We start from the raw sequence: 144,179 nt of genomic DNA on the forward strand, positions 1-144,179 counted from the left end.
TGTCACTCGGTGATTATCCTGAGGCATAAAGTCAAAGGACAAATGAAAACAAACAAAACCAAGCAAACAGCCTCCAGGTATATGTATCTATCAGCAAGTCAAAGCAGCGCAATTGTAAACTAAGGGAAGGCATTATTTAGCTTCTGACATAGTGTGAAGGGTATGTTTTAGAATGTGGAATTACTCAAGTGTGATACATTGTATTTTCCTGTTGTAATGCTGCTTAATACCATAAGGAAAGGAAACTAGAGAACTGAAATGCTTTCGGGCTCAACATAATGAAGCAGACAAATGTTCTTTTTCTTTTCTTTAAATGTCAGATTTGGTTCTCATTATTTTAAGAACCTCTGTTAAGAAGCAATTGGTCAGGCACAATTTTCAGCAAGCATTTGGTCCACAAGCCTTAGCTTCTCAAATGCTAATCCCAACTGTGTTTTATTACCATTCCTATTAATGCAACAAGTATCATGGTGTCACTTTTCTTATTTCTGCTATCAGGGAAAAGGTTACTGACCAAGTACAGCTCTTGCTGCTTGCATTTTGTGACTGTTCTCAGCTTTAACCTTGAGACTACATTGGTAACATGGCTTAGAGATAAAGCTGACTTTATTACTGGAGTAAGAAATTCAAGTTTGGGGCTGGGGAATTTGATGTGTTTTTTTAGAAAGACTAAGAGCTTTGCATTACTGAAAAACTACTTATTGTGTTTGGCCAGTTAAAAAGGATCTGTTCTATTGCTTTAAGAAGTTCCTTTGTAGCATGTTTGCACTAGAGATGGTGATTTTGAAAGGAGGGGTGTACAACTCCAAAATCCTGTAGGAAATCCTGTTAAACTTTATCAAGTACTTGATCAAGTTGAGGCTAATCCCAAGTCACAATGTTTGCTTTTCCTATCCTGGAATTTGTAAGCAAATTGTGGTTTTCAAGGTAACATCTACAACTTGAGTAGATGGAGGAAAATCAAGAAGTTAAATTGATTGGAAGGAGTCTTGTGTGGAAATGCATAGATATTAAGATACAGATCAGAAAACATAGTAAAAAAATAGAATTGGTGTCACCGATTAAGTGAGTTTTGACGGAATATTCAGTGTCTTATAAAACAGATTCTAGCAGGGTTTTGGAGATGAGTTATTGCTTTTCACCTGTGCTTAGTATTGAAAAATAGAATATCCATGTTATGTGAAATTAAAGCAGCTTACTAGCAAATACCAGGAGTTTGTTTTTGATGATAGTTCATGGTACCTTCATCATTTCTTTCTGTGTAGTGTGGTGGATGTGCTGTATCTCCCTTGAGGAGTCAGTCTGTAGTGTGGTGTAGTGAACCCATCTGTTGGTCTGTCTGAAAGCTGGATAATGGGGTGAGTAACAGAATGGCATCTGCTGGGAGTTACTGAGGCGCTGTCCCTTCGAGAATGACCCAAATGTGACTCTCATTCCTTCTAAAAAAGTCTTTCACAGCCTTGTTATTGGTAGAGGTAGTGCTCTTTAGCTGTCCATTGTCACTAAGTGTCTTTTTTGTTAACTGAAGCCTCATGCCTGCATTTGAATCTTATCTAAACCCTTCACCCGAGAAACGAGGCAAGAGGGTTTGTTTTCTGAATGGAAGGATTCAAAAACAATCAGTGTGTTGTTTCTTGTAACTTGCTGAGTAGCTTGAGTTGTTTCTTGAGGGGATAAATATTTTTTTCATTTTCTTCGTGTGTAAGTTGTCCTTTAAGGGAAAAGCAGAATACAATCCATCTGCAAGAATTTGAAGCAATTTTGTGAGTTTGGTTAATTTGCTGTCCAACAAGAATTTCTTTGTCCAGCTTGTCAGTGGGGGAGCAGGATACAATCTGGGAAACCTTGATAACACACGGCAAAGAGCTTTTAGTGTGTCTGATCTGTCATGCAAATATAAACAAATGCTGCTGCATAAAGCAGAAATGTATGGCAGGGAGGTGGGAAACTCTCCCCCAAAACAAGAGAATGAGCAAAAGGGCTGTGTTTAGCTCCACTGTCCTTTTAAGCTGTCTGAGAAGGTTGTGCAAAAGAGCAGCAGTCATTCCTCAACTGAAATAGTAAGTGTACCATGTGCCAAGTAAACATTGAATGGGTGCCAGGAGCTTCCAACAGCAGCCCCAGGTTTACACCTGGTGAGACTGAACTCAACAAGGATCTCATGAAGCTGCTCAGGGAAATGTTGAGGCAGGTATGATGCTCAGCAATTTGTGAGCGTGGATCTTACAAAGCCAAGGGTGTATCTCCTTATTCCAGATGACACTGAGGCAGCTGGGTAATGCTCACCAAACCAAATCAATTCACTTCAGAGGGCTTGGAGGGAAAGGCGTTTTGTCTGTTGGTTGTTTGGAAATGCAGCTGGAAAGCACTAAACTGGCAGTTTTTTCAGAATCAGACATTGCATTTGTGCTTGAGAGAAGATTAGTTTGGGGCTTCCTTTTTGCTTTAGGGAGAAAAATCCTTCAGTGTGTAGCAAGTTGCTGAACAAATACTGAAACATTGCAAAATGGAATTGACATGCAGATGTTGTGGCACAAGGAAATGTAATGCAGCTGTACCTTTTGGTATGAGGAATAGAAAAAGAAGGTTATGTTGGTTGTAGGAGCAGAATTCCACCCTTTCTAGGAATGACCTGAAAAACGTGAAATTTCTGTAGCAGGCTTCATCAGTATGTAATCAAAATGCAGAATTTGCCTCAAGTTCAAGACTTGTGGTTTTGATACAGGAGCTTCCCTCAGCAGCTGACAGAGTAAATAGAGAAGTGCCTGCTGGTCTGTGTGCCACAGATGGGAGCCTTTTGTTCAAATTCAGGAAACCAATGCAGAAATTGCTTTCTGGATGTCACTGCACCACTGTGTTTATCAGCAGACAAACACACCAGTCAGTGTGTGTAAATAGCCACTAATAATATGTGCTCCCAAAGGAAATGTTTTCAGTGGCTTCAGCATATTTTTTCAGGTGTGAAAGAGAAGATGGGTGGAAACAAGCTTTAAATAGCAGCCAGTGTGTGCATTTCCTGTCTTTCTCTCTCTTTTAATACCGAATTCTTCTGTTAGGAGATTAATACATGGATCATCTCTCCATATCTCTCCAAGCACCTATCCTGCCTCCCACTGAAATACACATTAAGCTCATCTATTGTGAAATAAATCCCCAGAAATCTCTCCAAGATAGACTTACAGGTGTAATGGATTGAATTAAAATTGAGTGACATAAGTTTAAAAAATACTTGGTAAAAACAGTTAATCCTGATGAAAGGTATAAATACCTTGCCTGAAGCAGAGATAATGTTGGACTGAAAATAATGTTACACATTTTAATCACTTTTACTGCAACCATTTTTATCTATGAAATAAGCGGTCTTGGAAGCTCTTTTCAAGTAAAAGAAGGCTTGAATGGTATTGTAGTTGTGAAATCTGCTCAGTTTGGAACCTGGAAAGTGTGTAATGGTCTGTTCTCTTTCCTTCTCTGTGTAAATGCAGTTGAAGAATTACTTTCAGTACCACTTTAGACAAGTTCTCAGAAATTCTAAGCTTAGCAGTGAGCTTCTTTGTTGTCACAGTAGCGCAGAGGAAATAATGTAATATTTACTGGAGAGCCATTCAACTTTGAGCAGGGGATCCCAGCATTAGGTACCATTGGGCCTGCTTGTTCCTGATTACAACAGGGAGGTGGTACCTAACCAAAACTGAAATCACTGCAGCAATTGTTGTCATAGGTTTTGCAGCCCATTCAGTGTCTTGTAGCTGCAGCTCACTCCCAGCTGTCCCAAGGCCATTGCACAGCATTCCAGCACCCTCTCTAATGAGGCTTCCTGTGTCCCAGTCTGGGGCTCTGGCCAGGGACCGGCCCCTGGTGTGGAGCACTGGGGTCACTGGGATGGGGGAGCAGCCTCTGTTACTGCTTGCTGTGCTGCTGTCACATCTGCACTGGCCTGTTCTTGTGAGGGAGCTGGCAGGGGAGTGATGCTCCTGAAAAGGAGCTAAGCCTCTTGGAAATGGAAAGCCTTTGGGAGTTATTTTCAGGTGACTGTAATGTTTTCTTTTCTCAGCCTTCCATGGAGTCCAATTAGCCTTGTCTGTGCCATTTCAGGTCATGTGCTGGAGGTATTAAATACCCAGGTGGAGAGGTAGATAAAATAATAGGGCACTGTTGGGGACAACTTGTATAAAAAATCCTTTCCTTAGTATTTTTTCCTCCTGGGAAGCTGGGAGGCCTTGGAAACAAAATGTGGGCAGTGATTATCTGTTGCTGTGGAAGGCAGCCAGGTGGATCTGTGATTGGTCTCATGTGGATGTTAGGAATTCATGGCCAATCTCAGCATAGCTGGCTCAGGCTCTGTCTGAGCCACAAACCTTTGTTATTCATTCCATGCTGTTCTTAGCTTAGCCAGCCTTCCGAGGTGAAACCTTTTCTTCTATTCTTCTAGTGTAGTTTTAATGTAATATATGTCATAAAATAATAAATGAAGCCTTCTGAAATACGGAGTCAGATCCTCGTCTCTTCCTTCAACATGAGACCCCTGTGAACACGGTCACAGGGCACCAAGTACATTTTGACCCAACTTTATCTGTATCCTAGGTGCTTAATTCAAAACTCAGCCACAGGTATAATTGTAAAGAAGTTTAATCTGTAGCTGGAAACAGTGAGGTACTTGAATGGGCAACAGGAGTATGAAACGTTTTCCTTTATCAATGCAAACTTTGTGCAGCTACACTACTTCTATTTCTACTTCTTCCCCACCAAGTTTTAGAATATTGCTGAATTGATGGCAGAAAAAAAGCTACAGCCACATCCTTACAGAAAACCTGTTGTGTCCATGGGTAGGTTCAGACTTCCCACTTGGTTTAGCATGAAGCAGATTTCTAGATATAAAAAGCCCTATACCTGTGCCCTTGGCATACATCATGTTGTGGCCTGGCCTTCTTGGTCATGATTTTCTTCAGTAGTGTCTGTAAACAGTTTTGGGACCCAGATTAAGTAAATGGTGTTAAATCAGGATATGTCTCACCTCTGCAGTCTCTCAGAACAGACCTACTCTTCATGGGAAATTCATAGCTTGATCATATGTTAAGCACAAAATGTGGTGGTTTTTTTGTTTTATTTTTAACTCCTTCTAGCATAAGCGTGTTTTCAGGTAATACTGATTTTCTTTTCTTTTTCTTACATAGAGTGCACAGCTACCAAAGTGTCTTCTCATTTAATGCACTGCACAAATAAACACTTCAAGAGCTGAAGTGTAATATTTCAGGGGTTTTTACCTGCACACATTGCATTGTGAAGGTGCTGTCCCTTGTCAGCCTGCCAAGCAAAGAGGAAACTGCCTCTGAAGCAGAGTCCCTGGGAAGAAGCTTTGACATTGTGTCTGTCACCTGGTGTTAATTGTCTTGTGGCAAATGCTGTTTCTAGTAGTGTTAAACACTTTAGGTGAACTGATTGTCAAGAAACAAGACAATTATCATCATTTGCCTTGTGCTTTACCTTTGGGGAAATATCTTATTGACAGGATTTATCTGTTTAAGGTCGGTGGTGAAGTGTGAGTTCAGCGTTGCTCTCCTTGGGCATTCTGAGCTGTGCTTACACTGACACTGAACTCCCATCTCCATCTTCCTGGTGCCACTAATGGTTTAGATATTATCTCTGAATGACATCTTCAGGAGGTCTCACAGGTAAGGAAATGGGACTGATGTCCTGGGATAACTTGTCCAATCTTTGGCAGTGTTTTAGTACCTCACTTCAGCCTAACTCATTGCCCTCCTCCCTGGGAGACCCTTACACACTGCAGTCCATGGGATCTCTGTGTGCTGAGGGGGAAGGGATGGGAGATGCTTGCTAGTGGTGCTTCAGTCAGCGTTTTACTGCCGTTCCAAACTGCCTTTTCTCCAAGCTGTGCATTGCAGACAGCACTAAATGACAGGTGTCAGTCGTTTTTTTTGTTTTAAAGCACCAAGCTACTGAACACCTACTGCCTCAGGAGGGAAGCCCTGTTATGGTTTTGCTGTAAGAGAAAATCATTCCCCTCTTGTTAGTCTGTCTTTGTTAATAGTTCAGTGAGACACTGCACCTCACTTGAGACAAGGAAAGCAGCAGTGGACATGGCAGAGCAAGCCAAGTCAGCACTTTGCTCATCTCATGTGCATTCATTATAAAATCAATACAAATGTAAGTGCTGTGGAACAAGGGTGAAGCAATCTGAGTGTAGTTCTTCTGCATTTCAGTTTTAATGACAACCTTTTTGCTGCAGCTGTAATATGGGTTCATCCCAAAATAGACACCTAGAATAGCCATTTTTATAGAAATAATTTCACCCAGAGGAAGGAGAGAGTTTAAATTACCTACTATGCAGAGCTCACAACAGAGTAAATGCTGACTCTACTATAAAATGCTAGGTAACTTTAGTGAGTATAATGAGCAGGATTTATTTAAGGACAATGAAAGGCAAATATTAACCTTAAAAAATGGGGTGTCAAAAAGATGGGATTTAACATGGAACTGAAATGGTAAAATGCTGATTTTCTTTTCTGCTATTCCAGTCCTGAAGGAAAAAGGGATTCATTACTAAGTTTTGAGCTTTTGTCAACTCAGTAGCCTTTGAACTAAAGAGAACTACAGTGCTTAGGTAAGTTCAACACACTAATGGAGTTTGTCCCTTCCACTTGAAAATTTCTAGCCTGTAGTCTACTTGGATGTTCTTTCTCTTCTTGTATTATCAGAGGTCCTGGGAGATTTCTCATTTATTTGATTTATGATAGCATAATGAGCAGTCTAATTGACACTGAATAAACTGAGTGATAATGAAATAGCTCTGCTGACTTGATGAAGGCAAAAAATTTACATAAAAAATTAAAAACATTAGTACTTTCTCCTGTTGTTGGCCTTATCTCTTAAATATCAGAAACCACACTTTCTTAGCTTTATCTGCTAGCAAAAGCATCATGCTCTCTGTTCTCCTGGAAATCCAGGGCAGTGAAATCCTGTGTCACATAACTTCCTAGAGAAAAGGCCTTTGTTTGTAACAAAATGCCAGCAACTGTTTGTGTTCATTTGCAGTCAGTTCAGGTGCCTGCAGAATTTTGATGGAGTCCATTCATTCAAAAAGCAAGGGCTTCTCACAGTTTATGCCAAGGACTTCTGGATAATTAATTGTAATGGACACTGTAAAGCTGAAAGCACTTTATTTGTACTGCCATGAGCAGTTTGGGGTAGGATGAAAATAGTTTTTCTTCTCATGCATGATTTGGGGAGTGAGAGGACGGCTGGCTAGCACGTCAATGAGATGGGCTTCTGCCTTCAGTGGAGCAAGAGGCTTCCCCCATAAAGCCACTGGTATTTACTTGTGCAGAGGCATTACCAAAGTGCTTAATCCAAACACTTACTGGCATAATTGGTAAAATGAGGTCTGGAGTTTGGCTGCAGCCAGTACCAAGACAGGGTTCTTGAGTTGGAATTTAGGCTAGAATTTCCTAAACTGAAGTTGTGCGCTGCAGGAGTGGGGCACAGCCTTTTTTTTCAAGGTTGTGTTTTTAAGGCAGAAAACAGAGTATCTGTTGAAATTGGTCGAGGATGTTACATCGTGTCAAGACTTGGTTTATCCTTCTGCTCTTTTGGTGCTTGTAATAATGGGCAGGTTGCTTTTCTTCCCTCCTGTGTCATTACCATGGCATGTGTTGCCTGAGCTACTTTCAGCCAGAAATGTCAGAGAGCAACTGATCAGTCATTTCATCTTATTTACAGGCAGGCAGGATTTACAGTGGTTTTTACCTTCTGTAGAACTTTTGTGATTCTGATGCAGCAAGAGCTTTTTCAAACATGTGCTGCAGTAAGAGTTCTCTTGTAATGCAGCGCATTGGAAGACAACACAAATCCAGAAACATCCCATGTAAGCAAAGTTCCCTAAGTGGACTTTGTTTGCAAATGCAGGGCTGGAGATGAACAGCATGACTGCAGAAATGTTCTTTATACAGGCCATGGTAGCCAAATTTGTATGCTGCATTGACTGCAGAATATCTGAGGAGACTGTATCCCTCTGAAATAAGTAAAATATCAGTGAAGTAGTATAAAAGTAGAAATGAAAGTTCCATCTGTCTTAACCGTACTCATTGACAAATTAACTGATGTTTCTTTGTTCTCAGAAGATAGTTTTTTGTTTTTACTTTTTTTAAACCTTCCCTTAGACCTGTGAAGTGTTGTGGGAATGCAGATTTTTTTAAGCAAGTTGAGGGTAGGTGCACTGCCAAGGCCTGTGTAACCTGAGGCTGCGGTCACAGTAGCAGCCCCATCAGATGCAAGCAGTCAGCCTGAGCCCCAGGCTGAGGGGGAACAAGCAGTGTGAGACCCCAGTCACGGTGTTTTCCAGAAGCTGCTGTGCTGACAGCAGCATGGCCATGTGTCCTCAAAGCAAGGCAGACAGCAGCAAGGCAAAGCTGGTCCTGGGGAGGGACAGAGGCCCAGCTTCTACAGCTGCTGGTCACTGCAGAGGCCTTGGTGGTGCACACCATCTTTCTCCAAAGGCCATTTTGGCAGGGGATTCAAATGGTTCCAACACCAGGTACTCCAAAATTCTGTAGCCTTCATTTGCACGTCTTACTGTGTGTGCTCCTTCAAGATGGAAAAAAGCTAGAAAGGTATTGATAGTGCACTGCATGAGCCTTGCAGTGTCAGTTTAAAGAGGAAATTTGTTGCTGTTTGCACTGGTCAGGCTGGTGCTGAAGGAATGGGGCAGGGCTGATCTGTGTCAGGAGAGGAACAGTTAATCCATGTGGCTGCAGGGAGAGCTTCCTGTGGAGCAAATGGAGCAGCTGCACGTGGGGATGCTGCAGAGCTCTGCAGGATGAGCCCTGGTTCTAACAGAGATTGTTCTAGCAAGGCTTAGTGTCTCTGAGGGCGTCCTTTGACACAGAGGCCTCTCTGTAATAATGATGCTTGCTCATGGACAAGTGTGACATCATTAACACAATTGTTAATGGTTTTTTGTTGTATGTCTGAGTTTGTCAGCCTGAGGGAGCCTGTGTGACCAAAGAGCTGTCTGTGGAACAGCTGCAGGCTCCACACCTGCACCTCCACTGGAAATAGTCTGGGAGCTTCTGCCTTAATGAAACTTGAAACCACACAGCTAGAAAAGGTTATCCTGTCACTTCTACTAAATTGGCTGCTGGGTTATTATTTTACTCTGCTTTTCTTTAGTGCCTGGACAATTCTGATCTGCCACCACCTCTTCAGCTCAGTTCTGCCCAATTTTGCCTTAATGGAAGATGAAGTTGAAATGGTACTTCTAATTTCTTTTAAGTTCATTCTTGTGGCAAACACTGTCTTCTGAGTAAGTTTTTTGGTGTGATGTTAAAATAATAATTACTAGTCCTTAAATAAAAACCAGTCTTTAAAACAACAATAGTAGAGTAATAACAAAGATGATTCCTGCAGTCAAGGACTCACTTGCCCTTGGGTGCTGTATGACAGTGCCAGGATGTAGTGCCTCAAGCTTTCCTTTCTGTGCAAGTGTGATTGTGGCATTCCATTCATATTGGTTTGTGATAGAATCAACACAGCAGAGCTTGAAACAAACACTGAGGAAATGTGATTTGCGGATGCATTGAAGCAACTGAATAATTTGGTCTGCCCCAAAGCTAAAGTAAGACTAGAAATATTTTTCCAACCAGGGGAATGTTATAAAAAGCTGTCAGCCCAGTGTACGGTCTAGTTATCTTGTGTTATTGCATCTTGCAAGTGTAATCAAAACCCATCATCACAGATGATCACCTTTTGCTGATTTTACATGTAAGGAACAATTTGCCCCAGGTCAGTTATGGTCATTATTAAATGTAAGTAACTGGTGCTAATATTTACATTTTTATCAGCAATAAAGGCCTTTGACTGTAGGAGTAAGTGTTCTTTGGACTAGATATTGAAAATCAGAAATTATCTCTCAAGTAATTTATTAGCACACTGTAAATTTCTAACCATACAGTGCAGATCTTATTTCTGAGGAGTGCAATTTGTTGAGTGATTTCTAGGGCTGACAGCACTAAGTTCAGCAAGTGCATTAAGTGCTGCAACTTCCTTTTGAGAAAAAAAAAAGTGCTTTATGTTATCAGAGAGTCATCAAACTTGTAATCATGAACCTATCTGTTGCTGTTAGCTAATCAGACTGGTTGTTCCATGGATAATATGTTCAGGTAGTGTTTTAGTACATTGCCTCTTTTATTGCTTTTCTAACTCAGTAACCATCTTTTCCTTGGTGACTCACCAACAGGGTACATAAAAAGTCCCTTAAGAATATGTCAATCTTTGAAGTGAGAGCATGTCCCCCTCTTTCACTGTGGAAATCCATTTAGAAATTCAATTTCATTGTTAATGAACAGAATAAAAAGGAAAACTCTTGAATGAGGAGAAGAATTATGGTCAAGGTCAAAATTAGTACTCAAAGCTGTCAGCAGCCCCAAAGACATGAGATTGGCATCAACACTTCTGCTATTGCCAGTTCCCATTGAGTTTCTTTGTAATTCCTGTCCCGTGGTATTGCCCTGGCTTTCAGTTGTTGAGCTACTCCTGGAAAGCTGAATGCATCCAGCAGACAGTCAAATGAAAGACTGGGCCAGGCAGAGTGTGCTGCAGCAATTGGCTCATTTCCTTTCTTACAGGAAAGTGTTGGGACAATCTAATGGAAAATGGAGACCTGGGTGGTGAGCAGTGAGATAAACTACAAACAAAAGGTGCTGTGCTATAAACTATTCCCTTCCCTCTGTTATCTCCCCCACCTTCTTGCTTGTCCCCTCTCCTGTGACAGGGACAAAGATGGAAATGAAAGTCAAGTGCCAGCCTTTGACTGCTTTACTGAATGAAAAGGATTCTGAGTGCTTGAGGTGAAGGAAGCCAGCAGGAGAATGAAGGGTGTCATGGAAAAATAACAGTGCTGCTGTGTTTGTTCTGAAAGCCTTTATTTAATAACTAAGTTATTAGTGCAATTGTGTCCATATTAAAAACAAGTCATTTTATTGACATTTGATTAGCAAATCAGCTTTATTAGGACTGGGAATAATTGTCCCAGGTTATTTATTTCAGTTTAATAGTACAACAGCACACGTATCTGCAGTGTGTGTTCTCATTATTCAAGGCTCTTTGTACAAATATTTAAATACCTAATAATTGGGGGCTTGACATTTATTAGAGTGTAGGCTTGGGGAGGACTAAATAATGCTTTTTAATGGAACTTGACAGCATTAAAATGCAAGTTGTACTAATTCCATTATTGTAGTGCCATAATGCAAAATTATAGAGAGCTGCAACTTGGATTTATAATTTACTTCCACCTTCCGAGTCTTTAATATATTATGGTTGCATTTGCTCAAATATATGGAAAAAAACAAGGGATCTTGAATCTTACTATGTTTTTTTCCCCTTCCCAATAAAGGGCAAACAGATCTGAGTTCATTTACCTAGCAACATCCAAGTGTCTGTGCTTAGAAATAGAGTTAGTGCTAGATGAGCCTGACAGGTGGATAGTCACAGAGATTGTTCATTCTGGAAAAACTCAGAGCAGAATGCCAGAAACTGAAATTCAGGATAAAATGCTTCTGCATGTTTTCTGCTTTTCTGTTCCCAGACAGGATAGTGGGCTGATGCAGAGTTCCTAAAGAATCTTCCATGCCCACATCAGGAGATGCAGATAAAAGCATGTCAGGGTATTTGTGCTATTTTTTTCCAGTTAAATTGAGAGATGGACTTCTCTTAGCCTGCTGCTCTGTGGAAGAGCACATATTGACAAATGACACACTTGTAATGCTTTCTGACAATAGCAGTGCTTCCTGCCAATTTCTGCTGCCAAGAATAATGACTGTCTGCTACAGCAAACAACTCATGGATGTCTCCAAATGACCTTTGAGCAACTGCTGTCAACATGAACTCCTCTGCAGCCTTTCCACCTTCCCTGGGAATTGCTGGTGTTGCATCTGGAGTGTGTGAAGGTAAGGGACAGAAGCACAGCTGGATCTGTGTGAGTCTGGATGGCATTGCCACTGGTCTGGTTCTGCATCTTGTGATGAACACTCGAGGTTACAGTGACAGATGATCTCTGGGAATGGGGAAAGGCGCTTGCCTGTGTGCAAGTTTGTCACATGAAGGGGATAAAAACCACACAGGAGTTGTTCTGATGTGTGCAAGGGGCAGGGAATGAGCTTTAGAAGCCACTGGATCACATGAAGGTCATGTTGTTCAGGTTCCTTAGAAAACAACTATAAGCATGCAGCTTCCTAGAAATCACAAGGCAAAAATAAGCTACAGGAGGTGAAGCTGGAACTGGGGAGTTGAAGTTCCTGATCAATGACAGATTTCCTGTGGGACCAATTAATCCTCAGTTAATTGTGTAAACCAGTTGAGTAAAACATGGCTTCTTGTAAGAGAATTATTGCTTCTTGGTCATGGCAGTTTTCTGTCATCTGTGCGGTGTGACCCCATCTGGTTCCCAGGCAGCTCTCTTTAGCTTCCAGCCCAAAATGCCAAGACAGTACAAATATTTGAGAAGAAGGAATAAGATCCCTTGGATTTGAAAGAACACAAACATCTCATCCTATTGTTTAGAGAGCTGCTCTCTTGAGGCTCATGTCAGAGGACTACTCTTTAAAGATATTTATATGTGTAACATATATTTAAGAATAAGTGTGAAGAAGAGGTTGCATAACGTAGCTTGGGCTGCTCTGAACATCGCTCTTGGAGGTTATTTTTCTTACAAAGCTGAGAAATTCTTCTTCTTTTTGGCAGAGAGAAGAAAACAGAGCTGGACCAGTGGACGGAGAAGATGGGGATTACAGTATCAGAACCAGAACTCGTGGAACACCAGTTTGCCAACTTGCCACCAGCGCCTCAGACTCAGGTTTGCATCCTGGCTTTTTATGCTCCAGCGTCAGAACCTCTCTGTTCTGGAACACACTTCCCACCCCCCAGCACAGGGCCTCAGTAATTCACAAATATGTTCTCCATCTCAACTGTGACCCTCTGTATGGAACTGTGTGATAGAACTGAATCCTTATAGCTCTGCTTGCTTCATGGGAGTTGTTCAAACACTTCTGCTCTTGTAATGCGAGGCAGCTGTTGGGAACAGAAATCTCATTCCTAAACACTGAAATTTAACAGCATTTTAGTAATTAAAAGGCAGCATTTTTGGTGCTTAATTTTAGCCTGGTGTTGCTATGGAAAATAAAGAGCTGTGCTTTCCCTTGCCCCCTGGTTCCCAAAGAGAAAATTGAAAGCATTTGATATTCTTCCTCTCTGCAACATAAAGCAAAAAAATTCCCAAATAAAATGGCTTTTAGTATTGTGGTACACAATATAAGAAAGCACACTGTAAATTAATTATTCTCTACAGACTACATTATTATGAGATTTAGATAAGCTTTGACCTTTGCTGCATCCATTTGCATAATGCAGCACACAGTACTGTGCCATTGTGGATTTTTCATCATTGCCTTGTGCTGCTACTGATACTGAAATGTGTTCACTTCAAATACTCCATTGTGTGAATTTTAATTGCCAATACTCTTCATGTTAATTGTTGGACTAAAGCAGTGCTGAGTACAATTTCTCTCTTAATACCCACTGGCTTCCAGTATCTGAAAGACAAGCAAGACTGGAGTTGGATATTGAGAGCACAGGATATTGATCATTAGAAGTCCATACAAATATTATGCTTAACTGGGGAAATTCCTGTGGAATAAAACATTGGCCCTAATTTTCACTGATTTCACTAAAGCTTTTTTTTTTTTTTTTCCAAATCCTAAAGAGGAGCACAGTTATGCTTTCAGGAATTAATCTCCTTGTTATGTACATGACTGACTTTGGAAGAGGTGGGTTAAATGATGAAGCTATTAATCAGCATGTGCAGGCAAAATGAAAACAGTTAAGAAATATTCTTTATTAGTAGGATATCTTAAATACAGGTAGCGAAATGGTGTGCTGGGCTGGCTGCTTGGCAAACAACCAGAATGGACAGATGGTTTTTCATGATCTGTTATATGGAAATATAAGGTTTGTAACAGTGTGCTTTATATTGATGCTTATTGATTTGTGAGAGAGCAATTTTCAGGCTGCTTGTTCAGCAAACACTCTACGTCTTCCTTTGCATCTGCAGAACAGCTGCTTAAGCTAGGATTGTCAGTGTTTTATTTCTGGGAAGCTGCAGGCTGTCCTAATGTCTTCCCAAAGCCAAAGAAATGAGTATAAAGTAGGATTTTGGGGCTGTGATCCAGGGTTTATTGTCTATGAGCTTTTTTTTTTGCTGTGTAAAATCTTGCTCCATACTCACTCTATTCCTGCTAATATACGATGTCAACAATTAGGACAGAAAAAAAAGTTTCTCTTTGTAACCATTTACAAATGGTGGGGGGTACATTGAGTTTAGGTAGTCATGCAACCAGTGTGTTTGCTGAAAAGGATCATTGTAAACAATAAGGCCATGGTATAAAATCCTAATAGCCAATAGTTGGTTACTCAGGTGGTTACTCTGGAGAAGGGAGGCGGAGGATTTCACATCTACAGGACATAAAAATTAGAAGTTGTTAATTACCATGTCTGTTTCAAAGCCTCAGCTTGGAAGTTGCACTAGGTAAGGTGCAGAGTTCAGATCTTTTAGGTAATCAATATTTCTTTAATTTCTCATGTGCCAATAATACTGGTGTTTTTGTCCAATCATGCCACCGCTTGCTGTTGACTTCACTCCTTTTGATAGCTATTGGAAGCACAAACCCACCTCACAAGCTGTGAGAGAACCTGTGGGACAGTCCCGTGGTTGCCTCACGTTTATGGTATTTACAGGGGCCAGAGAGAACTCGGGATGAATCTCTCTGAAGCACACACAGGTATCCCGTGTGTAGGGCAATGCCCCTTCTTATACAATATTTTTCACTTTGGCAACTTCATCCTGGTGTTAATTCCGTGAGAGGTACTGAAGATGAAGAGGAATATTTCTGATCCTTACCCCTGCCTGCACCACCTCACCTGCCTTCTGCTGCTCCCCTTTGCTTTCTAATCAGATGGAATCACTGAGATAGAAAAGATGGCTTGATTTCATTTCCTTCATTAAAATGTCTTGGGGATCTTTAAAATCCACTTTGCACTTTTATCTTTGGCTGAATGCTGGTGCTGGCTCATACCTAAGGCAGCAAATGTAGATGGAAATGCTGTACTGAACATAACATAATTATGTTAGGAGGAACAGTGATTGCTGCACTGCTAGGATAAAGATTAAATTGAGCCTGTGGGACAATATGCCTGATTCTCGGTACACGCGGCGCGGGGGGGGGGGGCGTTCTCGGTACACGCGGCGCGGGGGACCGGGGTTTCGGCTTGCCACGTGGCGTGGGGGAAGCTGCTCTCTCAGCTCCACGGGGGGGCTGCATTCCACGGCGGGGGAGGCTTTGTTTCCACCTCGGTTCGGCAGGGCGTGCCGTGCTGTTGCTGCCCGGGAATTTTCAAAGCAGTACATACAGCTGCATTGTGAAGCTTTTGTCTGTTCGTTATCGCTTTCTATCTGTGGTTTTTTTTTTAAATCGGTAGCTGATTTTAGCTTTGTTTTTGGTCAGGCAGGATTAAGTACTTTGCTTTTTACATCTAACATGGGTTCCAAACTCAGCATTGTACAAAAAGGAGTGTATTATAATATTGTTAGCATTTTAGACAGTGGTAATGTGAAGTTCTCTAAAGGAAAATTAAAACAGTTTATAAGATGGCTTTTCCTCCACTTCCCAAAAATTTCCCCTGAAGAAATCCACAATATTCAATTCTGGGATAAAGTTGGGAATGCATTGATAACCTTAGGACAATCTGGCAATGTACCCTCAGCTAAATTTGTGTTCTGGAGTTTACAAATTCGAACTGCATTGCTCAAACAAAGCGAAATGGAGATAAAGCCAAATGCCAAGCCATGTACCTCTGCTCTCCCTGTTCCTCCCTCTCCTAGCTCTAAAACCCCTAAACCTCTTACCCCAAAACTTGGTATTTTAAAGAGAGCACACTCATTGAGAAGTCGACTTTCAAAGTCTGCTGAAATACCTGAGTTGCCCTGTCCACAAGGCCCTGGCCAGGCTGCGTGGAACCTTTCCCAATCCCCTGTGTCCCCCACTCTGAAACCCAGAGTCAGCTTTCCAGAGAGCAGTGATGCCCAAAATGGCCCCCAATCCCTAGGGGGTCCGCAAAATGGAGGATGCCACGTGGCACCTTCCCAAACCTGGTCTTCTTCTTCCCAAAATCCTCTTAAACATCCCAAAATTCCAGCCCCATCCCCCTCTCCTCCTGTTCCTCGTGACCCCTTCCCCCCCCTTTCCTGCAGTACCCTCAGCTCCGCCCCTCTACTCCTCCCAGGGGGCGTCTGCTGACGTGATGTCACCAGGTGTCCCCGCCCCCTGCCTGCCCCCTGACCCCGCCCCCTGTTCCCACGGTTTCCCCGCCCCTTGCTTGCCCCCTGTCCCCGCCCCCTCCCCGAGTTCCCACGGTGGGGACACACCCACTGCCGGTCCCCAAACCTGTAGCTGTGATCCCAATGCTTCTGTTTCAAGGGATACAGAGCAGGGAACAGCAGATTCAATGCATAGTCCCATGTTGTCACTGGCTCCTGTTACCTTTCAGCCTGCAGCACAAGGGGGGGCAGCCCCGACTGCTATTTGGAATTCTTTTGGACGACAATTGATTAAAGAGATCTGTAAATCTCATAAAGAATATGGTCCACACAGTCCATATTTCCGTGGCCTTTTAAATTCTGAATTGAGTAGGACTGTAGTGATTCCACATGATTTAAAACAGCTTTTTTCTTGTCTCATGACTTCCACGGAATTCAAATTATGGGAAACTGCATGGAAACAGCTGCTAAAAGATGCTCTCCCAGGCTTGCATGCTGATCCAAACACAGCCAAAGACAACAGTGGTAACCCTATTACCATTGAGCACCTCTGTGGTGAGGGCCAATGGTCTTCCCCCTCAGTCCAAGCTACTGCAATTCCTGCAGAAACACTCGAGAAAGTAAAAGAAGCAGCTGAAAAAGCATTCTTTTCCCTCCAACTTGAAGGGCCTTTTGAGCCCTATAGTAAAATGAAACAGCTACCATCAGAGCCTTTTGTGAAATTTGTAGAAAGGTTAACTAGAGCTATTGAAATACAAGTTAAAAAAGAAAATGCTAGAGAACCAATTTTAGAGGAAATGGCATTTACAAATGCAAATGCACAGTGTCAAGCGGCAATCCTGAGCCTTCCTACGGAACTTACTCCTACATTAAAAGACATGCTTCTAGTCTGTAACAGGAAAGTGCCTCTGAGTGTGGCTGAAGACTCCAGACCAAGGCTGCTGCCAAGACCACATCAGCTTGTCGCCATTGCCAGCCCTGCACCTTTCCCCTCAGCACAGCAGTACCCTGGGCAGCAGCGGAGACCAGCAATGGTTGAGCCCACAAAACCATGCCTGCTTTGTAATAACCTAGGGCACTGGAGTAACCAGTGCCCCCTGAAAAGGGAATTTGATGAATTTAGAAATGGCAGGGGAGGAGAACTACAAGCCCTTCCTGCGGGTCAACAACAAAAAAACTGAAAAGGGAGCGCCCGCCTGCCAGGCGTGCAGACATAAAAAGAGCAGGCCAAGGGAATATGGGTAGCAAATCAAATCAAGCGCGCGATAATATTAATGTTTGTGTAAGTGAAGCAGGTGCTTCAAAGACCAAGTCTGCTAGTACGCTGTTGAAAGTGAAACGAAATAACCTTTGTTATGATTTAGGTAATCCTGTGTTAACCACGTCTTCTGTCAATGAGCCTTACAGGTTGCAGCTTACAGAGTCACTTCTCCTGAAGGACAGCAACTGGCATTTTGTCTCTGTCAATCCTGAACAGAAGGGTACTTGGAACCGAATTCGTTGTAAGTACGTCGTCATTGGGGACACCAAACACACACCACAAGAGATCAGAATTGCTCCAGGAATGACAACATCAGATCCTGAGCAATTTGTTCTCGGCCTGCACTGTTTCCACCCACCCCTGTTTCTTCCCAAGGGACAAATTGTTGCACAAGCTATCCCTGTGCCATCTTTACCTGAAAATATCGAAAAACAAGGGCCCACAGTTGCCCGGGTCCAAGTTATTGGGGAAGATAAACCCAAATTATGGTGCAATGTCAGTGGGGGTGGGGAGTCAAAACGCATTGAGATGCTTGTAGACACAGGTGCAGACTGCACAGTGATTCCAGCAGAATAACGAGCACATGGCCTGATCACCTTTTTAAGCTCCCGGGACAGGGGGAGGGGGGGGGACAGGTGACCACCAACCAGGTGAAGGGGGCAGGGTCTCAAGGGACGAGGGACACCTAGACATAGGCCAATGACCCCTGGGCATAGGGGCATCTTTTGAACTTGACCAATCACACGATGCCTTGGTGGAGTGATAAGCCTGATTGACAGGACTCACTAAGCAAGGGGGCGAGGGGGAAGGGAGAGGCATATAGGCACACCTGGGAAAGGGACCCGGAAGCTCAAGACACACCGCAACACCTGATAATCCTAATTGGTACCTGTGCTTGTAATGCTCAGTTACTTTTTTCCCTCAGAACTGTGGAAGAACACTCGGCCATCTGACGTGGCCGTGCCATTGCTGCAGCTCCACGTGTCCGTGCTGGGCCGTGTGTGAGAGGCAGGTCAGCACTGAGCTCCCATTTATGGCTCTTACAGCCCCTTGTCAGGGAGATGTCCATTTGGGATGAGAGCACACCCACCTCAGAAAAGGCATTAGCAGAGTTGGTAAGGTTTCCAGAACACTTGCTTTTCCTGGGTGCTTTCATGGAATCTAATGATGAGCTCCCTTTTCTGGGAAAGAATTTAATTTCCTACACTGGGAAGGGAAATGTTCAGTGTCTCTCACACCCAAGGACATTGGCAGCTTTGGCACAATTTGATGTTATCTGAATGAGTCCTTTAACACAGCAGCATTCTTTCAGATCAGTTCATTGTTTCTAAATTCCTCAGGTAGATCACTAACCCTAACAAATTACTGGTTGTTTTGATTCTCCTGCAGCCAGCAGCACAGCTTGCCCCTCTCAAAGAAGTTCCAGCAGGACAGAAGCCCAACTCATTCTTTTCCCCCCAACACATGGACAGGAGAATCTTTCACAGCTCTCATCCCAGCTTCTCATGTGGACCAAAACAACTTTGTCTCATCACAACAGATCAGAGTTCTCTTCATCAAAGTCCCACGGACAGCAGGACAGAGCCTGTTCCTTGAGTGCTTGCTAAGTACCAAGGTCAGCATCTGCTTTTTCACCTCTGCTGTACCACAGCATCGCCTCTGACTGTGGGGTAGCTCAATCTTGCTCCAGTTACAGTTCATCTGTCTCACTTGCTCCTCCAAAATTGATCTGTGCATGAAAATTAACAGAGTCCATTCTTGCAACTGGTGCCTAGCTTCTGCAACAGATGAAGAGATCTATTTTAGGAAGTTTATCCACAAAAGAGTATGGTTTGTTATTATACTAATAATGAAGTTTTCATTGTGTTCATTTTGTATTTTTACCTCTGATTCAGCCTCCAATTAGCCAAAATTACTAGAAACCCCTAACAAATAACTGACTATGTCAGTTACTTATATGATTCAACACTGAACCAACTGGCTGTCAAAATCCCAGTACCTTGGTTCTCCACCCCTTGGTGTGAGTCTTTAATTTCTCTGATGAACTTTTCCCAGGCAAACACAGCCAGCTTATTGGGACTGACACCTTCTGTCCCTTGACATTTGTTACCTTTTGAGGTAATGCAAAGAGACCCTGTGGGAGTTCCAGTCTGCTTTAGGCCTCTCTTAATTGATTTTCAGGGAATTTTAATGATGAAGCTTCTCAGATTGCTGATGGGAGCTGTGAAGGGAACTGGGATGATCTGCTTCAATTAATGCAGCATCTTCAATTTCCCATTAGTTGCTGACAGCTTCATGCTGAAAATACTCTTCATTTGGGACCAGAGGTATCAGACACAAAGCAAAAAGCATCATTGTCATTCCTAACTCCAGGGAAAGGACATGTGGCATAGAGGGCCAGCGATCTTCTCTTAGAATGAGCCAGAGAAGTGATGATAATCTAATGAGGCCAGTTATTCATCTTCTCCCTGTAGCCCTTATGCCTTAGCAGGCTGCAAAACTTCACTTTTCCCCTACCTGACTTTGAAGACAATTTCCCAGCTGCTTGCCTGTAAACTGCCTGTCATCCTGGGCATCTGGCTTTGTGTGTATTTCTGTCTGGATGCTCTGAATCATTGGGAAGCATTCCAACTCCAAGGTGGCTACAAAGCAAGGCCAGAAGAGATTTACAAGTCTTATGCAGCAGGATGCCAAGTCCTATTTCTAACACTGCATGTGTTATGGAAGTCAAAGAGTCCATCAGAAAAGCTTGCCTTTAAAAAACAAACACTCCTCCCTCAAAAGAGCCATGCAAACAAAGAAACAAAGCCCCAAACCCAAAGCAAGATATTCTGGGAAAGTGTTGTAATTGTTTCTTTGTTGAAATGGTACCTTTCCACTTCAAATGTACGGAAAGAATTTGAACCCTCCTCAAAAACAGAGAGCTTGCAGACTTCACTGTATCTTCAACTGGAAATAAATAGAGGGTAAATGGATGAAGAAAGGATATTCAAAAAGGTTAAATGAAGTTAAAAGGAAGCAGTCAGAAAGATCTGGATTTTTATGCAATTTTACTAAAATGTTTACTGTGTCATTAACAGGTAAGTCTGTTAATCTCTAAGACTTAATTCCTCAGATAAAACTGCATATTTAACTGCTGTTTCATCATAACTCATTGCTGAAGGATAGCATAAAGGATGGGAAACTGGATATATAAAGAGCCACATCCTTCTGTGAGACTTGTAATACATTTAGTGGGTCTTTTTCCTGTTTGTTCATAATGCAGGACTCACAATACGGGGCCATGGTACGTGCCTTAAATTATAACTCCAGTAGAGAAATGAGAGAGAAAAGCTGCTGTAGATGACTTGTTGCAGTATTTCAGGCTGGGCTAACTGCAGGCAAATCTGGATCTTCGCTGCACAGACTGAGCAGTGCAGTTTGGAAGGCTTGCACCAAGCACTTGAGATGTATGTGTGCACTTGCCTGTTTTCTAAGGGCAGCCCTTCAGCTGAATATTCCTCAGCCTTTTCTCTCTCCACCATGCACTGGCAAAACCTTCTGGCTGTTTCAAACAGTTTGAGAGATTTTTTTGCCATTGCTTGGGGTTTCTGTTCTGTTTAGCTGAAATAATTTTAAGCGGCCTATGGTGGTTTTTTTGAGGAAGAGAAATTAAATGGATGGAAAATTGCATTATTTGATAGTGTTTGCAGTCTATGGCCATAGCAGTGTGCAATATTTGGGTCAGATTGTTTTTAAGCAGTTAATTGTCTGCCCAACTGAATGCTCAAGCATAATCAGGCTGATTATGTTCAAGCAGTTGAAAGTTCAATGTACAGTGAGAAATAGGATAGCAATTATCTTCTAAATTCCTTTATATGAGCCACAGGAGGTCCTTTTGCTCAGGACAGGAATCCTGGATAATCTGTATCATCAACACAGTTTTGGTTTTAGTTCCTAACATGTTTTTGAGAAAAAAATCAGCATGCAAATGATTGAAGTCAATTTTTATGTTAATCCTCAGGCAGCTGTGAGTGGGAGACACCTGTGATTTCAGACTTCTAAAACAAAGACAAGTTCAGCAGTTAAAATTCTGAGCCCTGAAAGTACAAGAGAACTGCTTATTCCAGGTATTCATTAAAACCACATTCCAGCTCAGCTCAAAGGAAGTGCCCGTGCATTAAAAGTTTGGGGTTACATGAGGCTTTTTAAACACTTTGTTTTATTGGCTTTGAATGTATGTGATTTTTCAGTGTGATGTTCATATTTCAATAGATGTGATATTTCAATATCTGGTGTACGTACCATTGAAATCCCTAGTCTTTTATCTTTTACAATATGTTCTTAAGGAGGCTCTTTTCCAAGATGTATTTGGTGCAAGGAATATGCTCTGAATCAGGAATTTGATATTAGAAGTTATTCTCTTGGTTTTCTAGAAATGGTGTGCAGGCAGGTAAGTGAGGAAGCTTTTATGTCAAATGCCCCCAGTCTGAAGGGAAATATTTCTTCCTCTGGGTTTTGGGCAGAGGTGCCTCACTGAACACCTGGGGCTGTTGTGTTTGGCCCTTCTGGCTGATGTCACATGGATTCTCTGAGCACAGCTGAGAATTACACACGGACAGTAGAGAATTTTTATGGTCTTGAGATTGTATCTGAAATACAGAATCAACTTCTGCTTAATCAGCTTCATGATGGGTGAATATATTCAAATAACAAATATGTGTAAACATTATTTTTCTGAATCGGTTTAATTTCTTTTTCAAGCCAATCTACATCTGTTGATTTAACCTAGAAATGTAATATTTTTCCAATCAGAACTTTAAAAAACTATAATTTTTCCTGTTTTCTTGTAAAGCAATATTCTCTTCAAAAAGATGACACAAATGCTCTGTAGCACTGAGGTCCCTGTGCATTTGAATGAGTCCAATGGCACTCTCATTGTTTTGTTGGGTTAAATCACAGTCATGTGTTAATTTTATTTGGTTTGAACCACTCTGACCTGGTTCACTTGGAGTAGTGTGATAGAATTCAGTTTTGACACAAAACGGAGGTAAATTTAAAAGAAAAAGGAAATCCAAACCCTGCTTTTTGTCAGTACATCTTTATGATCTATCCTGCACAAGAGGCTCACGCTCCTCTGATAATGTGGGATGATAGCTAATGGGGGAATTGTTCTGCTGCTGAGCTGATCATAAAAACAGGAGGAGATGAATGAAGTCATCAAACAGGTTTCAAACAGCAGCTTTTATTTCACAGCACCTTTAGGGCAGTGCTTCAGAAAAACTCTGAAATCTTGCTGCAAAGCCTCAAGATGCTGAAGAAGTAAATTGCTTGAGAGGTCTAAACCCAGCACTTGTTCTGTGTTTTCTAGACTGTTCTTCACTGTTTTCTGAATTCTCCATGCTGATGGCACGTGCCTTGGTAACAGTAGGTGATGGCTGGTTGTGTGGAATTTTTCCCTGAAATGTGTAATTTAACCATTATCTGTGATAGACACAGACTCCTGTTGGTAGATATTAGTTCAAGGGAGACATCCATCCTCAACACCAAGATTTTTTGTTTAAATGGGGCATTCCTCTGCAATTTCACATTATCTTATGTTCTCCTTCCTCACCTACTTGTATTTCAGATGGGTGATCTTTCTTCCTAGAAATTAATTTCCCAGAGTCCTCTTATTATTTCTTCAATTTGGGGATCTGCTAAGCCTAAATGACCACTCTGACATGGGGGTTCCCATCTGTTCCAAAGCTTTGTTGGTTTTGGTTGGGTACAGGTTTTATTCAGTGAGGAGGAAATGCCTCCTGAGAATCATTCAGGGGCTACCCCAGCACCTACAGCAAGAGCCCTCTCCTTCTGAGCTGGAAGGATCTCCCTTCCTTCCAAGAGAGCCCCATCTGAAATTGTTTCCCCACACAAACCCTGCCCTGCATTCTCCATCTCGCTGGACAGGCTCCACACCTGCTGTGGGTGGCACAGCTGTGCTGAGAACACCAAGTGCCCCCTGTTCTCAGTCACAAAGGCACTGACAGAGACTAAATGGTCAAAAGGAAATTCGTTAAAACATCTTGATAAGTAAAATAGCAACAATCGTGACAGCCAGATGGTGTTCACAGAAAGCTTGAAAGAGTTAATCCCTGTTCTGTAGGCTGCTAGCAAAAATATGCTTGCTATATTTAAATGAAGGCAGTTTACTGAAGAGTTTCAGAGTAAATAGAATTTTCTTAAAACTCACTGCCATAATTACATTGAAAGAACTGTGGGCCAGGTAATTCTGACCCAAATAACTTGGTTCAAGCATTAGGTGCTTAGCCCAAATGTTCTTCCCTTCCTTGTCTTTCCTGATGACTATTTTAGCCCTTGTGGCTTCATTTGGTGAAGTATTTGATAGAAGATTTTAATTCAAGTATCAAAGAAAAGAATAAAGCCGCACTGGGCAGTAAGCTGCAAACGAATATATTTTAGTGTTTTATAAATTGCTGCTCTGAGCCCTGATCTCAGTGACATCCCCAATGGTTTCAGCTGAGCCATGGCTGCTTTCACTACCAGATTTCAGTTTTAAGTGGCTGTGAACAACTTCTTCATGCTTTAAGACAGCTTTCTGTGTTTTCACCTTTAAAATATATTTAAAGACTCATTAAACAATTCTTTGAGAGTTCTGCTACAATAATTCAGATGCTTTTGGTGCATTTTTTCTCCTGCCACATTTCCTCTTGTTTTAAAAAAAGTGGTGTCGTTATTCCATTTTCACATTTCCCACTGAAATCAGTGAACTCTGCAATGAACTCTGCATTTCTTGCAATTAAAAAAAAACCCTAAACCATCAGCAGGGAACTCCAACCATGCCACATCTTCCTTTCCATAAACAAATGTGAGTTTCTCTAATTTACTCTTGAACAACTTGCAAGGAGAAGGAACTAAAAGAAAAAGGCAATGGCTGATCCTTCTTCCTTTTCTTCAAAGGAGAGGACAACGGGATTTCTGATAGATTTTCCCTTGGAAGACAAATGAGAACATTCCAAGCTCTGTGGATTGGAAATCAATGTGCATAAAGCAAGAAAAATGGGCAATGTTGTCAAGCCCAGAGTTTGCACAGGCAGTGAATCCAGACAAAATGGGCCATTTTCCCATCTCTGTCTGAGCTGGCAAGTTCCAACAGAACTGGCTCCATCTGTGACTGCCCCTCCTGCCCCAGCACACGGGGTCTGTGCTGCCTTAGACTGGCCCACCTGTATCTGAGAAAGTTCTGTGCAGTTTTTGGTATTATCCTGTGTTCTGTGGGGTTTTTAACGTGTGGTCATCACTAGCACTTCTGTACATGAAATGGTTGCCCACACTTTGTCATATTTTAAATCTTTCTTTTCTAGAACTTACCCATAACTTCCCTCTCCTTGCTACAGTGAAGTTCCATAATGGCAGCAGTATTAGGGAAAATATTTGTAGCCAAGTGCATCTACCTAACTCCAATAGACTTCTGTGGTGATGCACAAGTCCCACAGGTAATTTTAGGACAGAGCATTAATTGTTCTTTTCCATCAGGTACGTGACATCAGCAAGATTTTGTACCAATCCATTGTGCTTTTTAAGTATGAAAGTGGCTCTTGGAATCCTTACCCATTCTGTCCTGGCATATTCCATGTGTGGAATGTAATTAGGTTTATTTGGAGGATTCTACAGAATGTCTGTGAAGGGAAAGTGTGTGGGTGGGATCCTGGCCCTGTTAGAAGAGATGAGAAGTTTCCACTGCCTGGAATGAAGTTCCAGATTTTAACTGGGGTTTTGTACACATGAGGTAGGCAGCAGGAAAAGCTCCTCAGGGGTGGGTATTTCTTATCTCAGAGAGAAGTTGTCATAAGAAATAAAGCATTTGGAATCTTCTGATGTGTACATGGTTGTCAATTCTCAGAGTGGCAAAAGAGCTACCACTTGAGTCAGTGAAAAATCTGGATAGTTGTAGCAAGGATAAAGGGTACATCTTTAGGAAATACTCCTTCTAGTCAAACTGAGCAGGATTTCTGGGCACTGAAGCTCTCATTCTGTATTGGAAAATGTGTTTCTTCATTTATATGAGATAAGAATTTAATGGAAATCTCTTTATCTCTTTCCCTGGAGAGGAAGTTCTTTCATTAGTGCAGGAGTAACTGTAGTTTAATTTTAAAGGTTTTTGCAGTCAAATTATTCTAATCTGCCAGCAAATTTACCTGGATATATAGGAAGACATTTCCTATTCACATTCATTTGAATAACACAAAGTCACACTATTTTCTTACCTAATCTATGAAGCACTATTCAGTCTAAATCCCTAAAATTGCACTGCTGCCTTAAAATGTTCACATTATACAGGAAATCAGAGCTGGGCAAAGTTCTGGACTCTTCTCCATGGAAACAGCATCACTCATTATTCCTGGGATAGTGAAGATTTTAAACCAAAGGAGCTCTGCCCTTTTTCAGTATCCCAGTTAGGCTGGAAAATTTATGGGATGATGTATAGATAATCAGTCACTTTTATTTCTTTGCTTGTAAATAATGCTACAATGAGCTCCACAAATTGAGTTCTATTCTCAGCTTCTCTTCTGTTAAAAGAATTTAAAATCTGCCAAGCAAGTAAAGCACACCTGGCTTCTTTTGCCTTGAGTCTGTAATAACTTTGCTCAGTCTGCTGGCTGTGCCACTCTGAAATGAATGACACTTGTTTTTGCAATAGAGGAGAGTATCTGTTGATAGTATACCATCTTGTCATCCATTGCAAAAACATTTGTGGCTGCTGATAGCTCTGGAGTCTTGAATTTTGATTAAGGAGTTCAATTTTGAAATGACTGCTTCCCACTTCTCTTAAATTTCCTGTTACAAAAGCCTTCCATGCAATTTGATTTTAGTTTCCTTTGATCACCTTCATCAGTTAAAGGTAAAAATGCAAATCTGTCACTAAAAGTCATTTGGAAAGGAATAGAGATTATGAAATTACATGTCCACATCTAGAACCACGTGTGCAGTTCCAGTTTCTTTATCTCAGGAAGTGTATCAGAAGTAGGGAACAGTTTCTCCTTTGTATGTAGGACATGGATATGTGTCCATGTGAAGAGATTTTTACTGACATTGAGGGAACAGGAGATGGGAAATGAGCAAAGAACAAAACTGGAGGCAGACTGGAGTGCAGAGTGGGGCTGGTGATATGCCAAGTCCAGAAATGGGGAGGCTGTGTTGTTAAATAAAGTCACATCTCTCCCAAAGGACCTTTGAAACAGAAGTGACCACATTTTTGTAGCTTTCTATGAGTCACAGAAAACAGATTTCCATCAAATCCTGCATGTTCTTTCATGAGTCTGAGGTTCTAGCATGTGTCTCATTCCTGTTTGCTGCTTTGGCCAGTTTTGTATGTTTTGTTGCATATTTTGCTGCAATAATCTCAAGATGGAAATGGCAGAGATGGATACTGCAAAGATGATCATCACAGCAGGCAGCTGGTAAGAGACAGCACATGGGAATGAATAAAGAGCCCAGTAATGATAAGGAGAGAACTTAAAAAGTACCAGAGAAAAATACCAGCACACACAGTTCAAACCATGGGGACATCAAAGAGGAAAGCAAATCCATTGATGTTTTCCAGCTGTTGCTGTTCTAATTTAATTTAATTTAATTCTCTACTCCCAGTGTGTATATGAAAATAGAGTATCTGGCACTGGCAGAAATTTCCTTTGCCTGTGTTAAACATTTGTGTAAAAAAAAAAAAGTCAATATTTTTCTGGACTGTGTTGTACTAATTTTTAAAAAATATATTTGTTTCCTTTAAAGGGGAAAAGTTAGGTTTTACTGAGTGATCAGACCAGACTCTATTATCAACATTGCTAAGAAAGAATCAGTCCAAGCTGAATTTAGTGGTAAGGGAACCTAACAGTGCTGTTTCTCTGGTAACAGAAAAACTGTGCAGAGATTAATGTGTTCGCAGGCTAGGCCATTAACAATCTCTTAGTGCAGTGTAGTTTTGCTTTGTTGCTGATATCTTTTTCTCTGATCTTCTCACTGGCTTTCTAAATTCTAGTGAAAAAGAATCTTTTTTCTTTCACAGATAAAATTGTTCTTCAGCTGTAAACAAAATGAGGAATTTTTTCTGGATGAAATAGCCTGAAGTTTGTTGGTTTATTTCTAAATGCCACTTTGAGCTGTGACTTTGGCCTGATCAATGCATTGCTGAGCCTCCAGCTCTGTGCTCCTGCCTGGCCCCAGGTCCCTGTTTGTGTGACTGGATGTCAGCTTTGGGAAAAACCCCGGCCTGGCACAGGGCTGAGGGGTGTGTGCTCTGTTTGGAGATAAAGGCTGGCAATGGGGAAAAGCTGTTACTGATTTTTGTGCTTGTTTCTGACAATAGGAAATATTTCTGCATGGCAACATGGAAGAAGAATAACCTGTTAATGGTGAGAAGGGTACTTGGATAAATAGGCCCAGCAGTGTCACCAGGAAAATGAAGCTGCTTTTTAATGCAAGGAGCAAAGTTTTGGAGATCAAGAAACACAGGGCTAAAACCAGATTTGACAAAAGTGAAACAAAGTCTGATTTTACAAAGATTATTAAAACGTGTTTTAAAGTTGTTTTGGAGCGATTCTGATGGCAGCCTGCTCCAGGATCCTCAGCTTTCTGCCCCCAGCGGCTGCTGATCCTTAAGGCCCGGGCCGTGTGTGAGGGGCCGGGCCCGGGGCCTTTGGGCTCTCTCGGTGGAGCTTTGGGCGCCTCAGGGCCCAGCGGGGGCTGCGGTTTGGCTCGGCCAGCTCGGTTTTATTGAGCCCAGCAAAAAGCTTCTCCCTTCCCGGCTCGCAGGAGCTGCAGCAGCGATCTTCCAGCAGCCTCCGGGCCGAGCCGGGGAGGGAAAGCACAGGGAGGGAGAGAGGGACAGGAGAGACACAAGGAGAGGCTCCAGCCCTGCTGCTCCGCCCGCCCTGGCTGCCGGGAGAGGAGCTGAGAGCCCCGGTAGGTGCTGGGCTCGGGCTGGAGCTGCCCTTCCCTCAGAGGGAAAAGGGAAGCTCAGTGCAAGCGCCATTTCCCTCAGAGGGAAAAGGGAAGCTCCCTGGAAGCTCCATTTCCCTCAGGGTGGAAAGGGAAGCTCCATGGAAGCTCCATTTCCCTCAGAGGGAAAAGGGAAGCTCAGTGCAAGCTCCATTTCCCTCAGAGGGAAAAGGGAAGCTCCCTGGAAGCTCCATTTCCCTCAGGGTGGAAAGGGAAGTTCCGTGGAAGCTCCATTTCCCTCAGAGGGAAAAGGGAAGCTCAGTGCAAGCTCCATTTCCCTCAGAGGGAAAAGGGAAGCTCCCTGGAAGCTCCATTTCCCTCAGATGGAAAAGGGAAGCTCCCTGGAAGCTCCATTTCCCTCAGAGGGAAAAGGGAAGCTCAGTGCAAGCTCCATTTCCCTCAGAGGGAAAAGGGAAGCTCCCTGGAAGCTCCATTTCCCTCAGAGGGAAAAGGGAAGCTCAGTGCAAGCTCCATTTCCCTCAGAGGGAAAAGGGAAGCTCCCTGGAAGCGCCGCTTCCCTCAGAGGGAAAGCTGGTGCATCACAAGTGCGGAAGGGAGATTTCTTCAACATCTGCTGTGTTCTCTGGCATTCTGTTTTAATCAACTGTTGGGTTTGGGTTTGGTTTTTTTCCCCTCACTTTATTAGCATTTTCTGTCAGTGGAAGGGAATTGTTGAAACTCTTCAGAGAAGAGTACTCATTGCAGAGTGTCCTCTCTTTTGTCTCAAAACTGAGACACAAGTGTATTCTAATCTAGATAAAATAAAAAGAGAATAAAATGTGGGACATTATCAAAGAAAAAATTAGCAAATCATTCAGAGAAAACAGAATTATCTTCAAAACTAAAATACTGGGATTTATGAAATGAGGCAATATTTTCTTGATGACAGGTAACAAGAATTTACATCAAGAACTGAAGACATGAACTGGAGGAAATGATAGAGATTGAGAAGGACCAGCTATAAATGCCAGAAGGTACACACCAAAACAGTGAGGAAAAGGCAGATGTGGTTGTCGAGCACATCCAGCAAGGTAATTCCTACAGAAAAATATTGATACTATTGGAAAAGAATGATGGGATCTGACTTGGGAAGCCATGTACAGTCTGAGTCCCCCCCACAGGAAGGTTGGGGCTGGAGGGATGCAGAGGGAGGGAATGGAAAATGAGCAGAACAGTGTTTGATAGGCTGGCACACAGGGGAGACAGACAGACAATATTATACGCGTGTTAAAACTGCATCAGAAGTGTGGGTACTAGAGGCAGAAGAACTAACACCCTGTTTTTCAACAACTAGAACAAACACCAGTTTTTCAACTAATTGTGCGTAAATCAACTCTGAAAATTATAAGTGGGTTTCTGATCATTAAGTGTGGCAAAGTTGGCAGCAGTCCTCAAAAAAGAGCAATTGAAATAATTGTAGAAATTGACCAAGTCTGAAGTTTGCAGTAACTGAAAGGTTTTATATTTTGCTAAGTAATTGTCAATTTCTTGGTTTAGCTGCTCTCACTAGATAAATTTAACCTTTTATGAGTAGTGACTCAAAAGTTAAGCTTTTCATCTTGTGAGACTCATTTTCAGGCCCTGCAGTCAGACATGTATTCATTAAACTCTGTGATGCCTCAGAGCTACTCGTCTGCTCTGGATACCCTGAATACAAACATTCACCGTCAGGTTGTTTGCAGTGTCAGCCCTGAACAAACATGCAGGAATTACCAGGTGGTTACAGTGTTTTAGGTATGACAGATCTATGGCCTGGTGTTGCTGGTTTATTATCTGCTTATTTTAAAACACTTAATTTAGTGCTGGGGGAGCAGACTCCTCCGAAGCGATAAACATCTGTTGCTGCTGTCAGCCTGAGCATTTGCAGCCCATAATGTTCTTGTCCCCTCTGGCAGCCGAAGGTAAATAAGGGAACATCGCTCAAGTGTCAGTATGGGGGGACCTGGGTGAGGAGGGGGACAATGTGTGACTACAAAATTAGGTCTGAATTCTCTTCCTGAAAACATTGTTTCTGTGGCAGTTCACATATAAATAACATGAAAATTGGAATAAAAAAAATTTCAAAATGCATTTATTAGTTTTGCATAAGTATATTTCTGATAAAACCTCAAGCAACCCTCCCAATAAACCAGGAATGAATATTGCTGCCTTGGGTCAATGCTTCCTAAACTGCAGTCAGATTTCCACTCAGTTTAGGCTGTTTCCTTTCAGCCTTTGAGTGTAAGAAGATGGTGAGGGTTATGTATTTACATCAGGTAATTGGTATTCCATAGATAGGGAAGGTGGGCTTGTTAGTGCCCCTTACTGTCACCATCCCCCAGCACATGTTACTGTAAGACCTTATTTTCAGGTAGGTTTGCAGCTTCCAAGTGCCTGTGACCTTCCCTCCTTCCCCTGCCACTGTTTCCTTTCAGATATCTTCTCCCTGCTATTGCAGCTGAAATCCCATTTTCTGAAACTGAATTGAGCAAAAATTCTTACTAGCCATGCTAATAAAACCACATAAGCATTTAATGCAAATTATCTCATATCCTCTGCACGGTGGAGCGAAAGGCTTGAGATCAGAGGAACAATCTTTGCCTGGGATGAGTTCTTTCTGTCTCTGTGAAATTTGCCTATCAAGTCACCAGCCTCTGAAAAATCCCATTTTACAGACATTTACTAGAAACATGTGGATTTTGGTGGGTGAAGTCTCTGAAAATGCCCTGGGCACTGAACCTTCTCCAGAAATGCAGCCTCTGAGTGAGCTGCTGCTGTTTTGCCTCCTTCCCTCTGCAGCTGTTCCCCTGCAGGGAGTGGGACCCCAGGGGCTGTGACCCACCTTGGCTGCTCCTGCTGTCACCAGTTCTGCACTGCAAGGTGAAACATTCAGGGTCTGGTTTGGATAGCTTTGGATGCCTTTCCTTTTTTGTTTTTCTTTTGCAAAATGTTTCCAGGGAAAGGAAGGAGGAGAACAAAATTGTGTTCTGGCTTTGTTATTTGTTTTATTTTTAAGGAAATTTATTTTCTCTACCATTTCAATTGTAGTGTTGAACACGATGGAAGAACTTGAATGGCTAGGACAGAAATGGTGTCCTTTCAGGAAATACAAGGCCTTTTGTTCAGGCCTGTGTTTGGGCACAGAGTGAGGGCAGGTCATGAAACAGTGAAGAAGGGCTCACCTAGCACCCCAGGACACAGACATGGAAATACTCCTGCAGCCAGAGCACCTTCAGCCTGCACCTCCTCACACTGCACAGCTGGGACACCCCCATGTGGTGTTGTGCCACAGCAAATGGGAAAATCACCTCACTTGTCTGCCCATTCATTTTTCTTGCCTTCACCCAAATTATTAAACACAAAGTGATAAACACAGCAATTTCAGCATTCAGTTAAACTGCAGTTTTTTCTTACTCCATCTTTCTCTGAGGGATATTTCTCAAGTCCCAGTTGCTTTATACATGTGGAAGGAATGCAAAGCATAAACCCTTCTGAATCCTATTTTCTAAGCCTTTTTGTCATCTCTGTTGTTCTCATCTGCTTGGATTTCAATTTGTCTTTTTGAAATGTCCTGTCCCAAACTGAATCCCATCAGTGCTGCTGCTGAAGCCTGAGCATTGCTGAGCAGAGCAGGAGGATTATTGTGCTGCTTGAGACAAACTGTTATTGTTAATATAATCATGGGCAGCATTTGTCCTTTTTGTGTAAGCATCTTAGATGTGAATTGCAAGCAGTTTATGATTTAACTTCTAATAACTGTGTCTTGCTAGGAGTGTTCCTTGGCCCACACTGCTCATAAATACTTGCTTTGGGTTCAGCAGTCACTAGCATTGCTGCAATCTTCTGGACTGTGAAAAAAAGACCTGTTTTAAAGAGTACATATAAAATGTATTAGGCAATGGAAGGCTAAAACAAAATGGCTCTCTGTGGCAGGGAATATCACAGGGAGTATCACAGAATCATAGGGAATTTTTGTGGCAGCCCAGCAATCCAAAGGTAGTTTTTCATGGTTGTTTAATGAATCTGAAGTAACTGGATTGTCACTGGGAATACAGCCAGCCCTGAGTGCTGCATTTTCATCGCCCTGGCAGACTGCACAGGGCTCAGGGCCTTGGCTGTTAATTCAGGGAGAGGAACACGCTGATGGTGACATTTGGAACAGGAGAGACAGAGGCACTGAAGGGTAGAGTTCAGAAATGTGCTACCAGGCTGTCACAGCTGCAGACAGCACCTCCTGAGTGTTGAAATGGATGTGGAAATCAGCAGCTGAAATAAACTGAAACTGCTACTCTAGGTCACTTTAGTTTCTCAGTGCCTAAATATTCAGCCTTGGTAATTCTACAGATTCCAAACATTGTCCGTTTTTTCTCCTGCGACAACACTGACCACATCTTCTCAGAGGGAAAAAAATCCTGGAGCTTTCCAAGTCCCTGGCACCTCTCAGAGCAGATTATTCACCATTTTAGTACTTTCTCCACAGATCAGAGAAAAAAAAATCTTTTCTGAGACCCTCAGAGTTCAAAGTGGTAGATCAAGAGCTTGTGCTTGGCAGGGGAAGGTAATAAGACACTCAGATGTTAAAAATATGAGATCATAAATATGAGATAACCACTCATTGACTGCTGCTGATGAAAAAAAGCCCAATATTTACTTAGAGGTGAAAGAAACCTGTTATCTAGAATAAAATGGAATTAGTGCATGGGTCCAGCTATAAAATATGTGGAGCAGCCCCAGTTCCCATCGTGTGGCAATTCTGCAGTAGCTCCACTGTGGGCACAGTAATTCCCACACCAGGAATATTTTTGTATGGACTAAATGTGGCCACACAGGGGGGTAGTGGAGAACAACTACAAGACTTGAAATTCCCTCCCTGATTTATCCCCCCATGGCTTCCATCTGCAGACAGTCTGGTCTTGTTCCTTGTGCCTCATTTGTGCGAACTCCTGCAAGGGAAGTCAAGAGAAGAATGAGAGCAGGTTAAAATCTCAGGATGTGGATGATCTCTCTGAGAGCTGGGGGCGCTCAGCACCTGCAGGAAATCTCCAGTTCTTGAGAAATGGATGCTCAGGGTCCCTGTTGCTGAAATTCTGTTAGGGAAAATGGCTGGAATATGAGGGAAGCCAATGTTACAGGAACACATAAAGCAGTCCTAGCACTATCCAGCTTCCCTTGCTGTTCATTGCAAAAGCAGTGAAGTCAGCTTGGCATGGCAGTTTCAGCATTGTGGAATGAAGGGTAAGGCATCCACTCAATTCTCCCCTGGACCATTTTCTCTGGGTGAAATTCAGGATAATGATTTCTGCAGAGGAAGGAAATCCTTGAGAGCAAAAGCTCTGCCTGGCAGTGTACTCAGCTTGATTCCAGGGGGGAAGAAAGTCCATGTGGGCTGGGAAAATGGGTGAGGATGGGTGATTCGAGAGCTGGTTTTGGTTCTGGTGTACACAGACCAGCAGTGCAGTTTTGACCTCTGCAACCACAAGAGAAGCCATGGAAAGTCTTGGAAAGTCAGATGAACTATTCTGAAATACACACAGAAAAATTCTCATTATTTATTGCAAATGCCCAGCCCCTGAATTACTTGTGCCAGAGCCTGTGGTCAGTGGGGAGAGGGTGAACGCTGCTGTGGGAGAAGGGCTAATGCATTTCCATCTGAACTGATTGCACAGGTGCTGGACACAAAAGCCCAAATTGAGGTTTTGCAATTTTAGGTGTGGTGTGCCCAGTCAAAATTCTGCCATGTGATTACAGTGACAAGTAACATTTTATGATAAAGAGAAAAAAAAGAAAGCCTTGTAAATCGATCTGTTTTGATAAGAAGGTGAATATCCTGATTTTGGTGATGTTAACCATTTAAACCTCCCATTTTTGGTGGCAATCCATGTAAAGCCGATACCCACTCAATGGCCCTTAGGAGGTTCTGAACCTGGACATATGTTCAAATGCAGGAGAGGAGAGGACTACAAAATACAAATACTTTTTCTGTCACTAGAACTGAAGTTGCACATAGTGACAATCTCAGTTAGAAATGATGAGTTGGGTTTTTTTTTAGATTATGATTTAAATAAATCTTTTGCCATTACATTCTGTGTACTTTGAGAAGGGATTATAAAGAAATAGGAGAAAGTTATAAAATAGAAATTGATAAAAGGCTTATTTGGTGTTTGGGGGTCCTGTGCAAGGAGCTGAAAAGGCCTTTGGAACAGAACCAGTCTCTGTAAACGCTTTATTGATTACACAGAGAAAAGCCCATTTTAAACACTTTCACAGCTCTGTGTTGCTTGAGGAAGCAAAATCTATTACAGTCAGATGATGAACTTTTTGTTTATGAGCTCAGCTGCCTTAGCGGGCAGCTGGAAGAAAGCAGCAGCGTTATTTCTGCTGCCTCTGGAGCAGGGTTATCAGCAATCCCCCATTTCATGTCCCCACGCGGCTGCCCCCGCCGTTCCCGGCCATCCGCAGCGTGAGGCGCTCCGGCACTCGCTGCAGCTGCAGCCGGCGCTGCAATGGCGGCCCTGGAGCGGCCCCGGGCCAGCGAGCCTCGGGTGCCCCTCAGCTCCCGGGGCAGATCGGGCTGTGCTCCCGGATCGGGGTGTGTGCCCTTGCTCCGCTCCCTCCGGGCTTTTTCCAGCGCCGGGCTGTTGAGCTGTGTCAGGAGAATGACTCGGATCTATCCGCGGTTAAATAAGCTGTGCAATCAGCTGCCCGAACAACTCTCACTCATCGGGGTGATCGTGCTGCTCTAACGAGGATCTCCGCCTCTCTTTGGTCTAAGGAAAGGTCTGAGCCAGAAAGATGGGGGAGGAAAAGCGATTCCTTTTCTTTGCCTTTCCTTAAAGGGGCGAGTGTCAGACCGCGGCGGAGGGGATCTGGGTTTGGAAGGTGCCAGAACTCTCCAGCTCCCGGGGCACAGAGCAGGAGCTGTGGGAGGGCCGGGCAAAGCAGAGCAGGCGGGGCGGGCTCTGTCTCTCGGCCGAGCCCAGCAGCGCTCCGGAGCTCGGGGCTGTGCGGGGCGGCTCCGCCTGCGGGGTCTGGGACTGAGCCCGGGCGGCTGCACCGACTCCTGGAGAGCAGGAAAGGGCAATTCCGTGTGTGCTCGGTGCTCAGTGCTCCTCCTGGCCTCCAGGGATGGGGCTGAGAGCAGGAAAGGGCAATTCCGTGTGTGCTCGGTGCTCAGTGCTCCTCCTGGCCTCCAGGGATGGGGCTGAGAGCAGGAAAGGGCAATTCCGTGTGTGCTCGGTGCTCAGTGCTCCTCCTGGCCTCCAGGGATGGGGCTGAGAGCAGGAAAGGGCAATTCCGTGTGTGCTCGGTGCTCAGTGCTCCTCCTGGCCTCCAGGGATGGGGCTGAGAGCAGGAAAGGGCAATTCCGTGTGTGCTCGGTGCTCAGTGCTCCTCCTGGCCTCCAGGGATGGGGCTGGCGTTTGGCATCTCGCCGAGGGTGACGTGATGTGACCTGCTTGTTCTAGCACCGGGTCTTTTATCAGTTTGGGCTCACAGCATCCATCCAGCTGAAACTGGTACCTGTGAGTGCTTTAAGTCTCAGGAACTGTGGAGTTGATTAAATTGACTCTGAACCAGCATCTTCAAACACTTCTGCCTGTCCCCTCCATTCCCCCAAAGCTCAAAGCATGCAGAGAAAAGGGTAAAATGATAAAATGCCTGACTTAGTTCCATCTAGATCTTTCCTGGAGCTCACAGTTCTTTTCCCTCCAACTGACCCTCATTCCTGACTGTGAGAAATAGACTGTGCTGCTCACAGCATGTTTTCTCTCCTCCTGTGATACCTTGCCAGCCTGACAAGTTTTAATGACTCCTTGACATTTGTTTTTTCTTTTTTTTCAGCAACAAAATAGAAAAGGATGTGAGAAAGATTTCTCACTGGTAATAGCAAAGGTTAGAGCCTGTTCATTTGGCCAACAGCACCAGGTAGCTGCACTTTTACCACTGATTTATGTCTTGTGGAAGATGTGGATAAACACAGAAATACTGGGGAAATGCCTCAAAGCACTCCCAGTTCTATTCTCTTTTACTCAGCTTCTCTTTTCAATATAGTTCTGAATGAAAGCTTTAGCAGAAGAGTTCTGGAAGATTGTCAGGCATTTAACAGATTAAACTTCTTTGTGAGACTGAACATTGCAGAAAAGCTTTACTGGAGAATTAGAAAATAATGCAATGAAATGATAAAATTCTTGCAAATTTAACAAACTCCCTACATATCAGATCTAGGCATACCAGCTGTAATTCCTGTTAGCTGTGATCTTGCAGGGTTTTTGTGACAGTTTTACAGTGGTAAATTTAAAATAGAAAACATTTAAAACTTTCCAAAACCAGCATGTGAGGATTCTGGAGCACTTTGCTCTGTACAAGGCCCAGCCAAATTAATCCAAATGTTCACTCTTGGTGTGAGCAATAAGGGTTTGCAAAAATTACTGCAAGCGTAGCAAAAGGTGTGACTGGATGAGTGGGAACTGTTTTTTCTTTAAAATGGCTTCATTTTGGTAAGTTTTTTACCAGCAGAGACTCAGTGAATGTGCACTGGTACCTGAAAGTAGTTCAGAAGAAATTCCAGATCCTCTCTAGTGGCCAGTATGGGAGTCACTGAGTTTTAGGGGAAGTTCAGTCCTAATTTCAGTGAATTTGACTTTTCAACTATTAACAAATCATAATTAAAAATACATTTATATAATTCTGTCCCACCAAATGGGTGTTTTTATTTCATTTCTGCTGCAAGAGTGTTTGGTGAAACTGTTAATTTCATTAAGCGTATTTCTTCAAAGGTGCTTTACTCCAGTTTAGAACTTAGCAAGTGCTTTATAGCTGCTGAAACTGCTCTGTGATTAAACAAGGGCCTCTAAATAAATGGTTGTGATCTTTAAACAAATTACCTTGATTGGAGATTTCTGTCTGACGACACCTGATGGATCTGTGTTGTCTAAAACTGTGCTGCCTGAAAGGAGGGACAGTATTGACAAGCTTTAAATGGGTCTGTTTGGTTTTACTGAATTTGAATTAAAAAAGAATTGGAGTTCTTTAAAGTAGACATTGGAAAGGAAGATTATATTGGTGAAAATTTGCGTGGGTAATTTACAAATATGTCTTCTAATGGCAGCCAGACGTTTTCAGTGCAAACCAGACTTAGCAGGCTAGGTTAGTCAAATTTAATTAATTTGCTTTCACGTATCTTTTGGCATATTGTTCATCTTCTTCTGAGGTTGACACAGCTTTAACAAGCCGAGCAGAAGCACAGCTCTGTGAGCAGGTGCTGTGGCTGGAGACAGCTTTGAACACCAGGTGTGTGCTGACAGGAGTTAGAATGGCTCCAGTTCCTTCTCTGAGCCTCTCCTCAGGAAGGGAGATACTGGCCTGAATGCCAGAAATGGGCAGAAGGGGTTTTACCCAGACTTTGTGCTCCCTGTTCTTCAGTCTGCTCACCCATGTGAGCACGTGCACCAATCCCAAGGGTTTGCCCCAGAAATGAGGGAGCAGCACAGAACAGGGCACGGCCAGAGCCCCTCTGGTTCAGCTGTTCTGAGCAGGTGTCAGTGTGAGACCCGAACCAGTGCCCTGAAGGTCTGCTGTCCTTTTTTCTTCCAGGAAATGCTCTGAGTTCATTACTTTCAACTGGTATTTTTTGTTCTGTTTGTAATATCAAGAGCCCAGGTTAGAGTTTGGTTTAGTTAGTGAGCAATGGGATATGTGCTGTGATTAAAAAAATCCCACCAGACGGAAGGGATGAAGAGCAGCAATGTAAGGTGAAAGGAAAAATTTGGTTTCCATTTCTCTCTGCAAGTTGAATTAGCTTTTTGTCTGCACAGACTTTTGCTGGATGGTAGCCCTGGAACTCCTTTCCTGTTTTATCAGCAGGGTGTGGTAAAGGCTTGCTTGCCCCCCTCACCTACCACACCTCCTCTAACTCATTAGCAACACAGAGCAGTCTAGATCTTCCAGGGAAGTGTTAAGTTTCTGTAGCCATGCCAATTGATGCAAATTCTTAAAAATAACTTCAAAAATTAAGTACTTGCCTCATTAGTCTGATCTCCTGGAAATAGACCATTATAAATTATAAATAAAATACTTTAAATGCAGCTTCATTTGTTCCGCTTGTGGAGCATTAGCTAAATGTGGTTCTGCTATTATAAAAATAATGCTAAGACAGCCATAATATGTTTAGCTAGATAAGCTAAATGTTTCAGCTTCCCTTTTAAATGGGCACCTTTATGCCTCATCTCTGATCCCTTTGAGGCTGGACTTCACTCAGCATCTTTATTCCTAGTATCATTTCCTCACTCTGTTATTGTTTACTGCAGGAATTCATGGGCACACAGGTGTCTTCAGGACACCTTAATCCCATACAGTTTATTAACATTTCAAAGGATCTTCCTCAGAGTGACAGGTAACATCATCTCTTGGAGAAAAATCTGATTTTTTGTATTAAGTTCTTTGTTTGCTCTGCTCAGAAGCAGTAACAGCTTTCCTCTGAACCAGCAGCTTGGTTTCCAGATTTCATCTGTAGTGATTCATTTAGAGCATCAGAAATGAACTGCCTGGATTGGAGTTGTCAGAACTGACATCCTTGTGCTAAACTCTGCACCAAGGGACTCCAAGTGCCATCGGTGTGAAGAGGGAGAAGGTCTCATTCCCAAATGGAGCCTGATGAGGCACCTCGGTGCAAACTGGAGGGGAATGAGACAGGCTCTGCAAGGAGGAGTTAAAGAACAGCCAGGCCACTGCAGCATGAGAAGCAAAGGGGAGCAGAGAGAGGTCAGGCCGGCAGCAGAATGAAAAGAAGTAGAAATAAGGCAGAGAAATGTTAAGAGTGACTGCCGGCTCAGAGGGTGTGGAAACCCCCTAGCGATGGATCAGAGGCTGCAGAGGAGGAGTCCCTGCAGGCTGCCAAGAGGAATTTCTGTTCACAGCTGGGTTTGGGCTGCTGCGCAGGGGACGGGGCCTGGGGCAGTTCCTGTGAACAGTGAGCTCCCAGGGGAGAGGGAGAACAGAGATATTTGGGATCATCAGTCCTGGGGAGGGTGCAGCCCGGGGCACCAGTCCCTGCATCCAGACAGGCCCGGAAATCCCCCGGGGCAGCAGGGGCGCGGCCTGGAGGAGAAAAGCTGATTGTGCTGTGCCAGCCCAGCTGCACACCCAGTGCCAGCCCAGAGAGAGCAAGGGCTGCGCAGCCAGGGCACAGAACGTGACTGGGGAGTGCAGGGCTGGCTGCATTCACAGCTGCCTGTGGTGTCAGGGAGGCACTGCCAGTGTCAGCTGCACTTCCACACTTGGGGGAAGGCGATGCATGCAGTTTGATTATTTTAGAGCAAAAGTTTGAAGCTTTAAAATTGTTGGGTCCTGTAATCCATGGACACACATTTTATGTGTTATGAATATGTTAATGCATTTAATGATGCAAATTGAAGCAATGGCTAGGATGACATGCCAATATTTCTGTATGAAGCAGGTTTTTATCTTTGAAATTATTATCTGAAATACTGTGAAAATAATAGGTTTTTTTTGTTGCTTCTTAGTGATAGATGCTTTTTTTTTGCCATGGAGGTTTCAGATATCAAACTGGATTTATGGAGAACTGTCATTCTCCTTTGTTATGTGGATTTTTAATGAAGGTTCTAGGTGGTAAGAACTCTATCATATATGTGCAACCAGATCACATTAATCTCTAAAGAGCTTTTTTATGTATTTCAGTAACATGATTAGAGAAGGGAAATGCCAGAGCTGTATTTGTCCTTGCAGAAGACACCAGATACTAAAAGAAAGCCCTTTTAGCAAATGAATTTCTGTGATGTAAGCTGGGCATGAATTCAAAGCACTATTACACTTGGGACATAAATGTGTTAAACTGAAATAACAAAATTCGAGCAGACAATAAATAAAACTGGGGAGGGGTGCTTTTACTGCCTCAGAGACTAGACTGTCTCATTCCAGGACATTCACACATTATCCATAGGGTCCAGTCAGTGAAAGCCATTCCTGTATCTGTTGCCAAGTGTCCCATACAGTTGGTGATATTTATACAGGGCTTGTGATGGAAGCAGCAGCAGCAGCAGCAAAGCCCCAAAAGTCACCTCCAGAGCAAATCCTTCTCAGTCCATTCTTGCCTCTGGAGAATGGCACCACCCTCCTGAACAGATGGGGAGCATTTAACATTACAGTACAATTTAAAAATCCTTCATCAAAGAAGAGTGCCTGAAAAGAATTGGAGAAGGTTAATAGTGGTGCCTTAATGCAGGGGAACAGCTTTTTTATTGAATTCCCTTGGAGCACAGTTTGCCCTTGTGCACACTGCAGCGTGCAGGATCAGCTGAGGGACACTGCGGCTGAGAGCAGGACAAGGACAGGAGAGGCAGAAGGTGAGGAAAGAACTGATGTCAGGAGAGACCCAAGCATCACTCCCTGGTCAGGCTGAGACTGGGATGTGCTGTTTGATATTTAATTGTAGAGCTCTTAATTAAAAGCATCCTCCCGTTCCTTTGGATGCTGTTCGCAGAGGGGATGTTTGAACTCGTTCCAGGTGGAACCAGCAGAGCCTCCTGATGCTGCTGTGTGTGGCTGCCAGATCAGAGTCTCTGTGGATCCCAATTCTGAGGAAGTCTGTTTGAGAAGTGACCAGGACACTGGGATGTGTATTGAAGGGTTTTCCCCGTGAACCATTGGTGTGTGAAAGCAAGAGGGCAGATGTGAGTGCGGATTTAAGAGGTGCATTTCCACTGAGCTCCTGACACCTGTTCTGAATTTCTGTAGTGTTCCTGGCAAATCACATCAAGTAAAAATATTCCTTAAGTTGTTTCTCTTGTTTCAGCACTAATCTGTACCTTTTCAGCCTCCTATTGCAGTAAAATGCTGTTCTGTTTTTAGACCCTGCTTCCAAGCATCTGCTATTTCTTATTTTCAGAATTTGGATGCTAATGGCAAAACAGTCCTTAAAGTGCATCTCAAATATCAGTAAATCTGGTTTTTTAGGTTTTAGTACAACAGCCTATATTATTTCTATTAGAAAAAGAAAGTTAAATTCCTATTGTTTACCTTCTGCAGTTATCCATCTAGTAAGAGTGAAAGTAGAAAACAGTTTTGTAACATTGCTTTGAATAAGTAGTGGAGCTCTGATGCAATGAGAAATGACAGAGGTGTTACATCAGGTTTGGAGATGCCTGGATGGACAGATCTGTGTACATGTAAAAGTTCCTGATGCAGCAGAGAAACTGCAAATGCTTCTCTGGCTTATTGAAGCAGCATCTCATGTTAGACATAAAACCAGAAGCATTTTAAGTGGAAGAATAACAATATTGAAACCTTTCCACTATTGAAACCTGGTTTGTGATACAAATGACTCCTCTTGGAGTGACTGAATTCTCAGATGCTCTGTGCTTTGCACCACTGCACAGAGGGATGGTGGGAAAATACTGAAACGAGTCCATGAAGTTTTGGAATTGCAGAATTGTGTGGGGTTCAGGACCCACAGGGCTGTTGGCAAGTATTACACCATCGCTCAAATCCCTCACACCAGAGTTACCAATGAAGCCAGAAATGAGCAGGGTTAAAAAAGTCCTTCTACACAAAAGATGGGTAACATTTTAAAATAGGAGAAAATGTCTTGAGGCAACTCAATTCTCAGGGAAGCTTCCCATGTTAAAATCCTGCTCTAAAATGATGGGGGGCACTTGTGAGAGTTTTTTCCCCAGATGTCAATGTGCACCTCCTTGTTTGTTTGAGTGGCTGAGTGGCCCTGAATCCTTCTGGGTTCTGCATTCAGGGGAGGGAACAGGGGGAGTGAAGGAAGCCTGGGGGCACCCATTGGACACAGGGAAGGACACTGAGCTCTGCCTGCCTGGAAAAATTCATCTGAGCATTGACCTCTCCCTGTGCTGAGCTGAGCACAAACCACTCAGAGAGTGCTGCCCCAGGCAGTTCAATTTGTGTTTAGGGTACCACAGGCTCCCCACATTGTGCATTTTCCTGTGTCTCAGCTTGTGTTTGCAGCATGTTTCATTCCTTGATAGGGTGTGTTGGAGGGAAAGGGGATGGGAACTGGGCTGTGGTATTGCTGGCAGTCTGTTATTGATTCTGTCCCTGAGGGATTTGGGCTTTGAGAGACTTGGACCTTCTGCAAGGCACAGAGGGGCACGGGGCAGCTGGTGCTGCAGGAAACCCCTCTGCAAGGAGAGGCTGAGCTGAAGGACAGATTCACTGGCAAACCAGAGCACTGTGACCTTCCTCCTGAAACTGCTCAGTACCTGAAGGAAAAGTCACCTCAGGAGATCTCACCAGGCTCTGTGACTGGCACGGTGAGTTTGCTGACCCTTTGTACAACAGAATCCATGGAATGCTGCCTTTCTGATGGATTTGGAGTCAGGCTCAGAATGGGGATGCAGAGTTACTGGAGTGCATCATTCTGCTGTTAAACAGAGCACCTGATGCTCTTGCACAGCCAGTGAAATACACCTGCATGTCACAGTGCAGGCACACTGGCAGGCATCTACCAGTGACTCTGACATCAGGAGCGCACCAATGATATTTTCCTTTTCTCCTGAGTCATTCCCCTTTCTTATGCCTGGTGCAGCGTGATTTATAAGAATTGGGATGTCTTCTAGTGATTTGTGGTAACACACCATTCAGCAAGGAAAGAGAAGTTTCATTTTGTTATTATTCCATATTTCACTTGGTTGGCTCAGTGAACCCTTACAAAATGTGTTCAGAGATTGTGCCTGTGGATGAATGTGGGGATAGAATTTAGCAATGGAACCAAATGCAGAATGCTAAAAGTGATCTGGGAAAGGTTTCAAATTCTTCATTTCTGTGACAAGAATTACAACCAACTGGGAAAATGGCACCAGGTGAGTGAATTGTAGTGACACTGAACTGTAACAATGGAGAGGAAAGATAAAAATTGTAGTCATTATTTTTAGAACTTCATCGTATCTGAGTTGCTGTCAGATGTTGCAGCATGGAGAATTAAATAATTGCACCAAAACTAGATATACATTAGTTCATTTTACATGATTTTTCCCTTAAGGTTACAGTTCTCATTACTAGAATTGAAATTTAGGAATATATTTTTTCTATTAATTTCCTTTTTAAGACTATCAGCAAATAGTTTACATTGAATCGTAATAATTTATTTTCATTCTTTCTTGCTCTGCCTTTGTTTGAATGACAAAAATCATAACCTAAGTAGAAAACAGTAAGGTAATCCATTCTTGTGTCACAAGTCATAAAAAGAAAAAAGTAAGGCAACAATTTATAGTTTTGACATGCCTAAATTACTCACAGGAGTTAATACCTATTTTTCCCTGTCAAATTCGTGTTTGAATCTCACAGTGGTTTATAAGTAATTTATGTGCAAAACATTGTAGCAGGCATACAGGGCAGTATCTAATTATTCCAGTCAGAAAAATTTTAAAGCTGCAAATTTTAGGCCTTCAAATGTGCCACATGTTACGGTCTGGCTGCAGGGTACAGCAAAAATTTTAGAGACGCTGATTTTATAAGTTGAGGTTTTCCAGCACAGAAATGTTGCAGGATACACAGTGTAAAAAAAAAATGCTGTTAAATTTACAGGACTCAACACACAGAGATGTGGGAGATCTTTTGCTGTGTGCCAGTCAGAAATAGGGGATTTATCAAACCACTGCTGTAGCTTGAATGAAGTGTCACAGAATGTGCATTTTAAACAGCCTTACATGGCAGTGTTTGAGTGCTTCACTTGAAAGGGCAGAAAGCACCATTAGATTGCTCTTGAGCTCTGTCACTGCAGTCAGCTTGACATCACTCACATTTACATGGCTCAAGTGCTGCCTGCTCTTTAATCCTCATTTCCCCCTAAGTGCTGTTTTTAGTGGAACCTTTTTTTGCATTTTCAGGAACAGGCAGAAGCCATTTTTAGGTCAGTGAAATGCTAAAAATGCTGTCAGACACAGCAGAGGGAGAGCAGCGGGAAAGCAGGCTGTGGCCGTGGATGCCACGTCAGAGATGCCGTCAGTGGGGTGGAGAGAGCTCTCTAAAACACTTCTCTGAAATGCACAGGCTGTGAGAAGGGACTCTGGGTCTCAGTGCTCCATCTCCAAGTGGGATTCTGCCTGTGTGCAGCATAAAGATGGTTTGTGCTTGCAGATGTGCTGCTTACAGTGACTCTGCTTTAATCTATTTTTAATTGTCAGGCAAAAGAAAGAGAAGAAACCTTTGGAAGCTTCATCTGTGGTCTGAAAGCCAAAGCTCTGCCTTTGCTGCTCTCTGCCTCGTCAGCCATGAAGGTTTTGCAGGGAGAGCTGAGCTGATGCAGTGCTGGTAAGCCAGAACTGAAAGCAGCTCCCTTTTCTAGGACTCCTTTGGCTGTGCAGCCCTGGCAGGGCAGGAAAGGAGCAGCCATTTATTTCAGTTCCTGGGGAATCAGCCATGCCCATGGATTTACAGCCACAGCAGCTCAGCTGGGAACAAGGCAGGGAATGCAGAGTGGGATTGTGCTTGGATGTTGGATGAATGCAGCTCTGGGGCTGTTGGCTCTCCCCTCTGTGCCCCTGTGTGTGCCTGCATCCATCGCCAGGGCAGGGTGGAGCAGGGGCTCCTTCACCTGGGCTGGTGCCAGGGCTTGGCAGGGCCTGAGTGTGCAGAGCTCAGCAGTGTGTGTGTGTGTGTGTGCCCAGGGCTGCCCAGCAGCTCACTGACCCTTTGGGCAGGGCTCCCATTGCCAAAATGGATCCTCTCACCCTTCCTTAAGGTGACTTCCTTAAAACATCTGCTTGGCAGCCGTGGGGAATGCCAGATGTGCTTCTAATGGAAAGGATCTTGCACTGATTCAGCTCCTCCAATGGGCACAGTCTGTTCTCCATATTACAGGCAAATGTTTGGGGATGTCCACCTTGCAGTCTGTAATGTTTAGTCAAGGTTACTGAGAAAGTAATATCAAATTAGAAATGTGTTGCTCCAGTATGAAAATATTCTTATTTCATTGAGGTTTCCCAATGATCACTGTAGGTTTCATCCATTATCTTCATTCTGAAAGACATACCTGATGCATTATTTTTGATATGCACGCCTTAATTTTGCTATCTTCTCAGAAGTTCATCTTGTGATCACAATGTTCTTGGTCTACAAAGGCTTGATTTCAGCAACAGTACAAATCAGATCAGGATCTGTGAAGAGATCCTAATTTGAGAAAGAATTTTTCCCCTCCCATTTACATTGAGTGGTCACCTCCTTTCCTTCAGTCTAAAAGCTCAGTCAAAGTAGAATGAACTGTATTCAGTTTATACAAATCTGTTAATCTACTGAAAGAATGAAAAGAGAAGAAGAAATTTAAATTGATTAAGGCATTGTTTGCTATACCAGTAAATTAAATACTACAGTAATTTTACATTGTTGTAAGTGAAAACCAGTCAGATAACTAATTCGCAGTTTGAAAACCATGTAGTTTAAATCCTTATTACTCATCTGCTTGACTAAAAGTTATATCAGCTGAACTACAGTGCCCAAAGAGATATTAAATCAAAGCCACATCTGAAGAGCACAAGTTTCTTCCAATAAAATATGTATTGCTGTTTTCTGGCATCACATTTGCTGTCTGCATTTGGGTTATCTATTACACCGTTGTACGTATCACAACAGGGCTCAAAGTATTTTTATGTCTGAATAAGTCATTTATTCTATAATAATCGTTAAGGATATGCTGCTGTAATGTATTTAATTTCTGGAGAAAATGAAAGGCAAGCAAGTAGAGAAGTTGCAGTAGATTGTTTAAAACTGTTTGTGCTAGGCAGAATTAGACAGGAAACAAATGAAGTTTTATGGAGAATCAGTTAATACCCAGTGGTACAAAAGTTGGCTGGCCAAGGGCTCTTCATCCCTCAGAAATATTCCACGCCCCTGTTGGATATGCAGAGCCTGGCCCCAGGGCAGCTCTGACTCCAGAGCAGCTCTGTGGTGTGGGTGGGACATTTGGGCTGGTGGCAGAGGGCAGGAGGGCTCAGAGCATTTCCTGCAGACAGCAGGGACTGCCCCACTCCTGTCTGGGGGGAAATGGGGGAGCTGCTGTCAGCCTGGGACAGCAGGCACAGGAGTCAGGGTGTAAGCCTTTTGTGCTTTATTTATTTACTCATGGACATTTCCCACAGCTGCCTGAGATGCAGGGCGCCCCTGAGGCTGCTCCTGGGTCAGGTCACTGTGCCCAGCCCCAAGGTCACTGCTGTGTACAAAGGCCCGGGTGCTCTTTGCTCTCTGCTCCAGGGAGATCCTCTCACAGCAGGAAGCCTGCCCAGGTGGGTGAGGGATCAGCCTGCCCTTTGCTCAGGGAGCAGCAGGCAGCTTTAGGGATCAGCTGCCACTCTCAGAGGCTGAGAACTACATGCTCTGGGGGGAATTTAAAAAAAAAGTCTTTGTTAATAGATGATTAGATTAGATTAGATTAGATTAGATTAGATTAGATTAGATGGGGGAAGTCTAGCAGGGCTGGAAGAAGGAACAGAGAGATGAAAAGAGACAGGAGTTTCCTTGCAGGCTTTTGTCACACAAATTCCCTAAAACTGTGCTTGCTTTTGGAAGGGACAGATGGGCTGTAAAGGCTGGAGGCTGAGTGCCCACAGAGACAGGAGCTGATTTCTGTCACAGTTTCTGCCTTGCTGAGTGCACCTCCAAGGGAGGCTCTCCAGCCAGCAGCTCTTCTTGAGTGAATTCTCTTCTCCGGTTTTCCTACATGGAAATCTAGCCTCAGAGCAAGGAAACCTCCCAGGGGCCTCCTGCTCAGGCCCCAGACACTTCCCTATCTCTGAGAATCTGTCTCTGGTGCAGCTGCTGCATTCATCTCCCCTTGTAAAGGCAGCAGCTCAATCCATCCTTCCTTAAGATCCATGGGATGGAGACCAAACCAGACCTTGGAAAGAAGGGTGATAAAGCACAGGTCTGCCTTCAGCTGATGGCAGGGTGCTGCCTCTCCTGTTGGGATTTTTCTAGGATAGGGAAAGCTCCTCCTTAATGTCTGTTTTCCTTCTGCCTCTTTTTTTGGCACCCTGTAGAGCTGGCCATGGCAACCTGTCCCTAGGCCTTCAGGCAGGTCAGATTTGTTATCAGTGCTTTTGCTGAATGATAATTTGTTTATGATTTCTTGGAAGATTTCACAGTATGAAAAAAAATAGCACAGGCATATTTTAAAGCAAGTGCTAAAGGTTCAATTGATACAAGATCAGATCTACAAATTGTGCGAAGCTTGAATTTGACAAAGCTTTTATTCTAAAATGTTTTAATGAAAACCTACCTGCACCAATATTGTATCATTTCTTTATTTTGAGACCCAGGAGATCATCAGCTGATTTAACATGGGTTTAGTTCAGATCACCACTTACCTGTCAATTCAATCAGCAGGGTCATCCTGTGGGACTTTGCTCTTCAGTGAAACCACAAACCCAGAGGAGTGGGGGAGTCCAGTTCAGGGAACAACATCTGCTGGGACCACTGAACAAAGGGTAAGGAACATGTCTGCTGTTCTGGAGAATAATTATTCCTCTCTCTGCTCTTCAGCTAATCATTTGCCATGGTGTTTTTGGGTTTGGGATGTCAGACAGAGATATTTCAGAGGAGGACTCTCTCATGGTGTTTCTGATGGAAAAATCAACACTTTCCCCCTGCTGTTTCTAATGTGCCATCCCTGGCCAAGCATTGTCTGTTCTGCCAAGGGGCTGCCATGGGCTGCTTTCCCAGGTAAGGGGAAGCTGCTTGGAGCCTTCCAAAGGCACTGGTGAGGCAGGAGGGGAGGTCTGATGTCAGTAAGAGCCAGACTGCTGTGATTAGGCTGGATCAGTGTTTACAGCTGGATCAGTGCTTACAGCTGGACTTTTCCAAGGTGCCGGCACAGGCTGACTTTGAGTGAACATTCCACAGCTCTCTGTCCAACAGCGACCCCTGAAAATGCAGAGCAGGAGTTACAGGGGTAGTTTAAGGCCCCTGAGTAAATGGGTACTAACCTGATGAATTAATATTCCCAATCATACATAGCAATCCAGTTCTAATTTTTATTTTTGTTTTTTAAAGTTTCTGACATGGGTTGTATTTACTGCAAAAAGCTTCATTAAAATATATGACCACTCATGGCATGTGAATGAAATCTGAATTAGTACAAGCCATGGAGGTGAGTCAGCAATGTAGATTTATGTCTGTTTTAATGTGGTAAGAAGTACCTTCTGTGAAGACAAAAAAAATTACATATATAGCCATAATTTAAGAAGTGAAGCCCCTTTCAGCAGCACTTGAATATCTTGAAGGATATACACGAGGACTTGTCATAAATGACCTGGTGGATGTAAAACAAAGGTTATTCAGAGTAATTATGAAGGGCAGTCTAATACAGTAGGGCTGTATTGAGTCCATTAATCTCATTTGTGTCATGTCAGAGAAGGATCAGTCAGAGGTGTACATGAGGGGATTGCCCTTTGTTCTGAAAGGGTGGGGCATGCACCAAAACCCCCTGGATGTGTGGGCAGCTCCCCCAGGTCACTGTGTTTTAGTGGATTCCTGTGAACTGAGCTGACTGGCCATGGTCATTTGGTGCTGAGTATCTAAATGTCAGCTACAAATCATTGATGTGTGTAGCACCTACTGTGGGTTTCATCCTAAAAGGACTAATAGCAACAATTCCCCAGGAGCCTGTGGGAATCAGGGATTATACTTAATAAGAGATAGGCAATTTTTTAAGGGAATGAGGAAAATATGTCACTCTCTTCATTCCATCCATTCCATCCATCCTTGTTTATTTCCTGCAATGTACAGTGTATTTTCTGTGTTCAGATAAGTTAGTATCAGTATAACAGACAAGCTAAATGAAATGATGCTGTTCTCTGGTCTGCCACTGGAAAACACCATTAAGACTATAATTGATTTCATAATATTTATTTGCTCATCTTAATTCCATTTTTGAAGAGCCTGTAATAGAAAAGTAACTTTTCCAAATGAGGAAATAAGCTTGAGATAATGATATGATAAGATACTTGTACCCCAATGGAAAATTCCTTCTGTTCTACTTCTGAAACTGCAGAGAAAAACTCTGTAAAATGTAATTGTCTTTGTCACTCTGAGAATCTGTATCACCTGCAGAAATGAGTGTCTCTTTTCTCCCTAACCTGTCAAGTTCTTTCCCTTGTTTATCTACAGAAATGTTCTACATTTTATGTCCCACTAGACAATCCAAATATTTCATATTAATGGAGGGATAGGGTATTTTTGGGGGAGGGCAGCCTGCAGGAATCCTACCCCCCTGGCAAACAGGAGCAGTTTATTCCAAGTTCTTGGAAGATAATGAAGAAATGTGCTTCTTATCCTAGATCTTTATTGAAGGATACAAAGCCTGCAAAGAGCTTTTTTAATCTAGTGTTATTCCCATAAAACTCTCCATAAGTCCTGTTTTATAAGCAGAGTTACTGGACAGTGATTTAGCTGAGTTCTTATCAGAATATTAAATGAGTGATGAAATCAGCAGATGTTTTTTACTCAGCTTTCTTCCTCTGTCTGATGAGTGGCAGCTGCCATGCTAATAAATGCATGGTGACACAGCAAATACCACCACACCTTCCAGCTGCACTTTCATTTCCTTACGAGAGTGTCTCTCATTTTAGCAGCAGAATTTTTATCTTCATTACAAAGAAAAAATTATTAAGTGTATTTTTGAAGTCTCATTTACACATTCTTGAGGAAAGCAGAATCACAGGAAAAATGTTTAGGCATTCCTGAAGCATCTGATTAATGGCAGGCCTTTTTCTCCTTTAGTTGCACGTGAATCCTGAATTGCTGCCTCAGTCTTTCTGGGGCTGAAAGCTCCCCATTATCCAGGGGACTCTTCCAGCTCTCTGTGCTGGTTGCACAAACGGCACTCGTAGGTCTGTGCTGAGAAGCTGCCTGGATCTGAAAGCAAACAGCACAACAGCCTCAGGACAGAGCCAGAACATCCCTTGGGGCTGCCCAATCCAGCACTGCCTGTGAGAGGAGTACAGTGTTTCCCACATTTTCTGCAGAAACAGGAATTTGTGTGTCAGGTCTCAGTGGGAGGAGCGTTGCTGTGACTCCCAGCACTGGCAGGACTGGAGTGTGCAGTCAGAGCTGAGGGACCCTGCTGCAGCCGGGATGGGAATGTGGCTTTGGGTCCTGCTGGGGCACAGTGAGGCGCTGGCAGCGTCGCCTTCAGCCCCCTGAAGGTGCCATTTGTGTCACGGAGAAGGCTCACCTGCCTTTGCGTGGGCCCGTGCCAGGTGGTGTCTGTGCTGGGCACAGGGCCAGGAGTGCACTGCAGGGGTGTGCAGGGAAAAGGGCACTTGTGGCAATGAGTGCAATTATCATTAGCAGGCTTTCCCAGGGGATTACTTTGTACTGCTGTCACTGTGGTCCCCAGCAGCCACACACCCTGATCCTGTGCTTGGGGGCTCCTGCTGTACCTGCAGACAGTCTGCACTGGAATAAAGGGACACATCAAGGCTTCAAATGAAGAGATGTGTCTTACACTGGCTAAGGCCTGAGCTACATTTACCCAGTTAAATTAAATTAACACCAGTGTGTTTGTGATCTTTTTGTTCCATACATAGTAAATTATTGAAAACCAGAGTTAAATGTAATTTCTGATCCTTATTCCTGGCTGCATAAGTTCATTATTTAGACCTGCTTCCAGTGAAATCAACTGAAGTTTAGTTTCTGCTTTCACTGAGAGCAGGATTGAAAGACTCCATATTGATGTAGGGAGTGAAGGCAGCCACACGAACAGGTGTAATAAAGCACGTTGCTCTCATTCATCCTAATAGGCGTGATAAAAAAAATTTTCATACAAGCCTACAAGTAATACAAATGAATTAAAGTCATTTAATGGCAAAATATTTTAAAAGTCACAATAATAACTTAAAAATAACTGCTGTGACAAATTTTAATGAGATAATGACAGATTCATTAGCTTTTAAAATGTGCATAATTTACAGGAATGTTGTGTTAGCATTGAGGCGACATTTCCTATTTTATTCAGATTAAAATTGTGTAAATAGGCCATTTGAAATGTTGTATATTAGAATGAACTATCAAGGAATTAATTCTTCAGCTTCTCAGGAGAGTTATCCTTATTCACACAAGAAGTGCCATTGATTAATGATATTTTTCAAGCATAATCAGATGACATTGGGACAGGTATAAGAATTACTCATGTGAAAAATACCAACTCAATCCTTCTTTGTTGAAGTATTTGCTGATGATGGTTCTTTTCATGCAATTTGCTGTTCCAGTGTTCAGTGCTGCACAGCAGACTTTGGGAAATTCCAGCCATCTCCTACTGGTTTGCTTGAGGAGTCCTGTGGTTTCGTTTTAGTCTCTGGACAAATAATGCGTGTTTTTATGGGCAAAGCCTTTCTGGGACTCCACAGGCAATCCATGGACATCCAAGGGTCTCTGGAGCACAGGCTGGAAAAGAGTGGTTTAACTGCTGCACTGCAGCTGGTTTCAGACCACTTGTGTTCCTTTATCAGCACTGCATAAACCTATTGATGACCTAAATGTGGATGCAGAGCCCTGGCCTTTATTGCTTGTTTTATTCCATATTTCAAATGTTTTCTGGTTTTTCTAGCCATGCTTTCATGCAGCTGTTGCTCTCTGAGCTGCTCTTGCTCACACACAGCATCCTGCTTGCATCATTGTTTGTGTGGCTCATTAAAACACACACATGTTTGAAATGAAAACTCTCCTGAGCATTTCAAACTCGTCACCTGGCAGTGTGTTGGACAGGATTCCTGGGACTGATGAGAAGCACTCGGTGAAATATGTCAGCTCCTCATCCTGGAATTTGTAAACAGATAACCCTCATCAACAGGAGAGAGGGAAATGCTTCCTAAAGCAATTTTGTTGCTTTTGTAATAGATCAGATTTGTGCCATGTGGTACATAATTCAAGAGAATATTTGAAGAGTAAAGCTATAGATCCTCTTAAGTGACTTTGTTCTCCATAAGTCTGGGCTGAAGGCTGTCCCATATCCTTCTCTAATGATATCTGCAATACATTCAAATACTTTTGAAAGTTTTTTTGCTCAAGACCAGCTTGCTGCTCTAATCCTATTTGCTCAGCCTTCATAGTTGATCATGAGAAAGAAGGTTCTGCTTTTATTATTTGCTTTTTTGTCAGAAAGACTTATTTCTTAAAAAAAGTAAAGTATTAGCAAGAGGAAAGAAGGGATTGTAATAGAATGAAAGTGGCACTGGGGCTCTGTGTGTGAAGCAATATCAAAGTCAAAACACAGAGCCTTGTAAGCAGGCCAAAACTTACCTTTCAAGGTGAATTTTTAAAAAACAGTATGGAAAATTTCTGATGAGAGTTGAAATCACTTTTGTCAGCTAAATTAATCTGCCCCTGTGTCCTGTCAATCATTTCATGCTGCAAATAATTGATCAGCGAGAGAAATTTGGGCTGTGATTTAAAGGGAATTAATTCATAATTAAGTTGGCTTACTTTGGATTTTCATCTTTAGGGAGAATAGGCTGCTAAGCATTCCTAATATCTGCCACTTAGTTGAATATTAGGAAAACCCTTCACAAGAGATTAAGGAACTCCTCAGGTGAGGGAGATGGGGATTCAGGAAGTACCTGAATTTAGGACTAATTTAGGGGTCTGGTGTAATCTACAAGGTGAGCTCCCAGTCACCCCAGGAAGTGAACTCCCAGTTATCCCATGAAGTGAGGCAGAGCAGCAAGGGCAGGATCCTGTGTTTGCAAGGGAAGCAGGCAGTTAATCCAGAAACCTTTCCGTGGTGACCTTCCCTCCGCTCTGTTTCTCTGATGCAGCTCCTGTCAGCAATGTCCAGGAAGAACAGTGCAGTCCTGTCTTTGTCACTAATTGTAGGGTCTTGGGGGAGCTTCTTCCTGAGCATTCCTGGAACTGTCTGCATTGTTTCAAAGGGCTGCTTCCTTCTCTCCTGTGCTAATTGTTGTTTATTCTGTCCTGCTCCTGGGTTATTCCCTTGCAGATGGATGTGTTCAGAGTGCTTTAATACAGCGTGGAACATTAGTTCTGAATGTCATTTTCCATTTTATTTTTTATGTTGCCTTAAGAGGTCTTTTTAAACACCCCGAGTGTCTGTTTCTGCCATGGGAACACTGCACAATCAATTGCCTCTGGTGTGTTTTAGGATCAGCGGGATGCTCTTCCTTCCCCGGTGCATTTCAAACCCTGTTTGCTCCTGGTGACTCGCTGTGTTGGACAATGCTCCGTGATGAATTGCATGAGGGGCCCTCAGCAGTCAGGAAAGGAGGCACTGTGGTCAGTGCTCAGATTTATTGCAGAGCTTGTGAAGTCATGGAGTGGGATGAGTTTCTGCGGCTGTGTTTTCAGCCCTTGCAGCTACAGGAAAAAGCCAGGAAATGTGACACAGAAGACTGATGGCAATAGCAAGCATCAGGAAGATTCAAAATACACACCCCTCGTGGTTTTAAGGCAGTCTTGCTGTTCCTTAGGGTCTGGCTTGCAGTTTGTCTGTTTGAGGGTAAGCAGCCTTGCTGAGGGTACAAAAGGAGAAAAGTAAGGAGAAAAAAAGGGGAGGAAGTAGAGAAGAGCCTGCCCTTGAAAATGAGACAGTGAGCTGTGTTATCTTTTTGTGTTGCTCTTCTGGCAAGGTGTTTGTCCTCTTGAGTGGCAGCGTTCTTGCCTCTCCCTTGGAGTGGATCTGTTCATTAGTGTCTCCAGACAGAGGTAGTTTAGCTTTTAATTAAAATACAATTTGCAGGTTTTTTCGTGTGTTAATGAGACAGCAAAAATGAATTCGTTGAGAGAGGAACAGCTATCTAGGCCTTACAGCAGTGAAAGTTAGAGCCTCATTAGTAGCTAATTATGCAGCACAGTATATAAATAGAGCTGTTGTGGCATTAGAAACAGCTCCAGTGCCTTACCAAATGACATAAAATGTTTACAGTCTGTTCTGAGTATGGGCTAATGCCTTCCTGAGGTAATTAATGGCATATTTAACAGTGACACAGCTGGAATCACAATTGCTTTGCAGGTACAAGTCGAGGGCAAGGGAATGCATTAAAGTCTTTAAGGAACGGATAATTTGTCTGCTAATAAATATATGAAAACCTTTCAGAAGATGCTGGAGGAGCACAGGATTTATGCAGGAAGTGGGAAAATGTCTGTGTCTGACAAGGACAGGGTGCACTGGCCTTTATTTTCATGTTCTCCAAAAGGGAGCAGTGAGATGCCAGAGCTCCAAACTGGCACTTCCAAAAGGGGAATAAGAAGAAGGTGCTCGGTATTTTGAAAATCCTTATTTTTTGATATAAAATGGCAATCAAGGCTGATAATACACCCAAGATGGAACAGAAGGGATTTTGTTTCCCTGTGTGGGCCCTTGTAATTAGACACACCCACTCAGAACAGTACCTTAGTAGCAAGTCCAGTTCTGCTTTTAATAAACTGAAGCATCCATAGAATTGTTTTGCTCTGCCTAATAAGATCTCCATATGCAGCTTAACAGCCGATTCTCCCAAGAATGGGGGCAACATCCTGGCCCAGCACACCAGAGGTGAGCTGAGGAATGTTCATGCTAATAAGAGAGGCCTGTAAAATGGTCTGGGCATTAGTCACCGTGATTCCAATTACTGTGGTATTGACCAGCAGCCACAGAGCTGAATCAATTATTCCTTTAAAAATACAAAAGGCTCTTTCCTGCTTCAATTTGTTCAGCAGTCAACAAGTTTAGCATTTTTTTCCTGGGAGATGATGTTGATGTGATGACCAAGTTAGAGACTGATTAATGTTTAGCTGGGGGTGGGTGAGTTGAAATGACTTTGCTGTCAATCCAGCGCTTTATCTTGTAGTCGTGATGCTCAGTGAAATAACACAGAGCAATGGAAAACATCATTATTGCATGTGTTAATGACTTTATCTAGTGGGAGAGGAGTTACTGACCTGCAGGTTTGTGTTACCTGCAGATAGGAAAACGAGCCACGTGCTAATTGTGGTGGGATTAGTTCAGTTCATTCAGGAAAATAACTCTTTGTTCATAAAGAGGTCTGGGTAGGCCAGTGCTGAAAGCCTGAGCAATCTGTTGCACATGGAATGGGTGCAGTTAAAAAACCTCAGTGCCACCATTGCTGAGAGCCCACCGAATTGCCCGAGCCCTGATTTACAGGGCCAGCTCTGTGTGTGCGTGAATTATGGCTGCTGATGTCTCAGTCTGAGTTGTTTAATTACCCTGGTCAGTGTGGATTGATCAGATTTGCTGTGTTAAAAGCCTTACATTTCTGCACGAGTATTCTCTGATAGAAATCCATCGGCCTTGTCCACAAAGAGCGCCACCAGGAACATTTGTCTGGATTTAAAATAGTTTATGTTTCATTTTTATAATCGGGAGGGCAAGCAGGGGACTTAGAAACTTTCCAGATTAAAAGATATTTCTTACAGTGCTGCAGATGGTTCCTTTATTGTTAGAACCCTGGGATCTTATTTGGACCTGTATGAACATGATTGGAAAGACACTTATTAGAAAACAGCTATTAAATTAGGGGAATAGCAAGTGCAGAAGAATTAAAGAAATGGGTAAGGGCTTTGTCTGAGTTCTAGGTAACTAGCTGGCTGTATAGCAAAATATCCAGGACAGGAGAATTAAAATGCCCTGTTTTGTGGGAAAGCAGATGAGGGATGGAAATGTCATGTTGTTAAAATAGAACATAAGCTGTAAATGTGCCCAGTGGAGAATTTTTCAACCAGGAGTAGAGAATGCTGTATGGATACAAGTCAAGTGGAAATCAAGGAAGTGAGAGTAGTTAGAAGGGGCCCAGGGGTCCCTCTGTTACTAAGATATCCATAATCCCTCTCAAAAGCTGTACTCAAAACCTCTTCTTGGATAATAACATACAGCTTCAAAGCCAACCCACACAAGCCCTCACGGTGGATCTCAGCAGAGGGACATGTGGAAACAGATGTTCTGTGGCTAAATTAATCCTTGGAATGTTAATTAGCTCATTCTCTTTTTACTGTTTTTTTAAATCTTGTGGTTTAGCTGTTCTCTTTGCCTTGCAAGGTTTCACTCCTGGATCCACTGTTTCCATGGAGTACTTGTACTTCTTTTACTTGCACACAGGAATTAAACTTTAATAGAGCCCAGCAATATGGTCTATGAAACTGTACATAAGTTGTGACATAAAAATTAAGCAGAAGAAAGTGATGGCATATGTTGTCTTTTTATATTTTGTGCCTACCAGCTCAGAGAAGTATCCTCACAATTCCTAATGATGCAGGGGTGAAAATGCTTTATGGTTAGATTTCCTAAAGCCTGGCTTAATTTACACGATCTGAGAATTCCTCTGAAACCATTAGATTTGCTTTACCAAATATGTACAGTTAAACTATTTTACAGCTATTTAAATATGAGGCTTTAGAAACCCTTTACTATCATTTTCTGGCAAGGTTTTGATATTTTTCTGCTTTGATTATAAAAGAAATAATTGATGTAATATTGTGGTTATTAATGTAAATTGCTTCATGTATCAAATCAATGATGGAATCATCCAGTGGAAATAGGTCTGGTAGATGAATCTTGATTAAAACATTTATGGATCAGAACAGTTTCAGAGACTATAGTGCAGCGGGACAAACTTTGTCTTTATTTTGATAGGTGTTTTTTAATTGAAAATCCTACCTAAATTGTAATTCAGAAACTTGCTTTTTAAATGTACTACATCTTATATTTATTAAGAAAAATATGCTTCTTTTACATGGCTGTGCCAGTACTGAATTAATTCCAGATGAGTCTTTAGTGGAGATGGGGAAATGAGGGTTCTGGGAGCTGCTCTGCAGTTCAGCTTTGCTGTTGCTTGGGAGTTGCTGATGGAGGAACCAAGCTGGGCATTGCTGCGGGAACAGGGCCAGGAATGATCTTTGTTCAGCAGGGCAGGGGCACAGAGCCCTGGCCCAGAGCAGGCCAGTGTCCATTCCCCTGTGTGAGGAGCACCAGAGGTGCAGATAACCCAGCTGAGGGCAGGGCTCCGTGCCTCCATTGCAGGGGAGAGGGAATAAAAACATCTCTGGTCCCCGGCCTGTTGAACAAAAAGATGCAGAATTCAGCAGAAAGAGGCTGGAATTTCCTTCCCAGCCCAGCCCATAGTCAGTACCTTGTCACTCAGGGATTGGCATTGCCTGCAGCTGCCTGGAGCCCACTGGAGCACTGGCTGCTGTTTTCCTGCCTTAAATGTCTGCCTCTTCTGGAAGTGCTGCTGAGTGTTGCTAGTGATTGCCTGAAGACACAAAGCACTGTGGAAAGCGAACATTCATTTAAATTTGCATTCTTTCTTGGAGTTCAGCTCTTGAAATATCGCAGTCCTCTCCCAGTTGGTTCTTCCTGTGCCAATCTCTTGCAGGTCTGCCTTGATCAATTCATTCTCCATCTCTGTTATCTCTTCTGTTTTGACATCTGTGTGCCCACAGCCTGATGCAGCATAAGTGAAGTAGAAAACAGCTCAGGCAGACATGGAAAATCAGATTCTGTTCCTGACATATGGCCAGGAGTGAGCTCAGGTATCACCACGAGCAGCCACAATGAATAGTTCCTGCTCTGTTACTGATACAAACCAACGTGCCCTTGGCTCACACCCAGAGCTCTGAGCAAGGGCTCCTCCCCTTTGGTGATTCAATGGTTTGAATGTCTTTGTACGTGTGTGAAGGGTTTATGCTGCTGTTCCCTTGGGTTATGAATTCATTTCCTGCAGCTGCCATCATATGAAATCTATTGGTGCCTTTTCTAGGTGGGCTTTTAGAGCTTCCATTGGTGTCTTCCCCTCACCCCCTTTTCCCCTTGTTCTGTTGTTCAGTCTGTGGAAATGTTTCTCTCTCTGTGGTGCCTTACAGCACTGGGATCATCCGTGCCAGGAGCCCCAGAGGAGAGCAAGGTTTGTCACATGCCACAGACTGAACCTTCTGGCCCCTGGAAAATGCTTTTGCTCCAAAGCAGCACCTTCCATCTCCAGTACAGGGAGCTGTGGCAACACAGGGCTTGGTGACATGCACAGAAAAGACTTCATCTGCTTTGTGAGCTGTATGAAAATATGATGAAATGTGCTGTCCACTAAATGGGAGAGCATTGGGATTCCAGCCAAAGAGTCATAGGATTAATCTCAGGAACATAAAATGTGTTCTTTTAGTGAAATGAATCCTCCCTCTCAAACAATTGCAGCAGGTGGGCAGCTTTGGCTTGTTTCCATCATATCTGCTTAGGCTCCTCTGGCAAACATTTGATTTATTCCTATATACCTAAAATAAATTAGTATATTTACTTCAGCAAATCAATTGGCATGGCATGCTTTCCAGGGAACTGCTTTAACAGGCATATCAGTGACTTCAGCATTTTATCAGGATTCTTGACTTCCATAAGCAAAAAGAGCAAGGGGGAAACTAAGAAATCCAAAAACTGCATCAGGGAGGTAGAAAAGTCTGAGATAAAATGGAAGTTAATTTCCTATTAAATGTGACCGGGTATTTAAATTATTAATTGCCATCTATTGTTATTTCAGTCTTGGATGCCCATGGAACATGAGGAATGAGAGCTAGAATGATAAAAGGGTTTGTGAGAGAAATTAGATGGAGGTGATTTCTTGCTTCATTTTTCCACAAAATTTGTCTGGGGAAAGTCCATTAATTCAGACAAGACTTTGACCCACTGAGGGAATGGGAATCAGCTTGGCGAATTCAGAAAAATCCAAAGACTTGGCATAAAAAGCTACTTCATAGCTGGTATGACAAAGCTAAAAAGCCAATACCTTGCTGAATCCCATTTCTCAGATTCCAGTTTTAATAAATAGATTTTTAATAGATTTTTTAAATATAAAGCAACAGTACTGCTAATCTAGTCATTACTGGAGTTAGATGAATTAAGATACAATTAATAGTGTTATTTCCTGTAGTGATAAATTACCAGAAGTAGCTTGGTTTTGTCTTTATTACAAGTCTGTCCCTTTTTAGGGAAAAATTGTTCTCCTTGTTTGTTTTCCCTGAAATTGTGGGTTGATGATAGGTAGTATTGATAGTATTTAATGATACTGTCAAGTGCTGCTGCTTCACTTAGAAAGAAGACCTGAAGTAATTCATTCTAATGTGCACTATGAAGTTTTATTTGTATTTAGCTGTATCCAGGTTATTCCTAAATATGTCAAAATTTCATTTAAACAAGGAATTATAAATGAGGGGGTGTGTTTACTTCTTCTATTCAGTAAATTTCTTGCAAAGACACAAACATGTGTGTGCCAAGTTGGGCAGCAAAAGCATTACCAGGAAGTAGTTCTAGGCCAGCTTTTTCTGCTTCATTTAAATCAGATTCATTTGGTCTGTCTTGCTGGGATGCCTTCCCCAAATAGTGCTTACACTTCCTAAGCTGGGGACAGAAATTCTCTTGTTCTGTGTAAGATTTACTGAAATGTTCTGCCTTCAAACAGGATCTCAGCCTAACCCAGAACAGCAAACTAGAGAAGCAAAGCTGATGGGTTGCATTCACAGGTGACTTACTCTGGGTGTGCAGACACTCCTCTTCTCCATGTACAGAGGGAAAAACAGATGTTCCTGCTCAGCTCAGACCCACGGGAGACCTTTTAACCCATGGCCACCATCCAGCAGCAGGGTAATGCCACCAGCCTCGGGAGGATGGCTGTTTCCTTGTGATTGATTTACCAAAAAGGTCAGCCCCAGACATGACACCTGTTTGCACTGTGGTCCAGCGTTCACCCCACAGTTCTGTAAACTGCTGAAATGTTCAGGGAAAAAAAAATATGAGATGAATTGGCTGTTTCAGTGGGCTTCCAAAAATATTCTGAAATACTGTTGCCATTATGGGCACATAGCATTGCTCTGGGTGAGATTCAGGGAGGAGCTCGGGAAGAGATACCAGGAAGGGAGGAAAGAGCTGTCTGAAAGGAGAGCCATGATGGGACAGGATGTACACGGTCACTGTGCTGGAGAATAAATCCTTCAGGAAGAGAGGGATCCAAAGCGAGTTTATAGCCTGAAATGTGTTAGTTAATATTTATAATGTGCATCCACCTTTCTCTGTGTCTTGGCTGTGCACTGGCTCCTGGCTGGTCTTGTGTCAGGTACAAATAATGATATTAAAGCAGGTGATTAATGTCTGTTTGAGACAATTGGGAGGTTATTTCCAGCTTTGACAGCGCTGCTCTTTGTGCAGCACACGAGCACAGCACATGAGGTACTTTGCTCACAACACAGAGAGGTGTTTTATTGATCTCCTCCCGTTCCACTTCGCTAATTCTGCCAATTTTCAGGCAGGCACAGCACCAGGATAATGGAGTCAGCATCCACTGCAGCTGCCTGGGCCAGCCAGGCCTGGGGAAATCAAAGAAATTGTACAAGTTATGATGAGGGGAAGAAGAAGGGGGGAAATCCCCACTTCTGAGGTAGTGGGGTTAAAGGGATTTAAAGCTAATTGGAGGCCTGAAAACAGGAGCTGCCATTTAAAAGGGCAAGTGTGAATTGTACTCTGAAATGAAAACCCAGATTTTGATGAGAGTTGTATGTTCTAAGCCATATAGATATAGCTATATATCCTTGGAAGTGCTCATTAAACCAACAGATTTTATGCAGTGCAAAAATGAAGAGAGAATTACTGAGTAGAATGGTGAGAAATAAAGGGATTTTGTCTGTATATATTTTCAACACTTCCATCTACTGGAAAAAATTATTTCTATATAAAAATGTCACTTATTGGTAAATAATGAAAAAACGTTAATGCCTGAGCTGGCTGGAAACACAAAAAACTGTGATTAATATCTGATTAATTATTAAGTAACAACTTTAGTAATACATTTTCCCTGTGTAGACACAGTCATAGTTGGTATAACCCATATTAAGATAATTCAGAAAAGCATGTCTGTGTACAAGAAATATATGTATTATCCAAATGGATTCAATTAAACCCATATCAGCAGTCAGTGCCTCAAAAATTAGGAAATCGCTGATATTAGCTGTTCGAGGGCATACTTAATTTATTCCCACTTGGATTCTGGCAATATTAATTTATTCTGTAGCAAATACCCTAAGTGTACAGTAATTTTACACAATGCACAAAAGGGAATGAAACCAATTAAGTGAGCAACAGAATGAAACAAAAGCAGCAAGGAACACTTTTCTCAGGAAGTGGCCTCATTCTGGTACCTCATGATCAACTCCTAGATCTTGTATTTCTGTTTTTCTTAACAATCCTGTGAAAAGGCAAAAGGAATATTAATTACATTATTAATTAAATCCAGAGTTTGTACTGTATTGTGAAGCACTAAGATAACACTGCCAAGAGAAATAAATCCATTAAATGGGACTCAATAAAATGAACAATAGTGAAATGAAATGCATTCTAATCCGTGATTTCCCTTATTATCATCGCATCATGGAAACCACTTCTGTAAATGTGCCTCACGTGCCTGATGAGCTGACAGCAGAACAGTCTGGGAAGCATTTGTACCTTAGAATAATGTAGGATGTTCAACACCCAATTCAATACTTCCAAGATGAAAATATTCCTCTCCTGTAAATGAGATAAAAATATCAATTAGAAATTTAAGATCTTATTCACGTTAATGAGGAGTAGAACTTGGACATGGATGGTGTGTGCAGATCACAGATTTTCTTTCATGACTGTCAGAACACTTGGCTTTAAGGCAAAACAGGACAAACTTGTCCCTGTTTGCTGAGGCTGACTTGTTGTGCCTTGGTTTTGTTTTCCAAAGGTGCTGCTGCTCTGTGCTGGTTCCCTGTGACCCATTCCTCATGGCTGCTGATATCCATGGGTACCAGATGTGGTTTGTGGCCGGGTGGCTGTGCTGTCCCCAGCTTCTGTGCTTTTGGGTTGGAGGGTTACAATTGACAGCAGCCTCTGTCAGGAGCACTGCAAATCCCTTTGGTTTCATGTAACTTTTGTCCATTTTGAGAGAGAACATTGGTCAGGTACTTCCACTACCGGGCTGCCTTAACTGCATTTTTTTATCAATTGCACAGTTCATGGGTTGTAATGGTTTCCAGACAGGTGCAGAGTTTTTTGGTAGGTGTAATCTGCATTTTTTAATATGTTGTTTAAATACTCAATTTACTATTTAGTTAGTAGTGCTAAAGAAGGAGCTTAAATAAAGGTGCTGTTCTAGTATAATTAGCACAGCTGTTTGTGGCTCTGCTTCAGATACCAATGGTGTTTATTTCATGACAAAGATAAGACAAAATGGAGCTGGGATTAGCTTGAGAATTCCAACCCAAGGAACTGCCTCAACAGCAGTTTCTTGGCAGAAGTCAAGCAGGAAGGAGGAATTCTTAAATAAACAAAGCAGCCCATTGCAGCATCCAAAGGTGCTTGTTACTTCTTAGGAACAAAAGGCCTTCATGCACCTGTATTTATTTTTTTCCCCTTTCTTTTGGTCTGGGAAAAGAAGATTTAGTTTGTGATTGGAACCCCTGGATTGAGTTTTGAAGCTTAACAGATGAGACTCGTCTGTCCGCAACACTGTGCAGATAAAGGCACCTTTCAGCAGCCCAGTTTCAATAATCAGTGCCTGAGCTTCAGAAACAGCTCATTGTATTTATCAGTGCTTCTGTCCCCATCCACATGTGAGTCAGGAGCTGCTCTGGGTGTAGGCCATAAATGAACTGTTGACATGAACTGGATGTGATGTAAATCAGGGCCCTACAAAGCTCGTCAGTGAGCAGGAATCAATAGGAAGGAAACAGTAAAATTTCAGCAATTTTTTGCTCTGATAAATAAATGGATTACTCTGTGCTCTTCTGGGAGGAAGCACAGCATGGGAGTGGAAACCTGGATCTCTGCTTTTCACCTTACTCTGCTGCAACACAGTCACAACACCAGTGACTTACATTTGCCTGACCTTCATCTATAAACACAGCCCTCGTGGTTTTATATCCTTACATCTAATTTCAGTTATGTTCATTGTTTACAGGCATATAAATATATTCTGGAGATACATCCTGTGTATAATGAATAAACAGAAATATTTACAGTTAATAGTTTGGGGATTAGAATAGCTCTGCTTTTTAATCCATATTTCTCTTTCACACTTGTCCAGGTACCTGAATTTTTCACCATTCCAGTCGATGCAACAAGGCCTTGTGTCTTGGAGAAAAGAGCCAATTGTTTCTGTTTGGGAAAGCTGCCAAAGGAGCACAGCTCCTTGCCCCCAAGGCCAGGATGATCACCCCTGTCAGTGACCCAGGGCTCAGACACACTCTGGTACCAGGTACGAGGATGTCACCTCCTGTTGCCACCATCCCTGTGGTTTTCCCCTCTGTGACCCCATCCCAGAGTGCAGGGTGCACCTCTGCTGCAGCTGAACAGCCACACTTGGTGAACACATTTAGCAAGGCTGTGGGCCTGCTGTGACCCTCCAGCCACAGACTGGGATTTAGAAACAATTCTCCAGCAGCACCAGGCTGTGCCTGAGGATCCAGCAGTGCTGAAACCTTTCCTGGCACTGGGAAAAGAGAAAACTTGTTTGCCATGTTCAAGTAACAGCTGAAAGAACCTGCATTTTGTCAAGGCTTATTTTCTTCCTCTGTCGGCCCTTCCCTTTTCTATCTACCTGTTTTGGGGTTTTTTCATTTTGAATTAAAGTTCTGATTGTTATGGAGTGTTCTGAAAGGCTCTGGAGAAAATACGTGTGTTGATTAAAGTTAAGGAAACTTTTGAAAATAAATGTTTTGCAAGTAGAAGTGGCGTTTTGGTCAGTGTTTAAAGACATGCAGAAAGAAAAAAAAAAGACAATAAAACAATCCCAAAATACAAAGACATTGTTTTAAGGGCAAGTTTGATCTCTGTAAGAAAATTCTCCAGAATTAGTAATTTCATTTGAAAACAAGGAAAACCAGACCTTCTGTTTAGAATAATTATAAAAAAGGTGGTTGAATATACATTTAAAGAACTGTTCCATAATACTTTGAAGATATTAAGACTTTTAAAAGTCATTTATTGACATTTTTTTTTCAGGACCTGACCTAAAGTTAATTACAGTCAAAGGTGGAACTGCAGCAGTTGATAAAATATACTAATCTACCAACTTCAGTTAACATGAGTATTGGAAGGAAAGAAGATTTCGGACAGAAAAAAAAGGACTAAAGTGCAGCTAAGAAGAAATTTTGGAACTTTGAGGTTCAGAAATGCCTGCATACCAGTACTTTATTATTGCCAGCAACACTGGCACAGCTTAGGGGTGTGAGCCCCTTTTTAAATGCATATTCCCTTCACAGTGGATCTGAAAGCCTGTCAGGAAAATCAACCCTTTTAGCAGCATTTACATCTGTACTCAGCCTGCAGTGTTGCTGGATCTCTGTGGGACTTAAACGTATCCTGAAATGCTGCCCTTAGAGACTTTTCCTGAGAAACTCATTTTCTGAAACACGGCCTCTTAGTGCATGGAAAACCAGCAAAGCGTCTTTGTCTTCCCATTTCCTGAACTTCAGCTCAATTATAAAAACACTAATTTTTAAAAGTTCTTCCAAAGGAGCTCTTTTCTTGTCACCATGTGTCACTCTGTCAGTCATACTTCAAGCCATGGATTTGAAAACCGACCTGCAGAAGCAGATACCTTTGTCAGAAATTTAACTTGACAGCTTCTCTGGGGGACTTTCAATTAGGATTTTTTTTTTTTTAAGAAAAAAAAAAGAACACTAAAAGTGTCAGTCCAAATGCAGTGAGCAAATGCTGGTATATGGGAGGCCTACACATACTGCCTTCTACTTCAGGATGATCAGGAACATAAATGCCAAGTTTTGGAGAAAAACAAATTTTAAAAACTTGTTTCAGGGACACAGAAAGAGCAGTTTCTGCTGTTTGAGGGGCTGGGTGGCTCTGAGGCCTGATGGGCGTCGCTGAGGGCTCAGCCCAGCCGGCAGAGAGGTGGCTCTGTGACACTGCTCAGAATCTCGTGTTTTCCACTTCAAACTTGGGAGTCTTGATGAAGGAAGTTGAAAAACCCCAGCAAATTTCAGTGCTGCTTGCTGAAAGCTTGGATTCTAAGGCGGTGGGAGCTGCTGTGGCTGGAAAGAGCCGAGCCCTGGGCCCGGCTCGCAGCCGCCTCAGCCTCGAGGGCAAAAGCCCCTCCCGGTGTCCGTGTGAAAACGGGAGCGAGGGGTGGGAGCTGCCGTCCCTGGCCGCTCTGCTCCCGGGCTGCCTCCCTGGAAACCTCATTGCTGTGGATGTGGGGGATCCCAGGATCCTGTGGAAGCCCTGGCTGCCCTTCAGACCGCCCCGAGCCCGTCCGGCCCTGCCTCGGGATCGCCGCCATCACCGCAGCCCCGTCAGCTGCGGTCAGTGTTACAGCCCCGCTCCAGAGCGGGAATTTCCTTGTCAAGCGTGGAGAAAAAATATACGTAATTGAGTTTATAGCTGGAAAAGTGGTAAAACAGCCCTTGAAGAAGTCATTAAATGTGAATGGACTCAATGATTTCTGCCTGAATCATCAGCAAGCTTTAAAGACACGCAGTGTGTGCGTGAGGGGAAGGCAGGAGCCCCGGCCGAGGACTGTTCCTGAAATCCCACTGAGTTTGTAGATTTTGTGATTTTATTTGTATCTGTCACCGAAACGTGACTGGAAAACTGATAGAAATGCTTTGGATAGACCCAAGGGGTGAAGGTGCTAAGGACAATGATATCCCGCACCAGCGTTCCTCATCCTCTGCCTTCTGCTGGAGCCGGGACTGTGGTACCGTGACCGGGTGTGTGCTGCGTTTTTTAAAGGTACTTTGTTTTTATAGTGTTAATTATAGATGGACAACAGCTGAGAAAGGAAGCAATTGTAAATACGCTCAAACTTCAAAAGTTTATTGGAATTTTTCTGGTCTGTAATAGTTCTGATGGGTTTGTGTGATCTACATGATAACTATTTTTCAGTAAGAGAAAAGCTTTTATGAAAGTGTTTCAATATTATGTCTCCATTTGGTGTGGGAGGGTTTGAGGGAGGCTGAGGGCGATGGTAACTTGCAGCCTTCAGGTGCTCTCAGCAGCTTATCCTTCAAGCGCAAGGTTTTTGTCTAATTCATGGAATGTGAACTTCAGGTAGCTAGAAAATGTCTTAGGCTTTAATTGCTAAATTGTCTCCCATCCCTAAATCTCCACCAAACAGCCAGTGTAAACTACAATTTAAATGAGGCTGACTGAGAAACAGCGTTCCCCTTTCAAAAATATCAAGAGATCTTTTTTCTTCCCCCTAGAATTGATGTTAATGTTTAAACCAAGTGTTTCCAGATAGCACTTATACTTTGAGAAGGGAAGATTTTAAATTAAGCTTTATTGTGTAAATGCTTGCTCTGCCCTTAGTATGTCGCTGTTTTGCACACAGTGGTCCCTGCTGAGAGCCAGTGGTTGGGATCCACCATCTCTCCTGGCAAGGCTGAGAGTCACAGGCTGGAACAACATGGAATCATTATGGAAATGATTGGCATTTAGGAGCTGTTCTGAGAACATGATTAGAAGGTAGAAGAAAGGAGAGGTCATTTTTCCCTAAAGAACTTATACTTGCAGAGTGAAATCTTACCCTTTGGGATTTAAGGTTGTATGCAGTGGGTGTGTATGGTATGTTAATACTAGTGCCAGCTAATAGTTGGCAAAAAGAGGTGAGCATAGGTAAGTAGTTGTATTTAAAATTAACTGGAAACCTGCCAAAGAATCCAACCATGAGGGAGGGCTTCGGCAAGGAGGAAAGCACCTGATTCGTGACTCTGCACATCTCTCAGGTAAGAAATTCAATGTTTTTGTGTCCTCAGGAGCACCTTTGTGGGCTTTTTAATACAGTTGAAAGGAAAATAACTAGCAAAAATATTTGTTTTTATTTTCTTTTGCGGCTGCATTTCTTGACTTTGCGTTACATATCTTTGTAAAAGAGATATTTAGAGGCATTCAGCTAAGTGATGCTTTTCTGTTTGTCTGTGAAACTGTGAAAAATGTGGAGCAGCAGAGCTGGGATTCCTGAGTTACAGAATGCCAGTTTCACTTGTTGGTACAGAGAACTTTGTGGCATTTCCTTGGAATGAGGGCAGAGGAGAAGCTGGGCCGCAGCTGTGGGCGTGGGCACAGAGCCCCCAGTGGGGCTGGGGCTGTGCAGGCACCCCCGAGGGATGCTCACAGAGCCCCCAGTGGGTCCGGGCTCCCCACGGGGCTCCCCCACACCCCAGGGATGCTCACAGAGCCCCCAGTGGGTCCGGGCTCCCCACGGGGCTCCCCCACACCCCAGGGATGCTCACAGAGCCCCCAGTGGGTCCGGGCTCCCCACGGGGCTCCCCCACACCCCAGGGATGCTCACAGAGCCCCCAGTGGGTCCGGGCTCCCCACGGGGCTCCCCCACACCCCATGGATGCTCACAGAGTGGTACAGGCACTTGGAAGCATTTCAGCATTTCCATGTTTACTTAGACTCATGCCTAATCAGTTGAGTTGCTGTAAATTTCTCTTGAGGGAATAAATTACTGAAAAACATCCCTTCTCAAATATTGTGTTTAGTGAGGGAAAGCAGCACATCTTAGAAGAACTGCAGTAAGCCAGGAAAAAATGGCACGTTCCCATGTAAAGGATCACAGCCTTTGGTTTCCAACAGCAAAGTGGTTTTATGAGGGGAGAAAGGGAGCAGAGCTCTCGAGTAAGTTTCTGTGCTTTGGTGGTACAGGAGCTGTTCCTTGGCTGGCAGCAGCGGTGGGACACAGGAGAAGGGAACTGTTTGTGGGAGAGCTGAGTTTCTCTCTCACTTCTGTGTGTTGCACTTGGTGGCTGTGTCTGAGTTACATGAACAGATTTTTTTAAAGCTAAACAAACAAACCAACCTGAGAGTTCTCCATCACCTGGGCTGGGCAGCAGATGGGCAGTCGTTGTTGGAGCCTTCGGTTGCATTTTCCCTGTAATGAGCTTCTAATTGCTTGTCCAGAGCTGGTGCTAATCTATTTACACATATAATTCATTCTAGTTTTAAAATAATCACACAACCTTTTTAGGTTGTTTGTTCTTTTTTTTTGATTTGTGGAACATCAGACTGTCATGCTGGTGAACAGCTGCTGTGTTTATTCATGGACTACATTATGACTCCATTCTGGATGTGTCCATGGAAGGACATGTGATAGCTAATTGTTTCTCAGGTTAAAGGAAATAATGAATATCAATTGCAGCTACTTCAGCATGGCAGGAGAACGTCAGGAGTACCTCCCAGGCTTATGCTGGCTACCCATCATTTTGATTCTGTTTTCTGAGTTAGGAAATGGGACCCCACTGATGTGGCACATGCTGTTCAACTTCCTGAAATTGAATTTGGAGAGGGAAACAGGGCTCACCGGTTTTGTAGGACACCTGGCAGACCGGTGGGAGTGGGTGAAATGTTGGTATTTGCCATGAGAGAGCCCTGCTGTGCTGAGGGCCCAAAGAAGAGCTGTGCAGGCCTGAGAGTGGTGCCTGGTGCTGGCACAGCCTCAGTGACACCGAGCCATGGGACAGGGCAGCTGCGTGTCCCTGATCCCAGGAGCACAGCCTGGTGTGTGTGTCCCTGATCCCAGGAGCACAGCCTGGTGTGTGTGTCCCTGATCCCAGGAGCACAGCCTGGTGTCCCTGATCCCAGGAGCACAGCCTGGTGTGTGTGTCCCTGATCCCAGGAGCACAGCCTGGGGGGCTGCTCGGGGCTGGCTCTGAGCTGCCCTTACAGAGCAGCGCTTGTGAGGGACAGAGGGGCAGAGCAGACTCAGTGTGCTGCTGACAGTCCATCTGCACACACACACAGCCCTACAAGGGTGTCATCTAGGTTTAAAATAGCCCAGTCTGTCTCTCTGCATGTTTCCTGTGCTGTTAAATAAGTTTAAAGTGTGATTGATGATCTCCAGATCCAAACCTGGGTTTCTAAACCCTCCAGCTGCATCTGCAGCCCTGTGGTGAGAGCCCCTGTCATCACATGCCAGATCTTTCCAAGGCAGCTCACACATTTCCAGAGCTCTCCTTAGCAGTTAAATGGCTTTGTCACTGTTCTAAGGAATGTCACTCCTTTGGTTAATGACGGCATTGGGGCAGTGTTTCAGCTGGGCTTAGCAGGCAGTGCTAGTATGGTTTTGGATTCTCAGTTTTAAATTTTCTTCCTCTCTTTCTTTTTAATTGAAAGCCTGAGTTGAAGATAGAACATAGAATGTGCAGGTTTTCCATCACTGCTGAGTATTTGAACATTTCTTTGCCTTCCCTGCAGTGGCCTTTTCACATTAAAGGAACACATTAAAGAGGTGTAGAACATTAATGTGAGGTGCCGGTGGAAGCTTGACAACTGTCAGCTTTGCCTGTGTGCATTTACCTCATCCTCTGTGTTATTTATTCATCTGAAACTCTTTTGCAAATGAGGCAGATGAGAGGGAACCTGAGGTAAATGAAGCCTGTTTAGGGCAGTGGAGATGAGAAGGAGCTGGAACAGCAGCAGGAGCAGAGCACCTGGGTGTTGGTGGCTGCTGCCTTACCTGAGGTGTTCCCCTGAAAAACAGGGCTTGAATTATTCAGGAGTTACCAGCATCTCCAGCCCCAAAGCATCTTTATTCTTCTGAATGTCTACTTAATAACTATTTTATAGTTTAAACTCTGAGTCTTCAAATGATGAAAGGTGGCAAAAGGAGCAGACAGTTAAGAAAGTGAGCAAAGAAGGCTCTGTCTAAAGAGAAGGAAAGGTGAATCCAGTCTGTGCATTCAGGCACCAGCCCCACACAGAGAGAACAGAAAATGCAGCCCAGTCCTTGTGCTGTGTCCTGGTACCACGTACCTGGGGACGGATGGTGACAAGGCATTCCTGCAGATCTTTGCAGGCTCAGTTAAACCCCAGAGTGAAACTGTGGGAGTTTCAGATCTGCTCATCCCCTGGCTGTTTGAATTGGGTTTCACCTGGCCCAGCTCAAGGCAGGGGAATTGTTTGGGGAGTCTGTGTTCTCCAGCTGCTGCTGGGAGTGGAGCTGGTGCGCTGCCACTGCTGATGGATGTTGCATGAAGGATGGGAGCTGACCTCTGGCTGCAAAGCTTTGTGCTGTACAGGGCTCTCACCTCTGTAATTTGCATTCCCCTTGCTCAGTTTTATCCCTGCTAGGGGTAATAAATGGCCTGGGGAGCCTGGGCAGAGTTGTGTTAATCACAACAATCATAACAGAAACAAAAGGGTTCTGGCTGGAGAAATCAACATTAAGTCCATCAAGCTGGATTTCTTTTTAAATGGTTGGTTAGCTAAGCCAATTAAGAGCTCCTCCACTTATTATTTTGCTGGTTCATTTATTTGGGCAGCAGGATTTCAGGCACTGTGTCATACAAGCAATGTCAGTTTGATTTGGTCCCATCTTTTCTGTCCCCTCCTACCACATCAGGACCCCGCTGCTCTTCACAGCTCTGCGTTGTCTTAGGAATTCATTTGCAAGCTGGAGATAATCAGCATCTCCTGACTCTCTAGGGCTGGTTTGATTATTGATTGCTGAAATCAGCCTGAATATTGCACAGTCACAAACCCCCCAACATAAATCAGCTCTTTTAATGCTTGGGGGTTTAATGCTGCAGTCAGAGATCTGTGAGACAAGGGAAAGATGTGGATTCCCGTTGTCACTTCAGTTAATACTTGACTTTGTTGTACAGCAGGAAATGCTGGCGCATCTCTTTGAGCTGGGTTATCAGAGACCGCGTTCCTGCCGTGCTGTGCCCTCTCCCAGCGCTGAGGGTGAGGAGGGAGGGTTTGTGTGCAGGGGCTGCTCACAGGGGCAGCCCTGGCTGTCTGCACACGTGAGCAGGAGAGTGCAGGAGCCGAGTCTGGCTGGCAAAGGCTGTTTCTGGGAGCTGGCACTCGTGGGACAGGGCAGCTTTTGAGGGTCTGATCGAGGGAATTATGTGCTGACATTCACTGTGTCCTCCTTGGAGCTCAGCAGCTCACTGGACTGGATGAATTTTGAGTATCTTGTTCAGAAGGGAATTGTTACTGCATTTCAGTTCTAGAGATGCCAGAATTCTTCAGGCAGTTCAATATGGGGAAAATGTATTTTGTCATAAGCTTTATTTGTTTTGCTGTTATCACCAGCTCACATCTCTTTAACTGCTTTTTGCAGTATGGACAGAAATTCAGATATTCAAAGCGTGCATCACCATTGCTGCTGTCTTGGGATGCATGAAGACTCCTGCTGTCCTTGTAGCACATTTCTGTAACTCACACGTTTTTATGAAATTTCAGATGAGACCTTTTTTCAAAAAGACTTCTGTCTCTGTTATTGTGTAATAAATATATGTGGAGAGCTAAATCTGCTTTTGTTCAGTTGAAGGGTTACTGCATTCAGTGGCCATAATTTAGTTTCTGAATGGCCTGAAGATTTTCTGGCACGGCTCTGAAGAAGCCACTTCAGAGAGCAAAAAGGCTTTTCCTGTCCTCTTGTGCTGTGATGGCACTGATGTGGCTTTGGGTTTGGCATTAGTCCTGTGGTTCTCTTTCTGGTTGGAACTGCCACAGAGGGCTTGAGACTTTCAGAATACCTCAGGTATTGGTTAGTCATTGCAGAGTCTTAGTTTTGTGGGCCTTTTGCTTTCAACACTAAATGTCAATTTTTGTTTTTCTTTTTTTAAAATCTGATGGTATTTTGGTTAGATAGATAGCTGAAAGGATGGAGGTTTAGAGATTTATGTGTCAGAATGTAAAGAAATGGGTCAGGCGATGCTCAAGTGGGGCTTGCAGCAGCAGAGCTGGAAGTGGCAGCAGCACGAGCTGAGCAGCCACCATGCCCTGACTGGAGGACTCATTTTTCAGGCCTCCTGATCAGGCTGGTGGAAATGCACCCCCAGAACTGTTTGCTCTGTGGTTCTGGGAGTTATTGGAGTTTGAGATAAGAGCAGTGCAAATCTGTGTAATGTTATCCTGAAGTGCAGATCAGTGCCTACTGGGAAATTGGCAGACTCCCCTGGTGCTGCAGAACAAATCAAGGCACCACTGTTCGTGTTCTTGCCTTTCCAAGAGTGTCACTCATCCTTCATCAGCAATTCCAGGATGCGAGGGAGATGCCATTGCAGTGATTGCATTGCCTTTGTCATTTGTGTGTGCATTAACCACGTTCATCAGTCAGTTTGCTCACAGGAGCAGCCTGGGGACTTCCCTTTGCAAGGTGCATTCACAGTGAAACCCGAGAGGTTCTGTTTCCTTTTGTTTATTAACTCCTCCCTGCACCGTGTCCTCCTTGTGGCAGTGTGCATTCCCTCCCAAGCCCTGCGGAGCACAGAGGTAAATACTTGAGGACATCACCTGTTTTTCAGCTGCCCACACAACGTTCATGTATCTTAGCTAAAGCTAGACCCGATTCTGAAACCTCTTCCATGGGGTTTCATGAACATGAAACATGAGCCTAACAATTGCTAATGGCTCCCCTCACTGTGCAGTTTCTGCGCCCTGAAGGTGAGGGGTAGGAAATGCCCTCCCCTGCCCTCTGCCCAAGGTGCTGTGCCCAGGGCAGCTGGGAGATGAAATGCACTGAGGACGCGCTGGGCGCTGTCGGTTCGGGTCAGTGCAGGGCTGAAACTGCAGGAGAGAAAGGAGAGGTGTCCCAGATATTTGATATGTGCCCTCTGTGTACAGTTTCATGTCCTTTGAGCGCTCCAGAAATCAGAACTCAGCAGTTCAGGAAGTTCCAGCTCTCTGCTTGATTTTTATCCCCATTCTCTCGCAAGTGACAACGAACTGAAGTATTATTCCAATAATCTTCTTGTTTATTGTTGTTCAGAAAAGGGCTTCTGGCTAAATGTTCATTACCATTTTTTTCACATCCCAGCCAATACAGATCATGGCTTTATGGGTGCACTTTAAAAATGTCCCATTTAAAACTTTCTGAAGGCTATTCAAAAAGTTACTGTATAAACTCTGTATGCAAAAATGCGAATCTCCTCTGTTTTTTTTCATTTGAAGGAGAATGGCAAAATGATGAGTTGTGAGGAGTGGCATTTCCCCGTGCATCTCTTTGTAGTGCCCTGAAAGGCTGCCCTGCCCACATCCATTCCTCTTTTCTCTGGGGCCAGTTCTGCCGTTTGCATCCAGGTCAGTCCCGTGCCGAGCCCGTGGATGATGGCAGCGGCGCAGGGCAGATATCGATCACACCAGTGTGACGAGGGCTCTTTGTTCAGCGCGGCCCAGGCTGGCACTGCCCTGCCCTGGGGACCATTAATGCTCACGGGGAGTTCGTGTCCCTCAGCAGCGCTTCAGGCACGGCGTGCTCGGCTCTCGGCGATGGGCTTGGACGGGCAGCACGGCAGCCTGAGGCGTGGGATGTTTATTTCTGTGTGTGCCACCTTTTAAAAAGCATTTTTAATAGCCACCACTTGTTCGATATGCTGTGAAATTCCGACTGAAAGGCGCTTAGAGCTGGGCTTGCCCAAACAAAACCAGACCAGAAGCCCCCCGTGGCTGTGGCCGAGCCGATGATCGGCCCCTGCAGCCGGGGCTCGGGGCTGGGGCGGGGCAGCCGCAGCGCCCTCACGGCTGTGCCGGCCGTGCCGCCCGCAGTGCCCGTGGCACGGAGCGCCGTGTGGGGCTGGCACGGAGGGCTGGGGCCGGGCTCGGCGCTGTGCGCAGCGAGGAGGAGGAGGAAGGTGCCTTCCTCCCGGTCCCGTTTGCTGGGAGCAGTGACTGTCACCTCCGGGCTGTGCACACGGCTGGTGCTGAAGGAGCTTCACATTTGTGATGTTCGCCTTTCCCCTCTCCTCTGCTGTGCCAGGGCTGCTCAAACAGGACTTTGGCTTAGTTGGAGCCTCTAACAGTTACCGAGGTGCGAGTACCATTAGCCAGTAAATTTTGGTTTATTTTAAAGGAATTCAGCAATGCCCCTCAGTATTTCAGCTAATGGCATTATGTGCCTGGATTCCTCGGTGTCCTCTCAGAATTCTTCCCCTGCAGCTGAGCACTGCACACAAAGCTGTCCCTAATGAAACCCCATCATTGTGGGTAGCTGCTGCTCTGGGAGAGGAAAGCTTTCCCTGTGGAAAAGCAAGCAGCCCAGTTCTGCACAGAGAGCACAGTTCCTCCAAACTTGTCCTGTGCAATGTCAGAGCACAAGCTTTAATGAATGTGGTGGAACCGTGGTGCAGGTGTTCATTCTAAAGAAATGAACATGGAAACAATTTATTTTTGATTATTCAGTTTATTAGCACACAGTTCCCTGTGCAGCCAAGCCTAAAATAAAGCGGGTTTGGGGCTTTTATCCATGGCTTAGTGAGGGCTCTTTGAGTTGCCATTCAGCTCAGCAATGTTCCCGAAATGCCTCAGTTCCAATTTCACTCTGTATTCCCATTCACAGGGCTTCCCCTCCCTCCCCCTGCCCTGTACTCTCTGGAGATCCTAAACAACCTACACAAATTCCATTTTATTGCCCAGGGAATGGTGTTATTTGAGGATTCAGATTGTTTAGGTGCATCCCAAGTAGGATATTTGGCAAGTGCTGGAACTCTGAAATTGTAGGGAGAGGAAAGGCAGGGCCCTTGCTGCTTCTGTTCCAGACTGAAGCTGAAATTCTGATGGCTTCTGACTTTGCTGACACTTCTCTGGGATTAGATTGGTACGAGCAGCCCAAACTGAAACCCAGTTCCAGGTTAGAGAGACGTGTAGGATCTCTGCTGCTCCGTCTCAAATAAAGGATGTGGTTAAACACTGTGGCACGTGCCTTCATGGCAAATGCAGCAAAACCGCTTTCTGTGGCACCAAGTATAAAACCTGGAGATTGATGTGACAGCTGGGCTGGGCTTTTTAATCAGCTGGGACAACTCAGAACTGTCTTAGTGACAGGGTTATTTTTTTCCTATTTGTGTGTGTGTTTCAAACCAAGTCATGAGTAATGTTACCAAGTCTGTTAGCAACACTTAACTCCCACTTGTTTGCTTTTAAGAGTTTTTGGATTTAAGATTTCTGGGCAGAAAAACTCACTGGGAATCCCAAGTTGCTGCTGATGGTCAGGATTTTGTAATGCCAATTTGCGATGTGTGTGTGGATATCACGTGTAAGGAACTGCTCCTTTGAGATTCCTGCAGGCAGCCCTGCCTGGGCCAGGGCTGGTGTGGAGCAGCCAGCCCTGCTGAAATCAGTGATCCTCACACTGCACAGCTGGTTTTCCGTAGGGAAAGGCCCTTTGTGTTTGCCTGAGGTCCTGGCTCCCTTTCCCCACGGCTGGCAGGGTATTCCAGTGCTGTTCAGTAAATGTTAACTGTCACAAATAATTCATATCAGCACGCTGGAGAGCACCTGGGGGAAAGGGAGCTCTGAAATAGAAGGGAATGATTCTGTAACGTGGTAGGGAAAGGCGTCCCCTGGATAATGAGCAATTTCTGTGCAGCATCCGTGGGTCATTGTTCCCTTTAGAAAAGAGAAGGTTCCCGTGTCTTTGAGGTGACTCAGGTGGCCTTTGTGGTTTTTAATACAGCAGGTAAACCTTGTAGGAGAGCTCACTGTTTACTGGGCCCTGTGTCCGGGGGCATTTGGGCAGGCGGTGCTGTTGGATTTCTCTTTAGAGGCGTGGGCACGTGTGGAGTTTGGGAAAGGGAGGAAAAGCAGCGAGAGCTCCTGTGGGTGCATCCCCACTGGAGTCAGTCCCCGCTGCCCGTCCCAGCTCATGCCCAGGAAAATCCCCCGGCTGCTGAATTTCTCTGGAGCAACAGGGACACCGCGCGGTCACTTTTACTCGAGTTCCACGTGGAAATGTTTGTGCCGCCCCTCCGCCTCTGCCTGTGCGGAGAGCAGCAGTTGGAATGCGGGCGGCATCCTTGGCCGTGTGCTCAGCACATCCCAGACCTGGCAGCACGAGAACTGATGGATGGCAGAGCTGCTCACGAGCCAGGGTGCCAAGGGCTGCGTGGAAATCCAGTTAGCAGGATGATATTATTGGGAAATAGGGTTTTAATTGGCAGCTGATTGGTAATTGGGTATTGCACACATTTCATTAGGAAGGCACAGAGGAAGCTTGGTTGTGCACGGACGACAGAAGGCTGAGGCGCTTGGTTCCATGCAGGAGTTTAGGGATGGCAGTGTCCTTGTTTTAATTTGGGAGAATGCAATTAATTAATGTGCTTCAGGTCTCCGTTTCCACCATGGCAACCTCCCCCTTTACATTTTGGTTTCCATCTCTGAGCACAGCTTTTGCTGCCGTGTTTGCCAGTTTGCTTGCAAGACTTTATTGCATTCAGACCTATTTTTTTTTTCTTGGCATATTGAATTTGTTGCTCCAGAGGATTTTTCATTCCAGCTGGGCTCCAGTTATTCTCACATTCCCTCAGGCTCCACTCTGAGTCCTGCTGTGATCCGCATTTGTAGCTTTTCAATGAGTAAACATCAGAGCTCCTCTGGCTCTGTGCTGGCACATCCTCTCCATGGCACTCAGCTCCTGCTGGACCTTGGAAAAAGCTGGATGCTTTGCATTATGTTTTGTATGACATTCAATTATGGAGATCCTCACATTTAAAAAAACATGGAACTGGGAGAAGAGTGATCTGCTATTAATTAGCTGTCTGATGCCCTGGACTCATGTGGATAATAATGGTTCCCTTTGGCTATGGTTTTAGTAATGTATAGGAAAACATGCCATTAGAGATATTAAAAATTCATTTCTGAATTTATACTGGCAGCTTGAAAAGTGCCACTCTTTTAACAGAGCACTTTTAAATAAAAGCTCCAGATTTGAAGTACTTAGTTCCAGCAAACCTGAAGTGAACATCTTTGTGTGAGCACAGACTTTGCACACGAGCCCTGCAATGTCTGCTTACAGGAGCTTTGAGATCTCTGTTCCTGAACATCTGTGGGGATGGATGAGGTGTCTCAAGATGAAGCTCCCAGGCTGATGGGTCAGGTCCTTTCCCCCTGTTTCTTCCTGGCCCACAAAGCCGTGCCCAGACATTTCTGCACATCCAGGCAAACTTCTTCAGTGGCTTTTTGGAAATGAATGTCAGTGGCACACTGACATCTGCTCCTCCTCTCTCCTTCCTTGTCTCCCTGCACCATCCTCGTGTTCAATCCAGCCCCTGCCTTGCCATAAATGCAGTGCATTGGTGGATTTAGGGCTGTCCTGCATCTTCTGCCTGGCATTGCTTCTCCCAGGGTTTCCCCGCTGGCTGCCAAAATACTCCTGGGAAAGAGAGAGCTGTGATTTTCTGTGTCCCCACACATCACCTTTCTTGTAAAAGCAGCAACATCTACAAGTGTTTTCTTCTTGGAATCACAGTTTAAAGTGAAGAAGTAGAAAAGAGAGCCCACAACCTAATAATGCCTTGGCTTGGGAAGAAATTTGATGGTGTTGCAGGGGACTCTTTCTGAAGAAACAACTGAAGTTCTCTTTATGCTGCAGCAATTTGTATGTACCCCCAGCACCGTGTTTATTTGGTGTCAATATAGGGTCAGCAGGAACCAGCACAGGCAGCTGGAACTAAAGGTCCTCTTGTCCCATTTTACAATATTAGTGTTCAAAATGTAAACTAAAGGCCAGATTCCACCCCAGTAATTTGGCTAAGAGGATAAGGGCTTATTGAATAGTAAAATGCTATCCTCAAAATATTTCTTTGCGTTAGGATTTTCCCAAGTATCTCATTTAGCTTTTGTTAATGGATTAAAGAAAGGGTGTTATAGTTTGGTAACCCTTTGTTAAGTGTACATATTTTCTATGTTAAATGGGTGAACAGGAGTGCAAACCCCTATGGACGAGGGCTGCTGGAGAAATCCTCCAAAACCGATTGTGTCCTAGAGACTCGAGTCATCATTTTGTCCTATTGCAACATCTCTTATTCTTTCGGTTCAGATAAACCTGCAAACAATTTAACCTTTAGAGCTTTAATATTTTTAAAGAGACATTCGTGTCCAGAAGGTGTCTCAAGGTGTTTGTGCCGTCAGGCTGGGTTTGATATCCCTATTAAAAATATATATGGCTCACTTGATGGGAAAATCTTCTTCAGAGAGAGGGGTTTTTCTTCAGCTTGAAATCTGAAATATAAAATAGAGTATAATAAAGTGAAGAGGCAAGTCATGATGCAAGGGATAGAAAAGAAAAATGGCTGGGAACACATTCTACTGAAACTGTTTGGATTTAATAGGAAAAGTACAGCTAAATCCTCAGTCAGTGAACCAATTAAAATTAATTATTGCATTGAGGGAGTTGGTGCCAAATCTGAAGAAATAATTCGAAGAAGGAAACTTATTTGAAAACTGCAATCATGGATGTTCTTTTTTTGACCGAGTAAGGAAGAGATGAACAGAGAGGGCTGCGATGGCTTTGGGCCCCGCGTTGTACCCAGGGGCAGAACGGGCTCCGGCACAGGGGAGAGGAACCCGAGCACTCAGGCTTTGCTTTGTGCCTGGCACGGTCAGTGATGGGCTTTGGTTTGTGCCTGGCACGGTCAGTGATGGGCTTTGGTTTGTGCCTGGCACGGTCAGTGATGGGCTTTGCTTTGTGCCTGGCACGGTCAGTGATGGGCTTTGCTCTGGGCAGGCGCCGGTGGTTTTCCATGCTTCTTGTGGCTGTTCCTTACTGCTCTGGTTTAGGATGGTAGAAGATGTCAGGTAAATTACAGCTTTTGGGTAGGAACACACATGCCTTTTATATTGAGCAGAAAATAGTCCATCTGTTGGGGGAAAAATAATTGTAATTTACATCAACACCCCTGAAAGGTACTTTCTCTACATGACATCTGTTTGTGTGGACTCCTCTGAGTTTGGGAATGTGGAATCATAGCATCATTTAGGTTGGAAAAACCCCTTATGATCACTGGGTCCAGTGGTGAAATTCTGAATGGGCTTGGATCGTCCCAAAGGAACGATTGCCTTGGGTCTGGGCAGCGCCGTGCGCTTGGGACTGTTCAAAGGTGAGCCCAGCCCAGGAGTGATGTGACACATCATCCCGTACAAAGCACGAATCTAACCCTGCAAAGGTTCAATCTGAAACTGGCACACAGAAAATCCTAACTGGCCACTCGATAGGTGATGCTGCAGCAAACCAGGCATCCATCGGAATTCCCTCCTGTAGCAGAGCGTTCAGGGGCAGTTCGGTCAGAGCCGTGCCCCGGTGCCCAGAGCCCTCAGGCAGAGCTCCGAAAGCGCTGGGTGGGCTCCGTGGAGTCCCTCTGCTGGCGAGGTGACACCACGGTGCTGTGGCAGCGAATGCCCGCGGTGTCAGAGCCCCCGGGGACCGGGCTGCTGTGCCCTGGCCGCAGAGCTGTGCCGGAGCTGCGGGGACACCGGGCAGGGCATTGTCATTGCCCGGTGCCACTGCCCGGCCAGGCCTGGGATGGGACATGGGCAGGGCACGGGAGCTGCGGGGAGCGGGGGAGGGAGGGAGGGAGGGAGGGAGTGAGGGAGGGAGGGAGGGAGTGAGGGAGGGAGTGAGGGAGGGAGGGAGTGAGGGAGGGAGTGAGGGAGGGAGTGAGGGAGTGAGGGAGGGAGGGAGGGAGTGAGGGAGAGAGTGAGGGAGAGAGTGAGGGAGGGAGGGAGTGAGGGAGGGAGTGAGGGAGAGAGTGAGGGAGGGAGGGAGGGAGTGAGGGAGGGAGTGAGGGAGGGAGTGAGGGATGGAGGGAGTGAGGGAGGGAGTGAGGGAGAGAGTGAGGGAGGGAGGGAGGGAGTGAGGGAGGGAGTGAGGGAGGGAGGGAGGGAGTGAGGGAGAGAGTGAGGGAGGGAGTGAGGGAGGGAGTGAGGGAGGGCGTGAGGGAGGGAGGGAGTGAGTCAGTCAGTCTGTCAGTCAGTCAGTCAGTCTGTCAGTCAGTCTGTCAGTCAGTCAGTCAGTCAGTCAGTGAGGGCTCTGCTCTGCTGCTCACAGCCCCGGCAGGGCCCTGTGGAGCAGCAGGGGCTGCTCTGGGACACGGGCACAGGGAAATAGGGCAGGGCACCATCTCAGCAGTGCCGCAGAGTTTCCCTTCAGAGCAGCGAGCTCAGAGAGGCCCCGCAGCCCCGCGGCCGTGCCCGCCGAGCGCAGAGGTGCCGAGGGTGGCAGTGCCAGTCACCCTGCCGGTACCTGGGCAGCACTGACGCTCCAGAGGGAATTCCTGTCCGAGTCAATTCGGTTGATTTGGATGAGGGAATGAATTCCTCCTCCAAGTCCTCCTCTGTGCGGTCTGGCACAGTTGCCCACGGTCTGTCGTGTTGCTTACAGAAGTGCCAAAAGCCAAAACCTTGAGGAACAGACCTTAATCTGACTCTATAAATAGTTTTAATTAGCCACTCCTTCTTTTTTTTTTTTTTCTTTTTGGGGAAATCCTAATTGACTTTGGTTTTATACAGCCAGAGTTAATCCAAAATCTGTCTCTTCAGGCCACTTTCTGGCCTTGCATAGACCACAGCACACTTTTTTCCCCCTTTAATGTTTCTCCTTGCTGGTAAGGAAATGAAAGGAGTGGGAGATGATGTGAGAGGAGCTCAGTGAGGGGCAATTGCCAAGTTCCTCGCTCTCCCCTTTGAAATAAGGAGGGGAGCATTGCCCGGCAGGCAGACGATGGAATAGCGGGGATGCCTTGTGAGGGAGGCCTGAGGAATTAATGTCTGTAGGAGCCAAGTGAGTGCTGAGGCTGTGACTGCAGAGGCACAACAGACATTGTCCCCACGAAGGGCAGGGGCAGTTTCTCCTGTTTCTGGGGAGTGCCAGCATGGCTGTCGCTGCTGCTGCCGCTGTAACTCTCAGCCCAGGGCTCAGGCCGTCAGCAGCAATAACTTCTGCCAGGTCACGGGGATTGCTGAAAGTCTCCTTGGCTGCTCACTGATGCTCAGCAGTCTCAGTTCTGGTCAAAATCATTTCAGTGGGAACCAGGAGGCATAAAAATGCTGAGACCGATTTTCACAGAGACACCTCTCCCTGGTGAGTGCAGGGTGCGATCCCAGCAGAGCAGGGGCAGCTCTCCCTGGCTGCGATTTCTCTCAGCACCTGAATGAGCCTCAGTGTTCGGCAGGAAAGGGCCTCCAGTAAACTGCCTCCTTTCTCCTCTTATTGGAGTCCCGGCTGTAGAAAGAACCGAGCAGCGGGGTGAAATCATTGTTTGAAATTACTGACAATGAATGTCGATCGCAGCCTCAGGACTGAGCCACGATCGCTGCGTGTGCCTTCTCCTGAACGCGCTGCAGTCGCTGCTGTGCCCAGAGCGGGGATTTGTGTGCCGGCCTCAGCGGGCTGCAGTGCCGGAGCTCTCTGTGGGCAGGAACGGGCTGCAGTGCCGGAGCTCTCTGTGGGCAGGAACGGGCTGCAGTGCCGGAGCTCTCTGTAGGCAGGAACGGGCTGGGCTGCCTCGGCCGGATCCGATCTCCATGGGGACTCTGCGCTCCCCGCGTGCGGCACTCCCGGCCCTTGGGACAGGCTCCCGGCTCTGCCCTGGGACTGAGCCGGAGCTCTGGGACACCCAAGGTTGGAGCGGCCCCCTGAGCCTCGGCAATGTGTGCGGGGGTGAGGCTTCCCTGGGCCAGGGGAGGGAATCCCTGCTCGTTCCCAGGCGGGAATTCCGGGCTGGAGCAGCTGGGAGGCGCGGCCGATGGACGGGGACGCGAGCTGAAGGCAAAGAGCTCCGGGGAAAGCGGCGGCTGCCGAGGGAGCCGAGCCAGAGGCAGCCCGGGCAGGGCACAGGATGGGAATCCTGAAAGGTGAGCGTGCCCAGACTGGCAAAGGGCAGAGAGCAAAAGTCCAAGCAAGCAAAAGACAACAGAAACCGTGGAGATTAAAAGACTCTCGAATTTGCCTTTTATTCGTGAAATAAATACAGCTGGAACAGCATAAATAAAAGCAGCTGGAAGGATCGTGTCAACAGGCGGGGTTTTGCTCACCTCTGCTTTGCTTTGAGTCCACTACAAAAAATCAAGAGTCATCAGGAAGATGGAAATGAGCACACAGGTTGATCCAGGAGCAGTGGAAAGTGGGAATGAGGCACTTTTAGCCCCGCGAATGGCTCTTCCCTTGTGCGCTGAGAGAGCTTCAGCAGCAATTCCTGCTTTGGTGACATTTTACAGCAAGGTGTGTTTTCTACAGGGGAAGACTTGAAAAAGAGCAGCTCCACGTTCGGATCATGTGAGAGCTGCTCGTGAGTGTCACAGCTGCAGCTCCCCAGAAGCTGAACTGTTTATTGCAGGAAGAGGGAGAGGCAATTGGTTTTGCCATTGTCAGCGTGGGAGCAATGTGTGCCCTGCGAACGTCACGAGCAGAGGTGGCAGCAGGCTCTGGTCTGAGAAGCAGAACTGGTTGGAGTTAGGGCACCCTAATGAGATTAGAGTGAGACAAAATCCGAGAGAATAGGAGCAGAGGAGCACGTGGATCCATCCTGGGATTTCTGTAATGGAAAGCTAAATATGCAAAGATCTGGCATCAGGTTTAATTTATGGCTGTCATCTTTCTGCTTCTGAAACCTAGTCAGTGGCACGGTATTGGCCAGAGTTTTAAAAAGCAAATGGCATCAGGTGTTATTAATCTTAGCTATGTGCAATCGCATAAAGAAGGAAAGGAGAACAGTGTTGTCTTTGTTTTGAAGCCCGCAGACATCGTGGCTGTTTTGCATCACGCACGTTGCTGTCGGTCGGTGTGCGATAGTCTGTAAAATGAATATTAAAGCTTCTGGCCGTCCCTTAGTCCCGCTCAAGGAGCACAGACAGAGCAAGTTCTCCCCTCGGGCCCAGCGCTGTCGGCCGGCAGTGCCGGCTCCTCCCGGGCACTCCCGTCCGCCTCCTCCTCCTGGCGGAGCCCGAGCAGAGACCGCGGGGGGCTCAGTGCCGGCGCTGCCCAGCCCCGCCCGCCGGGGCTCCGGTTCCTCTCCCAGAGCTGCCGCTGTCCCCGAGAGAGGCGGGGCGGCTGCCGTGGCACGGGAGCGCGGCCGTCCTTGGGGAGCCGCAGCTGGGAGCTCCCTCGGCCCGAGCTCAGGGCCCGGGCGGGAGCGCCCGGATCGTCACCCGCTGCTGCCGCTCCGGCCCGGGCACCGGGCACCGCTCCGGTTCCCGCGGGCCGAGCGGATCCGGGGCTGCTCCTGCGCCGCGGGAGCGCCGGGAGCCGCGAGCGGCATCGCTCCGTGAGCCGGAGGCGGCACAGCAAATTCGGCTGGGATAACGGGATATGGCACTGCTGGGATAACGCGGTATTGCAGATGGGCTGCGTTCTGTGGCGTCCTGTCAGGGGAGGCTCCCGGCCTTCTGATCCCACCCGTGGTTTTCTGCCAGCCTGAAGCAGTTCCCACAACAGAATCAAACGTGTGAGAGCTCCATTCCCCGCCACCGTCTGTGGCGATGTCCGCAGTCAATTCCACGACCCTGTGAACTGAGACTAATAAATCGGGCATTTTTCTGGTCTCAGAATCGGAGTCTTAAGTCCTGTGGGTTGTTGTTTTTTTTGTGGTGGTGAAGGTGAGGAGGGCTCAGGGACACAGTCTCCGCTGCCGGCACTTGGGCCCAGCCCCATCTGGCCGGGCCCAGGGCTGTGAAGCGGGGACTCGAGCCCTGTGTTTGGGGAGTGCAGAGCGAGGCTGGCCCAGGCCTGAGCACAGAGGCCAAGCGCTGCATTTTGGGCCCGGGGACAGAGCCCGAATCCTGCGTGCGAGCGCTCGGAACGGGAGCCCCGGCCCGGCGCTGTCCGGGCCCGGCCCCGGCCTCACGGGGGCGGCTTCGGGGCTGAGAGCGGCGCTCGGGCGCTCCCTCGTGGGGCTCCGCAGCGGAGCCCGAGCTGCGGCCGAGGCTCTTCCCGGAGCCGGGACACCGGCGGGGCCTCTCCCCGGCGCCGATGGGCGGCGGGTGACGAGCCGGGAGCGCGGCGTTCGGGGGCTCGGGCCGGGCCCCCGCCGCGCTCTCGGGCTCCGGAGGCCCCGGGGCCGTTCCCGGGGAGGTGCCGGGGGCAGGAGGCGGGGCGGGAGCCGCGGTGTCCCCGGGCCTGGGCGGTCCCGGCCGCTGCTCGGGGACCCTGGTGCGGGCAGGCGGGCCGGGGCCCGACGGAGCGGGACGGGAACGCGGGGCCGGCGGTTCTCGCTCCCTGTCCGCCTCTCCCGCCCGCGGCGCCGGGACGCGGAAGGTGACACCGGGACGCGGGGGAGACACCGGGACGGGGCTCTGCGGGCTCAGGAAAGCCAGGCTCCTCCCGTCCCGGTCCCGATACCGACGGGCGACAGGCGGCACCGCCCGGGACCCCCGGCAGACCCAGGCGGCGCTCGGCCCCCGGGCCACGGTCACGGCCCCGCCGCAGCGCCCCGGGCTCCGAGCGGTCCCCGCGGGAGCGGCCGTCGGGCGGGGCTCGCACGGCGCCGAGCGAGGCTCCCGAGCGAAGGCCCCGGGACCGGCGGGGACAGGGGGGCGGGGCCGGCACAGGTGCGAGGGGCGGGGCCACGGAGCGCGGGCAGGGGGCGCCGCGGCGGGGCCACCGCCACCGTGCCCGGGCCGGGGGGCAGAGCGCCGCTGGGGTGTGCCGGGCCGTGCCGCCTCTGCCCCGCCGGGCGGATGGAAGCGGCACCGGGCCGGGGATCGGATTGGGGCCCGGGATGGCCGCGGGCACGGGGCGCTGCCGGCTGCGGGATCGCGGCCGTTCCCCGGTGCGGGCGCGGAGCCCCCGTGTAGGGCCGGGACCCCGCAGGGCGCCCTCTGGCGGACACGAAGCGCGGTGCGAGCGCGGCGCCCCCGCGTGGCCGGGGACAGCGGTGCGGGGGCGGGGCCAGCACAGGTGTGAGGGGCGGGGCCACAGAGCAGGAGGCCGTGCCAGAGAGCGCGTGCGCAGTTTGGGACAGCGGAGCGCGTGCGCAGTTCGGGACAGCAGAGCGCGTGCGCAGTTTGGGACAGTGGAGCGCGTGCGCAGTTCGGGACAGCAGAGCGCGTGCGCAGTTTGGGACAGTGGAGCGCGTGCGCAGTTCGGGACAGCAGAGCGCGTGCGCAGTTTGGGACAGTGGAGCGCGTGCGCAGTTCGGGACAGCAGAGCGCGTGCGCGGCCGTCACAGGTGTGCAGGGCGGGCCCAGCTCAGGTGTGCGGGGCCCCAGTGCGGCTGCGCGGGGCGGGGCCGAGGTTATTTAGACCCCGGAAATCGCCGCAGCCGCCATTTGCTCACCCAGAGCTCGGTGCGTACGGAGCTCCCTGTGTGGGCTCCGCAGGTAAGGCGCGGAGGTTTAGGCCTCCCCTTCTGCTCCTCTCTCTAGCCCTCCTTCCTTCTCCGCGTATTCCCCTTTCTTTCTGCCCCTTTCCTCTCGCCCTGAAACTCTCCTTTCCTCTCCTCCCAAACCCGACCGCCCCCCACTTCTTCCTGTCCTGTCCCTTCTCCGCTTCTCCCTTCTGTTCCTCCTCTCTCCACCGTTCCTCTTCTCCCCTCTCGGCCTTTCCCTTCCTCTCCCGCTTCCCTCCTCACTCCGACCCCTCTCCATTCCCGTCCTCAGCACCCCCATCTCTCCTGTCTCCCCGTCCTCCTCTCTTCTCCTTCCCTCGCACCGCGGGGCTGGGGCTGCCGGGCAATAATAAAGGCCAGAGGCCCGGAGTCCGGCGCCCCCGGCCCCGCTGGAGCCCCGCTGGTGTCCCCATGCAGTTCCGTGGTTGAACGCAGGGGGCGCCGCCGGGGCTCCGCTTCCCCCATCCCACGGGGGCCCCTCGTTTGGAGGGGGTCCCGGGATGGGGGGTCGGGTTTGAGGACCCCCTTGTTTGGAGGGGGTCCCGGGGTGGGGGGCCCCCTCATTAGGAGGGGGTCCTGAGGGGGGGGTTAGGAAGGGGCCCCCTCATTAGGAGGGGGCCCTTGGGGGAGGGGGGGGGGATTAGGAAGGGCCCCCTCATTAGGAGGGGGTCCTTGGGGGGGGGGGGGGGGTAGGTAGGGCCCCCTCCGGAGGAGGGGGTCCCGGGGGGGGCGGGGCGGGCCCCCTCCGGGGGAGGGGGCCCCGGGGGAGGGGGGCGGGGCGGAGGGGGGGCATTCCCCCCTCCTGGCCCCGCCCTCCTCCCCCGGGCCCCCTCCCCCGGACGGGGTCCCGGCCCTGCCCCCTCCCGGGGACCCCCTCCTCCGGACGGGGCCCGGGGGGGGGAGGGGGGGGGCGGGTGGGGTGGGAGGGAGGGGGGGGGGCGGGTGGGGTGGGGGGGGAAGCAGAGGGGGGCACGTCACTCCGCCCCGTGAAACACAAACACATGTACACGTGTAAAAAAAACAAAAAAAACCACACACACACACGAATTGCCCTCCCCCTCCGGACCCCCCCTCCCCACCCGCCCCCCCCTCCCCCTCCCACCCGCCCCCCCTCCCTCCCCCCCAGGGCCCCGTCCGGAGGAGGGGGTCCCCGGGAGGGGGCGGGGCCCGGACCCCGTCCGGAGAAGGGAGCCCGGGGGAGGGGGGCGGGGCCAGGAGGGGGGAATGCCCCCCCTCCGCCCCGCCCCCCTCCCCCGGGCCCCCTCCCCCGGAGGGGGCCCGCCCCGCCCCCCCCGGGACCCCCTCCTCCGGAGGGGGCCCTACCTACCTACCCACCCCCCCCACAGGACCCCCTCCTAATGAGGGGGCCCTTCCTAACCCCCCCGCCACCCCCCCGACCCCCTCCTAACGAGGGGGCCGCTGTAACCCGCACCCCCCGCCCCAGGACCCCCCCAGTGTGATGTAGGGACAGCCGGAACCCCGGCGGTGTGGGGCGGTGCTTGAACTGCAATGGGGGGACCCGCGGAGCGGCTCCGGCCCCGTGTGGGGACCCCAGCGAGGGCGGGGGCGCCGGGCTCCGGCCCTCGGGGCTTTATTATTGCCCGGCACCCCGCGCCCCGCGGTGCGAGGGAAGGAGGAGAGCGGGGAATACAGAACGAGAATAGGGGAGCGGGGGAGAGGTCGGGGTGTGCAGGGCGGCAGGGGACGGGGCGGAGGGGAAGGCAGGGTGGGGAGGGAAGGGAGAGGATGGAGGAATAGGGTAGGGTTAGGTAGGGATGAGTAGGGTAGGGATGGGTGAGGGAATAGGGAGGTGGGATGGGAGGGAGGGGCGGGGGGCGGCCGTAGGGGGGGAGGGAGGGGAGGGCTAGGGGGGAGAGGGAGGGGGGGGGGTTTGGGGGGGGGGGGTGGGTGTGGGGGGGTGGGGGAGGGGAGGAAGGGAGGGTGGGAAGGAGAGGTGTAGAGAAACAGGAATACTAAAGAAAAGAAACGCAGAAGAAAAGAAAGAGAAACAGAGATATAGAGCCCCGACCGACAGCAACCTACCCCACCGAACGCCGAGGAGCAAATGGCTCCGCCGGCCGCCCCCCCGCGCCTTAAATACCCCAAGGCCCCGCCCCGCGCAGGCGCACTGGGATCGCTCACACCTGCGCACGCCCTGCCCCTCGCACCTGTGCCGGCCCCGCCCCCGGGCCCCGCCTCCCCCCCGCCCCCCTCCCGCCCATAAAAGCCGCCGGGGCCGCGCCGGTCCCGCTTTCTGCGGGGCATCTCGGCTCGGGATGCGGCGGGAGCGGCGGTCGGAGCGCGGTGCGGAGATCCGGATCCGGGGCTGCTGCTGCTGCTGCGGCGGCTGCTGCGCGGGGACCGAGGCGCTCAGGTAGGACCGGGATCGGGATCTGGGCCCGGGGATTCGGGTCCCGGTCCCGCCGGTATTCCCTGTGGGAGCCGGGCCGAGCCGCTTTTTCCCCGGCGGGCAGGGCACTGGGGTAGTTACCCGGGGTGCCGGGGCCGGAGGATCGAGGGGGGATCGGGGCTGGATCGGGACCGGCATCACCGCGGGCGGGAAGAGCCGCTCCGGGACAGGCGGCGCCGCTCTGGCTGCGGCCGGCGCGGGGCTGGGTCCCGCCGGGCCTCCGGGCACGCTCCGGCTGCGGCGGCAGGGAGCCGGTGCTGTGCCGCTGCCGCGCCCGCCAGGAGAACGACGCTGCCCGGGAGCGGCCGCTGGATCGCAGCGGGAAGGACACGGAGACCGCCCGTACCGGCCCCGAGACCCCATCGGCATCGCCGCTCGCTCAGCGCCGCTGCCCGTCCCGGCCCGGTAACCCCGGGGGGACACCGAGCCCCCTCCCCCGGCCCGGTAACCCCGGGGGGACACCGAGCCCCTCTCCCGGCCCGGTAACCCCGGGGGGACACCGAGCCCTTCTCCCGGCCCGGTAACCCCGGAGGGACACCGAGCCCCTCCCCCGGCCCGGTAACCCCGGGGGGACACCGAGCCCCTCCCCCGGCCCGGTAACCCCGGGGGGACACCGAGCCCCTCTCCCGGCCCGGTAACCCCTGGGGGACACCGAGCCCCCTTCCCCAGCCCGGTAACCCCGGGGGGACACCGAGCCCCCTCCCCCGGCCCGGTAATCCTGGGGGACACCGAGCCCCTCCCCCGGCCCGGTATCCCCGGGGGGACACCGAGCCCCTCTCCCGGCCCGGTATCCCCACGAGCCCCGCGCTCCCCCGCAGCCGCAGCGCCCGCAGCCCCCTCTCCGTGCCCGCGCCCCGGGGGCTGCAGCCCCGGCCGGGAGCAGCCGCTCTGGGACGGCCGCTGGGGCCGAGGCGTTGCTGCTGCCGCTCCCGCTGTGCCTGGGCTGGGACCGGAGCCCAGGGAAACGCTGGGGAAAAACAGTGAAAACTCTTTGCTCTTTATTTGCAGAGCCGCGAGGATCATCGAGGCAAACGCTGAGCAGCGACCGGCCCGGCCGCCCATCGATCACAGACTTTTGGCCTTGCCAGCGCCCTGCTCCAAACACCTGGGCCGATGCCAGGGCTGTTCCAAAGCCCTGCTGGGATGGCAATGACCGCTGCCAGTAAGAGAGCTCCCCTACAAACGCAGCTCCTTCCCTTCTGTGAGTGCTGCTTTGCACACCGGCCCCTGCAATGGCTGCAGGGCAGAACCGGCTGGCACTCAACCTGGCAGCACCGAGCTCTTCCCCATGACCCTGATTGTTCTGCCCTTTCCAGGATTTCCCCAGCAGCTGTGAATGTGCTCCCACCATGTCCCTTTGTTTCCCCAGGAAGAAGCGAACCAGACGAGTGCTGAGGGCTCCTCTGGAGAGCGGCAGGGGGCGTTTCCTGCAGGTGAGTGCTGCCAGCTCAGAGCCACGGTGGCTGCCGAGGCCGGGGCTGTTCCCCTGGCCCAGAGGCGTCGGTGCCTCCTGCTCGCTGCCAGCCGCGCTCCCTGCTGTTCCCTCGGGGTGTCCCGGCTGGCCGGGAGCGCGGGGCAGGAGGAGCCAGAGGCTCCTGAAGGCAGCGGCCCCTCGTGTCTGTGGGATCTGCAGCAGGAGCTGTGCCTGCACCGCGGCTCCCGGGCCAGGGGCTGCTCTGAGCAGGCCCGTGGAAATGCTCCGGCCCACACGGAGCACCCGGAGCCCGGGAGGAGCCCAAGGAGCAGCTGGCATCACCTGGCACCGGAGGCACGGCCCGTCTGCACGGGGGCTGGCACAGCAATGCCCGGTTCAGAGCTCCCACACGGCTGCAGGTACGTCCCAGCCACCCCACATCCCTTCCCTCCTCCCCAGCCTGAGGCCATCGTCCCTCAGCAGCGTTAAAGCCAAGGCAATCTTCCCCCACAGATACTGAACCCCAGGCAGGAGCCCTCAGAGACACCCGAAAATCAGCGGGATGGAGTCTGGAGTGTTCAGGATCCAGCTGCAAGTGCACAAGTGATGGAAAGCTCTCACAGGTGGGTCCCACTGGAGGTGTGCTGAAGACAGGGATGTGCATCCCTTTCCTGAGGGAAAAGAATTTGTAGAGGCCACTGCTGAGGCTCTGAGAGGAGCTGAGCTCCTGCAGGGAGAGATGTCCCCCCTGGGCACAGGGGCTGCCCCAGCACGGGCTGGGAGCACATCTGGCCACTGCCTTCTCCTGCTTTAAACACCACCGGGATGTTCTCCATCCTGGAGCTCAGGGGGTGACACCAGCTCAGTTCCAGGCAGCTCTGTCCAGTGCCCCCAGGGACATCACCGGGGTGAGGGGTATAAATGCCAGTTCTGTGCCACAGAACCCTGTCCTTGTCCCCGTGCTGCTGCTGGGCTCCCTTGGAAGCTCTGCTGCTCCTGGCACAGCCGCTGTCCAAGGCAGCAGCCCTGCATGGCAATGCCCAGCTCCATGGGGCACTGGGAGGTCACTGCAGCGGGAATGGAGCAGGGAATTTGGGGCTCTGGGTGTGATTCAGCACAGCCAGCACAGCTGACAGGGAACCCCAAATCTGGGCACCGCACAGAGAACAATCCTTGTCCTGCCCCGTCAGCTCAAACCCCTGGGCTGGGAAGCTTTGGGAATTAAATATACGGAATTACACAAAGCACAGCAAGCGGCATCACCCAGAGGGACAATCCAGGTCCCAGACAATTCCTCCTCCATCCTCTATGGGGGAAAACACTCTGGGCCTGCCAGGAGCTCTGGCTCTGCTTTTCCTCCAGCTCCTGAGCAGTGTCAGGGCCACCACGAGGGCTTTAAAACCCAAATAAACCCCACATCCCACACAGTGAATAACCCAAATAAAGAAATGCATTCTTGTCATCAAAGCTCAGAGCTGTGTTAGGAGTTGTGACAACAAGCTAATGGGATTCCCAGGAATCTCATTCATGCTCCTGGTTTCATTTTCATGTGGTTTTAATCCCTCAGTGGGCAGCCTGTACAACTTCTCCTGGCATTCAGAGGTTGAGCAGGGCTGGCTTTGGATTGACCTTCACCTCTGGCCCCAGGCTGTGCAAACACACCTTGTGCCAGGGTGGGTGAGCTCCTCGCCTCAGCTTTTCCCTCCTAAACGTGCCCTTACTCATCTCTGTGCAGATGAACTCACACTTTGCCCCAAACCATCCGCTCCTCACCTCCATGTGGCCTCCGAGTGTCCCTTCTGCTCCTCACAGGTGCCCTGGTGACCCCGCGTTGGTCCCTTTGCCCTTCCCCAGCCCGAGGCCGCTCCTCTGCTCGCTCTCTCCAGCCCCATCCCACAGGGATCCTCTTGTCCCCTCCCTGCTGGCTGCTGCCGAGGAAGGAGCGCACAGTGAGTCCCAGTGCTGTCCCCTCAGCCCTGGAGAGGCCTGGCTGCGGCCCTCGGATTTCCCAGGGGAATTGTCTGCTGCTCTCCCCTCAATGACCTCAGCAATTCCCTCACAAATGCCACCTCACTGCCCCTGACATCCCCTCCCATTCCATTTTCCCACACAAACAGTTCTTGTATCCCCTCTAGATTGCACCAGGATTTCAGCTGCATGCATGGCATCATCTGTGCCCACTGCTCCTTACTCACCCAACCAAAATCAAGAGCAAATGCTGGTTGGGCTTTAATAAGAACTTGAAATAACTTTAAAGCAAAACAAATCACCTTTTTCTCCTGTGGTTTTTTTTTCCTTCAGATGCTGGGCTTACCTCTGAGGATGTGTGCTGAGCTCTCAGTGCAGGCACTGTCAGGCTGAAGGGCTGTGAGTCTGTGTTCTTTCCCTGGCACCAGCAGTGCCCCAGTCCCTGTTCCCAGGCTGTGCCCAGGCTGTGGCAGCACGGGCAGACTCAGCTCTCAGCACTCCCTGCTCCAAACACAGCTCTGGCCTCCACTGCCATCTGTCTCTGCTGGGAGCCTTTCTCCTGGAGAAACCAAAGAATGGCTCGTGGTGGCACTTTGGAGACTCGATCTGCACAAAGGGAGGTGAGGGATGGAATGCTGCTCCAGGAGCCCCTGGGATCTGCAGGGCTGCTCAGGGAAGGGACAGTCACTCCCTGCAGTGCCCCAGCCCCCCTGCAGCACCAGCCCAGGCTGCCAGCTGGGCTCTGCCAGCCCCTCTCTGCCACCCTCCCTGTGCAATCCAGCCCCGGGCCTGAGCCCAGAGCCCTGGCTGGCAGCCCAGGGACACAGGGACACTGCCAGGGATGAGGCACATTGCCAGCACACGCTGCCAGCAGGGCACACGGGCCCCCCTGGAGCTCCTGTGGGGCTGGCAGGAGGGCACAGCCCCGGGGCTGGCGGTGCCAGTGACGGCAGCACAGTGCCACGGTCTGGTGGCACGGCAGGGACACCAAGGGCAGCAGTGCCCAGGGAGGGGCACGATGGATTCTGCTCCCTGTGCTGCCCCGTGCCAGCAGGAAAGCTCCAGGGGATGGAAACTCCTCCCCTTGCCCCAGCCCCAGATCAGCCCTGCTCAGTCTCACCCCCGGCTCTCACCTCCGGCTGCTCTGGGGCTGCTGCCACATCCCTGCCAAGGTGCCAAAGCCACCTGGGACAGGGCTCCCTCCCCCTGTGCCTCAGGGCATGGCAGGGACCAGGGTGCTCCGGCAAGGACAGCCTGGAACAAAGGTGGGAGGAGTCTGGTGATTTGCCTGCCCTGAAAGAGAGGAGGAAAAGAAAATTAAGTCCACTGAGGAAGTCAAAGGATCCCAGCTCTCACAGGGTCACAGACATCTTTCCATTAAAATCCTTTCTTTAGCATTTTCCCTTCTGGGAAGCTGAGGCCCCAGAAAAAGAATGCAAACAATGGTTCTCTGCTGCTGAGGAAGGCAACAGGTGCAGCTGTGATTGGCTGTAGGATGTATATAATTAATGTATAATTAATGGCCAATCACGGACTGAGCTCCTCTGTTATTCATTCTTTTCTATTCTCAGCTTAGCCAGCCTTCTGAGAACTTTCCTTCTATTTCTTTTCAGTACAGTTACAATGTAGTATATGTATCATAAACTAATAAATCAAGCCTTCTGAACACGGATCAACATTCTCGCCTCTCTTCACCTGCAAACCCCTGTGCCCACTGTCACACTCCCACTGCTGCCCTGATTGCTCCCTGTGGGGTTTACCCATGGCAGGTGACACCAATGCAAACACAAACCTGTCCTTTCCCAGCATTTTCATTCCTGACTATTGCAGACATTAAAAGGAAGCTCATTTTCCATACCGCATTCTTTGCCCAATTTCACAGAACCATTTCTATCCCAGCCCCCACGTGTCAGCCATTCCCTCCTTTGCCACTGGACTTGGCACAAAGGCAGGGACACCTGGGATGCTGCATCACAAAAATCCCACAGAGAATCCCCTCAAAACCTCACAGAGAAAGGGTTTTTGCTTCTGGGACACAAGAAAGGCCTTTGATCATTTGCATCCACGTGGAAAGCCCCCATGAGCACTTGGTTTTAGAGATGTTGCACTTGGAGTTACAGACATGGAACTGCTCTGGGATTTGGCATTTCCTGCACCCACACGAACACATAAAGGAATGAAGGGCAGAGTCCCAAAGTTTGGTTATTCCAGTGCTGCTCTGGTAGTGCCACTTGGCACACCAAAATCCACAGCAACACTTAAAAAATGAAAAGCAACTTTCACCCCACATCCCCCTTCCTTTTGATTTTGCAGTTCTGGGCTCCCCTTAGGAACAGGTTACAGAGGAGAAGAGCCCAGGAGCTGCTGCCAGCCAGGGCACCAAGCAGCTGTTTCCCACAGACTGCCCTCACAGCTGATGCTGTTCCAGGACAGCTCCAGCCCAGCCCTGCCACGGCCACCTGCAGCGCTCGGTGCCAGCCCCAGGGCAGAGCCCGTCCCTGTGCTGTGCCAGACTCGGTCCCTCTCCCTGGGACAGCCCTGCCCTGGCCAGAGCTGGCTGCAGTCCCTGCCAGCTGCGCTGCCCGGGCTGCGGGGCACAGCGTGTGCCCTCTGGGAGAGCTCCACGGGCACCCCTGGTGCCCACAGCGCTGCCGGCAGCCCCTGGCACGGGACACAGGGCCTGCCCGCGGCTCCCGCCCTGGCACCGAGGGTGGCACGGCGCAGAGGCCACGGCAGCCGCGCCAACGCCGCGCGATGGCACCGACGGCACCGAGAGCCCGGCCCGGAGCCGCTCCTGCCGGCACAGAGCCCCAGGCGCTGCCAGGGAGCCCCGCAGCCGTGACAGGGACACGGCCACAGCAGTGCCCGGCACACACAGAGCCGTCCCCGGCCGCTCCACCGGCCCAGCTCTGTGCTCAGCTCGGGTGTCCCTGCTCCGGGCAGGAGCGGCCACACAGCCCCGGGGCTGGGCACACCCTGCCCTGCAGCAGGGAACACGGGCTCAGGGAGCTCGGGGACACTGCTGTCCCCAGAGGGGTGTGACACACACCCAGAGTGTGCATCTCTAACAAGCACAGCCCGTACCTGTCCCTGCAACAGACTCGCCTGCGTTATTTCCTCAAAGTCTCTGCTTTGGAATATTTTGCCATTCCCAGTGTTTGAACAAGACTGACCGTGAGCTCTGCACCCTGGCCATGCCCCAGCCCTGAGGAAGAGCCGGACACGCTCACACCCGCCCAGTGTGAGGGAGCTGCTGCAGCATTTCAGCATTTCCAACCCGCCCTGCCCCGAGGGTGCCGGCCCAGCAGCGGGTACGGGGCAGCAGCAGAGCAGCAGCAGCAGCCGCTGCAGCCCCGGCACTGCCAGCACTCGGCTGCCCCATCCCCGCTGCCCAGCACTCCCAGCTCTGTGCCCAGGGCTCCCAGCAGGAACCCGGGGCCCTTCCCAGGTGCCATCCCCACAGAGCCACCGCTCTCCCCTCTGCCCGCCCTCCTGCCCAGCCCTCACCCCTTGGATCGCCACCGCCCCCCCAGGACACAGAGGAGCCTCTCGGTGCCAGCCGGGACCCGAACCGTTCCGGTGCCTCGGGAAATAAACACAAACAAACTCGTCCCCATAGGGTAACAAAATGTCTCGGTGCCCGGCTCCTGTTTCCTAAGGCAAAACACACGGAGCGGGGGAAATGGCAAATCCCAAACCCAACAAAGCCTGGTTTGTCATGGGCTTCCATCAGGACTGCTCAGGGTTCCCAGTGCCCCTCGGCTGCAGCCACAGGAGCAGCTTCTCTCTGGGACCCGGGGGGCACAGGGACCCCCATCCCGGAGCTTCCCGGGACACAGAGCCCAGCCCGGCCTGAATGAAACACAAGCAATGCAGTCATTGCCTCTGCCACTCGTGTGTGAGCTGTGGCACAGCATCACTGACCACAATCACCCTGAGAGAGCACAATCTGTGACTACTGCTCTCGATAAAGTACAATCTGTCAGCTCATGTATGCACTGCAGAGCTTTTATAAACAGCAGGGTAACAGATGCTATCTTAGACTGTAGCATAACAGAGACCGTGAAATGGTAAAATGCTTTTACATGTAAGGAACTCAGACAATGGTGTAAGATAATTAGGTGATTTGCCACATCTGGGGACAATCTTATCTGAAACACAAGATAACAGAAACAGAAACAAGAGCACCGAAAAAAAAGAAAAAATGATTGACTCTCGTTATCAAATAACGAGGGAGTGAAAATAAAACAGGATGGCACCACAGGAAGAAATAAAGTATATTGGCTAAATCCACAAGATGGCACGGAGGTTAAAACCAAGCAAAAGAACATCTCAACTCCAAGGACTGTTTGAACACGTATAAACTCCAATGAACACGCACACACCGCTGCAATGGAACAGAATACCGAGAACACGGTTTAAGGTGACCGGCTGCTCCTGGCAAACAGCCCAGCACCCCAGCGCTGCCCTTCATCCCTTAACAAACGTGTCAAAGTTCTCAGGAGTGAACTTTGTTTCCCACACAACAAAGCGCTGTCCCCGCAGCCGGGACGAGCCCCAGCTTCATTCCACGGAACGCGACCCCAGAGAGCCGCAGGGCCCGGGACAGCCCCGTCCCACCCACAGCGGGTCCCCCGCAGCAGCAGCAGCGCCCGAAGCAGCCCCGGCCCGCTGTGGGCGCCCCGGCCCCCTGTGGGTGCCCGCGGCCCCGCTCCCCCCGCTCCGGCCGCTCACCTGAGGGCACCGCCCGCCGCCTCCCGCCGCCGCTGCCGAGCCGAAGGCATCGGCCCCGCTCCTGCCTCCGAGGCCGCGTTCTGCGCTGCAGGGCGCGCTCCGGGGAAGGCGGGCCCGGGCAGGGACACGGTGGCCCGGGCTGAGGCGGCTGTGCCAGCGCTCTGTCCCCTCACGGGGCTCAGGCCAGGCAGCGGCGCCCCGCCACCGGCCGCCATTGCACCGCGGAGCAGAGTCAGGGACGGCCGAAGAGCCGAGCGCGGCCGAGTGGAGCCGACAACACCCGAGTGCGGCCGAGTGGAGCCGACAACAGCCGAGTGCGGCCGACGACAGCCGAGTGCGGCCGACAACAGCCGAGTGCGGCCGACAACAGCCGAGCGTACCCGAAGGGCCGACGCTGGCCGGGATTTGCCGAAGCGATCCGAGTTTACTGAGGTGAAAGGAACGGAACGGGACAGAACCGCGTTCAGCCGAACCGAACTAGATAAGCAAAACCGAACTAGATAAGCCGAACCAACCTGAACATTACGGGGTCGTTGACTCAGCCATCTCTCAGTGCGGGCAGGCACCCTCAGCTCCGAGGAGCTGCGCAGAGCGAGCGCTTGGTCCCTTGGGAAGCACGGAGTGATCAGCCCCAGTGACAGCAAAGTACAGACAAATGCCACGCTCAGCCCTGAGGATTCAGGAGGATTCAGAGCCAGTGGCCTAGAACCTGCCACAATTACATCTACAATTGCAATGTAATTATGGTGTGACAGTGCAAGGCTGCAGTTCAGAGAGCCCAGCCATTCCACTGGGGCTGGGGACATTACTGAGGGGGTTTTGTGTCGGTCTGATGGGTCTGAGCAGCATCAAGAACTAAAAGGAAATTTTACAGAAATGTTTTGAGACTGATTGCCCCAAAAACTTGGGCTGCTTCTAGGGGGACAAAAGAGTGAAAAAGATTTCTGTTGAATTCCTGTCAGAAAGTTCAGACCCACTGGTTCAGCTATGGAAGGGATGGGTACGATGCACCACAGAAAGAGACAAAACCAGAAAGGTAAAAAGATCTATCTCCCATCCTTCCCCAAACACGCTGCAAGGAAAAAGTTTCCCACAATGAAATAACCAAGAACTGGCTCCTACCTCTGGGGTTCAGTCCTACATTCTGTCCCAGTGCTGAGCGGGATGAGCGGCAGGGCTGTGCAGCCCTCATCAGGGGAGACGCGCCCTTAAAAGCTGCCACACATCAGGGGGCACCAGGCACGTCTGCAGGAGCAAGGAGCGGCACAGAGCTGCTCTGGAAAAGGAATCCCCCTGAGCACAGCAGACAGGAGCTGCCTGAGCAGCCCTGCCGTGCCCGGGCTCCCGCCTCTGCGGGCACATCCACGGCCTCGTGCTGCGGAGCACTTGGATGGGTGCCACTGCACACACGGCCTGAATGGAGTCATGGGCTTATCCAGGTGTGGGACTGCAGCTACGTCCCTGGAATAAAAGCACTGGCACATAAACTCTGTTTTGTAGGAGGGTAACTACATACTGAAGTCATACAAACACGTAAAACTTACGCTGTTCACAGAAAAAAAAGGAAGCACTGCCATTACTGTCAATAATACAGAACATGAGAATATGCACCTCACCTGTCAACATCTAAAGGTCAGAGCATTTCCATCCTGGAAATGCTTCCCAGATGGATCCTCTGAAAATTTATAGAAGCATGCTGAAGCAAAACACAAGCTGAACATATTTGGGGTGAGAGGACCAAAGAAGGAACTAAGACAATTATTGCGGCTGAGCCTCATCCAGCGTCAGTTCTGGGTCTCAGGCGGATCTGGAGGAGCCCCATTTCTGCTGCAATCCTCTTTCTGCACGGCCTGGCGTGGTGTTCTGTGGCTGCCTGGAAACTCTGCTCCCTCTGGGCTCTGACTGAAACACTGCACAGTGTGCAGGGCAGCAGAGACTCATCCCGAGGCTCCTGAGTTATCCCTGCTCTGCTGGAAGCTGCCACTCCTCTGACAGCCAGCTCCTACCTGCTCTGTGCTCACAGCTTTTCAGTTTCCCATCCTAGGGACACAGAGCACAGCAATGCTCTTTTCTTTCTCCTGGCTTGTGCTCTTTGTTGATTTGTGAAAACATCTCTCGGGATAGGTGATAACTTCTGGCTTTGTACTGCAGGCACGGTTTTTCTCCTGGTATCAGCTCCTTCAAAGCCTGAAAGGTTACCTTGTTTTCCCTCACTTGCTAACTTCATGGAGGTCGCCTTCCTGCTGCTCAATTAGATTGCATTTTTGCCACGTTGGATAGACAGGAATAGAAAGGAAAGAAAGCAGAAAGAGCCCCCAAACCTGCCACTATTTCCCATTTTTGGAACTTCATGTTGCAACAAAATCAATTCCCGTAACTCCATCGTGGCAACCCCAAAACCCTGAGGTTCATCTTAGCTCCACTGAATGAGAATTAGAAACAGGGAGTTTAATTTTAATGCAATTTTAGGATTGAGACACAGGCTGAATTTCCATGAATCTGACTGGTTTCCAGTTTGCTGCTGCCCAGAGCCCAGCCCACATCCCTGGCGCTGCAGTGACGCCCTGGAGCTGGATCTGCTGGGGCAGCTCTTCTGGAACTGTGCCAAAGGGGGGGCTTGCAGAGCTCTGGGTTGTACTTCCATGAGTGCAGAAAGAAAGGAGGGTTTTACAGACCAGGGCACTGGGGAACAGTGCTGGGAGCAAACAGCCATTAATGCGATCCATCCTTTATCACCCAGGAAGAATTTGTACAGCAGACACTAACCTAACTCATGTTTCACTGCTGTTTTCCTTTTCCACAAGGAGTGAGGCAAATCTAAATCTGGTTTGGCTGCCAGGTGTGAAGAGAAGCTCTGAAGTGCTGGGTTTGTGCACGGGTTTGCTCACAGACTGCAGGCTGTGCACTGGCTCTGAGCTCACCTCAGGTTCTGCTCACTGGCTCCTTACAAACAGCCCAGCTTCCCCAAGTGCCGCTGCAGCAGCCAGAATGCCTCAGTCCGTCAGTGAACCCAAGCTGAGAAATAAATATCCGTACTCACGATTGCAGAAGGGGCTTGGGGCGTTTTCTGATTGTCTGAGGAACTCAGAAACTCTTGGTAACTCTCCCATTCCTGGCAGGGATCTCAGAAATGAGGAATGGCTCTTCACAAGTCACTGACAGGTGCAAGGCTTTCCTTTGGCAGGTCTCTGAAATAAAGCACAAGTCAGGTTTGGTGGGAAGCAGTTACTGTGATTTACAAAGCAATATTTAACATTAAAGCAGAACATGAAACTCCTTGTGTTTGTTGAGCTGTCAGATGGAAAAATTCTGACTCTACTGAGCTGAGCTCTACTGAAACAGAAGATTTTGACCATTTTGTAACACTTTCGATGCTTCTAAAGGAGAACAGATCTTGAAACGACAACTTAGATGTTCTACATCTAATATTCAGGAACATTTTTATATAAAAGCATGTAACAATCAAAGATCCCTCAGTAACTACTGAAAGGATCTGGCATTTTTTGTTAATTCTCCAGTTAAAAAAAAAAAATCTCAACTCAAGCAGTCACGAATTCTCTGCAGAAGGAATGTTTTCTGGTGTCTGTCAATAGCACTTCAGTGCACAACAGTGCTTAAGAGTTTCCAGTAGTCTGGGAACACGGCAATCTTTTTCCTCAGATATTAGGATAAATACATACTGAAGTATTTATAGGTGTGTATATATATGTGTGTGTGTGTGTGTGCTGCTGTGCCAGATTTCACAGGCATTCAGCAGCCAGCCACAGCACATTTTGTGACCCCACACCTCCACTCAAAGCGGGAAATCTCATTTGACCTCATTCCTGTCTAACACAGTTATATCCCAACGGTGTCAAAATGGGAGGGAAAACCTGGATAAGCAGGAAAGGAAAACAAACAAAGACATTCTTTGCAACAGCCCTGTAGGATAAGGGCAGCAGTTCAGCTGCCTGATAATTGCCTTGCCATGGAAGGCGTTGTGAGTGAGGGATTGGTTTGGGCTGTGTCTCACCTGGAGCTCCGTGGATGATCTGTAATTCAGAACAAAACCTCCCAGACTGGAAAGGTGATTCCAGTGACCTGTGCTGGTGAGAGGACGGTTTAACATCAGCATCCAATTCCCTGCCACAGACCAGGAGGACACATCACCCCAGGCCCAAAACTGAAAATCTCCACTGGCAGCAAAAGGGTTCTGTGCTATAAAAAAATTCCCTTGTCAAATGGCTCCTGCTGAAAGGAAGCCAGGAAAATTCAATGCAGTGTAAACAGAACACGGACTGGGAGTCCCCCACTGCGAGTTCGGTTTACCTGGATGGGTTCCAGGGAAAAATAACAGCACACAAGCCAGTGTATGGATACACCAGCCTGCTGCACTTGGCACATCTTGTGTGGAGTAATTAAAAACCAGCCCCTGGTACATTATGCAGCAGGAGTTTTGTACCGCAGGAATTAAAGTGCAGTTTCACACACTTTTATAATCCTTGCTTTCCCAGTAGCTACAATCTGACAGCACTAAGTCCCATGAAGATGAGGAGAATTTGAGTCCTTGTTTTGTTTCCAAGATGGGCCTCCTGTGCACAGAGTTGTTGGGAACCGGGCTGCTACTCCTTGGTAGTGAGCTGATGTTAGCAGAGCAAACAAAAATATCCAGCAGAAATAACTTTCCACGTCTGTTTTCAGCACCTGCCACCCGGGGATGCCCAACCTCGGTGGCTCCTTGTGCACCAAGCGTCTCCTCCCCTCCTCCCTCCCTGTGACAGCAATGCAGCTGCACTGACTCTGTGACCTCTGAGCTGCACAGAGAGCAGTGAGGGAGGAGCCATTCCCTGGGAGTGCAGTTCCAGCTGAAGCGCGGGCTCCTGTCCAGCCGCTCACCCCCTGAGCTCCATCAGAGTCACAGAGACTCCAGGGGGAAATCCAGGTGGGATCCCACCCATCTGGGACTGTGCTGCACTCCTGAGAGGAGACAGAGCAAACCTGAAGCCCTGCCAGCCTGGGAAAAGCATTCCCATCGTGGCATCATCTTCTAGATATGATAAATCATAGCCTATCTTTTTGCAAATTGACCTGTGAGTTCCTGGCAGCAAATCAATAGGACACACATGAACAATAACAAGGCAATGACAACACTGTGCATTATCCCAGGCCCCAGATGGAAGCCTGGGGAACGATCAATATGATAAAGATTCAGCACTGCTGCTCTCTGACAAAGGAATGCCAAAGTCACAGACTCGTTTCAGAAGGCAGCTGTGCAACACACCAAACCCACCTGCCACGAGATGCAAAGAAAACCCCAAATATAAAACACTTCCTCGTTGGTTTGTCTGTTTCCTCTCCCCCAGACTTCCATTCATTTGAACTGGAATTCAGGGGAGCAATTTTTTGTCCTTGTTTGGAGGAAAAGCAAGGAAGGGAGGCAATTATCCATTTATCCTTAGCCCAAAAGCTCAAAGACACAAACTCACTTGCCCACCACGGCAATGTGAAAGGGGGAGTTTTTCCCCCAGCCCCTCCGTGCACTTTGTTTGTCTCTGATTTTAATGCCAGTCTGAACTGCCAGGGGGCACAGCCCAGAGACAGCCATGCTCAGGGGCACGGCCCAGGCGTGGCACCTCCCTGCAGGCTGGCAGGGAATCATTTCCAGTGCCAGCTGCGGGGCTGGCTGGGGCACAGGGCAACAGAGCCAGCCCTGAGGCCAAGGACTGACTGAGCACTGATCCCCAGGGGTGTTTGCTTCTCCCTGTCAGTCTGCAACCTGCTCTGTGCACAGGCAGCACAGCACAGACTGCCCAAGGGCAGACAGTTCAAGGAGAGGGGATGAAGGCAGAACTGAGGGAGAAGAGGCAAACCCATGAGGGCAGCAGCTCTGCAAACAGCCCTGCCCATCCAGCCTGTGCTCCTGCCACAACAAGCTCCCTCGGGCACTGCTCTCAGGATCTACCCAATGCCACCTTACTGGGCAAGGTTTCACAAATGAGAGCCTGAAAAGATGATGCCAACTTGTGCCAGAATTCCCAGAACTATGTAAAATAACTTCCTCAACCAATGCAAGGTGGCACATGGCAGCTACCCTTCCATCTCACTTAGATTTTCATTCTGGATTACCAAGGGCAGGGTGAAAATAAAATGCCTTTCCTGAAAGGCAGCCAAAAGCCAAGGTTTCCAAATTCCAGTTTATGTTCAGAGCTTTATCACAATTTCACATGAGTAACAATTTCATACAAATAAGTTCTTTGCACATAAATTTCCACAACTGCCTCAGGGTGCATTTAAAGTCATTTATCTCCACATGGGTGCACTGTTTTAAGAACTTTAAGACTCAACTCAAGATGAATCCACAGTCTGTGGTTACAAGCACAGAGCAGAGAGACTCACGCAGCTTCAGCCCCAAGACAGGCAGCACCCATGGGGAGCCAGGGGACAGTCCCCTCCTGATCCCATGACACCACGAGCACTGAAGTGACTGTGCCCTTCCAAGTGAAGGGTGCCAGTCCCCAGCTCTGTGGCACATCGGCCAAGGGAGGTGTTGGAAAGTGCTGCTGCAAGGCTCTCTCTGTCAGGGTGTGGTCCCACCTTAATTCTGGGCACTTTTCAGCAAACTCTGCTTGCAGGGAGTTTTTTATCCTTTACAGTGTCCGTACCTCTGACTTTTAAACAGCGTTTGTTGCAAATCAGAACCGCCTCAAAGCTGAAAAATCTCACTTTGGGAATTATCTAAAAAAACAATCAAAATTCTTTAGGGAAACCAGATGAAGTTTGTCAGACAGCTGCAGTTCCCAGCTGTTTGCAGCATTTAGGGAAAGAAACTCGGAGGTGTTTTTCCCAGGTGTGCCCAAGTGATTTCTGCATTATTCAGTCCTTCTGCTCTCCCTTGGCAGCTGTCACTGCCCAGCCTGAAGGGATCAGTCTGAGGGGATGCTCCTTCTGAGCCCACAGTCCCTTTTCCACGCCCATGGCACTGCAGGAATGCACTGAGACACGCAGGGAGCAGCAGCAGCAGCAGCTGTTCCCACACCCTGCTGGGCAGCAATGCCCCCAGCAGTGCCAGCAGCAGCCCCTGCTGCCCCTCAGTGTCCCCTCCCGCAGGGAAATCTGCCCCAGGGCCTCTGGGAGAAGGCCTGGCTGGGAGCAATCTGCTGGCACCTCCCCAGTGGTACTGACCTGGCTTCCATTTCAAACACCCAGGAAAAGATATCCTACAAACACCCTTTCCTACAGCCAGGGCTGCTCATTACCTTGAATGCTCAATCAGAGCCATATATATTGTCAAAGACCAAAACCCAAGTCTCTTCCTCTGCCATAAAGCTAAACAGAATCCTGCTCTCTGTTTCCATGTAGGCTGGTAAATCACACAAAGTATTTTTTTACTGTTTCTTTGCTGCTGTCCCTTGTTTTGAATGGCTCATGGGCCCTAGGAGCAGCCTCAGCTCAATGACATAGGCAGGCAACACTACACAGCCCTCACTGAGAAGAAACAATTAATTTTGAAATTTCCTATAGGATTTGTAATTATCAGAACCTGATTCCTACAGCTGAGGTATCCCAGACCTCAGGTATCCCATTTCAGGAGCCATAATGCTTTCAATTCAAGTGGAACAGGTTCTTAATCTTGATTTTTTGTGCTCAGGTGTTTATATTAAAAGCCTACTTAGTCACAACGTGGAGCAAAACAGGGATAATTCCAATCAAACATCTAAACCCAAGGAAAGTCAGAGGGGAGGGAAAAAAAAGACATGTCCAAGCCAACAGGGAGTGAAATAGTTGTGATCAGTCCTCAGCCTTGCTGATTTTGGGAGAGGACACAAAACCAAAGGGTAAAAATATACCTCATGTAAGCAAACAGCTGCCTGCTCTGGTTAAACAGTGTGGGAGGAGACATTTCCTTGCTTCACAGTGTGCCCTCCTTTCCTGATGCAGTCTGGAGCTCTGCAAGACCACATGGAGATCTGCGGGTCCAAAGCGCTTTACAAGTAGAACCCACACTACTGTCCAAAAATTAAATACAGCTTCTTCTTGCCAGTATCCATTCAACCCTTTGTGTAAGAAAAATGGGAATATGCTGGTAGATCTTCAGAGCCCCACCCTTAGAAAGGAACATTCATACCTTGAGCGCAGAGCTGACAATTAGGCTGTGGATACTCTCCCGAGGCAGGAGGGACCATCCTGGCTGCAGCCCCAACCAGGATCTCACCACAGCACAGGGGATGGATCTGTGCACAGCTGGGAGCCCCAGGGAGAGCCACAAAGCAGCAGCTCCATGTGGAATACCACTGCCCAGCCTCACCCTTCTGAGGGAGCTGGAAAATAAAAGGTTCATGTTTAGATTAAGAAAATGGAAAAGGGAAGAGCAAGGGAAGATATTTTCTGAAACCATTTTGTATTTTGTCCTCAAACATAAGTGGAACAAAAGTGCTGTGTAAAAATCACAGCGTGAAACAAAGGCCCAGAAGAAGAGCTAAAGGCTATGCCTCCCTTCCTCTAATTTATTGCCAGAGTTATTCAGAGTGCAGACACTTAATCCCTAATGTAAACCCGCAGGCAACATTATTTATCTTTAGGAAGACCTGGGATTTTTGTCTTTTCATTGTGTGGGCTGCGAAGGAAAGATGGATTCAATTGCTTTCTGCAGATATCAATATGGAATTTAAGGAGGTGGAAGGGCCGGCATTCCTTGGAATGACTCAAGTGCACATTTGCTGTCTCCAACGAAAGGAGTTTACAATGGACAATGAGAGAAACACGATCCCACCGTGTTGGTCTGTGGCATTTGGACTTGTTTAGTGAGGCACCTGAAGGAGGCGTTTCCTTACAGCACCAGCTGAAAGAACCAAGTGTGTGTGTGCAAGAGTAGAGGGCTTTCCTGCCTAAGGGTGATTTTATGCCACAAACAAATGTTCATGGTCATAATGAAAGTGACTCTGCATTCCTTCACAGTTATCACATTACATAGTTTTCATCCTTCTTAATGAAAAAAACTATTAATGAGAATGAAACTGGCCTCTAAAGCATTTCATCCCTGCTTTCAGGAAAATGGATCAAGGGCTGCTTCTCATTATTTTTCCAAACTGAGCAGAATACATTTTAATGAGGCTTCTTTAACCTTTACTCCCTGTCCCTCTTCTGTCTGGCTTCTGCCATTCCATCTCACGGCATTTCTGTGCTCAGGTCACAGCTGCCTTAGCAACATTAAAATATGGGGTGCATGCAGGCCTGAAACACACGTGATCCTCTCTTAGAACAAGTTTAAATTTTAAACTTATTGGAACGCGTGATCCGAGTACCTGGAACAGCTTTCTCAATAACCTTTCCACAGGAAAATGGAATCAAAAACAGCCAGTGGGAACAATTCCAGCTCCAAGCAATTGGCTCCTGATCACCAAGTCTGACGGTGTGTGGCTGGGGCTGGCACCCTGTGCTGCCCAGGGCGAGCAGCCTCCACAGCCACGAGTGCCCCGGCTGTGCCAGGGCTCCATCCCCACCCCAGAGGGACACGGGGCCGGTCCCAGCAAACGGGGCCCTGGGGTGGCAGCTGGCCCTGGGAGCACAGGGGCACCTGCAGCCCACAGCACCTTCAGCCCCAGGCACCCGCTCCTGGGGCTAAATGTGAGTTCTCCTTTCCATGGTCCTACAATGCAGCCTTTCCCAGAGGTACAGAGAGGAAAGGGTCAGGCTTAGGGACACACCCTCCACTTGCAGCGCCTGCTGCACCCAGGCCTCGATACCAATGATCTTTCCCTCTGCTCGTGGTGCAGTGTCCTGCCAGCACCATTTTCCACGCCATTCACTTCTTCTCTTTTCCCTTTGCTAGCTCCAGCTTCTCCACTGCAGTAGGTGAAATTCACTCATCCTCACCTTAAAGGTTCTCTGTCCTTCACTCCCCGCTCATTACCTCTCACATGGGACCCAGGGAAGGACCTGGGCACCCCTGCACACCCTGGGACAGCAGCTGGCCATCCATCCCCTGTGCTGGGGCTGTCCTCCGTGCCTTTGGCACAGGGGCACGCACAGATGGCCCTGGAGCCAGGGCTGAGCCACTAAACCCCTTGGAGGGGACACAATCTCCTGTCCCAGGCCTGAGAAGCGATGTGCACAAAGTACCCACGGCCCTACCAAGCTAAATAACAGAAGGAGATAAAGAGCAGGGAAATGAAGGAGAAGAGAGGACAAGCAATAAGCAAATATCCCCTGATTTCTGCAGAAAATGTTACCCCAGTGCCACTGCACACTGATGGATGAGAGGAGTAGGGCAAAGCAGGAGGAGTTTTCCAAACCTTTGGCAGCCATCCGTCGTCCAGAGCTGGGAATGACCCCCTTGGTGCAGCTCCTCAGGCCGGGGCTCCCTGAGCCACCCACACAGAGGATGGATCCTCAAACAGCAGGCACAGGTGACAAGGTAAGGAGCCCAGCACACCATGCCTAGGAGATAAATGGATCCATCTGTCAGCAGTTACTTCACAGGGGAATTGCTCCCAGTTATGCTAGGAACAGCTTTTCACAAAACACGGATCTAAAGTACCACAGAGAGGAGGAAAATGTACCAAGGAAATTCCTGATATAATGGAAATTGAAAAGAGCACTGGACTCTGCTGTTATAACTGCAAAGAGAATGGAGAGTTTGATAGAGGCGACAGTGGAACAGCTTCTGGGGTATTATTTGGCTGGGACAGCAATCTTCTCATCACGTGTCCAGCCTGTCCCCAGAGGTCATTTTCAAGGCGCACGCTGAGGTGAGAAAGAGCAGAGGCGTGTGACAATCTCTGATGGCTGCAGAGAAATGTTCACTGTGCTGCCTTCCTGCCACAGAAGGGACAGCCACGTGTCAGATGGTGGGAGGGTGTCAGTGAAACACTGCAGTTTGGCTACCCTGAACTGAAATCCTTCACACAGCCCACCCCCAGCCCTTTCTCTTATGATACCAAGTCAATGAACCCATATCAGGGGGCAGGCAAATATTTTCCCTCCCCAGTTTCTTCTGGGTTTTGGTGTGAGAGACGTGGATTGCACAGGTGGCCCCAGAGCTGCTGCCCACAGCCCTGAGGGAGTGTGACACATTCCTTTGGGCTCCAAATCCCTTGGAGCTCTCCCCAGAGCCCGGCTGCTGGAACGCACCACGCTTGTTTGGCAGGCACCAAACCGAGCCTCAGTTTGTGCTGTAGCCCCAGAGGGGATTCAATAATGCTGAATTTAAAGTGAGTAGAAACAGCACTGCTGTCACAAGGACACAAATACTGAATTACTGCATCTCTTTGAGATGGGCTGAATTATGATAGTGCTTCGCTGACTGATTCATGCTGGAATCCACATCTACAAATTACATTCACCAATAAACTCGGCTTTGGTGTGGCACAGAAGTTATTGCTGTTACCTGGGAAATGTTTTCTGCTTTGGCTTTTGTTCCTGGGCATGCTGCACACCAAACAATGAACTTCCCACATCAAACAGCTTCCCTGAAACATCTGCTACCAGGAAGCTTGTCTGCAACTTGCAATGGTGGATGACTTTCTGACAGGCAATAGCAATTCAGATCAGATGCAGACAGATTTAGTACCTAGAAGCTCCCAGTTTATTAAGATCACCACTGATTTATTCAAGCACCCCCCTCTCTTTTCAGCGCCATTGAGAAATGAATCACTTGGCTGTGGTGCTCAGGGCTCAAGGTTCTGGTTCCTTGTAGCTGACAGGAAATACAGCTTTGCCAGCTGTGAGAACTCCTCACTCTCCTGCCCTGAGTGGGAGAGGACAGGAAGGATATGATGTTTTTACCAATGTTCATCCTCTCTTTAATTACATGGGCTGCTGCAAAGGAGTCATTCTTCTGCCAGAATTTCCCACCCACGAATGTCTGTCTATCCTTTAGTGATTTTAGATAGAAGATGTGGATTCCCTCTCTTGCTTATAAGTAGTGGTTGAAATCTTTAGTAAGCCAATATTTTAAGGAAAGAGGGCCCACAGTGTCTCTGACAAAGCTAAATACAACATCAGAATGAGGATACACCGCTATTCAAAAAGTTCTATAGGGAGTGAAGATTTATAGAGGTGTTCTGCTGATTCATGAGGAGGAGATATGGAAATGCATCTCTGGCAGCCACTCAGTGATGAAATATGTAGCACGTAATGCATTTGTCTGTAAGACAAATACGTGTGTTGGCCGATTAAAAAAGATACACAGACTTCTGCAAATAAAGCAGCAATTCTTCTCAGGAACAAACCAGCTAATTGTAAAACCAACAGGAAACAAAATCTGCCTGTTGAGTAACTACAATTTTCGCTAAACAGGAAACTTTCAGTATTAATTCCTAATGTGCTTCATACACAACCTCAGTATGTGATGACCAGTGTAAACTCTGAATACTTGCAATGCACCACCCTGCTGCTTCTAGGCCACTGCCAGGGTCTGTGGGGCACAGCAGGCACACACAGGTGGCTCAGGGTTTTTTCATTACTGGTTTTTAAAGTCGCCCTCAGAATCTGTCAATGTAAGAAACAATTTCTTCAGCAAGAGCAGCTCAGCTTCAAGCATTCAACAAGTGATAAATGAAGCTTTTCCAAACCAGGAGTGCCTACAGTGTTGATAAGGCAGTATGTGAATGCTGATGGATAAATGCCATCTGCCTGAGTATGCCAGATTCCAGCTTGTGCTCACATGGAAACGATTTGCATTTGTTCAGATGTGCTGATGTTACATGCCTTTTGGAGAAGAAAACAGAAATGCTAAAAAACACTTTCTCCCTATTTATGTTTAAAAATAAATTACTCAGTTGCTCTGTCCGGTTCAGAAACTTGAAGCAATTGATGCTGTTGGAGAAAAAAATATCAGGATATAAATCATCAAGCTTGTAATCTAAAATTTCTCAAGTCCTTTGGCAAAAATAAGACCAAATTGTGTGATGGGTTCAGGCACAAACTCCTGAGAGATGAGGGCTTTGAAATCTGTAGATTTCCCTGAGACCTCGTGGTTCAATACATTTTCTCCCAAGTTTTAGCTCTGCTAAAAGGAGAGATAGTAGATCTGGATAAGTCTTTTAATTCAAAAAGGAAGATGGGCTGATACCTCAGGACTGACAATATTTTGGATTTTTTTCTGGTTCTGTCGGGTTTAATGGAATGCACAATGTTCAAAGGATGTTCTGCTTTTCATGAATCTTTTTTGCATTTTCTCTTCCATCCCTTAAGAAAAAGGAAGGAGAAGATAAATGGCAAGAGGAAAGGAGCGTTTGTTGCTTTGCGGTGTACAAAAGAGAGGGGGAAAAAGAAGTGTAACGTGGAACACACAGAAAATGGTTGTTACCAATTTCTGTGAAGTAGGAGCACTAACTTTAACAACTGCTACATAAACCCCTCTAGGTTGTTCTCTTTGCTCATCCATAACCTCTTTTATCTTGTTAGGATGGGATATCAAAACACGTGGTGCTAACCAAAACTACAGAGCAGCAGAGCTGCTGCATTACCCTGCAGTCCCTTTCCAGCGAGGAATTCTGAGGCAGCTGCAGCCTTTGAGGGAAACTCCCAGCGGCAGAGCTGGCAGCAGAGCCTGAGCTCCTGTGCTGGGGATCAGGGGTGCTGCCCACAGGGGGCACAGAGGGGACTCTCTGCTGTTCCTCACCTCTCAGCCTGAGGGGACAGTGCTCAGCTTGGAGCCTGAGCTCCTGTGCTGGGGATCAGGGGTGCTGCCCACAGGGGGCACAGAGGGGACTCTCTGCTGTTCCTCACCTCTCAGCCTGAGGGGACAGTGCTCAGCTTGCAGCCAGCCTGGGAGGCCGTGTGAGGACCATTCCTGCAGCGAGGCAGAGCAATCCCAGGGCAGTGCCAGCTTCTCCCAGGAGCTGCACCAAATCCCTGCTCTGAATATCCATGGGCACAGGACCAGGCACTGTTCTTTCAGCACAGGCAGCCATGGACTCAAGTTTTGCATTATTTTGACCTTTCTCATCCTCTGCCATCACATCTCCCCCTTCACTTGCTCAGGGAGCTCTTGCCTGACCCTCCCTCCCTCAGCCATGGGCCAGGGTCACCCTTTGAGCTGCACTGCCCTTGGCAGCTCCCCCTGAATTCCATCCCAGTGTCCATTTTGTCAAGGTCACCTCCAACAATCCTGCTCTCTTCTAAAACCACGGCAGCGTCCCCCTGCACAGTTGCTCCCCCGTGACTTCATTCAAGGCTGGAACTCTCCTCTCCCTGCTCTTGGGCATGAGGGATCCTTAGGATCAAATCCCCCTGGGCAGCGTTTAAGGGGCAGCTCCTGCCCTAAGGAGGGCAGGACAGGACAGGGGAGAGGAAGGGGCAGGGCAGGGCAGGACAGAGCAGGACCAAACCCCTTTGGTGCATGGGGGTTTCTGCATCTCATCAGAGAGGTCACAGGAGTGGGTGCACATACACAAACCCCAGAACTCTCTCACACTGAGAACTGGCTGTTCACATGGCAATTCTTCCTCAGCCTCTCAGTAGTGGGGATTAGAGGGACTTCCTAACTGCACGAAACCAGCTTTGTTATACAAAATATTTTAGGTCTTTCATTGAATAAAGCTTTACTCTCTTGGTTCATCTACTCTGAGAACACTGCATCTGTTCCATATCCCTTGTTGGCACCCTCTGGATAACATGAAAATTCAGCAGCAGCAATTCCCTGTGTCACACTTAGGGTCTCCTTTCAATTAAAACATTAAAGCTGTGCCAAAACCCTACAGAAACCTGGACTAAGATTTCAGTGGCATGCTTCATTTTTTGCTGCCGTGGGCCCTTGAATCCTGCCATGCTCCTGGAGCCATCCACAAGCACTGCCCAGGATGGAGCCTTGCTCAGTAACTGCATCCTCTCTTCTTTTCTTCTTTAGCCCTGCAGTGGCTGGATGGAACTACCCAGCCTAATTATTATCCTGCAGGATATCCTACAGGAATCTCATCAGATAAAGAAATTGTTTTAACACCATAAAACATTAACACAGCCCAAAATATCTGAGCCCAGGGCAGAGGTACCAAGCCAGCTGTGCCTGTACAGACCCAGAGGGCTTTGGTCACTCTGCTCTGCTGGGGAATGAACATTTTCAGTTGGATGAGCTGAAATGGGGAACTGAGGGAAGGAGATGTTGATGCCACAGCCAATATGGATCGAAGCTGAACTCACCATTTGCACGATTCCCCTTACACATACAATAGGAACAACAGAAAGAATGAAATCCCAAGCTCTGAGGCATTGAGAGAAGGTGGTGTATGAAGGTTTCTGTATAACTCCAAATATTCCTTGTAATCAGGGTATAGGAAATAGTTGACTGAAAACAACAGCTAAAACCTTTTGTTTTTCATTAACCAAACCTTTTGTTATTCATACCAGAACTAAGCCCAAGGGATCTGGTGTGCAGGTGAAAGATCAGCTCTAAACCTGTTCTACTTCTCTGCCAGAGCTGACAATGTACAGAACACAGCTCTACAAACTAATGGGGCTGATCCTATTGCAGGCTCTCTCCTTAAACTGCACATTAATCTCATAACAAGATGCTGCACCTTTGGGAAAACACAACTTTTTATGTGACCACTTTTGTGTGTAATGCCAGAATTATTTGGAGAACAGCAAAAAGGGTTTTTTTAGGGTAGAGAGAGGCTGAGAACAAATCCCTCTGATGTCACTCTTTTAGAAGTTGTCCTTCTGTCAGGTATGGCTAATGCTGGAATTTTGAGCAGAACAGTTCACAGTGCTCTGATGGCTACCCAGAAAGGACCAGAAAACAGAGGTTTAGTGAAGTATTTGACCAGGCAGAACAAAAACAGCCAAAAGTATTCAAGGTAACACCTCCACCCACAATGAGAAATCCAGTGGATTTCTTATATATTTCTCATAAAATCATAGGAAGACACAAAGGAATGCAGAGACAATCACAGGCAGCTAAAACCCAGCAGCCTCAGAGACAGAATCAAACCCAGTCCTGTCTTTTCACCACCTCACCAGTGCACTTTGCCATCCAGTCCTAAATGGGGAAGATTAGAGAATAGGTTTAAGTTGAACAATTTGTACCACAAGGAAGAAAACCTAACCAAGGTTTGCAAAGAACATTTTTATATCCATAATTCTGTTTTAAATATCACTTCCCTTACAACTCTTACTTCACTGCAAAGTACATTTTTCTCAAGTGGAAATAAGAAATTAAACAGGTATTCTTACTGAGAGGATGATTTGCCATCTGTTGAGAAATCTGAGCTATAATTTACAGAAATAGGTTATCTAATAAAAACTCCTTACAAAAGCAACAGGATTGGAAAGGACCAGGACAGGTCATTTCTCACAAGGAAGTGACCCATTACTGATTCCAATGATGTTAAAAAATCAATAGTTCTCTGATTTTTGCCTTTCCTAGGCTGACAGATTGGTAACACTTTGTTCTCCCACCTGTGCTTCCAGGCCCCGGCTGATGCTGAGGGAGTTTCCCTGTTTCCCTTGCAAGTGGCTCCCACTTTGGTGGCAGAGACTGGAAGCCTCTCTTTGCATGGAGAGGTCAGAGTTCCAGTACCTTGAATTCAAATTACCATTGTAAACCCAAACTTTTCTTATTTTGGTCATTCCAGTCTTTTCAGAGTGGATGGAGACCCTGGGTGCTAAAGATTGCCTTTGTTAGCAGAAGCAGGCTCTATAAGCCATGGTGCTGTTAATATTTCCAGTTATCTTGGCTTCCTTAATATCATTCAGCTATTTCTGTTCTCTATGGGTGCCTTACTCTGCTTGACTCTGTTTCACTTTGAACCTGCACTGATGCTGAGGGTTTCACACATTTTTTATCACACTGTGCAAATTGCTGCTAGAATCTTTGTGCAGACTCTCTGGTGACAGAAAAAGGTTATTATTGCCATCTCCCTTGTATTGTGTCTCCAGAAATCCGTGCACGTGCTGTGCAGCCGCCCATTCTGCACTGGAACCTGAAGAAATCATTTTGTTGTACTGACCACAAGAGCACTTTCTCAAAGAGGTGTCTTTCTAATTGTCCATTTCTAGAGCTGGTGCATGCACAATGCAGAGCTTCCAGGAGGGCTGCAGTGATTGGCTCCAGTTAGCTGTGCCTCAGCACTGGGGCTGCTGCCTGGCACAGAGGTGAAACCATCCAGGCTGAAAGGAAAAGGCTCTGGCAGGTTGGAATGCAGAGAGCAGAGAATTGCATTCACTGAGGGCAGGGATGGAAGAGCTGCATCCACACTCTCTTCCAGTCACTCCATTTCTCTGTTCCTGACATTCTCAAGGATCCTAACCCACATGGAGCTTTTGTGACCCCAATCCTCCATCTACAGAGGCAGAGAACAAAGAGTGAGCAGGCTTTCCTCCCCTCTGAACAGTTTCCATGCTTCCATTAATTCCATCTGCTTTCTCTCTGCTGTCCCACCTTCCCAACAGTCTGTGCCAAGGATCAGCAACTGCCCAAACTAAATGGCCACTGAGTGCCATTACTCAGAAATATTTCTGTGTGAGCAGCAGGTTCACCCAGGGCACCCCAGCCAGCCCTGCAGCCATTCCCCACTGGCACACAAAGAGCAGCTGGATATTGAGACACAGCTGTGATATCCATTACTGCCCACAGGCTCACCTTGGAGAACCTGGGGAGACCTGTGCCTTGCAAACAGCATCAAATGGAAATGATGAAATAAACCAGAAAGAGAAAAAGCCATCTAGTGAGTCTGCTGGCTTACTGTGCTCCATATTCCTAAAAACTCGCTTTGCAGTCAGGAAGGACACAGGGGGTTTGAATCATTTTCTGCCTTTACACCTTCCCTACCACCAGAAGTAACATGGGGATGTTCTTCAATAAACAAATCTGCTCTTTTCTCTCAAGGTTTGTGTACACTCTGAGTGCACTGGTGACATCAGATTTTTCACCAGGGAAATGAAAGAAACCAACAAAACCAACAGCCCACATTGCTGAAAACCCAAGAAGCTAAGCTGGTCACGTCTCTGAAATATGGTATGAGCAGAAAGAGAAATACAATAAAAATCCCCATCCAGCACAAACTGGGAAGTGATGGAACGAGGGCTTTCCTACTGAGGCTGTCTCCAGTTACCACCCTTCTGAGCATTGTCCATTATCCATTCTGCACTGAGGAGGCTCTCAGGCCAAAATTTAAAAGGTGACTGACAAACACAGGAGGCCAAAATGAAGCAAAAGAATCACAAGCAGAGCCTATGGAAGAAGCCTTCTGTAAAACATGAGGGAGCCCTGAGCCACACTGGATTAGTTTCCCCTTTTTTTCCTCTTTAATTCTCTTCTAGCAGACAATATTTCCTATCCCCCCTCTCCTGAGTCCCTACAGCGTGCAAGCTCTGTGCTGGGATGCAGGCAGGCTGAGAAGTGCAGCTGTGCTCTAGAGCTGCTGGAGCTGGGAGACACATTCTCAGTGAGTAAAAAGCACACTTCCATCAATGACACACAAAAACTGCCCTCCCAAACCTCACCACACGTGAAACAGATCCCTGGATCAGTCCCATCTCCAGCCCTGCCCACTGCCGTGCAGGCCTGTTGGCAGTACAGCTGGGACACAGCTGGGACACAAGGGACACTGTTCCCATGGTCTCACAAAGGCCCCAGGGATGCAGGCTCAGTGTTTGTCACATTCTGCACAAGCCTGGGGAAAAACCCCGAGCCCATCACCTTCACTCCTCCAGGGGCTGTCAGGCGGCTGGAGAAGGGCAAAGCTCCCTTCCACCTGCAGCAGCAGCCAAATCTCTTTGGGAGAGCAATCCCATCTCCACAGGCACCTCCTGCCTCTGGACTCTGTGTATCCTTCCTTCCAGCAGTGACACACCTGCAAGGGACACAAGCAGCAATTACCTCTTCTGCAGGAAAAGCCCATCCTGCCCCTCCACACCAACCTGTCCCTTGCTCGTGGTTTAGCTGCTGTTCCTATTGCAGTTAGAGATTATCGATGTTTCCAATGGAGACGGGCTGGAGACACACCAGGATCTAATCATTAATAATATTTTGACCTGTAGGCCCAGATGGGCAGGAAAAAATGCTCACTCAAGACGAGTTCTTCCTTAACTCCAGCAGACCCTGGATTTTCCATTGAATGTTTTCATTTTCAGCTGCAATCACCAGAAATAACATTAGTGACTTTCAGTGCAGGGCAGAAATAATTAGAGGCAGAGCAGGTGTCCAGCTTACATGCTTATGCTAAGAAAAGACTGAGAAAAATCATGGCAAAACTTGATAACCTGAGGGGAGAAAAAAGCAAACAAGCTCAGGGGTGAGATCTAAATCAAATATAAAGCAATCTATATCTTCCATTAAAGCCATTGTGGAACTGGGCATTTTGCAAAGGTCTTGATTGAAAACCATGGCAGAGTTAATGGGTTTGACTCAAATGATCCTCAGCACTTCAGTAAGGAGCAAGGAGAAAGGAGGCCCACGAAAGCACAACTTGAAACGTTAGTGCAAAACCATACAACAGAAAGGAAACCATTTCAATTGCTCTAGGAAGGACTATACATTGCCTTGTTCTCAAAACTAGAGGGAGACTCAAGAGTGCAGAATCTCATTAGAATTTCAGCACTGGATTTCTTTTATAAACAGCATACCAGTAAGATTTACCAATATTGTCTCAATATACTGAAAGCTTTATTATTTGTTCTTGGACAAGTAGCATTTTTCTAATTCTTTACTTCTAATAAAACACAGTGGAGATGTTTTTGTGCTGAATTGAAAGCTAATTAGCACATTCATATCTGCCAAAAATTCAATAACTTGTACTCATTTTGGGTTCTTTTCTGGTCAGTTTAATTTAATTTTTCAGTTTAATTAAATTTTTAATTTTTCAGTTTGATTAAATTTTTTTCAGTTTAATTAAATTTTTAAATTAAATTATCAATTTTTTTGATAAAATAAAGGAGGATATGAAAAAATTAATAGCTTAGGCTAGGTTTTTCACAGGCAATTAGTAGTTAGAGCCCATTAAACTAAGGAGGGAAGCAGATCAATAATTTCTAGGGCTTTTTTAATGTTTCCCTTGAAATTTTAGGATCATCAGGAAAGGACAAAGAGCAGTCACGATCCAAGAGAATTTCCTGGGATCCAGGGACAAAACACATTGTTGAGGGGCTGAGAAACAGGAGTTCAGAGCTGCTGAGGCTGCTGACAGCCTCTTACAGTGGGTGCTCTGTTTCAGAAGCTGGGATTTCAAGAGGAGGCAAAGTGGGTCATAAATGCTACTGAGAGCTGAAAATCAGGAGATGAAAACCACTCCAGAGCACTGAAGTGTGGTGGGTCTGATTACAGCAATCAAAATGCTGTCCCATTTTGCTACAGTTTGTCTTGAACAGCAAGGCTAAGGAAAAAAAGCCCCAAAAAGAAAAGCCGTGTGATCCTAAACTGTGAGTGTGCACCAATGTTCCAGCCCTGCCAGGGGCTGCACAGGCACCTGGTCCCAAAGGTACCGTGGGATTCATCTGGGTTTGTGCTGGCAGCCAAAGCCACTCCTGCTGCTTCAGCAGGCCTTGCCCTCCCGCCCACGCTCTGAATCCCTGCGGGTTTGGCACTGAGCCCCGACTGCTTCCCACCAAACACCCGCACACCCAGCTCCATCCCTGACATCACCCTGAGGTGCCTCTGAGCGTGCACCGGCCTGGCTGCCTTGGCACGTGGCCAGGGGGACAGCAAAGGGACATTTGTCCCCTCACGACCCTGGGCAAGCAGAGCGTGCTCAGAGCACCCGGGCACGGCCCCCTGTGGGAAACCTCCTGGCTGAAGGCAGCTCCGAGGATCACTGCACAAACCTCTGCAGCTGCCCCACACACACACAGTGACAGTGACAGCTCCATCCAACCAGCCCCCACTGGCTCTCCTGGAGCAGCAGGGGACAGCAGAACAAACAGCAGGTGACAAAGGCTGGGTCCTGCCCACCTTGAGCCCCAGTGACTCCAAAGTGCTGCTGCCACACACCAGTCCTCTCCTCCTGCTGCCAGCTGACTCTGCAAGCTCATCCCAGTTCATCTGGGAGCTGCTGTGCTCGTGAACTGGGGAGGGCTTCAACAATCAATCACGTGGGAGATATTAAAGGCACTAGAGAGCAAACAAACAAACCCACAAAGAAAAGAAAGAAACCTGAGTACCAACAGCAGTACCCAGTGCAGATTAAAAATACAAACAAACAAAATAACTTCATGTGGGTTAAATCCTAATCCTCAGGGATGAGTTGAGCACCAAGGTGCACAGGCCTTGTTTATTACCAGTGAGCTGAGAACTGAGAACACCCTTCCATTTCTTTAGGCAGCATCATATAAAGCCTATTTTCAAGAGTGAAATGAATAACGGGATTGAGATAAACTCTGTGCAAGGGGAGGTACTGGGCAGTGCTTCTGAGTGCCACAGGCTGGGAGAATCCATGGAGGCATTTCCATTCACATCCCAGAAAGCACCCAGGGCATCAGCAGTTGCTGTAATCCCCTCTCCCACAATGACCATCACTGCTGTCCTCTGTGCTCTCCCCTGCTCACACTGCCTCCCTTCCCTTCCCTGATGGCAATGCTCCATCACACAGCTCCCTCAGGGGCACAGCAAGCAGGGATGTTTCCATTTTGTACTTCAGGAATTCTGCAGGTTTAACAGTTTTAAAACAGACATGAGGCTGCTCTTGGTGTTTTTCCTTCAGCTGTGAAAAGTCTTTAAATGCCCCAATGTGCACCATGTGACCCCCTGAGCTCAGTCCTTTAGTGGCACAGGCCCTTAAATGTGAACTCAACAGATACTTCAGGTGAGGTGTCAGCAGTGCATAAGCAACAAGCTGACATAAATCCTGAGGAATTTAACTTACAAAAAACTTGAATTCCTTCTTTACTCCAGAAGGATCTCTTCAACCTTTGCACTAGCTTTACATGGCTCCTTAAGCTACATCAGCAGGACGGTGCAGCAGCTTACAGCAACTAAGTCACAAGCAAATGTATGTAAAAACAGTGTAAGGACACTTCAAAAAATGGACTTTGCAGAAAATCAATACATTGTCACTGGGGTGCATCACCCAGCATCACCATCTAATGTATTGCACTAAACCAGCTGGAGCAAAAGGAATCAAACCCAATCACCACCGGGGAAAGCAATTCTATTTATCATGAACCCACAGGGCCATTTCAAATAGTTTTTCCCAAACAGCTTCCACACTCCTTAGAGTCCCATTTGGATCTCAGCTCTGTCACTCTGCACTTCCATCTCTGTACACTCAAAATAATAATAAGAAAAATCTAATTCCTGGGGGGAAAAGGGGATTTTTGTTTCACCCAGGCTGTGAGTAGCATTATCCCAACCTGAGGTGAAAACACCAATGAATCAACGTTTCCTTAACTGACTTCACTGTAATCCTGGTATTGCACTGACCCCTGAGGAAGCAATTAAGGAGCAATAATTACAAATGGATGAGTATTTCTTCCTGAGGCACACAGCATTTTACGATGCAACTTCATGAAGTAGCTCTAAGGTATTTCCTGCAACATATTTCAATAAAAGAAAATATAAGCCACTCAATGTAAGCATTGAGGATTTAAGGAATTACTCAAATAATGAATGCATGAAGCTATTAACCATCCTGGAGAATTAAAATGTGCCCCTACGTGATGAACCAAAAGCAGCAAGTCATTTCAAGTCTGCAGGATTGATTTGATACATGTGACTGAAATATAATTACAGAAACACCAAACTGTGCTGTACCTAGAGAAAACCAGCCCAGACTGCTAGACCATGAGCACACCTCTGCAACAGCTTTTATTTGGTCCATCTGTTACCTCCTGGAAATGGTTCCAGCCAGGGAGGTTATCATGTGGCAGTTACCCCCAGGTAAAGGCACAGCATAATGAAATCAGCCATTTTTTAGTTTCATTTCATTGCAATCTTCTGCTGTACTGAAATATCAGGAGGATCAGCATGACTAAGTAAAATTTTGCTCAAGCACAGCTTATTGCATAAGAGCAGTAGCAAGCAAAGAGCCCTGATACCAGACTAAAGTGGGCGCAGGTTATCTCTGAGTGTCAGGTATTTCATGGGAAAAGTTATAATAGGAAAGACTTAGAAAATTAAAACATTTTCTTTCTGAAACAGGTCACTGGAACGTTCTCTGCTAAAAGCAGCTGCAACACTGTGAGATGAAATAAAACACAAAAGGGATGAAAGAATGACCAAGTCTCTACAATCCAAGTGCAAGGGCCACAGGCACCAGGGCTGGCACAGGAAATCCCCTCCCACAGCTCCGAGGACAGGCTCATCTCCCCTGCAGTGCCCCCCCTGCATTTCCCCTCACTCTGGTTCCCCCTTGGGAGCACCTTCTGCTCCCACAGGGAAGGCACCATCTGAGCTGTCCTTCTGCACTGGGAGCTGCTCTGTCTCATGGCTGGGACAGCAGCAGCTGCTCTGCTTAACAGCTTTTCAACTCTGCTTCTACCATTTTCCCATCTACCCTTCCTGCACTGTGAGATTTCCAGTACAAACAGGACTCCTGTTGGCTACTGGAAAAGTGAAATATCATTAAATAATTTTGCTGGATAGCAATCAACCACACTTCTCTCACCTGTCACTCCTCAAACATGCAAGTAAAGTAGAAGTATTTGGAACAGAGATCCCTTGTTTTTATTTTCTTTTTTCCCCCCTGCCTCTTCATTGTGCTTTGTTGATAGGTAAAAGGCTAATTCAGTCTCAAGACTCTTCTGTGTCCACCCCAACTATTTCACTGCAATAAATGACGTTGCTGTGAATATATTTTAATTAGTGATTTCATAGTTGGAATTGTGCAATTGGAATACAGTAGGCATGAGGAGCTATTGAAATAGTATAAAAAGGCATAATTATTTTCAAAAGCTCTGTGGGAATAACACAGATAAAAAAAATCCCCTGCTGGCACCTGTTTTCTGTGTCCAGTGTATCATTAGCACCTCACAGTCTCTCTGTACTCATCAAAGGCAAGATCACAGGTGCTGCAGGATGCTCCCACAGGTGCTGGAGATTTTTCCTTCTCTGTTTGCTGCTCCTTGCTGAGGTCATTATAATGAAGACCAGATTTTTACTTCATTTGACAATTTCGTTCTAATTGACTGAAAGATGTTACAAAGAAAAATGGGAACAAACCCCAGAGATTCAGAAGGATTTTCCTGACTCCTGGGCCTGACCTGGGACTCTTTCATGCAACGTGGAATAAGTGAAGTAGGGCCTAAGAAGAAAAAATCAAACCCTTGTCATACCTGTTACTGCTGAAGGCAGGCTGGCAAGGGCTCTGAGGAGCGAGCAGAAGGAAAATCTTGAAAGAAGCACCAGCTCATTTCGGATCTGAACTCCAACTTGCAAGCAAGATGCTGGGCTAGAGGAACTTGGTATAAAATGAAGGCTTTGAAACTTGACTAATTCAGAAAACGAGACTTTTCAAATCCCGTAAAATGAACGGATTACAAAAGCAATTCAGTGAACCTGCCGTGCCTTCCAACGTGTATCCCACTGCAAAGGCTGACAGCGTCTCTGCTTCTCCTCCTGCAATGCAGACTTGGCCTCTGCCTCACTCATCCCTCTTTGGTGTTCAATTGTTCCACCATTTCTCCAACCCTACTCATCAGCTGAGAGGAGCAGGACTGACAGAGGAGGAGCTGGCCTGGGAGTGACCTCCTCAGCACAGCCCAGCAGCATCCCTCCCTGGCAGCAGACTGCTGGAATTATTTACCTGGGCATGGCTCTGGGCACGAAGGTGCTGTCACCGAGAGCACCAAACAAACAGGAGCCCTGTTTGCAGAGAAACCTCAGGATAAATTATGTCCAGGTGTCATGGGATCTCCTGCCTGAATCCATCAATACTAAGGCCTTTGCAAGAGGAAGGGAAGGTTCAAAGATGGGGACTGGGAGTTCAGAAAGCAGCCAGGTCACCTGAAATGCAGCAGCCCTAAAACCCAGGCTCAAAAGCAGGGGAAAAGGCAAAAATCATAAAATAGTCCCAAGTATGAACACTTAGTCAGTGATGCAAGACATGAAGACTGCGAGTATTTGCCTGTGCTTTTCTACAGAATGCTTGGGAGGAAGTCTGAGCAGCCTGCACAGACTTGAAAGGAACATGCAGTAAAGCAACTCAACAGCAGAGAGTTTAGAAACTACAGAGGGGTGGATGAAGAGTTAAGACATAAAGGTCACTGTGCAAGGACCTTGCCAACTCTGTATTGGGTGCTTTCTTGGCTATCTCAGTTCTAAAAGGAAGAGAAGCTCACTCAAGTTGCAATATGGAATAGACTCCAGTCTGATTTGTACAGACAAAGCTCCCAAATGCTGTGTATCACTGAGGAAATCAAAACACAAAACCAAGTTCTTCTGGGAATAAAAAAGACTGAAATCAAGTAATAAAAAAAAAATTATCCCCACCTGCTGCCTTGCAGTTGGTGGAAATTGAACATCTTGGATGCATCTGCCCACCCTGGACAAATAATTGCTGTTTACCATCCTAGGGGAAAGCCAGGAAAGCAGGGGAGGGAGATCATAATCCTCAGAGCATTCCCCTCCTTTTCATGGAGTGTACTCAACAAAGCTGTGATCACTCAGAACCCCTGATGAGATGCCTCCTCCAGTGACCAAAGCTCAGCTTTTCCCAGATACGGCCATCGTAAAAAGAGCAAGGAAATTATCTACTCCATTCATATTGCTGAAGTCTGAGTGAGAACAGGTACCTCCAGCTGTTCAAGGAAAGGCAGAGGGATGCACCACATGCTCCCCACCTCCCTCCCTGCTGCACTGGGCTCTCTGTGCACCTCAGTAAGGAAAGAGGCTGAGTTCTATTCCTTCCTGATGTTCCAGAGAGGAGCGAGCACCCAGGACTGCACAGCAGCCTTACAGAGATTGCAATCTGCTCCTACAGAACAACCCCCCCTTCTCCTGGTACTTCCTGAATGGAGGAATGAGATGGGGGTGCTGTGTGGTTGAACGGAGGGAAAACACTGCTGAGACACTCAATATTAGCACTACACTTTCTGGGTCTCCAAATTAGGATGCAAAAGAAGGATGCAGCCCCTGCCTTAGCCAATGGAAAGGGAATATTTTTGCATATTTTTGATATGTGATCTTATCAGCAGACAGCTTTTTCTTTGCAGTAAAATAAACCCTTGTAATTCCACAGTACAGAAATCTGGCAGTACAGAAAGGAATCTTTATGATGGCTGAAAGTCTCTGCACAGCACATATTGCAGCTTAGGATAATTATTTATTACTGGTGCTACCATTCCTGAGCCTTTAATGCACTTGTGGCTAGTGGGCAGAAAATGAGCAATCTCTGGTGACAACAGCAGAAATGCACTTCTTCCCATGGCAAGTAACTTTTTCAAGTTGCTGTCAGGCTGTAATATTTTTCTCCTCTGTGCAAGAGCATTAAAATGAAAACTCTGGATATATAAATCGGAGTAGGGTGAGTGCACTCCTGTGCCAAGAGGGAACCAAATTAATCCTGGGCATGTTAAAGCTGAGAGGGGCCTCCTGGATCATCCTGGTGTGCCTCCCTTCCCCTGGCCATGAACAGCTGCTGCTGCCACTGGAGCAGAACCCTAAACAGCCCAGGATGGGGAAGGAATGCCAGCCTCTCCCCTCCAGCTGCTCATTAGTGCATTAACATTTTCTACAAGCTATTTCATACAACAGTCTACTTCCTATTTACTTCTCTATGCCTCTCTGCTTTTTCCTGGACCTTATCAACTACTCACATCATCACCTCTACATTCACAGTGAACTTTCCCTACCTAGGTTATTGTCAGACTGACCTTCCCTCTAGAGGGCCTTTTTCTCCTAATGCATAAAAAGAACTTCCTTTGTTCTGGTTTCCGTCCATTACATCTTTTCAATACCCAATAATTCCTCAGCACCTTGAGAGTCCCTACAGTGCAGGTATTCATACACAAGCACATCCCTCCCTCTCTGCTCCAGCATGGAGGCACACAAGTGACAGCCCTGTGACAAACAGCCAAGCTGAGGAACCACGTGGGAGCCTTTCAGAGCCACCAAGAGGAATTGCCAATCCCCAGTGGCAGCATGTGTGCACACACGGGTGTGCCAAGGCAGAAGCCAAGAGAGCAGCCATTTGCTGCATGACCAACATTCCTCCTGCAGGAATGGCTCTCCTCAGGTGCTTTCAGAGCAGTCAGATGGATCTGCTGGGATACAATTTCATTTATTTCCTCTTCACAGAAACTATCACTCTGGGAGTGAAATAAGGCACATGAGGGGATCCCATCCATCTCTCTGCCATTAGGCCCAGCAGAATAAAGCCTCCTGTTCCCTGAATTTAGCTGCCCAAGCCTTACACAACAGGCTCTCCTTGCTTGCCTGCATCAGCACCTGAGGTTTAGCCATGCCACGCTTCCTCACTGGCTGGACCAGGAGCAGAGACCTGCCAGTGCCCGGCAGGAGCTGCATCCCCTTTCCCTCTAGGTCTGCTCCAGCTGCAGCACCCAAGTTATCCACCACCACTTCCCTGAGGTGGAATTCACCATCCAAACGCGGCCCTGCTTCCTCCTGGTGTAATGGTACCTGTGCTTTCCCTAAAAGGGCTTCGCAGATGTCATCTTGAAAGAAATCTACCACAACACTTTACACTCACAGCTGACTGCATTTCCTGGTTTTCCAAAGGGAAAACTTTTTACCATGTTCCTTCTCTCACCAATCTCCTTGTTACAGCTTTTCAATATCTTCAGACCCTTTACCTGGCATCACCTTTCTGCCTCCTGAACACCAGAGCACCTGCCTAGCAGTTTTCTGATGGATCAGCTGAATGCAGGCTACTTTTTCACATTATGGAAATATATTTCTTACTGAAAGTTTGATCCATTTCCATGTTCATTAAAGAGGGTAACAGCTAGTGCTCTTATCAGTAGCTGCAACTTACACATACCCTGAAACTAACACTGTTAATGCTGGTAGTATAAGCTTAGGAACAGATAAAACTCACCAAAACACGTTGGAAAAACAAAAAAAGTTCAGTAGGTTTGGAAGAAAAGGCTAGCTGAATCCTCAGAGTAACCAATTTCAATATTGCTAAATACAAAGTTCTATCCACTATAAAAACTTCAGACAATGGTCTCCCATTGGGTTTCAGTTTAGTTCAGGTCTGTCATTTTCAAAGACTTCTTTTGCTATAGTTCAAAGCTCCATAAAGTAGGTGCAGAGACGGTAGCACAGCAACCACCACAAAGTGAGTTTAAATACAGAGAAAATGAGCTTTTAGCTTTCTAATAGCAGAGCTTTCATATTCATATCTTCTTGCTGGCTTTGAAACACCTGTTTCTATTTCAGTGACTTGATTCATTCTATCAGTACAGAAAGCTGAATGGCATTACTGAACTGCAATTAAATCAACCTGGTTTATGTGAATATTCTTTGGTCATGGACAAACAGAAAACCGAATTGTCAATGGTGAGGAACTCATTTCATGTCTAAATTAAATTATCATTTCCTTGAAGCAGAAGAAGGGTGGTTCTCTGCATGAAGCAGAATTTGTTCCCCGAGTGGGCGCAAGAATAAATCTACTTCTTCCTGCTGACTCAGGAAAACCAAATAAACCCAAACATTCACCACTGTGATTTCAAAAATCAGTTTTGAGGTTATATATGTGCCCTCTCTGCACAATAATGTGAACTCTGTCAGAACAGCTGAAGGACCAAGAGTTCAGAGTTTTGGCACCTCAGTGACTTTTCCTGCTCACCTGAACTGAGTTTAAAACTGACTGGCCTTGGATTTCCATCTTTGTTTGAAAAGATCTTGGTGCCTGGAGAAGCGGATGTGAAATGCTGATTTAAAGAGCATCTCCAGCTGGCAACATCTGCACGCCCGTGCAGGCACACAGCCTGAAAAACAGTGGATAATAATCAATGAACACTTTTAAACTCCAATTGTGCATCTTTGTTAGGCTTGAAGCCTTTTGCCTTCTCCATTATTTTTTTAATGAGGGTGATTTTTCCTGCTGATTTATTAACTGAAACTATCACCTTGCAAAGAACTTTCCTCTACCAGTGCTAGATGCAAAACCAAAAAGCAAACCTAGGAATGCCTGCCACACTCCAGCACACAAAGCTGCTGCTGCTGCTTTTAATGGCTTAGCCTGAGGGCTTTGCTGCTCTTCCTTTGCTCTGCTAATGGGAAGGACTGGGAGACCTCTTTGAACTAGCTACACATACCAAAGACTGAATAAACAAGTATTCTTCATCCCATTTCTCTTAAGAGTTTGTCCTGACAGATGTCTTCTCCCTCCTGAGGTGTGGATTATAGTTTGTGTTTCCCTTTTTTTCCCCCTTTAGCCCTTGAAGCATTTCACACCCTGCTGGGCAAATGCCCAGAAGTAATCAGACTGACTGAACACGGGGAAACGCAGACAAAAGAAAAGGCTGGAAGCTACTGTTCTTCTCCCAGCTGGCACCGCCAGCTCCTGAGGGCTCAGCCACCACAGCCCACGTTTGTGACAGTACCTGTACGCTCTGGGTGTGTGCAGCCCTTGCGTCCTGCGGCAGCCTGGAGCTGCAGGCTCAGATATCCACCGCGAGCTCCTGGATCCTCCAGGACAAAGCCAGCTCTCCCTGCTGCTCCCGTGTTGCGCTGCCTGTGGAGCAGGGAGGGAAGGAGAGGCACACAGGTTAGCACAGTGGCAGTGCACGAGCTGCCAGGCGTCACCCATCTGACCCGCACCAAAGAGGAAATCTTAATTTTCAGAACTTCCCATCATGCCACACAAGACACTGAAGCCGTCCAAATCTGGAAGGGATAGCCTGGCATGATGCCTCCCCCAGGTCATATCTTACATCAAGAGTTCTTTTTCTCTTGCACAAGGCTCTATATCCTACTTGGACAGATATACAAATATCTATAGAAACTACAGATATTCAATAAGCCATCTTAAATCATAACAGCCAGGCCTCTGTACGACCGTGCTTAACTCCTGCTCAGCTCACGCCATCTCCCCGTTCCTCAGGCATCAGAAACCACTGAAACTCCCGTGTTTTCCTGGGGGCTGCCTGCCTGCAGCTGCCCTCCTCTCACCAACGGGGCCACCTGCCAGGCTCCCCAGGGCACAGCAGCCTCCAAGGGGAGCATTCGTCTGTTTGAGAGGTGATGGAAAGCCTGGGGAAAAAAAAAGCTCAGCGACACTGTGGCTCTGAAGGTGCAAGAATCATTACCCTGGAGACGTGCAGCTCACCTGGTTCATGCTGAGCACGCTCCCTGCTCGCTTCACCTGAGCGTTCAGCTGGAGAGATCCATTTCCACGCGCTGGGCTGGGTCCATCTCCGTCCCTGCTGCGAGAAGGTGTTCGGGGGGATGCCGCTGCCCGCTCAGCAGACGCTTCACACACGCTGCCAGCAGCAGGGGCAGCCTTTGAGGCCACACCAGCCTGGCACAGAGTCGCTGAGCCATTCTGACTGTGTTAACAGCACCACTGATGAATCCTCAACCTGAACCCCAAATTCACCAGAGCAGTTCTTCCCCAATTTTCTGCTAACAGCTGTACACTGGAGCTCCTCTGCTGTTTCCCACCTACAGATGTGTGCCAGCACAGGAATATCAGTGTATTTTTTTCCTCCACATCTGTCTGATAACGTTGGCTATAATGTTGACATTGTCACGACTATTAAGTCATCCACGCTAAAATGAAATAAACCTCCTACTTTGAAGCACTAAATTCTCTACCAAAGCAAGTGTCTTACTGCTGTCTGCTTGGCCATACTGGGCAGCTTATTTTCATTCGGACAAATAAAATGAGCTTTTCCAGTACAAAACCCCTCTCCAGCAGCAGAGCACGTACCACGAGTACCTCGGCCAAGAGAAGCGCCCCCGCCAATGCCCGTCAGCGGCCCCCCCGAACCCGCCAGCCCCCCCGAGCCCACAGCCCGGGAGCCCCGCACCGGAAACACCGCGGAAAACCCCGCCGGGGCGGCGCCGCCATCGGGGCGCCGTGCGGGCAGCGCCGCAAGCTGACCGCGAGCCTCGAGTTCCCGGCCCTCTTTGTCGCCGTCTTGGGAAGGTCACCCGAGCCACTCCCGAGACGGCGGCGGCTGCAACTCCTCGGCAGAGTGAGGCGGCTCTGCCACGGCCTGTCGGCGCCCGCCCAACACCCGCCCGCCCGCGGCGCCGCTGAGCCCACAGCCCGCGTGCTCGGCACTGCGTACCTCACGGAAAATCCCGCTGCGGCCTCGGGGTGCCCAACAGCCAGTCTGGGGCACGGACCGCGCGGCTCCTTTCTCCCGCCCCCGTTGCCGCCATCTCGAGAAGGGGTCAAGGCCAAGCGCGTCCCGGCCGAGCCGCTCCCGAGGTCGCGATCGCGCCTGCGCCGCGGCAGAGACGCGTCATGGCCGCCGCCCCCCGGCTGCTGCCGCGCTCTGTGGCGGGCGGGGAAGGCGGGCAGAAAACCAGCTGCGATGCCCTCAAAAAGCCTCTAAAATAAATGCCAAACGCCTGCCTCTTACTCAACAAGAACCAAACAAGCCCCCTTCCTTTAAAACCATATTGAAATATATTTTATATTTCTATTTTTCATACTTACATTTACATGCATATTGATACCGGATATGGATGTGTTAGGCAATTGGTATAGTATATTACGTCTATTCCTATTATTGATATTTGTTTATCTTTTCTGTTTTCATAAATATCTTTATATATCGACTGCATATTTCTATACTTAGATTTATATTTATATACCACTTCTATTATTCCAGATAAAAACCCCGTCTCTAAACAAATAAATACAAAAACCTCCTTTCCTTTAAACGACATAGAAATATTTTTATTTATACTTTGTAAAATTACTTTCATATTTATATATATTGTTTCTTTTGACACATTATATTAATATTTATATACAAGATATATGAAACTCGAAAAACATAATTAAATGATTACTTAAATTATTTACCACATCTACTGCTGCAACTAATTTTTTTCTTAGAGTTTTAAATTTTAAATATATCTGTAAGTATTTAAGACATATTTCTGTACTTACATTTCCACCTTTATATTGTTTGTATTTATAATTTTTACAGTCAAAACCTTGCCAACTGGCAAATAAAAAATCTGCTTTAACTATTTTTATAAAAATATTTCTATTTATTATCTTCATAAGTATGTTTATAATGTGTTAAATATTATATGATAACATATTGATGTACTGTAATTAAAAACATTTTTTTATATAGTATTATATTGTCTGCATATATTTGTCATGCATTTCTATATTTATATTTGGATTGGGGTTTCGTTTCTATTTATAATCTATACTTTTATATAGCTAAAAACATATATAATACCCTGTATTAAATAATATTATATCATATGGTAATATATAATGATTTATGTAACATGGATTTTTTTTACATATTCGATCTATATTTAAATTTTAAGTTTTTTATTCCTATTTCTATACATATATTTGTTTTGTTTAATTATCGTTATAGTCCTAATTGTACATTTATAATCCAATTCCTAAATAAAATGACAAAACAAACAGCACCGAATTCCCACCAATATGTTCCAAAACCGTCAAGATACCTCCAAGAGCCAAACAACTGCCAGCGAAAAAACCACACAACACTCTTTTCGGTAACAATTCTCATCACGACAGGAAAATGGAACCAAAATAAAAGGAAACCCTATAGAAACACACACAGCAAATTACAAAAAGTACTAAAAAAAAGTCAAACCAATTTACTAAACTCCAAACAGTGCCACAGATCCTGAACGTTACTACAAAAAAAAAAAAAAAAAAAAACCAACAAAATTCTACCTTTCCACTAACTCAAAGAATAACCAATCCACTGTAAAAATAACTTTAAAAACCGAACTAATTAACGAAATGGAAAAAAATTTAACCACTAAAAACTAAGAAAATAACTACCCAAATAAATACATACTTTAAAAACCCACCATATAAATACCCATGTTCCCAAAAAAAAACCCTGCTAAACAATACTCAAATACATTAAAAGACAACAACAACAACAACAAAAAAAAGAAAATAAGGAAACCAACAATAAGAATAATCGCAAAAAGCAAGTAAACTTAAATCTGACACAAAAAAATTATTCCCAACTGAATAAACCCATAGTGCCTCAAGCTATCAAAATAAAAATACCACCTAGAAACAAACACAAAGACTAAAGACAAACGTAACCATAAACAATGTCTCCCAAGTGATCCGTAACCATAAAACATACACTACAATCAAACAAACCGAATAAATAAAAGCCCTGGAAGACGACAAACACACATGCAATTATCGAGATTAAAAACCCACCGCTATGAACGACACGACGCTACCTCAAGCCCCCCAAAACAAACACTACACACTCACGCTAATAAAAGCCGCCGCAACAGAATTAAAATGCGAACCGCTGCTTCACGCTACGACCCGTAAAAACCATTGCGCGCCTTTCAAAACATAATATCCCGGCAAAAAAAAAAACCAAACAAACCAACCAAACAAAAAACAACAAAAAAACACACCACCCAAAATCCGACTACAAAACTGAATCCAAAACAAACCTTTATCATCCCTACCGGCACCGAGAACCGTACCACTCAGGAAGAACACCGTATCCCTTAGCGTACACCCGCTGCAAACCGAACACAACGATGCAATCAATGCCTACAAAGCGTCTCCGAACCACGGCACCGCCGAACTGTGAGCGGCCGAACGCCGCGCTCGCTGCCGGCCCCGGACGGAGCGCGGCTCCCGGCAGGAAAGCGGCTCCTCCGGCGGCGCCTCCGGCACGCGGCGCCGTTCCGGGGAGCCCCGCCCGCTGCCCCTGCCCGCCGGGGCGGGCACCGGGCCCGGGGCTACCGGCGGCGCCCGAGCCCGGAGCGGACGGAGCGGACAGAGCGGCCGGCACCGCCCGGGCCGGCGCAGCAGCGCCCGCGCCGCCTCTGCCGCCCTCGGCCGGCCCGGCCCGGCTCCCCTCGGCTCCGCACGGCTCGCACCGGCGCGGCTCCGCCACTGCCGCCCTCGGCCGGCCCGGCCGCGCCAAATCCCCCGTGCGCCCCGGCAGCTGCCCGGGCCGTGCCAGCGGCGCTCCCGAGCGAGAACGTTCCGGGCCGGGCCGCGGGCATGAGCAGCGCCCTCCGATGCAGCGGCACAGCCCCATTGCAGCCCTGCAAACGCTGCCAGAGCTGCGGCTTCGCGCAACCGAACCCCGAAACTGACGCCGCCGGCGGGGCTCACCTCACTTCAACAAGGGCAAAGAAATGCCTTCTCCCCTTCAGTTTCGTCCCCTACGAGAGCAGAAAAGAAGGGGCGCTCCTCAAATGAAAGCCTTCGACTGATGGGAAAGGGCAATTTCGACCTCCATTCCAACCCTTGAAAAGGAGGGACACCAGGGCTGCCCCCTCCATTTAAACCCGAGGGTGATGAAAATGGGGTGGCTGCCTTCAAATCAAACCCATAACACCACAAGAATACTTTTCCCATTCCCCTTAAAATAGAACGCAGGGATTCCCTGTCACCCCCGGGATACCCCTAACAGCCTGGAAAAGGCAGCTTTTCCTGCAATCAACACCCTTAAAACCCCAAGTGAAGAGGGATCCCCTCAGCTCAAACGCAGACAATAAAAGAAGAGTAGCTGCTTCCTTCTCCTTAATCGCTTTTGTCCTCATAAGCCCCATTTTTGTTCCTGGGGATCCGGGGAGGGACTGGCGAGTGAAATTGCAAAGGGGAAGGAGAAAATTCCCCGCTCCAAACCCACACGGGCTCACCTGTTCGGCTGCTGCTCCCCGGCACCAAGATTCGTCCCTCGGCGCCTCCTTTAAGCGATGCTCCACGTATCCAAGCGCGGATCCAGGCGTTCCCCCCGACCCTGTGAGAAGCTCTCGCAGTCCTTCCATGAGACAGCGCCGGGAGCGCCCCACAAACCCCTCCACTCAGCAGCTCCACGCTAAAGGGAGCTGAGGCAAAGCCTCCCCCTAAAACAGCCTCGCCCCGGCAGGAGCGGGCCCCTCATCATCCTCACACTCACACCTGGTGCTATTCCGAGCCCCCATCAAATGCCTTTGCCATTTTAATTCAAAGCGCCAACCCTGCAGTCCACTTCCCAGCCCCACAGTGATTTCAGCTGCGCCCCAAGAGTTGCCATGACAGGCGCAGGCAATATTCTAGCATCAACGGGGTATTCAGTCACAAGCTTGCAGCCCCCTTTTCCCACTCCACACATCCTGTTCTACTGTTAGTCGCAATACCCAGCCCCTGCATCCATGTCAAGGCCTACAGTGATCTCGGCGCAAGAACACTCCAGTCCCTTTACCAGCCTTAAGGTCGCTGTGATGTGTTAAGCCGCAACTCTAGTCCCACATAGATTACAAGATCAGGCCCAGTGATTTCAGCCTTTTCAGATCTTGACCCACAAGCTTTATTTCACTGCCAGCTCTCTTCTTCCAGTTCCAGCTCTGTGTTTCTCCAGCTTGAAATGGCAGCATCTTCCCTTGGCTCCAGGTCGGCAACAATTCAGCTCCCGCACGAGCCTCTGGCAGCCCACCCCACCATCCATGTCCGAGCCCTGCAGTGATTTTAGCTCCCACCGAGCTGTCCCCAGTGACTTTGCCAAGCCCTGCATAAGTTCTCCTGGATGCCCATAGCCCCATTCACAGGTCTAGTGCCTTTGCCATTTTCATTCAAAATGCCAGCCCCGCAGTCCCCTTCCCAGCCCCACAGTGCGCCCCAAGAGTTGCCATGACAGGCGCAGGCAATATTCTAGAATCGACGGGGTTTTCAGGCGCAAGCTTGCAGCCCCCTTTTCCCACCCCTTTTCCCACTCCACACGTCCTGTTCTACTGTTAGTCGTAATAGCCAGCCCCTGCATCCATGTCACAGGCCTACAGTGATCTCGGCGCAAGAACACTCCAGTCCCTTGACCAGCCCTAAGGTTGCTGTGATGTGTTAAGCCGCAACACCAGTCCCACAATGATGACAAGGCCAGCCGCAGTGATTTCAGCTCTTTCAGTTCCTGACCCACAAGCTTTATTTTACCGTCTCTGTGCCAGCCCTATAGTTCGTATGTTGTGCGCAGCCCCGATCCCTGATCCACAATAATGAAAACTCCAGGCCCAGTGATTTCAGCTCTTTCAGCTCTGGACCCACAAGCTTTATTTCACTGCCAGCTCTCTTCTTCCAGCTCTGTGTCCCATTCTGCAATTTGTCCTCAGATCCACAGTGAGAATCCCTTGTAGCAGTGACTGTTTCTGCAGCACTTCATTCCCCACCCCGTCCCCAGTGATTTCAGCTCCAGTCCCACAAGCTTTATTTACCTGCCAGCTCTTCTCTTGCACTTCCTGCTCAACATCTTCACAGTAGTGCCACACAATACTACTTCTGCTTCTCAGGACTGGATCTTTGTTTTAGCTCTGGTTCTTGCGCTCAGATGACAGCCCTTACAGCAATTTCAATTCCAACCATGCAGTTCACCTCCCCGCTCCACAATCCCAACCCAGCCCCGCAGGGGTTTTACACCAAACCCTACCATATTTCTGTCTCCTCCAGCTCTGCTGCCTCAGCTCCAGCTCCTCAGCTTCCTACTGGCTGCAGCTAAAAGCTGCTCATGCTTCTCACTGCACCTTGGGGCTGTTGACAAGGCCACAAATCAGTTACTGCCATCCCTTCAATTTCAATATCTCTAGAAGCTGTCCCACCCACCCACCCACCCCTAAGTGGCATCCCGACTCTGGGGACACTGGAGGCCTGAAGATCAACATCCACCTTCCCCCTCACCCTGGCTCTCAGCCCAGCACCTGAACAAAGGCCCCCTCAGGCAGCTCCAGGGGCTGGGAATAGCCACTGGACTCCTGCCCCCCATCCCAAAAGGCACTCTCGGGCTGGTTCTTGGGCCCTAGAACCCTCTGAGCCCCCACACCCTCAGCCCCTCGTTGGCACCACGGGGCAGGGGCTGGGAACCCCCAGGCATAACCTGCAGGCCCTGTGCTGCAGCTCCATGCCTTCCTCCCATGGCATTTATCTAGCCTCAGCATTTCCACCACTCCACACGGTTTTGGGCCTGACTCATGCCAAAATCATTATTCCACACTCTGGGGTTTTATATCCCCACTGCTCTCACAACTGGTGTTTCAGCCCCAGTCCCACAACCCTTACCGAATTAATATGAGACATCTAGTAAAGAAAACAAATCAAACCAAAAAGATGTATTAAAACGGGCAATAATAAAATAACACAATTAAGAAAAAAAACACCACAAGTAAAACCAAAATAAAGTAATAAAAATACAAAAAGCAAGCTTTATTCCTCGTATTCTGAACATTTCTTTAAATCCAGAAACCGCGAAGCGGCTACTTCCCAGCCCCCAGAGACAGCAGGCGGTCCGTCCCCCCCCCCGCGCCACTCCAGGCCCCACACCAGCCGCCGGCTACCCGAGCCACGCAGGGCGCGGCAGAAAGAACTGGACACGGCCGGCCCCCAGATACCGCCGCAGGCGCCGCGTCCGTGCTCACCGGCGCTCCCCGGATCAGCTGCCGCGAGGGGCCCGTCCGGGCGCAGCGCCGCTCCTCGGATCGCGCATCCGCAGCTCCCGTCGCTCCTCGCTTCACCGCCCAACTGACGCCATTGCCGCCCCAAGGCACGCTATTTATGCCCCGCGGGCAGACAGCCAGCCAATCACAACCCGAGGCAGCGCCTGCCGGCTCCACCAATCCCAGCCCGCCCATTCCCGCCGCGCTCGGCCCCGCGACTCCCCGCGGTCCCCTCAAGCGCTGCTCCCGCCGCCGCCATTGCAGTGGCCGCGTCCGCCCGCTCCCCGCCGCCTGCCCGTTTCCCTGGACCAGAACCTGATCCCCACCAGGACCTGAACTGGAAGCTCCCGGCCGCCCTTCCCGTCCGCAACAGTGCTTGCCGAGGCAGCGGCAGCGGGGACACTGCTCCGCCGGCTCCCAAAGCGGCGGTGGCGGGAGCGGCGCCTCAGACGTACGGGCGAGCGGGGCCAGTCTGAGGGGTCCAGCCGCGACTGAGCGGGCTGAGATTGGCGGGACCGCTTCCGGTTTGAAAGGGCGGCTGTGATTGGACAGGGCCGACGGAGAAAGGCGGGCCGTGATTGGCGGGCTTGGGAGCCGTCAGGCTCTTTCTTTTAAACAATGTTTAAATATATATATCCTTATGTTTTCATATTTATAGTCACATTTATATTTAAAATATATAATAATGTATATTGCTTACTTAAAAATTTATCTTTATCAATGTTAAGTTATAAAGAAATTTATGTTCTATATTGCATCTACTCCAAGCACTTATTTATATATTTTTATACATATTTTTATATATTGGTTATATATTTCTGTGTTAAGATTTTTACATCTGTAACAGTTGCATTATTTAAAATAAAAACCCTTCCTCTACTTAAATAAAAGCCAAAAAACTCCCTTTCCTTTAAAATATATCTACCTATTTTTATATTTATATTCTCATTTATAATTCATATTGCCATACAATGTTATTTATAGTCCATATTACAACTCTGAATTTTACTCACATATATTTATAATTAAATTTCTATTCATAGATTAGTAAACTGTCTATATATATATATTATTCATTTCTATATTAAGATTCACAATTTTATAATACTTAAAATATTTCAACAAAAAACCCTGCCTCTAACCAAATAAAAACCAAAGACACCCCCTAATATACACAATATCTGAAATTCTATTTTCCCTCATATCTTCAGTTTTAGTGTATTCAAAAAGCAGGCTGCTAGAAAACGAGCTGCATTGCAAAGGACCAAAACTTGCCAAAACTGAGCTCACAGATGTTGCAAAAGCAGGGGAAAAAGACGAGGAGGAAGACAAAAATTGGAGGGGAAGATATGAGGCACATGGCATGGATAATTTAAAAAAAAAGAAAAAGAAAAAAATCTTTCCCAAAGTCAAAGCCATCAAAAGGCATGGCATGCCATCAAGGCCAGGGACAGGCACCAAGGATTCGTCTATTGGTCCGGAGTGAAATCGCAAGACCCCTTTTCTCTTAAGAAAATGAAATTTCATTTCCTTTCGGGAAAGGAAAAGGAATCTTGCAAGCCTAAAAAGAAAGGCTTACAAACACTCTGGAAAGGAGATAGGATCAAATAAAATGCAATTGAAAAAAAACCTCAAAAAAACCAAAAAATCAGGAGTTTTAGTGTCTTCAAAAAATAGGTTGTGAGGAAATCAGCTGCATTGCAAAGGATCAAAACATGCTTAAACGAAGCTCCCAGATGTTGCAAAAGCAGGGGAGAAAGTCAAGGAGGAAGACACAACTTAGGGGGCAAGATATGAGGGACATGGCGTGGACACTCCATAAAACAGCAAAAAAAAGAAAAAAATCTTTCCCCAAGTCAAAGCCATCAAAAGGCATGGCATGCCATCAAGGGCAGGGACAGGCACCAAGGATTCCTCTGTTGGTCCCCATTGAAATCGCAAGGTTCCTTTTCCCTTCCCGAAAGGAAATTATATTTTGCATTTCTCTCTAATAACATAAAAATAAACCCGCCCCCTTCTTTTTAAAGATACTGTCATTTTTAATTTATACTTTTTATAATTATATTCATATTTTTATTTCATGTTTCTTTTGACTTATTCTATTATTAATTATTTAGAATATAGATAATATTCTAAATTTATATTTAAATGATTATTTAAATCATTTATTATATCCACCGTTGCAACTAATCTTTTCTTATATTCCTAAATTTTATATATCTGTCTGTATTTATCACATTTTTTATACTTAAACTTCTACCTTTATTTTTTTAATATTCATTATTTTTATAGTAAACCCCTGGCTTTTGGCAAATATAAAACCTGCTTTTTTTGAGTATTTTAAAAATATCTTTATTTTTATAATTTTCATATCGATGTAATCATTTTTTAAATAGTATGTGATAACATATTGTTCTGCTGTATTTATAAATATTTTATACATATTTCCTATAACATGTTATAATACTATATATACAGTATTACTTGTATTAATCATTGAATACTATATATACAGTATTACTTGTATTAATCATTGTATCAATTTTTATTTTTCTATAATTATGAATATTTTCTATTTCTATATATGTCTGCATATATTTGTCATACATTTCTGTCTTTATATTTTGATTGTGGTTTCGTTTCTATTTATAATCTCTATTTTTGTATATCTATAAACAAATATAATACCCTGTATTTAAAAATACTATATCCTAGTGTAATATATAATGATTTACACTACATGGATTTTTTATATATGTATTCGGTCTCTATTCAATTTTAAGTTTTTATTCCGATTTCTATACATATCTTTGTTTTGTTTAATTATAGTTATAATTTTACATTTAAAGTCCAATTCCTAAATAAAATGACGAAACAAACAGCATCGAATTGCCACCAATATCTTCAAAAACATCAAGCTAAAAAACCACACAATGCTCTTTTCCATAACAGTCCTAATCACATCAGAAAAATGGAACCAAAATAAAAGAAAACCCTATAGAAACACACACAGCAAATCACAAAAACTACTTAGAAAAAAAATCAAACCAATTTACTAAACTCCAAAGAGTTCCACTTACCCTGAACATTATTTAATGTTCAGGGTCAGTGGAACCCTAAAACACAACCTCTACACTAACTCAAAGAAGAACCAATACTCCGTAGAAATAATTTAAAAAACCGAACTAATTAACGAAGTGGAAAAAAATCTTAACCACTAAAAACTAAGAAAATTCCTACCCAAATAAAAAAACTATTTAAAGAGACCCACCATATAAATACCCACGTTCCCAAAAATTAAACTAATAAACTGCAATCAAATACATCAAAGGACAAAAAAACAAAAAAAAACCCCCAACAACAAAAACAAAAAAAAACCCACCAAAACCAAAACCAAATAAACTTAAATTTACAACAAAAAAATTACTCCCAACTGAATAAACCAATAGTGCCTCAAGCTATCAAAATAAAAATACCACCTAGAAACAAACACAAAGACTAAAGACAAACGTAACCATAAACAATGTCTCCCAAATTACCCGTAACCATAAAACATACACTCCAATCAAACAAACCGAATAAATAAAAGCTCTGGAAGACGATAAACACACAGGCAATTATCAAGACTTAAAACCCGCTGGTATGAACGACACGGCTCAAGCCCCCCAAAACAAACACTACACACTCACGCTAATAAAAGCCGCCGCAACAGAATTAAAATGCGAACCGCTGCTTCACGCTACGACCCGTAAAAAGCATTGCACGCCGGAGAGCCCCGCCCGCTGCCCCTGCCCGCCGGGGCCGGCACCGGGCCCGGGGCTACCGGCGGCGCCTGAGCCCGCGCCCGGAGCGGACGGAGCGGCCGGCACCGCCCGGGCCGGCGCAGCAGCGCCCGCGCCGCCTCTGCCGCCCTCGGCCGGCCCGGCCCGGCTCCCCTCGGCTCCGCACGGCTCGCACCGGCGCGGCTCCGCCACTGCCGCCCTCGGCCGGCCCGGCCGCGCCAAATCCCCCGTGCGCCCCGGCAGCTGCCCGGGCCGTGCCAGCGGCGCTCCCGAGCGAGAACGTTCCGGGCCGGGCCGCGGGCATGAGCAGCGCCCTCCGATGCAGCGGCACAGCCCCATTGCAGCCCTGCAAACGCTGCCAGAGCTGCGGCTTCCCGCAGCCGAACCCCGAAACTGACGCCGCCGTCGGGGCTCACCTCACTTCAACAAGGGCAAAGAAATGCCTTCTCCCCTTCAGTTTCGTCCCCTACGAGAGCAGAAAAGAAGGGGCGCTCCTCAAATGAAAGCCTTCGACTGATGGGAAAGGGGGATTTCGACCTCCATTCCAACCCTTGAAAAGGAGGGACACCAGGGCTGCCCCCTCCATTTAAACCCGAGGGTGATGAAAATGGGGTGGCTGCCTTCAAATCAAACCCATAACACCACAAGAATACTTTTCCCATTCCCCTTAAAATAGAACGCAGGGATTCCCTGTCACCCCCGGGATACCCGTAACAGCCTGGAAAAGGCAGCTTTTCCTGCAATCAACACCCTTAAAACCCCAAGTGAAGAGGGATCCCCTCAGCTCAAACGCAGACAATAAAAGAAGAGTAGCTGCTTCCTTCTCCTTAATTCCTTTTGTGCTCATAAGCCCCATTTTTTTTCCTGGGGATCCGGGGAGGGACTGGCGAGATGAAATTGCAAAGGGGAAGGAGAAAATTCCCGGCTCCAAACCCACACGGGCTCACCTGTTCAGCCGCTGCTCCCCGGCACCAAGATTCGTCCCTCGGCGCCTCCTTTAAGCGATGCTCCACGTATCCAAGCACGGATCCAGGCGTTCCCCCCGACCCTGTGAGAAGCTCTCGCAGTCCTTCCATGAGCGCCCCACAAACCCCTCCACTCAGCAGCTCCACGCTAAAGGGAGCTGAGGCAAAGCCTCCCCCTAAAACAGCCTCGCCCCGGCAGGAGCGGGCCCCCATCATCCTCACAGCTCACACCTGGGCTGCTCCGAGCCCCCACCATCCTCACACTCACACCTGGGCTGCTCCGAGCCCCCACCATCCTCACAGCTCACACCTGGGCTGCTCTGAGCCCCCTATTTTTCATATTTATATTCACATTTATATTTAGAATTTATATTACTGTACAATAAAAATTATATTGTATATTGCATCTCTTCATGTTACTTACATAGATTTCTATTTCTATTCATAGTTTGATATTATATCTTTATATCTCTATATATTTATTATATATTTCTGTATGTCGATTTACATTTCTATAGTACTTATATTATTTAAAATAAAACCCCTGCCTCTAACGAAATAAAAAGCAAAGGCACCCCTTTATTTAAACCCCATTTAAAATTTTAAAATTAATTTTGTTTGTCATAATTCTATTCACATCTATATTTGTAATTTTCATTTGTTTTATTTATAGATATTTTATATATTGGAGAGAATACCTTTTTATATAATAATAGATATATTCTTTTGACACAATATATTTTTAACTTATATTTATATATATTACATATTTATTGATATCGACATATATATGATATATTTGGATTTCTATTTTTATATTTTTTATTAAATCTCCAGCCTATACCCCAATAAAAGCCAAACAATCCCCAATTTATTTAAACTGTATTTAAACATAAATCCTGTCACAGCTGCATTGCACAGCAGTGCCCCAAGCGAATCTGACACTTGTTCATCTCCTGGACCTGAAACTGAACCCGCTCACCTTGATCGCACCTGGCAGAACCGTTTTCGTACCTTTTTCTGGCATTTCTTGTTTTTTTTTCTTGAGTTTTTGTGGCCTTTATTGCCTCTCTTTCTTGCCTTGTTTCTTGGGTCTTTTACTCCCTTTTTCCTTGATTTTTTTCTGGCATTTCTTGGGTTTTTTCTTTGTTTCTTCTTGCCCATCTTGGTGTTTTTTCTGGTTTTATCTTGCCCCCTCCTTGGGTTTATTTTTTCTTTTTGTTTTTTTTTTTTTTCTGGATTTTTTCTTCCCCATCTTGGTTTTTTGTTCTGATTTTATTTCTTGCCCATCTTGGGGTTTTTCCCTGGTCTGTTTTCAGGGATTTTTCTTGCCCATCTTGGGGTTCTCTTCTGGGCGTTTTCTTGCCCATCGTGTTGTTGTTGTTGTTTGGGTTTTTTTGTTTGTTTGTTTTTGGTTTTGGTTTTTTTTTCCTGTTTTTTTTCTTTTTCTGTGGTATTTCTGGGATTTTTCTTGCCCATCTTGGTTTTTTTTGGGGGGGGTTTTCTCACCCATCTCGAGTTTTTTTTCTGTGGGTTTGTTTTTTGTTGTTTTTTTTTTTTCTTTATCTTTTTTTTTTTTTTCCCTTGGTTTCTCCTTGCCCTCCTGGTTTTTGATTTTTTTTTTGTCTGTCTTCCTTCCTTCCTCCCTTCCTGTCCTTCCTTCTTTCTTCCTTTCAGTTCCTTTCCTTATTTTCTTTTTTTCTTTTTCTTTCTTACTTTCTTTCTTTCTTTCCCTGTATTTCTAATCTTGGTTTTCCTTTCTAGCTTTAGAATAAAAAAGCAGCAGTAGTAACTTTCAGGCTACCTGGGAGTAAAAAAAACTCCAAAACGAAACTGATTTAAAGAAAACTATTTATTCCCTGGGAGCCTGAAATTTTCTACTGCTGCACATGACATAGAGCTTTTAATTCTTCTTATAGAGAGTTGATATTTTCTACTTTCTTTATACAGCGCCCCCTGCCGTCTGTCCCGGAGCACTTCAGGCACAGCGATCCCTGCCGCCTGCACAGGCGCACTGCAGGCACAGCGATCCCTGCCGTCTGCACAGGCGCACTGCAGGCACAGCGATCCCTGCTGTCTGCACAGGCGCACTGCAGGCACAGCGATCCCTGCTGTCTGCACAGGCGCACTGCAGGCACAGCGATCCCTGCCGCCTGCACAGGCGCACTGCAGGCACAGCGATCCCTGCCGTCTGCACAGGCGCACTGCAGGCACAGCGCTGCGGCGTTGTTCGGTTCTGTTGAATGAAACTCGGCTGAATTCGGCTTGGTTCGGCTCTTGGTCTAAAGTCGTTTCGGTTCGGCTCTTCGGCCGAACTTGGCATGGTTCGGCTAAACTCGGTCATATTGGGCACATTGGTCTAAATGCGGCCAGTGCCGGCTACACTCGGCTATCGGTTCCAGTCGGCTATCATGGTCTCTTGGTGTAAACTGGGCTATTTTGGGCCGCCCTGGGCTCTTCGGTTCAAGTCGGCTGTTTTCGGCCACCCTCGGCTCTTCGGGTCAACTCGGCTGTTTCCGGCCACACTCGGCTCTTCGGCTCTTAGGAACAATTCGGCCCGGCTCGGCTCCCTCAGGGCGGGAAGGCGGCCGTCAGAGGACCCCGGCACAGCGAGGCGTTTAACCCAGATGCCTGGCACAAACCCGCCAAAATACGCCCGCCCGCGGTGCCGCTGAGCCCACAGCATGTGTCGGGTACACATGAAATGCCACAGAAAAATCCGTCGGGGCCGCCATGACGTCGGTATTCCATGCAGGCAGTCCAGTTACACCCATCCCGGTCCTCCACTTCCCCGCCCTTTTCGCCGCCATGCTGAGAAGGTCAATTAAAAGTCCGCGACATCCGCGACGCGCCACTCCCAAGGTGGCGGCCTCTCGGTGCAGGGCTGCAGTACCGCGCTCTGCCCACAAGGCGGCAGCACTGCCGCACGCCCCAGCCGGGGGCGCAGCGCGCCTCGGGGCTGCGGGCAGGGAAGGCGGCGAAAAAGAACAGGGGCGGCCCCCGCCGAAAACTGCTCTGAAATAAATGCCCCAAAACAACGGGGAAGAGGAAAAATAAACTTCTGCCTCTAATCTAATAGGATAAAAGACAAAACAAAACAAAACACAACACAAAAAAAAAAAAAACCCAAACAATTTCTTTTAAAAAATATTTAGGTATTTTTTAAAATATTTTTTCATATTAATATTCACATTTCTATTTACAATGTATATTGATGTACACTGTCCATTTATACATTTCTTTTTATAAATACATTTCTATTCCATATTGCATATATCCCTAAAACTTAAATTTATTTGTGTATTTTTATACATATTTTTACATAATAAGTATATATTTCTGTTACGATTTTTACTCCTGTAACACTTGGATTATTTAAAATAAAACCTTTGCCTCCATCCAAATTAAAGCCAAAAACAACCCTTTTCTTCTCAACTGTATTTAAATATTTTTTAAAATTCTATTTTTCAGGTTCATATTCACATTTACATTTAAAATGTATACTTATGTATACTGTTATTTGCATTCTTCATTACATCTCATCCTATTATTTGTTTTTCTTTATATTTTGTGTTTATATATATATTTAGATCTTGATTGTATATCTCAATATTTAGAAATATATGACAATAATATCTACATTCGTATTATTTAAAATAAAAACCCTGCCTCTAACACAATAAGAATAAAAAAACCCACAACCCTTTGTTTTAAACAATATTTAAATAGATTTTATCCTAATGTTCAATGTTTATGTTCATATTTGTATTTATAATGTATATTAATGTATATTGCTTACTTATACATTTATCTTTACCAATGTCAAGTTAGAAATAAATTTATATTCTATATTACATCTGATGGGAGTAGTTATTTATATTTTTTATATATTTTTATTCATATTTTTTATATTTGATTAAATGTTTCTGCGTCAAGATTTTTACTTCTGGAAGACATATATTATTCAAAATAAAACCCCTGCCTCTACTTAAGTAAAAGCCAAAACATTCCATTTCTTTTAAACTATATTTACATATTTTGATATTTATATTCCCATTTATAATTTATATTGCCGTATAATGTTATATATATTCTATACTACAACTCTTCATATTACTTACATATATTTATATATAAATTTATATTCATACTTTAGCAATTTCTCTTTATATATTTATTATATATTTCTATCTTAAAATCCACATTTCTATATTACTTATATTACTTAAAATAAAACTCCTGCCTCTAACCAAATAAAAACCAAGGACACCCCTTTATTTGAACCAGATTTAAAATTTAGGAAGTAAATTTATTTTTCAAAATTATAATGATATTTATATGGATATTTTTATTTATTTTATTCATAGATATTATATATATTAGAGAGAATACCTTCTAATATAATAATAGATATATATTTTCTGTATTATATATTTTTTTACTTATATTTATTTAAATTAAATAAATATATACAAATATATATACAAAAACAATCTGATAAGAGACTAAGAACTTTTTCAACAGATAACCACAGTACTAATTTCAGACTTGGAAAAATATTTAGGCGTAATCACTACCACAAAATTAACCCAAAGTAGAAAAATTACCAGAAAACCAACAAAACGAGCTAAACTCATTTCTGAGCACCACAGTCCTTCCTCACTCACAATATGCAATTAATTCTCTCCTGCCATTTACATCCCCAGCATCATCCCATGCTGAGCATTCCTGGCACCAGAAGTCACTCGGAGCCAATTAACATCCAGCTTTCCCTTCCTCAGGACTGTGTGCTTTCTGTGTCTTTATGCACACAAGGAGCAGCTGTCAGACCCACCTCTCAGCAGCCTAACGAGCACCCAGATGTTCTCTCCAGGTTCAGGGGCTGCTCACAGTGAGGCAGCTTTCAATCCAGCCAGGATTGCCTCGCTTCTTCCCTGGCAGTAGCCTTGCACAATTACCTCAGCTGGAAGTCAGACCCCACTCCCTGAATTCTCATCTCCGCCTTTAAGTAATGCGTTGTGTGGAAGACTGTGCAGCAGTTTCTGAAAGAAAGTGACTTCAGGAGAAATGGGAAATTCATGGTCTCCAGTTTCTCAGTTAGTTGGTGAGTGTCAGGGGTCATCTAATAACAGCACCATCAACAGTTTCAGCACTACCTCTGTGCAACCAACACTTGTTAGGACATGAAGTGCAGTGCTGTCATGGCTAAAGTGAAGAGAAGTGCTGTCACGGCTAAACGCTTTCAGGGATCAGGGACATGGGGAGGAAGCAGGAAGGCAGGAGATCAGGAGTTTCACAGTGCCTCTCACCATAGCTCTGTGCCAAGTACTTGACACTGGCAGGGGTCCGTGCACAAATCACAAACAGGGCAGGGCTGCTGGGAACATCCTTGAGCCGTTTGATTTTCCAGCATCAGCCTCATTCCATGGTTATAGCAATGGGAAGATGCCACCAGCTCACATCCCAGGCAGCAGACCAAGAACTCAATGTCACAACTCACTTTATCAGTTTTTTGCCCAATCACACAAAGCAAAAGCACATTGACAGTAGCTCTATCCAACCACTGTAAGCACAGGTACCTTTGCTTAAACAATGCTTGCTTATTTCAAATACAATACCTGCTTGTGAGCCTTAAACACAATGCACAGAGCTCCAGTATTAAGCCTAGAACTTCCTAATATCTTGCTAGATAAACTTCCTGTAGCTTAGGGAGTTATTCTAGGCGAGTGTTAATACACAGACCATTGTTCTATTTGTCCTTGCTTTTCCACAGTTTAAATAGTTTTTCTGCTGACCAATCTCATGGCTGCTGCTCAGCTCTG

This window comes from Melozone crissalis, unplaced genomic scaffold, assembly GCF_028551555.1.
Source record: "Melozone crissalis strain CALT ecotype California unplaced genomic scaffold, PUWL_Pcris_2 ptg000033l_1, whole genome shotgun sequence".
Taxonomy (NCBI): domain Eukaryota; kingdom Metazoa; phylum Chordata; class Aves; order Passeriformes; family Passerellidae; genus Melozone; species Melozone crissalis.